Source organism: Saimiri boliviensis, chromosome 20 (assembly GCF_048565385.1).
Source record: "Saimiri boliviensis isolate mSaiBol1 chromosome 20, mSaiBol1.pri, whole genome shotgun sequence".
In the NCBI taxonomy this organism is placed as follows: Eukaryota; Metazoa; Chordata; class Mammalia; order Primates; family Cebidae; genus Saimiri; species Saimiri boliviensis.
In genome coordinates, this window is record NC_133468.1 from 3,478,450 (window position 1) to 3,587,500 (window position 109,051).

Genomic DNA, 109,051 nt, shown 5'->3' on the forward strand with positions numbered 1-109,051 from the left:
TAATAAACTCCTATAAAACTGTAACCTTTCAAGAATAAATTAGAAAGTAACCGAAAGCTTGAACAAACTAGTATAATAACAAATAAAGAGACTGAAGACGTAATTAGAAACCATCCAACAAAAACAAAGCTTGGGAACAGATGGCTTTATGGTTGAATTTTACCAAACATTCAAAGAAGAATTACTACCAATACTTCTTAACTCTCCCAGAAAATAGAGCTGGGGAAATACTTACAAACATATTTTATAAGGCCAGCATCACGTTGATATCCAAGCAAGAAAAAGACACCACAAGAAAAAAAAAAAAAAAAAAAAAAAAAAAAAACTACAGGCCTATAACTCTTACATAATGCAAAACTGCTCAATTGAATATTAGTAAACCAAATTCAATAACACATCCAAAAGAGTATGTGCTATGACCAAATGGTATTTACCCCTGGCATGAAAGGCTGGTTTAACATACTCAATCAATGTAATACATCACATTAACAGCAGGAAAAATAGAAAACCACATGATTATCTCAATCGACAGAGAAAAGTATTTGACCAAGTTCCGTGTCCATTCTTGATTTTAAAAAACTCTTAACATCTGGGTGCAATGCCTCACACCTATAATCCCAGCATTTTGGGAGGCCAAGGTAGGCAGATCACTTGAAGTCAAGAGTTCAAGACTAGTCTGGCCAATGTGGTGAAATCTCGTCTTTACTAAAAATACAAAAATTAGCTAGGGGTGATGGCGTGTGCCTGTAGTCCCAGCTACTCGGGAGGCTGAGGCAAGAGAGTTGCTTGAACACGGGAGGCAGAGGCTGCAGTGAGCTGAGATTGCACCACTGCATTGCAGCCTGGGTAGCAGAGCAAGAGTCCCTCTCAAACAAAAACAAAAACAAACAGAAAACTCTTAACAATTAATGTATAAAAGTAAAATTCCTCAACATAATAAATGTCATTTATAAAAAAGCCCACAGCTAACACTATAATCAATGGGGTAAAACTAAAAGCTTTTCCTCTATGATCCAGAATGACACATAAATGTCCACTCTCACCACTTTTATTCAGAATAGCACTAGAAATATTAACAAGAACAATCAAATGAGAAAAAAGAAATAAAAGGCATCCAAATAAAAAAGACATAAAACTATCTCTATTTGCAGATGACATAATCTTATGCATAGAAAATCACAAAAATTACACTAACACACACAAATTTGAGCTAATAAATGAATTCAGTAAAGTTTCAGGATACAAAATCAACATATAAAAGTCAGTAGCAATTACATAGACTAACTATTTGAAAAAGAAATTCAGAAAAAATCCTAGCTGGGGGCGGTGGCTCATGCCTGTAATCCCCTCACTTTGGGAGGCAAAGGCAGGCAGATCACTTGAAGTCAGGAGTTTGAGACCAGCCTGGCCAACATGGTGAAACCTCATCGCTACTAAAAATACAAAGTTAGCTGGATGTGGTGGCATGTGCCTGTAATCCCAGCTACTTGGGAGGCTGAGGCACGAGAATCACTTAAACCAGGGAGGCAGAGGTTGCAAGTGAGCCATTGCACTGCAGCCTAGGTGACAGAGTGAGATTCCATCTAAATAAATAAAGCTTCCTAGAAAATTAAAAATTGAAATGCCACATAATATAGTTTGGCTGCGTCCCCACCCAAATCTCATCTTGAATTGTAGTTCCCATAATCCCCACATGTTACTGGAGGTTCCCACTGGGGGCGGTAATTGAATCACAGGGGTGGTTACCCCCATGCTGCTGTTTTTCTAATAGTAAGTAAATTCTCACAAGATCTGATGGTTTTATAAGGGGCTTTTGCCCCTTTTCCTTGGCACTTCTCCTTGCTGCTGCCATGTAAAGAAGGATGTGTTTGCTTCCCCTTCTGCCATAATCGTAAGTTTCCTGAGGTCTTCCCAGCCCTGTGGAACTGTAAGTCAATAAAACCTCTTTCTTCGTAAATTATTCAGTCTTGGGTATGTCTTTGTTAGCAGCCTGATAGTGAATTAATACACCACATGACCCAGCAGTCCCTCTTCTAGGAATATACTCAAAGAAGATGAAATCACCACCTTATAAAGATATCTGCACTCTTATGTTTATTGCAGCATTATTCACAATAGCCAAAATATGGAAACAATGTAAATGGCATATAAAAACAAATATGTAAATACGATATATGTATAGAATGGAATATTTTTCAGTCTTAAAAAAAGAAGATCCTGCCACGTGTTACAACATGTATGGACCTGGAGGACATTATGCTAAGTGAAATAATTGAAACACAGAAAGAAAAATGTGACTGGGTACAGTGGCTCAGGCCTGTAGTCTCAGGACTTTGGGAGGTTGATGCAAGAAAATTGCTTGAGGCCAGGAGTTCAAGACCAGCCTGGGCAACATAGCAAAACCCAGTCTCTAGAAAAAAAAAATTTTTTTTAATTAGCCAGGTGTGGTGACACATGCCTGTAGTCCCATAATGTCATGTAGTCATAGCTACTCAGGAAGCTGAGGCAGGAGGATTGTTTGAATCCAGTTTGTCACAATGAACTCTATCATGCTACCACACTCCAGCCTGGGCAACAGAGTGTGACTGTATTCAAAAAAGGAGCCCATTTCCAGCATTCATCATACTAATTAACAAGTCACTAGAGTCACCAATAAAATCCATTAAAAATTTTAAAAAGAAAAACATTACATGATCACATTTGTATGTAGAATATTAAAAAAAACTCAAAAACACAGAAAAAGAGAATCAAACAGTGGTTATCATAGCTGAGGGAGGGGGAGGAAATGGGGAGATGTAGATCAAAGGACAAAAAAAATAAGCGATATGTAGAATGAATTTCTAGAGATCTAGTGCATAATATAGGAACTAAAATATATACATATATAAGAACTAAAGTAGTAAAATTGTATTGTATTAGGGATTCTTGTTAAACAAGTGTATTTTAGCTGCTCTTATTACAAAAATACAAGCTATGTGAAATGATACATATATTAATCTATTTCACTAGTGTAACCACTTTGCTATCTATATATATCCCATAATATCATGTTGTAAACCTCAAATACACATAATGTAAGTTATCTTTGAAGAAATATTGAATAGGATGAAGGACAGAGCAAGATGGCAGAATAGAGCTCTTTAGCTGTTTCACTGCAGAAACATCAGTCAGAATGACTATCATCATACATAAATATCTTCATGAGACCTAGGGAAACAAGGTGAGAGATTAGAGTATATGGTTGTAACATATGAGGAAAAGATGAATTAAAGAGGGTAGAAAGGTCAGTTTTACATTACCTGACTCACTTCTCCCCAACTCCAGGTAGCACAGCACAGGGAGAGATACCATCCACTTGAAGGAAAGTTGGAAGTGAACATAGGATTCTGCCTCATTCCCTAAAATTTGGCCCCCACCAATAAAACAAAGCATTAGGAAGACCCCCACAGCCTCTTAATCCAGTTCAGTACCCATAGTTTGAACCTTCTGACCTGCTCCAGTGGCAGGCAGGATCCCATAGCCCCTTCAAAATTTATTGAATGTTTGGCCTTCATCACTGCCAGCTGACTACAGTGGTGTTTGTTCCAGAAAAACCTCAGAGGCAGAGAGGCAGAGAGGCAGGCATCAGCAAATACTTTCGGTACACCTAACACTGTATCAGCCAGTAGCCACAGGATTCCAGCCCAGTACTGCATCAACCTTGGCAGTCCAAGGCTTAGGGAACCCGTTTATGCAAAATGACTGCAGTGGTCATGAATTTAGAGACCACACCAGATGACCTGACCTGAGTCTCTGGACAGGCTTGCTGTTGAAAGGTATTCTCAGATAAATTCAGACTGCAAAGATTGGAATAGGTACCTACTACTTCAATGTGCAGACACTGTTGCACAACCACAAATATCAAGAACAATCAGGAAAATACATTATGACCAAGCAGAAAAAAATGAAATGTCAGGAACTGACCCTAAAGAGATCAAGATGTATGAACTGCCTGACAAATAATTCAAAACAGGCTGAGTGCAATGGCTCATTCCTGTAATCTCAGCACCCAAAAAGGCCAAGGTGGGAGAATTGCTTAAGACCAGGAGTTTGAGACCAGCCTGGGCAAGATAACAAGAACTTGTCTCTACGAAAAAAGTTTTAAAGGTTACCTGGGCATGATGGTACCTGCCCAGAGCCCCAGCTATTGGGAGGCTGAGGCAGGACGACTGCTTGTGCCTACAAGGTTGAGGCTGTAGTGAGCCATGATCACACCACTGCACTCCCAACTGGGTGATAAAGCAAGGCCTTGGGATTAAAAATAATCATAATTCAAATTAATTGTTTTAAGGAAGCTTAGTAAAATTTTTTTAAATACAGAAAAGCAATTCAACAAAATAGAGAGAACAATGAGTAACCAGAATCAGGAATTTTAGAGATACTGAAATAATTTAAAATCCTGGAGTGGAACTATACAATAAAAGAAATGAAAAATACAATAGAGAATATCAACAGCAGAACTGATTAAGCAGAAGAAATAATCTGAAAACTGGAAGAAAGATTATTCTAAAATATACTGGCAGAGGTGCAAAATGAAAAATTAAGCATACTTATGAAATAGTATTTAAAGAGTAAATATTGGAGTCATTGGAGTTCAAGAGAGAGTAGATAAGTATGAAGGGAAAGAAAGTTTTAAAAAATACAAAACTTTCCAAACCTGGGAAAAGATATAAGTATTCAGGAACAGGAAGATCAAAAATACTAATCAATTCAATCCAAATAAGACTACCCAAAACATATTGTATTCAAACTGTCAAAGATCCAAGAAAAAGGAGAGAATTCTGAATGCAGCAAGAGAGAAGCAAATAACACATAAGAAAGTTCTAATATGTTAGCAGAAAACTTACAGGCTAGGAGGAAGTGGGATAATATATTCAAAATGCTGAAAAAAAAAAACTCTGTGAATTGATAATGCTGTACCCAGTGCAATTATCCCTCAGAAATAAAAGAGAGAGAAAACTTTTCCAGAAAAACAAATGCTGAGGAACTTTATCACCAGCAGAACTTCCTTACAAGAAATGCTAAAGAGAGTTATTCAAGCTTAAGGAAAAGGATACTAATGAGCAACACAAAAACATCTGAAGTACAGTAATAACCTTTGTCCACAAGGGATACATTCTAGGACCTTCAGTGGACACTTAAAATCACAGCGAGTACCGAACCCAGTTGCCATCAACTGGAACACATTCATGTTTATGTTTTCTGCCCCGAAATTTTATACTATACCTTTTCTATCTTATCTAAGCACTTATCATGCACTATGGCTATAACGTTTGCAATTGGAGGTACAACAGCAAAATCAGCATACATTTCTTTTTCCTTCACAATTTAACTGGCAGAGATTCATTCTTATTGCAGGTTGTAGCAACCTCAGCATACAATCTTTTTTGTTTTCTTATTAAGTTGAAAATTTTCACCTTTTCACTTAACAAAAACATACTACCCAAAGCAATCTGCAGATTCAATCAATCTCTATCAAAATGCCAATGACTTTCTTCACAGAAATAGAAAAAAACAATACTAAAATTTATATGGAACCACAAAAGACCCAGAATAGCCAAAGCTATCCTAAGCAAAGAACAAAACCAGAGGAATCACATTTCCTGACTTCAAATTATACTATGAAGCTATCATAATAAAACAGCATGGTACTGGCATAAAAACGGACAACAGTACAGTGGAACAGAGCCACATGTGCACATTTACAGTAAATCATTTTCTGTAGAGAATCCAGAAACACAGGTACACATTTATAGTAAATCATTTTCAACCAAAGTGCCAAGAGCATGTGCTGAGGAACAGTCTCTTCAGTAAATAGTGCTGGGTAAACAGGATATTCATATACAAAAAAGTGAAAATAGACCCCTATGTCTCACCATACACAAAAATCAAATTAAAATGGATAAGTGACTTAAATCTAAGACATCAAACTATGAAACTACTACAAAAAATCACTAGGGAAAATCTCCAGGGCACTGATCTGGGCAAAAAATTTTTGAGCAATACCATATAAGCACAGACAACCAAAGCAAAAATGGACAAATAGGATCACATCAAGTTAAAAAGCTTTTGCACAGCAAAGGAAACAATCAACAAAGTAAAGAGACAAACCACAGAATGGGAGAAAATATTTACAAACTACCCACCTGACAAGGGATTAATAACCAGCACATATAAGATGTTCAAACAACTCTGCAGCAAAAAAATCCAATAATCTGATTAGAAATGGGCAAAAAATTTGAATAGACATTTCTCAAAAGAAGATATATGAATTGCAAATAGGCAAATGAAAAGGTACTCAACATCACTGATCATCAGAGAAATGCAAAACAAAACTACGATGAGATATCATCTCACCTCAGTTAAAATGGCTTATATCCCAAAGACAGGCAACATCAAATGCTGGTGAGCATGTGGAGAAAAGGAAATCCCTCCACATTGCTGGGGGGAATGTAAATTGGTACAACTGCTATGGAGAACAGTTTGGAGGTTTCTGAAAAAACTAAAAACAGAGCTACCATATGATCCAGTCATCCCACTGCTGCGTATATGCCCAAAGAAAGGATAACAGTATGTCAAAGATATGTCTGTACTCTCAAGTTTATTGCAGCACTGTTCACAATAGCCAACATTTGGAAGCAACTTAAGTGTCCATAAACAAATGAATGGATAAAGAAAATGTGTTACACATACACAAAGAAGTACTATTCGGACATAACGAAGAGTGAGATCCTGTCATTTTCAACAATATAAATGGAACTAAAGGTCATTATGCTAAAGTGAAATAAGCCAGGCATAGAAAGACAAGCTTTACATGTTCTTACTTATTCGTGGGATCTAAAAATCGAAACCATTGAACTCATGGAGATACAGAGCAGAAGGATGGTTACCGGAGGCTAGGAAGGGCAGTGGTGGTGGGGGAAGTTAGGGGAACATGAGGATGGTTAGTGAGTGAAAAAAATAATAATTTGAAAGAATGAATAAGATCTCATATTGGATAACAACAGGGTGACTGTAGTCAACAATAATTTAATTGTGCATTTTAAAATAACTAAAAGAATATAATTAGAACGTTTGTAATACAAAGGATAAATGTTTGACGGTATGGATACTCCAGTTTTCCATGATATGATTATCACACTTTGCATGCTTGTATCAAAACATCTCATGTACCTCATAAATGTATATATCTACTATGTACTCCAAAAATTAAAAATTAAAAAAGGGAAAAGACTCAAATGAATGAAATCAGAAATGAAAAGGAAGACATTACAACTGAGGTCACAGAAATACAAAGGCTCACAAAAGACTTCTGTGAATAATTGTATGCCAGCAAATTAAGTAATCAAGAAAAGTAGAGAAATATTTGGATATATACAACCAATCAAGGTTGTATCAAGAAAAAATAGAAATGTTGAACATACCAATAATGAGTTAGGAAACTGAATCAATAATAAAATGGCTTCATCAAAGAAAATCCAAAAGAAAACTTCATTGTTGTCTTATTTTAAGAAATTGCTACACTAATGCCATCCTTCAGCAACCACCACCCTGATCAGTGGGCAGCTATCAACACCAAAGCTAGATCCTCCACCAGCGAAATGATGATGACTCACTGAAGACTCAGGTAAGTGCTACCATCTTTAAATAATATTTTTAATTTAAATATGTGTATTGTTGTCGTAGACATAATGCTATTTCACACTCAATAGACTATAGTGTAATATAAACATAACTTTTACATGCAGTAGAAAACCAAATATTTGCGTGACTCACTTTATGGCAATATTCACCTTATCACAGTGATCTGGAACCAAGTGCACACTATCTCCAAGGGATGCTTGTATAATGGAACTGAAAAATGCCTATTGCCTTGTGATGTCAAAGCTGTCCTTGCGTCATAGTGCAAGGCATTTCCATGTGTTTGTGGTAAACAAACCCACAGTGCTGCCAGTCACATAATAGTACAGTGCATACAATTATGAACAATGTATAATACATGATAATGACAATAAACAGCTCTGTTACTGGCTTATGTATTTACTGTATTATGCTTTTTCTCATTGTTTTAGAGTGCACTCCTTCTACTTATTAGTGGAACAGGTTAACTATAAAACAGCCTCAGAGGGCCGGGCGCGGTGACTCAAGCCTATAATCCCAGCACTTTGGGAGGCCGAGGCGGGTGGATCACGAGGTCGAGAGATCGAGACCATCCTGGTCAACATGGTGAAACCCCGTCTCTACTAAAAATACAAAAAAGTAGCTGGGCATGGTGGCGCGTGCCTGTAATCCCAGCTACTCAGGAGGCTGAGGCAGGAGAATTGCTTGAACCTGGGAGGCGGAGGTTGCGGTGAGCCGAGATCGCGCCATTGCACTCCAGCCTGGGTAACAAGAGCGAAACTCCGTCTCAAAAAACAAAAAAAGAAAAGAAAACAGCCTCAGACAGGTCCTTCAGGAGGTATCCAGAAGGCACTGATCACAAGAGAGGACAGCTCCATGTGGGTTCTGACCCCTGAAGACTTTGCAGTGAGACAAGATGCGCAGGAGGAAGATGGTGAGATTGATGATACAGTCTAGGCCCTGTGTAGACCCAGACTAATTTGTGCGTTTGTGTCTTTGTTTTTCAGAAAGAAATGTTGAAAAAGTTAAAAATGTAAGATTTTTAAAAATAGAAAAAGCATATAGAATAAGAATATAAACAAAAAATCTTTCATACACTGTACAAAATGCTGTGGTTTAAGCTGAGTGTTATTACAAAAGAGTCAAGAGTTATAAAAAATTAAGTTTATATTGTAAAAATGTTACAAGTAAGCAGTTTGTTAAAGAAAAAATGTCCTTTTATAAATTTAGTATGACTTTATAAACCTATAAACAGTGTTTATAAAGTCTAGAGTAGTGTACAGGAATGTTCCAGGCCTTCACATTCACTCACATTCACCCACTGACTCACTCCGAGCAACTTTCAGTACTGCAAGCTCCATTGACGGTAAATGCCCTATATCGGTGTACCTTTTTTTAATCTTTTATATCATATTTTTACTGTATCTTTTCTATGTTTGCGTGTGTTTAGATACGTAAATACTTACCATCATACTATAACTGCCCATTCAGTGCAGTCACAGGCTATGCCATACAGCCTGGGTGTGTAGCAGGCTATGCCATCTAGATTTGTGTAAGTGCGCTCTACGATGTCGCCTGGTGATGAAATCATCTAACACCACATTTCTCGAACGTATTCCAGTCAATTACATGATGCATTAACTGTATTTAAAATTGTAAGCCTTTTTGAGTAAATTATCTAAGAAAGGGAGTCCAAGTGCCTCTCACCAGTTGTATGTTAGCTAAAACAAATAGTCATTTCCTGGCACACTGAACTTTCTCAGGCGGGCACTTTCAGGGGCGCTGGTTTTATCGGAGGGACCTGACCTTAGGCTATTAGAAGCCACGCTAGAGTTTGGTCCAGTCTCTCAGAGCTTGACCAAAGTTGTCACGTAGCAAGAGTTCTGTCGTTTTCACCTGCAAAGTCTTCTCCAGATATTTCTGTCCATTGACCCAGCACTTTTTATTTCCGCAGTGTTACCATTCCTGTGAACTCTACCAGTTCGTCTTAGTTTCTCACCCCAGTCTGCACCTCTGCTGTTGCGGAGGGGCTCCTGGTCATCACAGTCACATGTGGACTCCCCTGCACCGTACCTTCCAGCCTTCCTTCCAACAGCATTGGCCTCACGGGGTTGTCCCGGGGATTAAGTGAGATGGCTACAAGGTGCGGAGCCCCATACGTGACACGGCAGGTGCTTAGCAGAGGCTGGATGCAGTGAGTTAGTGGGGACGTGTTGGTTGTGCGTTCCCGTTTCTGAGTCATGCCAGCCTGCCAAGGGCCTCTGCCACAAGAGGGCAGAAATTCCGTCTGTCGGCCTCACCAGACTCACAGCTGACTGCTAAACACAAACGCTGGCTCACTCACTCACAGCCGGCAATCCTGTGTGTCGTGACTGAAATCTCCACGTAGACTGGCATCTGTCTTCTGCTTCCCTTGGTTACTGAGAAGCTGAATTCGTGGTCAGATGACAAGGAGGACAGGAAAGGAGGCATGAGAAGAGGGTGTTCTTTTAAAGTCCACATAGGAGCGAGTCACACAGGAGTGAGGAGGGCTTTGTTTATAAAAGAGATGGCGTGGGGAGAAATGCCAGATGGAGGTGACGGGGAGGAAGGCAGCAAACCACACCGCCACGTGTGTACCTATGCAACAATCTTGCATGTTCTTCACATGTACCCCAAAGCCTAAAATGCAATTAAAAAAATAATTCAAAAAAAATTTTTTAAAGCTATCAATAGGTAGCTTTAATCACAAAATAAAAATAAAAATAAAAAGCAAACAGACTAAAATATTTAAATCCTACCAACTAGAAGCCACTGCCCAACACTTTCATAAGTTTCCTTGTTGGTTTTTCATCCAAAGGTTCAGAATGGTTTCTGTGTGTCTTTTTAAATAGGTACATTGTTTACAGCATATTCAGCTTTTCATCCTGTTCTTTCTTTCCATGCCGAGATTTTTTTCCACATTACCCTCATGCCTACTGCCTCCCTGTTTTCAGCAATCCTTTGTTTCTCAGAGGCTGACATAATTCCTTGAGAAGTCTGTGGCAGATCTACTCTTAGGTACCGTCAAAAGACAAAATTACACAAATTTGGTAATTTTGGGTAATTTTGTCTTTTGACGGTACCTAAGAGTACTGTCAAATTTAGGATCGAATTGGCTTTTAAGAATCAGGGAAACCTCTATTCTCCAAAATAGGAGAAGAGCCCCCACTGGGCAATGGTAGAACAGTGAGCTTTGTAAGGTGGTAAGGAGGAAATAGAACAACAGAAAAAAATCAGATTGGTTAAAATCAGGTGACTTCAGATTATTTTCTTGTAGGTTAAGCGGAGGGGGCTTCTTCGTTATGCTGACTCAGGTAGACTGAGTTCTTTCTGATTGGTTGGTGTGAATTTCCTGTTTTCAGGAAAAAATAATTTGTTTGGGGATCTACCTGCTTCCTTAAACTTTCAGTCTGTAGTCCCAGCTACCTGGAGGCTGAGGTTGGTGGATCACTTGAGGCCGGGAGTTCTGGCTGGTCAGGGCTAGTGAACCCGACCAGTGGGGTCAGTGGAGACCTAGGCTGACATCACATATTTAGTAGTCAGGATTCTCTGGTGAACGAGAACCAGGTAGATACAGACATAGAGACTGATTTATTTAAGGAATTGGCTCACACAACTATAGAAGCAGCAAGCCTCAAGATCGACAGCGTGAGTCAGCAAGCTGGAGACCCAGGAGACCCTGCACTTAACTCACCGTAGTATGATCCTTCATGTCTAAAGGCTATGCTACCAGGGAATTTGTCATTTGGCTAAACGTTTTATGACCTCTGCAAAAATTAAATGTACTTGGACAAGACAATAGCCAGACAGGTCAATGTAACTAAACAAGTGGCCCATGACAAGCCCTTCTCTAGATAATGATTTAATACAATAAAGCAGTCCAAATCAATGGCGAAGTTAAATAATTAGTAAATGGTAATGGGGCAATCAGTTCTTCACAGGGGAGGGAAACTCATGTTCTAAGATAGATTCTAGGGAGATTGTTGTAGTTTTAAAGTATGTCCACAGAGGCCGGGCGCGGTGGCTCAAGCCTGTAATCCCAGCATTTCGGGAGGCCGAGGCGGGTGGATCACGAGGTCAAGAGGTCGAGACCATCCTGGTCAACATGGTGAAACCCCGTCTCTACTAAAAATACAAAAAATTAGCTGGGCATGGTGGTGCGTGCCTGTAATCCCAGCTACTCAGGAGGCTGAGGCAGGAGAATTGCCTGAACCCAGGAGGCGGAGGTTGCGGTGAGCCGAGATTGCGCCATTGCACTCCAGCCTGGGTAACAAGAGCGAAACTCCGTCTCAAATAAATAAATAAATAAATAAATAAATAAAGAAAGAAAGAAAGAAAGAAAACAGAACTAGGCCTTGGAGGAAAAAGGACCTTTAAACTTTATTGAAAGATTCCTGTATAACCTGAATATGGGTTTCGCCACCCCATGCAACACATGAGGCCACTTTGGCCATGTCATTGGATGATGCCAGCTTGTGGGTCAGAGTAGAGTGTGGCCATAGGATCTCTTTTACCCTCTTTGAAGTTTCCTGACTATGGCAAGACTGCCAGTATTCACTGAATAGCCACGAGATCCTCTAAGTCCTGGCCTCCTCTGCAGTTAGTACGGAGATGTGTGACCCGTTTCTAGCCAAAGAGAAGTGGTGGTAAATGACATCATGCACTTCTGGGCCTAGCCCTTAAAACATCCCATGGGATCGTCCCTTCTCTTCTCTACAGTGGCAATTCTGAAGGCCACACATTCCCGATATTATGACTGCAAGGTGGAAGAGGGCAGACTGACGGACATTGAAGTTTATGTGAGGAACAACTAACCCTTTTTAGGCCACTGGGAGGGAGGGCGTATTTGTTACTGCAACCTAGTTTAACTACCCTGACTAAACCATTGCTGTTTTCTAGCATCTCTGGGTCTTTGAGGTATTCCATGTATTCTCCAGGGCCAGTCCAGATGGTGTGTGTGTCTATGCTGCTGTCCCTTCCAGTTTAGTAACAGTGCTTTGTACAGACAGATTATTGCCAAAGTTCTAGGGACCTAGAACCATACCACATTCTGATATGAACAGGAGGCTTTCTTGTAATTTTTGCTTAGCCCAGCCACAACCAGACCATCATGCTTCAGAAGAGTTACTGTTCAGAGAATCAGCTGGCACAGGCTACCTTCAACACCTACAGACCCTGAGCATCTCGTGGGACCCCTACAGGGCACTCTTTGCCACTCCTGACCTGTTACCTGAGTGCTTCTCTGGACTCCAAGAGAGCCAGACCCAGAGAGAGGGAAGAGTCAACAACTGAGCCAGTTCAGGCTGCATTTTCAAGTCCTCAAGTCCCGTCCCAAGATCTTCCTCTTCCCAAGGAGATAGAGAATGGTGATCCACTCCCCTCAGGAAGACACACTACCTACCAAGTGTGATCACAGCAACACCATTCATGAATACTTAGTACTTATTATATGGCACGCTAAGATCTGAGCCTCATGACGGTCCAGCTGTGTGTCCTTAGATAATTTTCCTACCCTCTCTGTTCCCCGATCTGTAAAACAGGGATATATACAATGCTGTCATCAATGGGTTACTGACAAGATTCAATATGTCAATATATATAAATTCAAAGTGCCTTACATATGCTAATTTAATCTTCACAACAACTCTGTAAAGTAGGTATTATTATTACCTGTATTCCAGATGAGGAAGCAGAGACCAAAGATTATACAGCTGCCCAGTCCCCCAACACAGATTCAAGAAAACACCTTGGAGCAGGTACCATTTTTCAAGAACTCTCCCTCCAAATTAGGGAAAGACAGCTCCTTTGATTTTCTCATTTCCCAAGGTCTTCTGAAACTGCGAGTTCGTCCACGTGTACAAGAGGACATCCAATTCTCTCTCTTAAAAAGAAAAATTCCCTCCTCCTGCCAAGTTGGCAGAGACCTGCATGGGTGGTATCCTGGCAGCTTCCTGCTTGGTCTTGGGACTCTGTGGCTTGTGAACAACAACCAGTGATGAATATATCTTCACAAGGAGAACAGGCAGCTGGGCTTGAACCAGCAGGTGCCCAGGGCAGAGCCTTTCAAAGATGTCAAAGAGCCCAGCCTCAAAACTACCCAGCTGTGTGTCCTGGGGCAATTTGCTTTCCCTCTCTGTTTCCTCTTCTGTAGAATATGGGTATGTATGTGTGTGTGTATATGTATGCGCCTTCATCAAAGAGCTGTTGAGAAGATTCTAAATATCTAATCTATCTATCTATCTATCTGGAGAGACAGAGAGAGAGAGAGAGAGAGAGAGAGAGCGCACAAGCATTTAGAAGAATGCTTGGCACAAAATAAGCCCCATACAATTTCTTGCTATTGTTGTCATTTTAGATACAAGTGTCAATCAGGATTTCTGACACAGACATCTCCCTTTGCACAGGACCCAGAAATGAAAACAGGAGGCTACTTGTTCCTTCTAGACCTTTTCCCAGAGACTGTGAGTTACCTCTTACGGGTAAGAGCCACTGGTAACAGCCTTCTCCAGGTTCATCCCACTGTCCCTTCCAGCTCAACAGCCCCACCTGTTACACAGATTTTTTTTTTTTTTTTTAATATAGAGACAGGGTTTCACCATATTGGCCAGGCTGGTCTCGAACTCCTAACCTTGTGATCCACCCATCTTGGCTTCCCAAAGTGCTGGGATTACAGGTGTGAGCCACCGCACCCGGCCCATTATGCAGATTTTATACATCCATGTAAAGTTTCCAGGCTTGAAAAGAAATTGTTGGTGTTAAAGGGCAAGCAGGAAAGAGAGGAGCAACATTGATGGCCAATTCAAAAGGTGAATTTCTTTAATAAAGAATGTGTTCCCACCGTGGACACAAACTCTACTAAAAGACTTGATCTTAGGGCAGGACAGGCAATCCCTGGGAGAGAGAACTCAGTTGAGTAACACACATGATAGAAGGGTAAGCAAATTAAACGACCAGACACTATTTGCTGCCTGCAAATTTAAAGAAAAAAAACAAACCTGCTAAAACCAGTCCTGCGGAGGTGAGAGTGTGAAGAGTTTTACATATAGTTGGAAGCTTTATAAATTGAAATAATCCTTCTTGAAGTAGTCAAGCAATCTGATGCAATTTAGGATTCTGTTTACATTTAATTTTTGAATAAATAATATATTCTTGTGGTTCAAAATGCAAGGAGCATAAAAAGGTTATGCACTGAAAATTCTCCTTCCCACCCTTCTCTTCCAGCAACCCAGGAACCTCCCCACAGACAGCTCTGGTTAGTGGTTTCTGGTGCAAACTTTCAGGAACATTTTTATGAACACACACAAATATGTACACATTCATTTCACCCTTTGTTATGCAAATTATAACATTATAGTTCGGCACATTGACTTCTTAATATACATCTTGGAGATTTTCCCATACCATTTTATAAAGAGGCCCCTCTTCCTTTTCTATGGCTAAAAGTAATACGTTGCATGCTGTTATGGGCTAAACTGTGTTCCCCCAAAATTCACATGTTGAAGTCCTAACCTCAGATATCTCCTAACGTGACATTTTGGAAACAAAATCATGGCAGACATATTTAGTTAAGTGGAGGTCATGCTGGAGTGAGTAGTTTGGGACCCTAATCCAGTATGACTGGTCTCCTTTAAAAAGGGGGAAATTTCACATGCACACAGTGAGAATGCTGCGTGAAGATGAAGGCAGAGATCAGGTGATGAGTCTACAAGCCAAGGAATGCCAAGGATTTCCAGCAAACCACCAGCAGGTAGTCACTAAACACGGAACAGATTCTCCTTCACAGCCTTAGAAGGAACCAGTCATGCTGACACTTTGATCTCAGACATCTAGCCTCCAAAACTGTGAGACAGTAACTTTCTCCTAACCCACATTCTGTGGCTATTTTGTTACAGTAGCCCTGGCAAACTAATACATGTGAATGTATAATAATTTATGTGAATCATGTTTTGAGTTTGGACCATCTTTTACCTTAGAAACGCTGTTGTGAGTAACCTTTTCACACGCCATTTTATGAATGTGTGACTATACCAACAGGGTAGATTTCTAGAGGATAATTGTCATGGCAAAGCGTACGTGGATGTCCATCCGTATTGCCTGGTGCCTTCCCAAGAGGTGGCGTCAGTCAACACTCCACCAGCAGGGCAGAAGAGTGCTTTCCCCGCCATGCCACCACCACCACAGTGTGGCTCAAGCTGAGGATCTTTGCCATTCTAATAAAAGAAAAATGGTGTTTGCATGTAGTTTGGGCTTGCATTTTTTTTTAAATGTGAGTCCATTTTTCTGTTGGGTCGTTCATCTTTTCAGTTTTGGAGAAGCTCTGTGCATCAGGGAAATTTGCCCTTTGTGATATAAGATGCAAATATTTTTTCCCAGTTAGTCATTTGATTTTTTATTTTTCTTGTAGTGGTTTGCCACATGAAAGTATTTTATTTTTATGTATTTGAATTTATCCTTCTTTGCTTTTTTTTTTTTTTTTTTTTTTTTTTTTGAGACGGAGTTTCGCTCTTGTTACCCAGGCTGGAGTGCAATGGCGCGATCTCGGCTCACCGCAACCTCCGCCTCCTGGGTTCAGGCAATTCTCCTGCCTCAGCCTCCTGAGTAGCTGGGACTACAGGCACGTGCCACCATGCCCAGCTAATTTTTTGTATTTTTAGTAGAGACGGGGTTTCACCACGTTGACCAGGATGGTCTCGATCTCTTGACCTCGTGATCCACCCGCCTCGGCCTCCCGAAATGCTGGGATTACAGGCTTGAGCCACCGCGCCCGGCCTCTGTGGACATACTTTAAAACCGCGCCTGGCCATCCTTCTTTACTTTTACAGTTTCATATTTTGCATTATAGTAAAAAGGAAAGAAAGAAAGAAAAAAAAACCTCCCCAGTGCAATATGAGCGAAGAAATCTCCTGCAGTTTTTTTTTTTCTTTTGTAAAATTTTGTGGAAGTGGAGGCAGTTGCCATGATGGTTAGTGTGTGTACATTTCACATTTATGTCATAGACACGCTGGCATCGATCCTGGTGTAAGGCGTGAGGTTTGAATCCAACTTCATTTTCTTCCCCAATGCTTCCCAGCTGTCCCTGCTCTATCTTTGCCACTAGTTTGAAATGCTAGCTTTACCAGATGTCCGATATCCATGACTGTGTAGGTCCATTTCTAAACTTGACCTGTGTGTCTCAAAATTATACCAGCTTAATTATTAATATGCTTTAACAGTGCCTTGCATCATTCATATTTTTATAGGCATTTTCTGGCTATAAACAAGCGAGACCCTGTTAATTTTTCCACTTGAACCTTGGAATCAATTGTGGGGTGCCGAAGAAGATTCTATTGCTAGCTTTCATTGGGATCATTACAGTTATAGATTAATGTACAAGAAATGACTATTATGATGTCCAATGTTTCCATTCGCGTGAATGGGACATCCAAGTCTTTCCGTAAGTTTAGTTCATCCTGTGTCCCCAGGAGCACTGTAAATCTTCATACAGGTCTTGCACATGCATTGTGAATTCCTGGGCATCTGGTCTTTCATTTATGTCTATTGTAAATGTCGTTTTTTCTTCCATTATCCCAACTGTAGTTTCAATATAAGGAAACTTGATTTCTGTATGTCAACTTTGAAACCACACACCTTACAGAATTCTCTTGTTTATTCTAGTTTTTTTGAGTTAATTCACGAGAGTTTCCAAAAATGAAATCTTATCTGCAGATAAGACAATTACACCCCTGCTTTCCAATGTTTATATTCTGATTTCTTTTTTCTTTTTTTAATCCAGCTGCAATGGGAAATAATAGTAGTGATGGGTAACAACGCTGTCTAGTTCTTCACTTTGATTGCTTCCAGTGTCTACCTATCAAGCTTATTAGTGCTTCTAATCCCCTACAGTTCTTAAGACTCTTAAAAATGTTCTGTCTGTTGAACCAGTGATTCCAAGAAAAATACGATGAAAGCATTATGCACACTACTATCCATAACAGCACTGATTTATTTTTTTAAAAAGATACACTTAGAAAAAAATTTCAGTGAATCACACAGAATAGACTGTAGTTCAATGGAATATCACAAAGAGTAAAAACATGAAAAATGCTAATGTATAATATGATTTGTAAAAATGCTATATAAAAATACAAATATACTATGATCATGACATTATCTGAAAAACACTTATAAATTGGTGATGAAAAAAGTTTACCAAGATAAAGTTTACTAAGTAATTTTACTAAGTAGAAAATTGACTAAATTATGGGCTGGTGTGGTGGCACATGCCTATAATCCCAGCACTTTGGGATGCTGAGGCAGGGGGATCATATTAGCTAAGGAGTTCGAGACCAGCCTGGGCAACATGGTAAGATCTTGTCTCTATTTTTTTAAAAAAATAAAGTTTACTAAATTAAGAGTAATTTTTCTGTTTTCCAGATTTAACATAATGAACTGATATTATGGTACATTGAGAGATTTTATTTTAAAATAAATGTGTGGTTGGGCATGGTGGTTCATTCCTGTAATCTCAGCACTTTTGGAGGCCAAGGTGGGAGAATCGACTGGAGGCCAGGAATTTGAGACCAGCCTGGTCAACAAAGCGAGACCATATCACTCAAAAAAAAAAAAAAATTAAAAAATTAATCTGGGGCTGGGCAGGGTGGCTAAAGCCTGTCATCCCAGCACTTTGGGAGGCCGAGGCGGGCAGATTACCTGAGGTCAGGAGTTCAAGACCAGCCTGGCCAACATGGTGAAAACCCGTCTCTAATAAAATACAAAAATTAGCTGGGCGTGATGGCATGAGCCCGTAACCCCAGCTACTTGGGAGGCGGAGGCGGGAGAATTGCTTGAATCTGGGAGGTGGAGGTTGCAGTAAGCCGAGTTCATGCCACTACACTCCAACCTGGGCAACAAAGTGAGACTCCTTATCCAAAAAAAAAAAATTTATATTAATCTGAGTGTGGACACCTATAGTCCTAGCTACTCAGGAGGCTAAAGAAGGAGAACTGCTTGAGCCCAGGAGATTGAGGCTGCAGTAAGCTATGCGATCAAACCACTACACTCCATCCTGGGTGACAGAGTGAGACCCTGTCTCTAAAAAAAAAGAAAAAGAGGGCCGGGCGTGGTGGCTCAAGCCTGTAATCCCAGCACTTTGGGAGGCCGAGGCGGGTGGATCACGAGGTCGAGAGATCGAGACCATCCTGGTCAACATGGTGAAACCCCGTCTCTACTAAAAATACCAAAAACTAGCTGGGCGTGGTGGCGCGTGCCTGTAATCCCAGCTACTCAGGAGGCTGAGGCAGGAGAATTGCCTGAGCCCAGGAGGTGGAGGTTGCGTTGAGCCGAGATCGCGCCATTGCACTCCAGCCTGGGTAACAAGAGCGAAACTCCGTCTCAAAAAAAAAAAAAAAAAAAGAAAGAAAGAAAAAGAAAGAAAAGAAACAAAGAATTTGTGAACAAATTCAATGACTAAACACAGAGGTGGAATTAATCCCTATGGGCATAGCTCAACATTAATCTGTAAACTACTCCAAAGGGAGGTAGATGAGCCCCAAAGCAAGCGCAAACCCAGACAAAGTCTTCACTGCACCTAGTGGTCTCCTAGAGCAGTGCTGACCAATGGAAATGAATGTGAGTCATGTGTGTGACTTCTGATCTTCTAGTAGCTGCATTTAAAGTAAAAAGAAACAGGTAAAATTCATTGTAACCATGTATTTAATCTACTCAGACATAGTCAGAATACTATTTCAGCACATAATGAACATTAAAAAATATTAATAAGATAATTTATATTCTCTTTTCCTCCTCTTAGAAATGTCGTGTGGATTTCACATTTACAGCACATCTCGGTTCAGACTACTATAAGCTATATATGAACACTGCCCCACTGAACTCAGCTCTGATCTGCAGATATCCCTAACAGACAGGTGTTAGAAAGGTGTGTGTCTTTGTCTGTGTGTCTGTGTATGTTATACAGACACAGGCCAAATGAAAGGTGTCTGCAATATAACAAGTCTCAAGGAGGAAAATCATCATCTAAAATAAAAAGTATCTGCCAGGCACAGTGGCTCACACCTGTAATTCTAACACTTTCAGAGGCCAAGACAGATGGATCACTTGAGCCCAGCGGTTCGAGGCCAGCCTGGGCAAGATGGTGAGATCCCACCTGTACAAAAAATACAAAAATTAGTGGGACTGTGATAGCATACACCTGTAGTACCAGCTAGTTGGGAGGCTGAGGAGGGAGGATCCGTTGAGCCTGGGAGGTTGAGGCTGCAGTGAGCCATGATCGTGTCACACCACTCCAGCCTGGGCAACAAAATGAGAACTTGTCTCAAAACAAGGAAATAAATAATAAGATAAAATAAAAAGCATCTGACTTTAGACAATTTATGTGGGCTTCCCATAATCCTTTCTACACACATCACCTTTCATTGAGCAAAGTGTTCCAACCTGGACATGAATGTTTTATTTCTATCTTGCCGCCTAGAGGTAAAAACCCAGCCTTCCCCTACCATGAACCTTTAAGGGCAGCTTTAATTCTGGAGGCCCGCGAGGACCACCCAAAGCTCCCTCTAGAACGCTGCTATCCAGTAAGGTGGTCATTAGCCATATGTGGCTATTTAGATTAATGTAATTAACAATTCAGATCCTCAGCAGCTCTAGCCACATTTCAAGTGCTCAGCAGCTACATGTCTCACTATTCTTTAGGGGCAGCTCTAGGGGAATCCACTCCCCATTCTCTACTTGGCCTGGTGCTCTCACCTAAAGCTGCAGACCTGGGCCTGGGGCTCTGCTCCTTGTTAGGGGTAGCTACTGCCTGTTAACTCACCCAGACTTTCTTCGAGGTGATGGCGGGAAGCCCAAATGCAGTCAAGGGTTTAATGGTCCAATGAAATGCCCATTCTACTACTCAAGTGAACACGGTGCCTCAGCACCCACATGTATAAAAATGAAAAACAGGCGTCAAGCTGATGCCAAACACTAGCTCACCCCAGCAATATGTAAAATTCATTCAAATAATATAAATAATCTGAGCTGTAAAACAAAATCCATCTCATTACAAGTTGTGCTTCCAAAGCATTTCACTTTTTGTCTAAGAATTAACAGTAAAGGTGGTGTGCGGTGGCTCAGGCCTGTAATCCCAGCACTTTGGGAGGCCAAAGTGGACGGATCATGAGGTCAGGAGTTCCAGACCAGTCTGGCCAACATAATGAAACCCTGTCTGTACTAAAAAATACGAAAAATTAGCCGGGCATGGTGGCGCGCCTGTAATCCCAGATATTCAAGAGGCTGAGAGGAAGGGAATCACTTGAAACCGGGAGGCGGAGGTTGCAGTGAACCGAGATCACGCCACTGCACTCCAGCCTGGTGACAGAGCAAGACTCCGTCTCAAAAAAAAAAAAAAAAAAAAAAAAAAAAAAAAAAAAAAAGAATTAACAGTACAAACTTTGAAATGTTTATATAATTTTGCTAATAATCCAGAAACTAATTAACACTGAGGGAAAAAAAGTAAGCTAATTTAATTACAGAGGTATATGCTAGGGTAAACAATAAACAAAACTATTTTACACTAAGATAAAATTCAATGAGGCACATAGAATGAAAATGTTTTTACATTAGAATAAAAATCCGGTGAGAGACACGAAGTAAACTTTCAAGGAAAAAACCCTAAAAGATGTAAAATTTATGACTGTTAAAAGTGGATAATACCAAATCTTCAGGGATTTAGATTCCATTGGATACATCTGAAATAAAGCAATTTTGTTCTTTTTAAAAAGTCAGTATTAGCAGCATGCCAAAAATATACCCTTTACAATTATTTAAACTTAACATAAAAAATATTTAGATGTTGCTCCTTTTAAAAAAGACTGACTATAGCCAATAATAACTTAGTTGTGTATCTTTAAACAACTAAGAATATAATTTGATTGCTTGTAACACAAAGGATAAATGCTCGAGGCGACAGGTACTCCACCGACCCGGATATGATTATTGCGCATTGCATGCCTCTGTATCAAAATATCTCATCTACCCCATAAATAGGGACACCACTATGTACCCACAAAAATAAATTTTTTAAAAAAAGGTTTTCAAAGTCTTTTTAGGCCTTGGGTTTGGGAGCCGACCACGGGGGTTGGATGGGCAAGGGATGAGGTCCCCGCCAAGCCGGCGCAGCAGCGGGGTGGGAACGCGGCCCGGTCCCCGGGAGCCCTCCCGGGGCGCGCTCCCTCCTGGCACACCCCAATGCCTGGCCGGGGGCGCTTCCGGTGCTCCGACCAGCCACGAACCGACGGAGAAGACAATGGGTCCCAGCCCGGCGCCGTCCCGGCCCCTCCCGGATTCCCCCATTTCCCGCCAGGCCTCCACTTCCGGGAACGTCCCCGCGCCCTCCTGGCAACTAATCACGTGTTCAGGAACGCAAGCAGGTGGGTCCGCAGGTATTTACTTTATTACCTGCGCCCCTCCCCGACCCCACCCCAGAAGGTGAAGTGCACGGAAACGGGAAACCCCGCCCGCCGTCTCCTAGCCGCGCCCCGAGCGCGCGCCCTGCAGGGGGCACTCAATAAACAGCCGAGGAAGGCGTTCCCTTTCCTCCAGCCGGCGCCGCCGGCCCGGACCATCGAGTCAGTCCTCCGGCGTCCCAGAGAGGGCGCGGAAGTGCCCCGGGGGTGGCGCGGGTTCTTCCGGCCGTGCGGTCCGCGCTTTTGTCCCGCCGGCGGCCGGGCTCCCGCGGCGCCGCCACAGCCAGTACGTGAGTCCGCGGCCGCCCGCTCTCCCGCCCCCGGCCCCTTCCCGCCACGCCCTTCCCTTTCGGACGCGGTCCTGGCTGCCCCGCGGGTCTCGGGCGGGATGCGGGAGTGAGCGCGCCGCTGCCCGCACGCATCTCAGTGGGCGCGTTCCTGGGGCGCGGAGGGGCGGGAAGCCCGCGGGCAGCGGAGGGCTGGAGGACGCGCCTTCGAGCGGGCTGGGCTCCCCGGGGCCCCGGCGGCGGCCGTCCGAGCCGACCGGCGTCCTGTGAGCGCTGCCCGGTGTCCTCGGAGGGTCGAGGCCGCACTTCGGGGCTCCTCAGCGGCTCAGCCCAGTCTTGGGTGGAGGGGGTCCCTGAAAGTCAGCGCTTCGGAACGCCCCCCGTTCCGTGCTCCCGCCGCAGCTGAGTTTGGCCCTGGGACGTGAGGGAGAGGGCGGAGCGCTCCCGCGGGCAGGGCTGGAGCCGAGAGGTAGGGAGCGCAGGACGAGCTTCCCACGCCCGGCGGGCAGCCTGCGGGCACCGGGGCCGGGCGGGGAGGGCCGCGGCGGGCAGCCTGCGGGCACCGGGGCCGGGCCGGTAGGGCCGGGGCGGGCAGCCTGCGGGCACCGGGGCCGGGCGGGGAGGCCGGGCGGGGAGGGCCGGGGCGGGCAGCCTGCGGGCACCGGGGCCGGGCGGGGAGGGCCGGGGCGGGCAGCCTGCGGGCACCGGGGCCGGGCGGGGGGAGGGCCGCGGCGGGCAGCCTGCGGGCACCGGGGCCGGACGGGGAGGCCGGGCGGGGAGGGCCGGGGCGGGCAGCCTGCGGGAGGCGGCTGGCAGCGGCGTGGCTCTGTGAAAGCTCCCGGCTCAGATTCCGTGTAATACGTTCATATCGCTGGGATTTTAAAAATACAGAAAGTTAGCAGGGAAAGATTTCCTCCCACCCCACTTAGCTGTCTTCCTGGGCCCTACCCTCTTACGCAGCCACTTTTGCTCCTGTGTATCTTTTTCAAATTTCTTTCTGCAAATATTGGCAAATACTACTAGTTAGTTGCCCCCTTTTTTTTGCACACAGGTGGTAAAAATCGTTTTAACCCCTTGCTGCTTTCACTTTATCTTACCGGCCCCTGCACATACCAGAACACAGACAGTTTGGTTTGGTTTGCTTCGGTTTGGTTTGACAGAGCTGTGGTAGGTATTGGATGGGCCGTCGTTTGGATGTTTTCGGTGTTCCGTCCTTTTTTTAAAGCTCTATTAGGGGACATTTGGGTTGTCTCCAGTTTTTTCTTACTTCAAACTATGGTATACTCAATACAGTGTATTAGGGTAAGGATTTTTAAAGAAGCTAACACAGCCGTTTAAAAAATTCTTGTTTTACATTAACCACTAGTTACTGGCAGACTGTTACATATGACAAGTTATTATGAAAATCACTCATGTAGAGTGTTTAAAAAGCAAATAAGACTAAGTAGTCCTTCCCTCCTGAGACTTATCCCTGTATGTAGTCTTACACTAGTCTAATCACTAATTCTGTCAATGACTCCAAGCCAGTCCCGGCCAGGGTCGATTCAGAAAATCTCTCGGCTTCCCTGTTAGTATCTCCTTTGTTCACCTTCTCCCCTAGGATAACTAAGAATCTCTTCTCCACTGCTTGGTATGAGAATATTCTATTTCAATTTTTTACTTTAAGGAAAAATCACCTTTCATTCTTATTTCTATATTTAATCAATAGAACCAACTCACGTTAACTACCTACATTCCTAATATTCATAAGACAAATGCAACAATATCTAGAACACAAACCATATTGTCTTCTCATCTGCGTATCACTTCTCTATTCCTTAGTCCCATCTTTCATTTGCACATTTTCTCCCTCCTAAGTACTCTTTCTTCTGGGTTGGTAAGCATTTTGTGACCACATTGTCTTTCACATTTCCTTTGGTCATCTCCAAATCAAATACAGTGTCCAAGAACTTAAGATATGGTATCCACACGTGACACTTGAGGTAGTAGATTGTCTTGTGGAATATGACTGGACTCTGCAAATTCAAAGTAGTTGCTGGCTAGTTGCAGTCTATTAATAGGAAGGAATTTTTAGCCAAAGTAGGCCACATTTCCTCTTTTATGAGTTGTCTAGACTCTTGAAAAGTGGCTCCTGAGTCTCAGGGGCAGAGACAGCAAGAATTTAGGGCAGGTTCTTAGTGTTTACATTCATTTTCCTGGGCTTTGGTGATAGAGCATGAACAAGAAGCACAGAAGTGCCCAGAGGTCATTGGTCATATGTAGTTTGGAAGGAGTGGATGGCATTCTGTGTCTGACACTCGACTGATGTAACTAGACTATTAGAGTCATGCTACATGTTGAAAACTGGTTAGAAAGGACTTGCCCATTCAGCCTTTAGAACTTTTAAGCAATTCAGAACTTTCTGGGTCTTTCCATGGAAGAGTTGTGTTTTGGGAGATAATTCATTACTTGTGTCATAGGGGACACATGACTTAGCCACCACATCAGTCTTCTTGATTGGTTTATAGTGACTTTCTCCTAGAACTCCAGGACTCAGTCCTGTCTCGCCTCAATCCATTCTCCCACTGTAACTAGTATGAGTGATCTTTCTTTTTTTTGGACAGAGTTTTGCTCTGTCACCGAGGCTGGAGTACAATGACACTATTTTGGCTCACTGCAACTTCCACCTCCCAGGTTCAAGCGATTCTTGTGCCTCAGCCTCCCAAGTTGAGTAACTGGGACTACAAGTGTACACCACCACACCCGGCTAATTTTTGTATTTTTAGTAGAGACAGGGATTCGCCTTGTTGGTCAGGCTGGACTTGAGCTCCTAGCCTCAGGTGATCTGCCTGCCTCAGCCTCCCAAAGTGCTGGGATTACAGGAATGAGGCACTGCACCTTGTCTGATCTTTTTAAAAATTTTTTCTTATGAACTTACACCCATCATTCAGATACAGCAATGATCAAGATTCTGCTATTTAACTTTTCCCTTTTTATTTTTTCTTTATTTAAATATTTTAAAGCAAATTCCAGGTACCATGCCATTTCACTGTAGACTTCAGTCTGAATTATTAAAAAAAAAAAAAAAAAGTTGGGGGCAGGCACAGTGGCTCACACCTGTAATCCCAGCACTTTGGGAGACCAAGGTGGCCAGATCACCTGAGATCAGAAGTTAAGAGACCCAGCCTGACCGACATGGGGAAACCCCACCTGTAATAAAAATACAAAAATTAGATGGGTGTGGTGGCAGGCACCTGTAATCCCAGCTACTCGAGAGGCCAAGACAGGGAGAATTGCTTGATCCCAGGAGGCGGAGGTTGCAGTGAGCTGATACGTACCATTCCACCCCAACCTGGCAACAGAGCAAGACTCTTATCTCAAAAAAAAAAAAAAAAGACAGTTCTGACATAGCCACAATGCCGTTATTATACCAGCCTAAATTCACTCTGACTCGTTGATATTATCTCATAGAGGTGGGCACACTGCTGGGCTTGTGGACTGTTTATGTATGGCCTGCAAACTAAGAATGATTTTTATATTTTTAAAGAAATGCTTAAAAAAACAATAGTCAGCAGTTCTATATGGCCCACAAAGCTAAAATATACACTGCCTGATACTTTACAGAAAATATTTGCCAACCCCAATTTAATAAAGTAATTTTTTCCAAAACACAAATCCAAGTTTGCTACTTCTTTGCCCACCTGTCTGACTTCCCCTTCGTCTGCCCCAGATGTCTTGAGGGGGCTGAACACCAATTTCTCTACAGCTACTCTCCCTTGGCATTCTTCCTGAAGCTCTTCCTGTAGTCCATCCTCCACTCCCACTATCTATACCCTGTGTTTGCCTCTGTCATTTTTATTATATGGTTATTTTCCTATCGGACTCTCTTACTAATCTGCTGATCAGTAGGTGCCTCGTATCCATCTCCTTGGTTAGGAAGAGCCCAGGGCCTGGAAAACAAACAGGATACAGATAATAGTCTGAGTTCCTTGTGTAACACTCAGCCTCAGAAATAACTGATGCTAGAGTGCATCTTCAGTATTGTTTATAAGGATAACTTAATGTTGCATTGCATTCTTTTTATTGTCTTTACATGTTGGCAGCATTTACTGTAGTGCTTTTCTGCCTGTGTTTTTGACAGATCTTAGTATTGATTAGTATAGATTATATTTCAAACCATCTATGTTCAATGAAGATGCATATTTATATTAATCCATTTTGATTTCACTTATAAAGAGGATTGGATGAACTATATCAGGTGATAGGACATTGTGCCCCCAACCCAAACAGTGGGGTTTAAGCAGAGCTAGAACAGGGAGGCCCCTGGTCTTCTCCTAGGTTAGAGAGGTAAGTAGCAAAGTATCTGTGATTTTAGGCAGACCAGACCAGTCAGTAGCCAGTCTAACATGGAATCCCAGAGAACAGGAAGAAAACTAATAATGCACTTGTCAAAGAAACAAAGGAGGATGGATCAGGCTAAGAATCAGTGGAGTGGCAATGAGGGATGACATTTGCACAGGTGGCTGGTGCAGAAGGCTTTATTTGCCACAGTAAGTAGCCTAGGAGAACTTGGCACTACCCAGTGACCAGGTGTGCATTTTACAAAAACTCTTGACAGTGGTTGGAGAAAGAATTGGGCAGGGATAAGAGTGAAGGTCAAGAAATGATAGCAGTAGTGCAGAAGAGAATTTAGGAGGCTTAAACTAAGGCGTTAGCAGTAAGGAGGAGGAGGGGAATGGGGGAAGAGCTTCAGAACTGTTAGACAATAGAATCAGTGGTCCTAGGGACTGTTTTGGAAGTGGCCAAGGGAAATAGAAGAGCCCACTTCTGACTTAGGCAAAGGGAAGGGCAAGGTGGATATGAAGGTCTGTAATTGAGAGGGATCTTGGCCAGAGATGAGGACCTGAGAGACAGCTTGTGGGAGTGCTTAGAGCCATGCAGGGCTCCTAGGGGAGTATGTGGAACCAGAAGAGGAAAGGCTCAAGGTGGAAGGAGGGGCCAGGAACATCCAGGGGCAGCAGCCTAGAGGGCAAGCACCAGCCTGAAGAAGCTAATGCTATGTGGTCTGAGTAGAAGAAATGAGGCATGAGGGGAGTGGGATGTAAAGACCACTTTTTCCAAGTACAACAGGCAGTAGGATAGCAAAGCAGTACCTGGAGGGGAAGGTGTAGAAGAGGAAACAAATTTGCTTTTTGACATTTTTACAACTGTTTGGTAATAATTTTAAGTGCACAGAAACATTTCAAAAATATGAACAGTAAAAAAGTACCCATTTCTCAGATTTACCTGCAGTTAACATTTGACTTCATTTTGTCCTCTTGCTCTCTTTCATACATACAAGTATTTTTCTAAACCATTTGTAGTTGTAGGTAGGTTATGTGTATCATGGCCCTTTATCCCTAAATACTTCATTGTATAGTTCCTGAGAATTGGGATAGTCTCTTATATACCTACAGTACAGTTTTCAAATTGAGTAAATTTGAAGTTGATACCTCTTTTATCTAGTCTGCCATCCATAGTCCAACTTTGTTAGCTGATACAATTTTTTACTATAACAATTTTTCCCTGTAGTACAGATCCAGTCAAGGTCAGGAATTTAATATAGTGGTCAAGTCTCTTTAGCCTTCTTTAATCTGGAACATTTCTACAGCTTTTCTTTGACTTTTATGAAAATAATATATTTGAAAAATATATTCCCCCCTCTTCCCTCCACCTTCTTTTTTAGTAGAAAACATTTTTCATTTTGGGTTTATCGGATGTTTCCTGATGCTTCAGTTCATATAATGCATTCTCATAGGTGACGTGTCCTTCTTCGTACTAAAAGCATAGTATGTCCATCTGTTCCACCGGAGATGTTAAATTAGAACACCTGGCCAAGGCATTTTCTCTTTACTGTTGAATTTTTCCCCCTTGTAAATAATTTAAGCATTATAAATATTTAAGACCATGCAGATATCCTGCCCCTTATCAGAATTTCCCCCTAGACTTAGAAATCACTGATGATTCTCTCCTGATCTGGTCTTTATTCTGATAGCTGCAGAATGCTGATTTTTCCAATTCTGGTATTCCTTCTGAATTTACCAGCCAGTGCTCACTTTCTGATATAAGCAAGAGGCCTCCCTTTCTCCCCCCGTTTGTACCTGTGTAGACTTATGAAATCCTATCTTCAATGGTTTATAATATACCACCATACTTAGTTATACATTAGTTATACATATATGTATACTTAGTTATACATATGACTTAAGTTATTATGGTGCTTAAAGTTATGGTACTTGAACACTGAGTGTTCAGGCTGGGTCTTTTTTTTTTTTTGAGCCTGTTTTTACTTGCTGGTGTAACACGATGTTCATCTTGTATGTTTTCTGCTGTCAGCCTGGCATCTGCCATTTCTTTGAGAAGTTCCGGTTCCTTTTAGTAAATAATGGTAATAGAGACCCAGAATGAGGGTACTAGATGTGTTCATTGCCACTGGGGTGTTATCATTTTTTGGTCTTTCGGCAAACAGAGCTAGGAAATATATGCATACAGATATGCAGACTTGAATATACACACATGTACACATAAATAATTTAGAAATCATAAGTTCATACCAGTACTTTGAATTCATCCCAAGGTTTATTCTTGCCTTCCTCTATTCCTTATTTTTATGTCCCTTTCTCCAGGAGATCCCTAACTCCCAATAAAATCAACACATTTACTCAGGTTCTTATTACATCTAAAATTGTTTTGGAATTGCTTTGTTCATACCTCTACATAAAACCTGCTAACAGTTTGTTTGTATCTCTTCCAACTGCCCTGCCTTCAGCTTTTCCCAGACTGAATATACCTATGTAGTCAAATATGTTCCTAAGTTGTCTGCATTCGTTCTGTGTTTCTTTCTAGTTTGTTCTCTTCCTATGGTTGTGGTATTCATGTGAAATGCAAACAGATTGATTTGTTTCCGTTTGTTTTCTGTTTTAGCAGTTTTTCCTCTTTCTCATCCTCATTGATGTTTAATTTTATTCTTTGAATATGTAGAATATTATCATGTATTTTTATAGTAAAAACTATTAAATTGGCTAAGTCTCTCTCTCTCTCTCTCTCTCTCTCTCTCTCTCTCTTTCTCTCTCTTTCCCCCGTCCGTTCTTTTCCATTCTCCACACTCCTCCCTTGTAGGCAATGAACCTCATTGTTTTCTGGTTTATCATTGCTATAAAGAGAATCACATCTGTGCTTGTTTTCCTGTTTTCTTTACTACACAAAACGTACCATGGATGTTAGTTACTCTGTCACCTTGCCGTTTTGACTTTAGGATATACAGATTGCTCCCTATCAATTCAGAGAGGCTCCTCATTCTTTTTTAGCACTCCATTGTGCATATGTGCCAGTTTATTTAACCAGTCTTCTGTGCTTGGACATTTACATAGGTTTCCAGATTTTGCAGTTACATATAATGCTATAATGAATCACTCTGCATGTACGTTTTTTGTATTGTTGGCAATACATCCTCAATATAAATTCCTAAAGCAGGATTTCTTGGTAAGTGCATATATGGTTTTGTTAGATATTGGCAAATTCCCCTCAAACAGGGCTGTGCCAGTTTGCATTCCCAGCAGGGTCTGAGAGTGCCTCTTTCTTCCACAGCCTCATCAACATTGTATTGTCAAGCTTTGAACATTTGCTAATATGACAGGTGAGAAGTGGTATTTTATAGTGGTTCTTATTTGCCTTTTTCTTATTGTGAATCAAGTTGAATGTTTAAGGTCCATTTTAAATAATTGTCCATTTGTCTTTTGCCTGTTTTCCTGTATGAGCCTTAGTTTATTTTTCTTCAATTTTTGAAAATGTTTCAGTCTTTTCTTGCATATGAGTCATAGAAAGCTTTCTCTGTACTCAGGTCATAGAGGCATTCGCTCATGTTTTCTGGCATTTGTACAGCTTTTTCATATTTAGAGCTCTGTTCCATTTGGAGTTTATTCATGTGTGTAGTGTGAAGAATGGGATCTAACTTTATCTTTTTCCGTATGGCTTCATAGTTGTTTCAACACTATTAAAAGACCATCTTTTCCCCAGTAATTTGAGATATCATCTTTATCATTAATTTCTATGTGTACCTGGGACAATGTCTGGACTTCCTGTTCTATTCCATTTTCCTGTCTATGTACCAAGACCACACTCTTCATTAGAGAAGTTTTGTAATATATTTTAATATGTAATATGCAGATGGCCTTCTTTCTCGTCTCTGTAGTAACTGTCCTCATGATTTCATAGCCTTCTCCCTGATACCTCTCCCCAAGTACTCATTTCTCCTCTTTAGTTTTGTCTGTGCTCTGCTTTGTCTAACTTTTTATAAAAAAAAAAAAAAAAAAGTTATGCCTCACTTTTGATAATAAAAACAAGTTATGCCTAACTTTTGTCCTCCTTATGAATTTTTCTGTCTTCTGTTCTTCAGAGATTTCTTCTGCCCTCTGTTTTTCCATGACCCGATGACATTGTTAAAAAACTAAGTGGTGTTGCCCACGATTCTGTGCATCATTTCACCTTTCCCTATGCTAAGCTGCTATGCAAGAATAGAAAAGCTCATTGTTCCATTGAAAATCCAGAGCTCTAACATTTTAACGTTAGTTTCACAGGGGCAGAAATTTTGTCATATTTAATGTTGTATCCCTAGTACTTAAAAAATGGTACATGGTACCTATCACACAGTATGTTGTCAGTAAATGTTTGTTGAGTGAATGAGCAAATTTTGTTGTTGTTTTTCCAGTTTTTGTTGTGGTTATTTTAAGAGAGTGAACATATCCTTTTCATTTTCTTGGTTTAGTGTCACATTTGAAGACGGGCACTGAGGATGAGGAGCCAACTGAAGAATATGAAAATGTTGGACATGCAGACTGTGCGTGGCCAAAAGTGAAAGGTCTTTACAAGGATCGTATGCCCGAATCTAAGGTTGGTGATGCATGTGATTGGGATAGCAAGGTAGAGAAACAACAGGAAAAGCCTGTGGGAAACAGGATAAAGGAAGACAGAAGCAGCATCAGGGAAGCGATCAGCAAAGTTAAGACTACAGCAAATATAAAAACAGAACAGGAAGGTGAGGCATCTGAGAAGAGCTCACATCTAAGCCCACAGCATATCACACACCAGACTATGCCTGTAGGACCGAGAGGCAGTGAGCAAGACAAATGTGTGGAGAACATTAATGGAACCTCCCACCCCAGTCTGCAGCAGAAAACCAGTGCTGTTAAGAAATTACATAAATGTGATGAGTGTGGTAAATCCTTCAAATATAATTCCCGCCTCGTTCAACATAAAATTATGCACACTGGGGAAAAGCGCTATGAATGTGATGACTGTGGAGGGACTTTCCGGAGCAGCTCGAGCCTTCGGGTCCACAAACGGATCCACACTGGGGAGAAGCCGTACAAATGTGAGGAATGTGGAAAAGCCTATATGTCCTACTCCAGCCTTATAAACCACAAAAGCACCCATTCTGGGGAGAAGAACTGTAAGTGTGATGAATGTGGAAAATCGTTCAATTATAGCTCTGTTCTGGACCAGCATAAAAGGATCCACACTGGGGAGAAGCCCTATGAATGCGGTGAGTGTGGGAAGGCCTTCAGGAACAGCTCTGGGCTCAGAGTCCACAAAAGGATCCACACAGGAGAGAAGCCCTACGAATGTGACATCTGTGGGAAAACCTTCAGTAACAGCTCTGGCCTTAGGGTCCACAAAAGGATCCACACGGGTGAGAAACCTTATGAATGTGATGAGTGTGGGAAGGCCTTCATTACTTGTAGAACACTTCTCAACCATAAAAGCATCCACTTTGGAGATAAACCCTATAAATGTGATGAGTGTGAGAAATCTTTTAATTATAGCTCTCTACTCATTCAGCATAAAGTCATCCACACTGGAGAGAAACCTTATGAATGTGATGAATGTGGGAAGGCTTTCAGGAACAGCTCAGGCCTCATAGTACATAAAAGGATCCACACTGGAGAGAAACCTTACAAATGTGATGTCTGCGGCAAAGCATTCAGCTATAGCTCAGGCCTTGCAGTCCATAAAAGCATTCACCCTGGGAAGAAAGCCCATGAATGTAAGGAGTGTGGGAAGTCCTTTAGTTATAACTCACTTCTTCTTCAACATAGAACTATTCACACTGGAGAGAGACCTTATGTGTGTGATGTGTGTGGGAAAACGTTCAGAAACAATGCAGGCCTCAAAGTCCACAGGAGGCTTCATACTGGGGAAAAACCATATAAGTGTGATGTGTGTGGGAAGGCCTATATCTCACGCTCTAGCCTTAAAAATCACAAAGGAATCCATCTTGGGGAGAAGCCCTATAAATGTAGCTATTGTGAGAAATCCTTCAACTACAGCTCTGCCCTTGAGCAGCATAAAAGGATTCATACCAGGGAAAAACCCTTTGGGTGTGATGAGTGTGGAAAAGCTTTCAGAAATAATTCTGGCCTTAAAGTACATAAACGGATCCACACTGGGGAACGACCTTATAAATGTGAAGAATGTGGGAAGGCCTACATCTCTCTCTCAAGCCTTATAAATCATAAAAGTGTACACCCTGGGGAGAAGCCCTTTAAGTGTGATGAGTGTGAGAAAGCCTTCATCACATACCGAACCCTTATAAACCACAAAAAAGTTCATCTTGGGGAGAAGCCCTACAAATGTGATGTGTGTGAGAAATCTTTTAATTACACATCACTCCTTTCTCAGCACAGAAGGGTCCACACTAGAGAGAAACCCTATGAATGTGACAGGTGTGAGAAGGTCTTCAGAAACAACTCAAGCCTTAAAGTTCATAAAAGAATCCATACTGGGGAGAAGCCCTATAAATGTGATGTGTGTGGAAAAGCCTACATCTCACACTCAAGCCTTATTAACCATAAAAGTACCCACCCTGGCAAGACACCTCATACATGTGATGAATGTGGAAAAGCTTTTTTCTCAAGCAGAACTCTTATAAGCCATAAAAGAGTCCATCTTGGGGAGAAACCCTTCAAGTGTGTTGAGTGTGGGAAATCTTTCAGTTACAGCTCTCTCCTTTCTCAGCACAAGAGGATCCACACAGGGGAGAAACCCTATGTGTGTGATAGGTGTGGGAAGGCCTTCAGGAACAGCTCAGGCCTCACAGTGCATAGAAGGATCCACACAGGTGAGAAACCCTATGAATGTGATGAATGTGGGAAGGCGTACATCTCACACTCAAGTCTTATCAACCATAAAAGTGTCCATCGGGGGAAGCAGCCCTATAATTGTGAGTGTGGGAAATCCTTCAATTATAGATCAGTCCTTGACCAGCACAAAAGGATCCACACTGGAAAGAAGCCATACCGATGTAATGAGTGTGGTAAGGCTTTTAATATCAGATCAAATCTCACCAAGCATAAAAGAACCCATACTGGAGAGGAATCTTTAAATGTGATATATGTGGGAAGTCACAGTGGCATATCCCAGAAGAGAACCTATGAGGGAGGGAATGCCCTGGATGGGAGCAGGATGAGGATGCCTTTGTAGCAGGCAGAGCTTACCAAGTGTCAGAACTCACATGGAAGAAATACCTTATGAATGTAAGGATGCATGGGGTCATGGCTTGTAATTTACCCAGTGTAAATGAACCCATCCTAGAGGATTGTGAGGAATCCTTTCTATGTGATTTTCAGTCAGCGAGCAAGAATGGTTCCAGTGTCAAGGTCATTCAGCTCTTACAGGATATAAAATAGTCCATCCTTGAGATAAAAACTTAACCAGGTGATGGGATGTGAAACGAATCTTCAAAATTAGTAGACATTTCTGGACCTAGAACACACATATGAGGAAAGGACTTCAATTAAAAGTCACATAATCACCATCAGAAAGTTCATGTTTGGTAAATTCTATTACTAGAAATACAGGAAATTCAGGTATATCTTTGAATCCCAGTTACACATTGGTCAGTGGGAAAACTAAGAAGGGCCTCTAGCAGGCAATTTCAGGGAGAGATAGGCTTCAGGGAATATAAATTTATTTAATATTAGTGTTCTTGAAGTATAAACTTGATATAATTGTTTTGGGAGGGGGACAATGATGATGACTTCTGAAACAAAATCTGGATTTCCTTTTAGGAAAAGTAGAAAGCATAGACTTACAATTCTAACAAGAGATAGAGTCACTCTTTAAAAATGCAAGTTGATGAACATAATATTGTGATACATTAGTTGAGTGAATGAAACTTCTTTAAAGTTTCAGATGAACTCCTATAATGAATGATGAATTTGTGATGAGGGAGAACCTGGAAGTGGTATTCACACATTATGCAAAAATAAAAGGTTCTACCAGGGAGAGGATTTTGACACATTGAGTAACTAATGGAACACACCGTCAACATAAATTTGCACCTTACATGACATAATTGATTCAGGGATTCCTATGAGTAGGAATGCTGGGAAGGAACGCGTTTTGTGGCAGAAGCTAAAAAGCTAAGTACCAGTCCCTCCAGAGAGAAGGAAATTAATGTTTCTTAATAATCCTGTTAAGTGTTTGTTTTGGAATGTGTTATTGTAAAGATGTCATGCAGTACATGTGTATATTGTCTGTTGTAAAATGTTAACAAATACTTTGTTTAGGGCTCACTCACTCTTTGTCATGGAATCCAGCTCCTTGTGGTAGGTAAAGTGGAATTCCAATAAAGAAATTCCTCAAATCAAAACTGGCTGTGAGTTTAGATGGAGGATACCCAGAGCCATTTGTGTGTCAGGTCCTTGTGGGGTAAGTTATACCAGCTCCAAACCAGAGAGGGCAATGGACTCATCCCACAGAGCTAGCAACTTAGCTAGTTTCCAGAAGTTAGAAGGTGCCTCCCTAGGAGGAGCACAGGTTGGGTTTTGAGGGTACCGCAGTGGAGCAGTGTGATCCTCATACTGGGCCGGATCCTAACTCATGGGAGCAGGTAGGTGGTGTGCGTGGTAAGTCACCACACACAGCTCTGTCAGGAACATGTAGAATTAAACATAAAATACTGCTGTGTATGAAGCTGTTAACTAGGTAACTCAAAGGTTAAAAATAGACTTGAGAATTTAGTAACCTGCTGAGAATACTGTTAGTGGGATGATCAGTAAAGGCTGAATTCTGAGTCTGATCTCTGGTTTCAGAATCCACTGTCTTTACAAGAGAACAATCTCTAGCCATGTCGTTTCCCATCTCCGTCTAGGACTCCTGTCTCTCTAGCCAGTTAGCATCCATGCTCTTTCTAGGAGTGTAATTTTTTGACTTTGTATCCAAATCCCTACCAGTAAGTTTTGATGGCTGGGGTGGGGAAGGGTGGAGTTGAGGGAGGAGTATACTAGCTCTCTATCCTTTGCACGTGACACTGGCAAGCCTGAGCCTATACACAGACTTTGACTGATTTATTAAGCAAATACTTGAGGATCTGCTAGGCACTGTCCCTTGTCCTAGGTACTGGGTGGGAGAGGATGGCAGCAGTAGATCCTAGTAGATGAGGATGAATAAAGGGAGAAAGGCTGTTAGCACAACCACCCTAATGGATGTCTGACTTAGACTCTGCAGGTGCTCAGAGGACAGCGACCAGGACCAGCCGAGTGGGAGGAAGCAGTGACATCTGGGCAGGACGTTGAATTGGGCTTTCTGAGAGAGGAGTGGGAACTAGGACGACCTGAGTAAAGACAGTGACGGAAGTGCCCAGGCGTCCTCCAGAGAGTCTGGTCTATGGCAGGGCTGGTGTCTGGGCAGGAAGGAGGGTGCCATGGAGTACTCGTTCCCAGTAGTCATGGGGACGTGGATTGGGCTTCCTTCTGCTGAAGATGAGACCAGCTCTGGCTGTTTTTAACCTGAGGTTTCCATGTGCTCCTCACACAGGAGAGCTCCCGTACTTGAGCTCCAGCTAAATCTAATGCACTGCCTACTTTTGGGGAAGATGCAGGCTAAATAACAAAGGACAGGATGGCCACAGCTCAGGTGGGGATTCTGAGTGCCTCAGTTCCCCAAGCGCCAGACATGGCTCCTACTACGGCCCCCATCTATTTGCATGCTCCAGAAATGGGCCCAAGTCCTTGAATGTACCTACAGCCAGATAAAAGCCATACAGGCTGATCTGAGACATGGTGGGGTCTCCATTGTAGCACAGACCCAATGAACTGGTGTGGCTGAGCCTGCTCAGACCAGGGTTGGAAGGTCAATTAGGGACTACCCCCAACCCCTTCGAGAGAATGATATGCAATTGGGAAAAATAAAGACGGGAAGGGAAAAGCAGGGAAGAGAAAGAAAGAAAAGGCCTGAATAAACAATGAGTAGATAGTAGCCTTCCACAGGAGTGCACATCTGTCTCTCAGTAAATTTGTCTGAAGGTGAAAGCCTGGAAAATAATGTTTCACGTATGGAGACACTGGGTGTGGAACAGTACTGAACACCAATCCTGCAATGCAGGGGAATTTTCCTTCACGGGATTCAAAAACGAGAGGATCACCACCAGGACAACACCTGAAGACCTGTTAGCTGAAGATAGACGTTGGGGACCTGAAGTCTGTCTGCATCAGGACCTTGAGGAATTGGCTCAGCTGTACCCAGGGGAGTCCCTGGACTGGGAAGACCCTTCATTCCTCTTCTCCAGCTTCAGCTAAGGGCCTTGGCCTAGAGACGTGGAGAAGGAAGTAGAATACACTACTTCAATTGTATTCCTGCCGAGGAGCCATTCTCTTTTAGACCTGACAGTTCTTCTCAGGCCATAGATGGTGCCATTGTGCTAAGGAAGCCGTTTGCATGAAAGCTGTGTAGGGGCAGTGAAATATAGTGGCTAAGGGTGTGGTGTCTCTGCCAGGAAGCCTGGATTCAAATAAGGACTCTCACTTAACCAGCTGACTTTAGTCAAGTAACTAAACCTTGTCTTATTCTTGTGTGTCCTCATGTCTTTTTTTTTTGAAACAGGGTCTCACTTTGTCACCCTGGCTGGAGTGCAGTGGTGTGATCTCAGCTCACTGCAACCTCTGCCTCCTGGGCTCAAGCGTTTCTTGTGCCTCAGCCTCCAGAGTAGCTGGGATTACAGACATGCGCCACCATGCCAGGCTAATTTTGGTCTTTTCAGTAGAGACAGGATTTCACCATTGCTGACTAGGCAGGTCTTGAACTCTTGGCCTCAAGTAATCTGCCCAACCTCAGACTCCCAAAGTGCTGAGATTGCAGGCCTGAGCCATCACAGGCCCCCACGCTGGGCCCTTAACCTATCTTTTGGAAAGATAATAGTGGCAACTTCATAGGTTGTAATGAGGGTTGGAAACATTAATAGCATTAAGGCCCTTAGAACACTGCCTAGAATGAGAAGTATTTGCGTAAGACTGTATGGAGTAAGTCTGGTGAGTAAATGTGGTCCTGTCCAAGGACTTAGCATCTAGATTCTTGGGCAGTGGAGGACAACTCTGACCTTAAAGACAGGAAACTCCCTCAGGACCACCCCCTACTCACACAAAACTTGAGACGTGAGAAAAGTGATTTTTTGGATGTTCCTGAGTGGCATCTTGCTTCTAAGTAAGCAGTCCATTGCCTCTAAGCAAACGTGTTTTGTCTTCGTTAGGCTACAAAAGGGCTCAGCAGGGGGAGCCTCCAGCCGAGGCCAGTTGCCACACGTGTTAGGGGACAAGGGCTGCCTCATGCTTGCTTGCCTGTCTGGCCTGGGCAGCCCGCTCACTCACGTGGTACACATTTTGTTTCCCCTGTGTTTTCCCAGCAATACTCAGATGTGTTGGAGATTACTGTAGGAAGGGTTGGTGGGAGCCAGACGTCCACTGTGTTAACCGTGGCTATTTCTGGTGAGTGTCCCTTAAGATCGCAAAGGATAAGCAGTGTATTGCTTCTGGATCTTTTGGCTAAGATCAAGTGTAGGATAAGCAGTGATCCTGGGGTGGGCAGGGCAAAGCCCCAGGGAGGAGCAGGCGAAGTTCCTCTGGTCTTGGGTGCAAACTGTAGGGCCATGTTGCGTTCAATGCAATAATATGAATTTATTTCCTCTTCTATCATTTTCCCATCTATAAAATGAGGGAAAAGACCTATTTACAAGATTATTTTAAGGCTTAATAAAAATGCTCTATATTTTATAAAAATTTTGTACAAACTTTATTAAATTGAATATCTTTTTAAAAGTTAAAGGAGGGACATAGAAAAGAGCAAAAATTGTTGAAACAGGAAACAATAAAGACGACCAGTAAAGTGAAGGTTGGTACTTTGAAAAAACTGAAAATTGATTAACCTCTGATGTGATTGAAAAATTAGAAAAAGAAAACTACAAATAAAATTAGGAAAGGAAAATAAGGGACTCACAACAGATCCATGGGTTATTTAGAAGTGTATGTTTTGTCTTCCAAACATACGGAAACTTCCTAGTTATGTTTTTGTTATTGTGGTCATAAAACACACTCTGTATTACTGCTCTCCTTTGAAATGTATTGAGATTTGCTTCATGGCCCAGCATATGTTTGATATTAGTGAAGGTTCGTGGGCCCTTGAAAAGAATGCATGTTCTGCAGATGCTGCATGCACTCATCTACATAAAGCCATTAGTTTATTTGTAATACATTGTTCATATTGTCTCTGCTCTTAATGAATTTTTATTTGCTTATCTAATGAGACAGTTGTTGAGTTGTTTATCTCTACTTAGATATAGTTCTATGAATTTTGCCTTACACATTTGAGGCCACACAAATATAAAATTGTTACATGAATTGAAATTTTATAAAGTAAACCTCTATCTCTGTTAATGCCTTTTGCTAAATGACTCCTGTTTTCTGGTATTAATAACATCAGCTATTTTTTTGGTTACTGTTATATGGCACTTCTTTTCTTTTCCTTTTACTTTCAACCTTTTTGTATTTTTATGTTTTAGATGTACCTCTTGGAAATAGCATATAGTTGTTGCTTTAATCCAGTCTGATAACGTGTTTTAACAGGGTTATTTAGCTCCTTGATGTGTAGTTACTGACAGGTTTGTGTTTAAGTCTTATTCAGTGCTTTCCATTTACTCTACCCTGTCTGCGTTATCTCTTCTCTTGCCTTCATTTGGATTGGATTAGAATGATTCTATTCATACTCTATTATTCTATTTTTCCATCTCTTTGGCTGGAAATTATATACTTTTTCTCTTCTTTTAGAGGCCTAGGAATTAAAAGATAGATTATTGGCTTAAACCTAATGTTAATTGATAGTTTTATCTTCATCCTAGGCAATGCAAGGTTCTTAGAATACTTCACTTTCATTTACCTTCCATCCTATATGCTTTTGTTTTGGTTAATTTTAATTATGTACATATAAATGTACCTAGATATATATTAAAATATATTCGTTGTTTTCTATACCAAATGTTTATTTTAGATTTATCTACGTATTTACTATTTTAATTACTTTTCATTTCCTTTTTTTCGTTTTTTTGTTGTTGTTGTTTTTAGAGACAGATTCTTGCTCTGTCACTCAGGCTGGAGTGCAGTGGCAAAATCTTGGCTTACTGTAGTGTCCACCTCCCAGGTTCAAGCAGTTCTACCTCAGCCTCCCAAGTATCTGGGACTATAGGCGTGCACCACCATGTGCAGCTAATTGTTTTATTTTTAGTAGAGATGGGGTTTCACTGTGCTGGCCAGGCTGGTCTCGAACTCCTGACCTCATATAATCCACCTGCCTTGGCCTCCCAAAGTGCTGGGATTACAAGCATGAGCCACCCTGCCCAGCTTTTTCATTTCCTTTCATTCTTATCCACCTCTGCAATTTTTTATTTGGGGACATCTTCCCTCTCTCTAAAAAATATTCTTTAGAACACTCTGTCCTGTTAGAGGCAATTTTTATTTGCTTAAAAATAGCTTCATTCTTTTTTTTTTTTTTTTTTTTTGAGACGGCGTTTCACTCTTGTTACCCAGTGCAATGGCGCGATCTCGGCTCACCGCAACCTCCGCCTCCTGAGTTCAGGCAATTCTCCTGCCTCAGCCTCCTGAGTAGCTGGGATTACAGGCACGTGCCACCACGCCCAGCTAATGTTTTGTATTTTTAGGAGAGACGGGGTTTCACCATTTTGACCAGGATGGCCTCGATCTCTTGACCTCATGATCCACCCGCCTCGGCCTCCCAAAGTGCTGGGGTTACAGGCTTGAGCCACCGTGCCCAGCCTAAAAATAGCTTCATTCTTGAAAGAGATTTTTGGTGGGAATAGAATTCTAGGTTAGAAGCCGCATTCTTTTGTCACATTGGATGCATTAAGCCACTAATCTGTGACTCCCACTCTGGCTGTTCATCTACCAGTTTAATGTATTCTTTTTAAAATAGTTTCTTTTAAGATTTTTAAAAACTCTTTGGTTTATTTCAGTTTCACTGTGTTTCATTTTGTTGTGGATTTTTTTTTAAGTAGTCCTGTTTTCTATTCACTGGGCTTTTAAATTTGTGTGTCTGTCTTTCCTCAGTTCTGGTAAGTCCTCAGCCATTGTGTGCTCAGACGTGAGCTCTGTGCCATTCTTTTTCTCACGGTGCCTCCTGTGCCTCTTCTTGCTCGTGTCCATCCTTTTGTCCCCTTCTCCTTGCCCAGGCTTCACTCTGGATCTGTTTACCTTCCAGTTCACTAAGTTTTTCTTTAGCTATGGCTTGTATGTACCCATTGAGTGCTCAGTTTAAGCTTTTCTATTTTTTAGTAATAGACTTTCCATTTGCTTCCTTTTTTCTAGAGACAGAGTATCACTGCTGCCCAGGCTAGAGTACAGTGGCAAAATCTTAGCTCACAGCAACCTCTGCCTCCCAGGTTCAAGCGATTATCATGCCTCAGCCTCCCAAGTAGCTGGGATTACAGGCATGCACGACCACACCCGACTAATTTTTGTGTTTTCAGTTGGCAGGAATTTTGCCATGTTGGCCAGGCTGGTCTCAAACTCCTGACCTCAAGTGATCTGCCCGCCTCAGCCTCCCAAAGCTCTGGATTACAGCATGAGCCACCACACCAGGCCTTCTTTCTTTTTCATAGTATGCCAGATTCTCAAATGTAGCTTTATTTTCCTTGAACATAGTAACATTATTTTAATAGAACATTGTTATATTAAAAGCTGTTTCTGTTAAGATCTATGGCAGTGGCTTTCTCTGATGTTGACTCTGAATGTGTCATGTATCCTCTGCATTAAATTCCTTCCATCGGAATACTTAGAGTGGTTTCTGATTTTCACGTTAGAATCTGACTGATAAACTGCTGTCTGCCTGCTTTTAACCTGGGCCTTAAAATTTTCTACAGAATCCTTTTACAGCCCACAGCCGCACTTCGTATTTTAATAACTTTCAGTGAAGGGGAACTTGGTTCAAGAATGATAGAAGTTGTTTAAAGCCAAGATTCTAAAGTGAATCCAAACTGGGAAAGAAAAAAATCTCCGCTCAAGTTCCTGGCCTTAGTAAAGGGTTTTTATTTAAATATATATTATATTTATTTGTATATATATGGCACACTGCCATCCTCCCCATTTTGGTCTCTTATCTATCGAGCTCATTTCCTTTCCACAAAACAGTATCTGGGATACAAGAGGTTAGCTATTTGCTAATAGTTAAGGCATCTTGGGATCATTTCAATTCAGTATTTTTAATTTTTCATTCCCAAGTCATTTAAATAAGAAGTTATTTCTTAGACCCTGTCCTCTGAATATACCTTTAAAACAAACAACCGAAAACCTCAGTGAGCACAAATCATGGAATTCCTAGGTTCCAGCTTCTTCCTTGTTTTTCAGGAGACTTGTTTCCTCTAAAAACAAAGATTGACTCAAGCATGTAACAGCAGAAATACTGTGATAGCTGTACTAACATTTTTCTTGTAATCTTAACACCTTCCTTCCCCCCACCTCCCTACACACACACGCACACACACATTGTTTTAGCTACTTATGTGGGAAAAGTTACATTTCCCAGTTCCATTCTCATGGACAGTTTTCTAGTTGTTCTTGTCTGGAAACTGGCTGATTGACATCCAGTGGGGCTTTGAGGGGCGTCTTCAAGGCCTTCCCTATCCCCAGCTCCTCAGCTCCCTCTGAATCTGACTGCCCCTTGTTATGGCTAGTGCATTTAGGAGAAGCCAGGGATCTACCCCTGAACACACTAACCCTTTGGTAAGACCACTGTCCACTGTGCCTAAGCAGTCAGGCAAACAGGACAGTGGACAAAACACCACGGCGAGTGTCAGGCGCGGTGGCTCACGCCTGTAATCCCAGCACTTTGGGAGGCCGAGGCGGGTGGATCACGAGGTCAAGAGATCGAGACCGTCCTGGTCAACATGGTGAAACCCCGTCTCTACTAAAAAAATACAAAAAATTAGCTGGGCATGGTGGCGCGTGCCTGTAATCCCAGCTACTCAGGAGGCTGAGGCAGGAGAATTGCCTGAACCCAGGAGGCGGAGGGTGCGGTGAGCCGAGATCGCGCCATTGCACTCCAGCCTGGGTAACAAGAGCGAAACTCCGTCTCAGAAAAACAACAACAACAACAAGAAAACACCACGGCGAGAACATCTTCACAAAACATGGCCTTAATGACCCAATGGCCTCATGCCACTTAATGTGGAGGCCTCTACCTGGGGATCCTCAGCTCACCCATCTTGCCTTTCCAACATTCCTCAGCCAGTCCCACAACTGAATTATTTCAAGCATATGCCCATTGGTAAGGTTGGTTCTTCATTAATTAACCAGGTATTCAAAATTTTATCAGAAGCAAAATGGTAGAGGGGGCAGAGAAGAAGCAAATTCAGCACATCATAGTGAAGCTGTCCTTGGCGCTGGGAGTTCTTAGCGGGGTAGGATCCAACCAGATCTGGAACATTTATTTCTTGTCTGTACACAACCATTTTATTAGAAGTTTTATTTTAGTCTCAGGGGTACATATGTAGGTTTGTTATATTGGCAAACTGTGCGTCATGGGGGTTGATGTTCAGATTATTTCATCACCCAGGTAGTAAGTATAATACCCAACAGGTATTTTTTCTGATACTCTTCCTCCTCCTGCTCTCCACTCTCAAGTAGGCCCATGTCTGTTCCCCTCTTGTGTCCATATATTCTCATTGTTCAGTTCCTACTTGTGAGAACATGCAGTATTTGGTTTTCTGTTGCTGTATTAGTTCTCTTAGGATAATGGCCTCCAGCTCCACTCATGTTGCTGCAAAGGACATGATCTTTTTATGGCTGCATAGTATTCCATGAACACAACCTTTTTTTTGTTGGTTTTGTTTTGTTTTGTTTTGTTTTGTTTTTTGTTTTTTTGTTTTTTGTTTTTTTGTTTTTTTTTTTTTTTTTGAGATGGAGTTTCGCTCTTGTTACCCAGGCTGGAGTGCAATGGCGCGATCTCGGCTCACCGCAACCTCCACCTCTTGGGTTCAGGCAATTCTCCTGCCTCAGCCTCCTGAGTAGCTGGGATTACAGGCACACGCCACCATGCCCAGCTAATTTTTTGTATTTTTAGTAGAGACGGGGTTTCACCATGTTGACCAGGATGGTCTCGATCTCTCGACCTCGTGATCCACCCGCCTCGGCCTCCCAAAGTGCTGGGATTATAGGCTTGAGCCACTGCGCCCGGCCGAACACAACCATTTTAAACTGAGGGATTAAGTGACTTTTATGAAAAACTAAATAGTCTGTGCATTTACACTTCAAGGAATTCATACAAACAGGCTGTCATGAATGCTTTCCCTTCTAAACATACGCTTTTGATTTTTTAACCAAAGCAGTCTTACTATAGGTGACATTGGCACATTTGCATTTAGACAGTGGCCCATCTTTCTGTAAAAGTCCACACACATCTTTCTGCATTCTTTCTAAGGGTTTCCTAGTAAATACATCGTATAGATATACCATACTTTACCTAACCCCCTAAGAATAAATGTTTTGGTGGTTTTCAGTTTTTGTTAGTATCAACAATGCTGCAATAAAATACATTTTTCTACCTACAGATAGATTTCTAAGGCAGAATTGCTGAGTCAAGATTTGTATAAATTTTTGCTAGATACTAGAAAATTGCCCTCCAAAAATATTGTAACAGTTTATACTTTTGTTTTGTTTTGTTTTGTTTTGTTTTGTTTTTTTCTGAGACGGAGTTTCGCTCTTGTTACCCAGGCTGGAGTGCAATGGCGCGATCTCGGCTCACCGCAACCTCCGCCTCCTGGGTTCAGGCAATTCTCCTGCCTCAGCCTCCTGAGTAGCTGGGATTACAGGCACGCGCCACCATGCCCAGCTAATTTTTTGTATGTTTAGTAGAGACGGGGTTTCACCATGTTGACCAGGTTGGTCTCGATCTCTCGACCTTGTGATCCACCCGCCTCAGCCTCCCAAAGTGCTGGGATTACAGGCTTGAGCCACCGCGCCCGGCCTTTTTTTTTTTTTTTTTTTTTGAGACAGAGTCACTGTCGACTAGGCTGGAGTACAAATGGCTCCATCTTGGCTCACTGCAACCTCCACCTTCCAGGTTCAAGTGATTCTCCTGCCTCAGCCTCCTGAGGAGCTGGGATTACAGGTGCCTGCCATCATGCCTGGCTAATTCTTTTGTGTATTTTTAGTAGAGATGGGATTTCACCATGTTGGTTAGACTGGTCTCGAACTTGTGACCTTGTGATCTGCCTGCCTTAGCCTCCCAAAGTGCTGGCATTACAGGCGTGAGCCACCGTGCCCAGCCAGTTTATACTTTTGACAATAGTGTATGATGTTTCTCCACATCTTCATTAACACTAGGTATTATCAACATTTTTCACCTTTTACCAAGCTGATAGTTGACAAATGCTGGGGTTTTTGTGTGTGTGTTTTTTTTTTAATTTTTATTTTGAAACAATCTAAACTTACCAAAAAAGTATAGTATAAAACATTTTTTTCTGAACCATTTGAGATTAAGCCACTGACATTATGCCCTATCACCTCAGAATACTTTTGAGTGTGTATTTCCTACAAGAACCCCCTGCATCATCAGCATACAACCGTGAAAATTAGGGAATCAACATCGATTCATTACTACTACCTAATGCTCAGACCCCATCCAAGTTTCTTTCATTGTCCTAATGTCCTTTAGAGCAAAGATTTTAGTTTAGAATTGTGCATTGTTAATTAGTGTTTGCATCTTTTTTAGTCATCTTCAATCTAGAATAGTGTCTCAGCCCTTCCTCAACTTTCATGACTTTTCAAAATTACAAGCCCTACTCACCTCGCTTGGGCACTGACACCCTAACTCCCTGCATGGTCCCCTCTTCACCTTGCTTGGGTGCTGAGACCCATGCCAGGCCATGCCCCACCACCACATGGGCCTCCTTGACCCCCTCCTCACCCTGCTTGGGCTCCAACACCTAGCTTTGGGACACTGAAGCTCTGTCCCCTCACAGCAGAATCCTATCTTGGTTGGTTTTGTATAACGGAAGCTGAATTGTTTAGGAAGGGAAGGAATTCTTTATTTTCATCTCTTAGTAGAATTTTAAGATTTTCTATACATAGGTCCAGTTAAGGTTATTTCTAGCTTCAATAAATGTTTAAAGGAGAGTAAATATCCTCAACAGCTTTACATTAAGTTCATTGGCAAATGTAAGGTTTTTTCTTGAGGGAAGCTTTAACAAAGTCCAAGAATGTGACCTTGTGCTTGGTGAAGGAGCATCAGCTGATACAGGAGGCTCAGAGGAGAGTGGCTGTCCCTTCTCATGACCACTATCCCAAGAATTCCTTTGAGAGAAGTGGGACATTTGACAGAAATTGAAAAGCTGACTGTTGGAGATTACATTTCTTCTTGAGGGCCTGGATTATGATTTTCTGTATGTAGTCTTTTCCCCAAAGCAAATTCATCCCAGAAGAGTCTCCGGGGAAAATTCCAGTAAATTGAACACTTAATTATCATAAATTTCAATAGGGAAAATTGTTATGCATTCCAGAGCCTCTGAATTAACATACCTTTTTGTTAAAATCCTTTACGTCCCAATAGATAATCTCTGCTAAAAGTTAACTCAGTGATTAGGAGTTTCTCTTCAATGGCTAGCCTAAAAAACAGCTGTTTCCTACCTGCCTGCTTTCCTCACCTTCACTGCCACCTGTCATTCAGCTCCTTCCTACTGAGTGTGAGGTGCCACATAATTCAGTTGCTCACAGTCAAAGCTTGCAGCTCAGAGTTCAGGTAAGTGGACCTTTAATGCAAAACAAACCCACAAAACAGAAGAAATTTGATCAATAAACATGGTGCCAATGATGATATCGCACACAGTGAATAAGCCATTGTATAGAAAAGCAGAAAATAGAAGATGAGGAGGAGGACACATGGAGAGTCACTGCTGTTGGATTCATCTTCAAAGATGGGCCACACAGTGGTCTCGCTTCCTGGCCCTCAGCCACTCACCAATGCTTTGCAAGCTGTTTCATGCTTATTAAATTAATTCTTCATCCAACTGATGACCTGAAATAGAAAGTAAAGACTGGGATAAGCCTGAGTTAGCAGGAGCTTTTATCTCCTTTAGGAAGCACACAGTAGGTGGCAGGACACTGCAGGACCTGGCTCTCAGGTGGCCATACGTGTATCTGCAGAAAAATGTGTTTATAGCTATTCAAACTCATTTCTTGGAGACTCATTTGATAGCTCAGGAATGTTATGCAATCTTAATAAGTATAGCTTTTTTAATCAACTTGAATAAAATGTATTGTTATAGGAAATTAATGGCTGTGGCAGTCCCTACTTATTGCCTCTGCAAAGAGTAGCCATATATCTGCAACCCACCTCTGTTATCACTATCCAGCCCCAGTGGCTCTGGAATGACAACACAGAACTCTTTTTTTTTTTTTTTTTTTTTTTTTGAGACGGAGTTTCGCTCTCGTTGCCCAGGCTGGAGTGCAATGGCGTGATCTCGGCTCACCGCAACCTCCGCCTCCTGGGTTCAGGCAATTCTCCTGCCTCAGCCTCCCGAGTAGCTGGGATTACAGGCATGCGCCACCATGCCCAGCTAATTTTTGGTATTTTTAGTAGAGACGGGGTTTCACCATGTTGACCAGGATGGTCTCGATCTCTTGACCTTGCGATCCACCCGCCTCGGCCTCCCAAAGTGCTGGGATTACAGGCTTGAGCCACCACGCCCGGCAACACAGAACTCTCTTTAAGGCAGCATGGCCCTTACCTCAGTTTACATTTTCATGAAAACACTGGTTTAGCCATATAGGCTGCTTTGTGGCTTGACCTCTGATGTGGGTTCACTTGTGCCCCCTAAAAGTATATGTTCAAGTCCTAACGCCCAGTAAATGCAAATGTGACCTTATTTGGAAATTGTATCTTTACAAATGTAATCAAGTTAAGATGAGCTCACACCGGATTTGAGGGGCCCTGACTCTAGAGACTTGTCCTTATGAGGAGTGAGAGATTTAGAGACACACCATGTGAGGTAGGGATTGGAAAAGAATGCCAGAGATTGCTGGGAGCCACCAGAAGCTGAAAGAGGCAAGAAAGGATTTGCCTCTAGAGCCTTCAGAGGGAGATGGCCCTGCTAACAACTTGATTTCCAGCTTCTATATTCCAAGTCTGTGAGAAAATAAATTTCTGTTACTTAAGCTTCTCAGTTTGTAGAATAGTCATGGGTCACTTAACAACGGGAATACGTTCTGGGAAATGCATCATTAGGCCATTGTATGAATATCATAGAGTGTACAGTCACAAACCTAGCTAGGAGAGCCTACTACGCAGCTGGGCTGCAAACCAGTACAGCATGTGACTGTACTCTGAATACTGTAGGCAACTGTAACACAATAAGTACTGTGTATCTAAACATAGAAAAGGTACAGTAAAAATAATGGTGTTAGGCCAGGTGTGGTGGCTCACACTGTAATCCCAGCACTTTGGGAGGCCCAGACAGGTAGATCACAAGGTCAGGGGTTTGAGACCAGCCTGGCCAACATGGTGAAACCCCATCTCTACTAAAAATACAAAAATTAGCCAGGCATGGTGGCGGGCACCTATAGTTCCAGCTACTTGGGAAGCTGAGGCAGGAGAATCACTTGAATCTAGGAGACATAGGTTGCAGTGCGCCAAGATCATACCTCTGCACTCCAGCCTCAACAACAGAGTGAGACTCTGTCTCAATAATAATAATAGTGGTGTTATAATTTTCTGGACTACTGTCAAATATGTAGTCCACCGCTAACTGAAATGTTATGTAGCATGTGACTACTTTGTTACAGCCACCCCAGGAAATTAATACAGGCTGCAAGAGCCAAACAACCTTGATTTTTCTTTTTTTAGAATTTCAAATAAAGTTGCATACCGCACTTGACATTGGGGTGAGAACATCAATTTGGTAATGGAACTGTCACATAAATTATCAGCTCAGTTGAAACTGGCTGAGGAAAACTGTACATGAAGTTTATTGTTGAAAACATTTATTTCTTCAAATTCTAATAAGTATTAACCATTTCAGATGGTTTGTATGTGCTAGGTTTTACTTACTCATTTTTACCTCACAACGATTATCTTGGTGAGAAACTTTCATCCACATTTTACAGAGGAAGAAAATCGATTAAGAGCAAAGTCATAGTTATTGAATGTCAGGGTCCAACCTAGACCCAGGGCAGTCTGTCTGCAGTGCAGAAGTTCTTGTGGCCACACTCTGCCACCAAAAGAGCAGGGCAAGTCCCATTCTCTATGAAGAAACGCTATTTGGAGATGCCAGAGATATCATGTATGCTTTAGGTCTCACCTGTGTCTGATGGGGTTGAGGACAAATGTCCACGAAACCGCTGTAAATATTAACAAGTGTATTAGTAAAGTTTCTCCAGAGAGGCAGAACTAATAGGAGAGAAAGGTGGATGAGAGGAGATTTATTATTGGAATTGGCTCATACAAAGACAGAGGCTGAGAAGCCTCACGATATGCCTTATGCAAGCTGGAGAATCAGAGAAGCTGGTGGCACGACCCAACCCAAGTTGGAAGGCCTGAGAAACCCGGAAGCACATGGGGTAACTAAGTTCAAGGCTAAAGGCTTGAGAGCCCCAGAGGGCCACTGGTGCAAGTGTTAAGAGTCCAAAGGCCAAAGAACGTTGAGTTCTGTGGCCCAAGGGCATGAGAGAAGGGTGTCGCAGCTCTGAAAGACAGAGTTTACCCTTCTTCCACCTTTCTGTTCCATCTGAGCCCTCTGTGTAGTGCCTGCCTACAATGAGGGTTGATCTTCCCTACTCAGTCTACTGAGTAGGTCTCAAGCCTTTATCCTGGAGCTTAGTTACACCATACGCTTCCTTATTTCTCCAGCCTTCCAACTTAGACCAAGCCGTGCTACATTTCTTTCTTACAGTTCTGAAGGCTGGCCAGTCCGAGATCAAGGAGCAGGCAGATGTGGTGTCTGAGAAGGGCCCACATGCTTCTGGTTTGGAGATGGCAGTCTTTGTGTGGTAGTCTCACATGACAGAGAGTAGATACAAAGCTTTTGTGTCTCTTTTTATAATGCCGCTGCCATGATCTGAATGTGTCCCCGGAAATTCAGCCACACAAGTCTCTCCAGAAACACAGTCCTTCCCAGAAACAGTGTTTCCCCAGCCATCTGGGCATCTCTCAATCCTGTCAAGTTGACACCTAAAACTATCACAAGGACACTCTACAAGTAACTGGTAAACCCACCAGAAGATCAGGGTCCAGATGCAGAAAGCCAGTGCTGATGAGTTTTTAAATAGCTTGGGGTCTCTTGATTGGGCTGTTATAACAAATCACCATAGACTGGGTGGCTTAAACAACACACATTTCTTTCTGACAGTTCTGAAGGCTGGCAAGTTCAAGATCAATGTGCAGGCACATCTGGTGTCTGATGAGGGCCCACCTGCTTTCTGATTTGCATTTGGCAGTGTTCTTGTGGTATACTCACGTGGCAGAGAGCAAGCTCTTGTGTCTCTTTTTATAAGGCCACTGCAATGGTCTGAATGTGTCTCCCAAGATTCATGTGTTAGAAACTTGATCCCCACCAGCTGTTTGGAGGCTGAGGTAGTAGGATTGCTGGAGCTCAGGAGTTTGAGGCTGCAATGAGCTATGATCATGCCATTATACTCCAGCCTAGGCAACAGAACAAGGCCCCATCAGTCAGTCAGTCAGTCAATGCATAAATAAGTTTATCTATCTAATCCCAATGCAATAGCTGTGAAAGAACAAATATTTGTTCTTTATAAATTACCCCGTCTCAGGTATTCTATTATAGCAGCACAAAATGGACTAACTAATCCCACTCATGAGGGCCCTACCCTCATGACCTAATTACCTCCCAAAGTTCCCCCTCCTAATACCATCACAATGGGGTTAAGATCTCAACATAGAAACTTTGTGGGGAGACAAACATTCAGTCCATAACATAGAGTGTCAGCTTGGGCTGCTATAACAAATACCAAGCCATAGAGTGGTGGAGAAATTGATTTCTCAGCTCTGGGAGTTGGAAGTCTGAGGTCATGGTGCCAGCATGGTCAGGTTGTGGTGACGGTCCTCTCACAAGCTGCAGATGGCTGCCTTCTTACTGTATCCTCACATGGCAGAAAATCAGCAAGCTAGCTCTCTGATCTCTTAGGCAGTAATTCCATTCACGAGGGCTCCACTCTCACGACCTAATTACCTCCCAAAGGCCCCACCTCCAAATACTATCACATTGGGAAATAGATTTCAACATACTAATTTTGGGTGACAGTCCATTCACAACATGGAATGAACCGTGAGACTGCGGACCAGAACGTGGAAAGTGCAGCCTTGGAGACAGTCCCTATGCTGGAGCCTGGCTCATTGCCAGACACAACCACCAAATCCTCACCCTGACCGCCAACCCCCGCCACACTGGAACCTGAACTGAGAGGCCACCCTTTCCTTGCAGGACCAGCTCCTAGGATAGCAGTTCTCAAACTTGAGCAAATGTCAGAATCATCTGAAGGGCTTGTTAAAACACGGACTTGTGGGCGCTAGAGTTCCTTCTTTCTGGGTGGCTGAAAAGTTGTTTGGTTACAAGTTCCGGGGCGATGCAGATTCTGTGTGTCTGGAGATAACATTTTGAGCACTGCTGTTTCAGAAGTTGTCCACATTAAAGTCTACTCGTCCCGAGTGGTACCAAAAGGGTCATGAGGTGGTCGGTGCACAAGATAAAAAGTGAAAACACTCTCTTAGAATTTAAAAGAATACTTCCTAACACCAATAGGTAGTTTCTAGTTAATGGAATTATCAACCATGGCTGTATTCATTTCTTATTGCTGCTGTAACAGATCACCACAATGTGGTGACTTAAAACAATGTAAATTTATTAACGTAGAGTTTGGGATATCAGAAATCAGAAATGCAAGCCCAGGTGCAATGGCTCATGCCTGTAATCTCAGAACTTTGTGAGAACAAAGCAGGAGGATGCTTGAGCACAGGAGTTTGAGACCAGCCCCATCTCTACAAAACGTGCAAAAATTAGCAGGGCATGGTGGTGCACGCCTGTCGTCTCAGCGACCTGGGAGGCTGAGGGGGAAGGTTCACTTGAGTCCAGGAAGGTTGAGGCTGCAGTGGGCCATGATTACGTCACTGTACTACAAGCTGGGTGACAGAACAAGACTGTCTCAAAGAAAAAAAAGAAATTAGAAATGAATCTCACTGGGCTAAAATCAAGGAGTCAGCAAGAGTTGTGGTTTTTTGTTTTGTTTTGTTTTTGAGATGCGGTCTCGCTCTGTCGCCCAGGCTGGAGTGCAATGGTGTGATCTCAGCTCACTGCAACTTCTGCCTCCTAGGTTCAAGCGATTGTCCTGCCTCAGCCTCCTGAGTAGCTGGAATCACAGGCATGTGCCACCATGCCCAGCTAATTTTTGTATTTTTAATGGAGACAGGGTTTCACCATGTTGGCCAGGCTGGTCAACTCCTGACCGCAGGTCATCTGCCCACCTCGGCCTCCCAAACTGCTGGGATTACAGGCATGAGCCACCACACCTGGCCAAGGAGTTGTGTTTTTATGGAGGTTCTAGAAGGAAATACATTCCTATTCTTTTCCAGAGACTGTCTACATCCCCCCATTCCCATCTTCAAAGCCAGCAGTGGCTGGTCAAGCCTTTTTCATACTGCATCACCTTGAAACTGACTGTCTTACCTTCTTCATTCACCTACAAGGACCCTTGTGATTACATTGGGCCCTCTGGGATAATCCAGAATAACATTCCAAGATTCTAAACATCTTTAAAGTTCCTTCTGCAATGCAATACATGTTCACAGGTTCCAGAGAGTAGGAGGTGGACATCTTTGGGAGGCCATTATTCTGGCTACCACAGTGGTGAAAACCACTAGCTACTTGCTAGACTCTGTACTTCCCTATCTGTGGGCACATAACTACACTACACTTTCAGCCTTCTTTGCATTTGGGTGAGGCTGTGTGGCTAAGGTCTCTCCAAAGGCAGGTGAGCATAACTATGTGTTACTGCCAGGTTAAGTCCATGAGAACGTCCTCTGCATGCTTCTCCATTTTCTTTTCCCATTCTTAGGACCTTAGCGGGTGGCAGAGCCTAGGTGCCTATCTTACTTTGTTTTCTGTTGCTTGTAACAGAATACCTGAAACCGGACAGTTTATAAAGAAAAGGAATTTAGTTCTTACAGCTCCAGAGGCTGACAAGTCCAAGGTCAATGGGTCGCATCTGGTGAGCACCTTCTTGCTGGTGGGGACTCTCTACAGTCTCGGGGTGTACAGGGCATCATATGGTGAGGGGGCTTAGTGTGCTAGCTCAGGTCTCTCTTTCTCTTCTTATGAAGCCACCAGTCCGAATCTTGTGATAACACATTAATCCATTAATGCCTGAATGGATTAATCTATTCGTGAGGATAGAGCCCTCATGACCCAGTGATCATCTCTTACAAGCCCATTTCTCAATACTGCCAGATTGACAAGTTTCAGGATGAGTTTTGGAGTTGACAGACATTAAACCAAACAGTGCCGGAATGACCAAAAAGAAAGGAACCACCTGCCGACCTGAACACTCATCCTGGACTGTCAAGTGAGCAAGAATTAGATTTTGGTGAGATAGAGGTTACACTGTGGAACCTTTGCATTTGGGTTCTGCTTGTTATGGAATTTAGCCGATCCTAACTAATATATAAACAAGCATATTTCTTCAGAGGCTACGTTGACTCCCAATATCCATTTCTCAGAAGACCTCACCTTGTACTGCCCTAGCAAGACTGAGATAAGGAACCACAATTTTTTCCTCTCTCCTTCAATAACGTATTGGCAACAGGTTCAGGGGAGGTACAACATGAGACCTGCGGACGCCCGCTTCCTTTGTCGCTTTGGGCATACTTTCTTTCTCACGGCCTTTTGCAAGGTCCCGTCCTTCAACTCTACTGCCCTCACTGGCTTCGCCATAGGGCCCCTTAGCTTCCACTTTCAAACGTGCTGGGCTTGGCCCCCGTGTTGTCAGGCTTCCCTGCACTCTGTTGTACCATCCACTAATCCTCGATTCCTCTGTGTCCTTCACTGTCAAACTTCTTGAAAGGGTAGCTGACCTCTGGCCCGACTTTGGCTGCCTCCCGTCCTCTTGCCACTATGGACTCAAGTTTCTACTTTTGCTTATTCAACCGATATTTACTGAGCCCTTTCCTTGGTACTGCGGATAAGGCAAGAGTGAAAGGCTCCGTTTTGCTGCTTCTATCCAGCATAGACCATTAGACAGGCCCTTGCGAGGTCAGGGAATCCACACCGACGGGGAAGCTCCGGGGAGGGGAGAGGGAGGAGGAGGGTGGGACGCTGGAAGAGGAAGGAAGCAAGGAGAGAGGAACCCGAGGGAGCAGAGCCTGACTGGTCGCGGGGATCTGGGAAAGACTACGAAGCCTTGTCAGAGCCGGCAGCTGAGGGCGGGTTAGCCCATCAAAGGACGAGGAGGGAGAAAGTTACAGGCGGAGACCCCGGTGGAGAATGGCCGGCCTGGAAGCCCCAGCATGTGCACTTGGCAACTGAGGTCAAGGACGTGCCTGAGAGAGAGGAAAGGAGGAAAGTGCCCTGGGGGCCGGAGAGGGGTTTGGAGGCTGGGAATGGCGAGGAGCTGCTGGGTTGGGAGGTGCTCCGGGCACCGCGCACCGCGCACCGCAGCCAGAGCGCCAAGAGCGGTCGCAGTTGGGCCAGGCCCCTCCTGCCGTCCCTGCCAGCGCGCCCGCCCCCTGCTGCGCCTCTCTCTGCAGCTGGGAGACCCGGTTGTGCCTGACTAACAGGCCGGTTCTAAGTTATAAAAACATGACGGACTGAGGCAGCAGAATCGCTTGAACCCGGGAGGCGGAGGTTGCAGTAAGTGGAGACCGCGCCGTTGCACTCCAGCCTGGGCAGTAAGTGTAAGGCCGGTTGCCTCGCTGGGAGGCCGGACACACCCACCTCTGCACCCGGCACCTGACTCTGCACCCGGCACCTGACTCTGCACCGGGCACCAGGCTCTGCACCCGGCACCAGGCTCTGCACCCGGCACCTGACTCTGCACCGGGCACCTGACTCTGCACCGGGCACCAGGCTCTGCACCCGGCACCTGGAGCAGTCTCCTGGATCTGCAGGTGGGTACCATGTGCTGATGTTGGCAAAGCAACCTCAGTGCCTAGAGCACCTCAAAGAGCAGGGCAACTATTGCTCTACCTCTGAACTGCCACCCGAAAAAGAAACAGAGGCCTGCCTTGTTGAAGCCACTGTGCTTGGTGTCTTTTTGTACAGTGGATTAGCCAGTTGCCTAACTAGAAGACCAAGGCTCAAAGGAACACACTTTGAGCTTCTCCACAGTGTGAGAACCTCTGCATTACCTATACCAAGCCTTCCCTGGCACCCAATTTATGGAAGACCATTTCTCTTCTCATAACACCTGTCCTCATGTGGCTTTGGCCTGTTTAACAGCTTTCTCAACTCCATCCCGATAGAGAAATCTGAAGCTTTCATGGATGAGGGGATCTAAAAAGTTAGTTCTTCCAATTGGTCATAAATGTAGATATTAATTTATAAACTGATACAGGAACACACAGCAAATGAGTGGAAAATCCAGTTCCTGTTTACTTTTCTCCGGGCCTTGTTTCCTGCCAATGCACGCCTTCTCTTCATTCTTTCCACTCTTCCTCACTTCTCCTTCCCTTTAATTTTTCTCTGTTATGTCTAAATAAGCTGTCCATGCATGGCACTCCATGGGCTCTGGTGACAGACTCAACAAGGCAGTGGCCTAAAGATGGAGTGACCAGCCGATCAGTCACACAAGTTGTTCCAGTGTAATTACTTTCACAGGTGTTTCAGTCTGGATGATAAATTGTACGGACACTCTACTCAAAGAACGAAGAACTTTATGTCTGTCTTGCCTCAAAGTCCAAGGTGAGCATGCCTGCCTGGCCGCTCTCCCTAATTCCTTTTAAATCATTGCTTTGCCATACTTCAGCACATTGCTGTCATCTGTGTGGTTGAAGATGGACTGCTGCCACGTTGAGTCACCAGTGACTTTTTGATTCTTTAATTCCAGTTTAACTGGCATTCCTCTTTGTGTGTGTATTTAGTTCTATGCAGTTTTATCACATGTGTAGGTTTGTGTAACCACCACCACAGCCAAGATACGGAACAGCCAAGTTTGTTTTTGTTCACTGTCACTTCTCCAAAATCTAGGGCAATGCCTGGCACAAAGACACTCAGTACATATTTTTTTTTTTTTTTTTTTTTTTGAGACGGAGTTTTGCTTTTGTTACCCAGGCTGGAGTGCAATGGCGCGATCTCGGCTCACCGCAACCTCCGCCTCCTGGGTTCAGGCAATTCTCCTGCCTCAGCCTCCTGAGTAGCTGGGATTACAGGCACACGCCACCATGCCCAGCTAATTTTTTTTGTATTTTTAGTAGAGACGGGGTTTCACCATGTTGACCAGGATGGTCTCGATCTCTTGACCTCGTGATCCACCCGCCTCAGCCTCCCAAAGTGCTGGGATTCCAGGCTTGAGCCACCGCGCCCAGTTGAATGAATGAATAAATGAATGAATGAATGGTGTGCTAGTCTGGGTTTCAAGATGCCATAGCTGAGATGCAAAACCCAAGTAGTGCAAGTGAGGTACATGTGGCAGTCTAGAGGTAGGACCAGCAGGATAGCTGTGCCATCTATCTCTGGGCCAGGCAACCGCTGCCGTCCTACTATGTCCCTAGCAGATGTGCAGGGGATGAGCAGGGCCCAGTCTTTACAAGGGCAGGGCCTGGAGTTGTATGCCTCACTCCCCCTCATATCGTACTGGCCAGGACTTAGGTGTTTAAGTACACACCACACTGCATAGGAGGCCCAGGTAGATGGTATGACTTGCCTGCAATTCTTCCTTCTCTCTTTTCTCTTGGTAGTGATTCACCAAAGTGGAGAGTACTTTTCTACAACTCATGCAGGGCTTTGGCCAATGGAATATGGGCAGAAGCGAGCACGTTAGTTCTGAGCTGATGCCTTAAGAGTCCCCTTGTGTCTCTGCTCATCCACGGGCCCTGTTGCCACCCCAGGTGGTCACTGGTCCAGAGGACGAGAGACAACCGAAGCAGCCCTGACTCAGTTCTTAGCTGGAAGCACAGCTGTCTCAACTGGCCTGCAAGAAAAATTAATGGCTTCTTTGATAAGCCGCTGAGATTTTGAGGTTGCCTACCATGAGCTCAGCCTTAACTGGGTTAGCTCTACTGGAAATGAACATTTGCGGACTTTGAGCATTCTGCAGTATGAGAGGGGCCCCTCTCTGGATGGAGCAGGGAAGACCTGACCTGTAGGGACTCCTTAGGATTCCAGAGCAGAGCCCAGGCCACTTAGTTAGCATGGATAAGAGGGAGACGGCATGCTTTCCTGGGATTCTCATGGGTAGAAGGACTGGAGATCAGCTGAACTGGGGCCAGATGGAAGCACCTCTGTCTTGCGGCCTCTTCGGGATAAAGGGAAGTTTGGGGTGAGAAGAATGATAATGGAAAGCTGCCATGTCCAAACAAATAAAACTGTCCCGTTAACAAGTTGAAGAAGAGTTTTCCCAGTGAGTTGAGAACTGGTGCTAATAATAGAAGCCTCAGATAACTGTGCCTTTTGCCATAGTAAATAGTTCATTTGCGTCTATCTGTTGCCCATACAGCTGTAGAGAATGATACTGCTCCAATTTGGATCCAATACAGTATTTGGAATGCATGGAAAAGATAACTGAGGCCTTTCCCAGATCAGGTGCCTTACCTCTGAAGGGTTATTTCTCCACGTCATCAGCTCTCAGTTTAGTGCTGAATGCAGCTGTTGAGGGAAGCAGCTGTCTTCCTTGCTGATTATCCTGCCAACAGGAACTTGGGTGTGCAGAAATGACATCAGATTCTTTCCACCTGGAAACTGCTAGAGATGTACAAGAGGTTAAAAAGCTTTTAAGAGCACCGCAATTTGGGCGTGAATATTCATTTTGAGGTGGATGAATTAGTTCCTGATAAAGTATTGGCTGCTTATTTGAAACTGGTTGAGGGAAAGAAAACATGACTCTAAAAAGTTCTTCAAATACATATATATCCTAAATTTTAACTGGTTTTTATTGATATTTATCTGTCTACTTTCTATTATGAAAATTTTCAATATTTAAAGTGTCAAAAGAATAAAACCACAAATGCTTCGCATCTAGATTCAATGGTTGTTAATGCTTTACCATATTTATTTTTTCTCTTCTCTCTGTCTCCCCACAAACACATCATGCGCATAATTTTTGAAAATAAGTTGTCAGTATGACATCATGATCCCTAAGTACTTCAATATGAATCTCCTAAGAATATAGAAAATCTCCTGTATAACCACACCACCACTATCACACCTAGGAAACTTAGCAATGATTCTGCAATCACAACTAATATACAAGTCATCTTTAAATTTTCACAATTGTCCCTTAAATAATTTTATGCAATTTCCCCCCAGACTGAATCAAGATTTGTGGATTCCACCTGGAGGTTAATCTGGAAAATCTCCCCCACTTTAACCCTCTGTTTGGTTTTCATTTACAACGTCGACTGGAATCTGCACCAGCTGTCCTAAAGAAAGTCACACACCCCTGTTTGCCCGATTGCTTCCTGATGGTGTCCTTTAGCTTACTTTTAAGCCCTTAAAATGGAAGCTAGGGTTTTTGTTTTGTTTTTTGTTTTTCTGAGTCTCGCTCTATTGCCAGGCTGGAGTGTAGTTGTGTGATCTTGGCTCACTGCAACCTCCGCCTTCCAGCTTCAAGCGATTCTTCTGCCTCAGCCCCCCAAGTAGCTGGGACTGTAGACATGTGCCACCACGCCCAGCTAATTTTTGTATTTTTTAGTAGAGACGGGGTTTCACCATCTTGGCCAGGATGGTTTTGATCTCTTGACTGTGTGATCTGCCCGCCTCAGCCTCCCAAAGTGCTGGGATGACAGGCATGAGCCACCGCGCCCAGCCAGAATTTAGGTTTTCGGTTTAAATAAACTTTTTTTTTGTTTTTGTTTTTTTTTGTTATAAACAATATCTTATAGGTGTTCCATTAGGAGGTCCACGCGTTGGGTTTTTGCACTACCAGTGATGCTCTGGGGGATGACCTGCTTAAGAAAGTAGTTAGTCCCTGAAAAGTTACCTTTGCCTGAGAACATCAACTAAGGCAAAGTTTACATGCTATTGCTTTGCGGGGTGGAGGTGCAATGCTATGAAAGAAGGAGGGGAAAAATGAATTGGGGGGAAAAATACAAAGTAGTCCATTGCTGAATTGGCCACCGCTTGATAAACAGCACAGTTGACTGCTTGGCCGTGTGAGACATCTTTGGAGGCGCTGTGTAGTCCCACTGCATCTCAGAGGAGTCCTACAAGACAAAGCTCATGGGGTGTCAAAGAACCTGTACTTCATGGCCGGGCGCGGTGGCTCAAGCCTGTAATCCCAGCACTTTGGGAGGCCGAGGCGGGTGGATCACGAGGTCAAGAGATCGAGACCATCCCGGTCAACATGGTGAAACCCCGTCTCTACTAAAAACACAAAAAATTAGCTGGGCATGGTGGTACGTGCCTGTAATCCCAGCTACTCAGGAGGCTGAGGCAGGAGAATTGCCTGAACCCAGGAGGCGGAGGTTGCGGTGAGCCGAGATCGCGCCATTGCACTCCAGCCTGGGTAACAAGAGCGAAACTCCGTCTCAAAAAAAAAAAAAAAAAAAAAAAAGAACCTGTACTTCAGGACTGTGTCACTAGGTGCCTCTGCACAGCCACTGGGAAAGCCAGGTCACCTATAGCCTGTTGGACCTGGGCACAGGAGTTGCTGCAGCTCCTGCCCTGGCAGCTGTAATCACATGGCCTTGCCAAAGACGGTGCTGCCTGTCATTATAGGAGGTAAGGTGACAAGGAAGCTGGAGTTTTCCGCCCAACACTGGGGCTGCTTTACCCAGGATCAGGGCAAGTGGGTCCCCAGGGCAGGCAGGGTCAAATGGATGTACTGGGTGGATATCAATTAGATCCAACATTTATTTCCCTTTGAAATTACTAAATGATTCGTGCGGTACACTTCTTCCCCGTAGGAATATTCTATTGCCCCGCCACTTTTAGGTAATGGTTTTAACAACCATTGATTATTCTTTTTTTTTTTTTTTTTTTTTTTTTGAGACAGAGTTTTGCTCTTGTTACCCAGGCTGGAGTACAATGGCGTGATCTCGGCTCACCGCAACCTCCGCCTCCTGGGTTCAGGCAATTCTCCTGCCTCAGCCTCCCGAGTAGCTGGGATTACAGGCACGCGCCACCATGCCCAGCTAGTTTTTTGTATTTTTAGTAGAGACAGGGTTTCACCATGTTGACCAGGATGGTCTCGATCTCTTGACCTGGTGATTCACCCGCCTTGGCCTCCCAAAGTGCTGGGATTACAGGCTTGAGCCACCGCGCCTGGCCCCATTGATTATTCTTGCCTGTACCATTTATTACAGCAAGAGATGCACGATGTGAAGGCTGGTTATGTTCATCACCACGACGACATCATTGTTTGTAGGCTTTTTCAGGAACACAACTATGGTGCTTTATTTGCATATGTCATGAATATTTATACTTAAAAATACGTATATGATGAAGTAGTATGAGTTTATATTGCTATTAAAATTGAACATAACAGTGTTTAAATTCTTTTTTATATTTTATCTTTTTCTTCTTATACTGAAAAATTCCTAGTTCCTAAAAATGTTGATATATATAGTCAGAGTAGCATGTCCAAGTTGCCCAAATTAACATTTTTGTTTATTGTTGGTTTAGATCAATTTTAGATAGAATTGGTCATTTATTTCATTTAAGGTCTGATTTTAAGGCATTTTCCTTTATAAATTACTTTTATTTCTGAATACGTGGAATAAATGGTTCAAAAGTCAATATTGTGTAAAAACATTTGATCAGAGGAGTCTCACCCCAGTTCACATCCCCACCAGACTCCCTACAAGGATAGGTCATCATGTTGATTAGTTTCTGGTTTTTCCTGTTCTGTGTTTCTTTTTGCAAACATGAGCAAGTACATAAATATGTGTTTGTTTGTTTGTTTTTGTTTTGTTTTAGACAAGGTTTTGCTCTGTCGTCAAGCTGGAGTGCAGTGGCGCGATCTCGACTCACTGTAACCTCCGCCTTTCGGGTTCAAGGGATTCTCCTGCCTCAGCCTCCTGAGTACCTGAGACTACAGACATGAACCACCATGCCCAGCTAATTTTTGTATTTTTAGTAGAGATGGGGTTTCACCATGTTGGTCAGGATGGTCTCGATCTCTTGACCTTGTGATCTACCCAACTTGGCCTCCCAAAGTTCTGGGATTACAGGTGTAAGCCACCGTGCCTGGTATACATACATTTTAATTTATCCTTTTTTCTTACAAAAATGTGGTGCACTATACACTCCATTCTGTCTTGCTTCTCTCTCTTAATAATGTACGCTGAAAGCATCATTCCGCATTGGTTCACAGACACCTTAAATACAAACATTTATCAATTGTTTATCATATGTCAAATGTATTAGGGTAGGCTAGACAATGCTCCAGTAGCAAAAAATCTAAAACAAAAACAAAAATACCCAAACCACATTGGCTTTGTAAATAAAGCCTGACCTCTCACTCACATAAAGTCCTTTGTGGATTGGACAACCCTCCTTACAAGTTATCTTATCACTGTATCACCTAGAACATACATCTATATGGTGGCTTACTGGCTAGAGCCATCACATGGACTCAAACTGGTGGAAAATGTGGTCTCTATGTTTATGAAGAGGAAACTGAGATGGGATTTGGTGAATACTAGCATTACCTCAGCCACACTAGGCTTTATATAAGCCTCACAACAGCTCTGTAAATTAGGTAATCTTATTATTCCCATTTTACAGCTAAGGACATTGAGGCTCCAGGTGTTTATATGCCTTTCAAAGTCAGAGTGTTCCTGTGTATCAGGGTTCATTTCAAATCTAGGTTTGTCTGCCTTTAAAGCCTGCACTCGGCCGGGCGCGGTGGCTCAAGCCTGTAATCCCAGCACTTTGGGAGGCCGAGGCGGGTGGATCACCAGGTCAAGAGATCGAGAGCATCCTGGTCAACATGGTGAAACCCCGTCTCTACTAAAAATACAAAAAATTAGCTGGGCATGGTGGCGCGTGCCTGTAATCCCAGCTACTCAGGAGGCTGAGGCAGGAGAATTGCCTGAACCCAGGAGGCGGAGGTTGCGGTGAGCCGAGATCGCGCCATTGCACTCCAGCCTGGGTAACAAGAGCGAAACTCCGTCTCAAAAAAAAAAAAAAAAAAAAAAAAAAAAAAAGCCTGCACTCACACCAAATTCTATGGTCAATCATTACTGTCCATTAATAAAGCCTGGGAAATCCATTTCATCCACGCTTGAATGCAAATCTCCAACATTAGCAATCTGTACAAGGGGTACAGAATAATAAATATTTAGAGTTAAGATTCATAAGCTGTTTTCTACAAAAAAGTGCAAGATTAAAATGAAATCCCTGGACCAATAAAGACTAAAACATCACAGGACACGATGTTTCAGTAAATGGGACAATAAAGCAGTTTTATTTATAATTTCTGAATCAAGAGCTAATTGTTACAGGAATTTTTTAAACCTCAAAGTGAAACTGTAAACATTTTTTCTTACTCTTCCTAAGTAAAGGCATCATATATTCAGCACATGAGAGAAGTTGCAGATCTTTCAAAACCATTTGGGGTGGCTCAGATGGACTTATGTCAAGTAATCTCCAAGGATTTCAAAGTCGAAAAACATTCCCTTTAAAGGAAGAAATAAAACAAAACAAATCAAAAATCACATGGCCACTCGGACAGTGCCTTTGCCCCACATTGTCACTTACTGCCTAAGACTCCACGCAACAATGTGCCCAGCATATGCTTTCAGAAAGTGTTACCACCAACTAAAACTGGGAACTCCAAATTAGATGAAGCATTGCCCTCTGTATGCTGGGGTTGTAGACTCAGTGAAAAGGTAGGTGGTTCCAGAAGGGTGATTTCCCCTCACCTGCAAGTGTGAAACTAACACCTGGCTGTTAACCCAACACAGTTTTCACAAAGACTACCCCGCAAGTTTCATTAACCTATCAGTGGCTTTCAGGCACTCTGGGCTGTGACTACAGTTTAGTCAGCCAGTGTACACACACACACACACACACACACACACACACACACACTCTCTCACAGAAGTTTTATGAGACTAAATTCAGGCAATACACTCTGATCCCCCACCCTACCCCACCTGCCTACAGTCAAATCCCACTGTCTGTCCCACATAGGCCAAGACTGTTCATCCCCTGAGATTCAGGACCTTTGGGCTTGGTTTGTCCTTTTATTCTTCTTTTCCCCTCCCTGTCCTCCATCCCTCAGCAGAAAATCAATCATTGTATGAAATTGCTCACACATCGATGTTACCACGAAGCACTGCACTCTTCCCTGCCTCCCTGCTGTTGAGGCTGTTTCTTTAACCTTTGGCTAAAGGCAAGGATGAACGTCACCTCCCAGACAAGGCTTCTCCAAGTCTTCGGCAGCTAGGCCTTGCTGGGCCTCCTTGCAAATAACTGAGCCTTTCTTCACTGGTTCTCCTTTCTCTCTGTCTCTCTCTCTCTCTGCCTCTCTCTGTTTCTGTTTCTGTTTCTCTCTCTCTCTCTCTCTCTCTCTCTCTGCCTCTCTGCCTGGCCACAATTCCTTCTGAGGCCTTATCGCCCTTTGTTAACACTTACTTATCCAGACTCTTCTGCCAGGGTCATCTAAAAAAAGTCCAATCAAACTGGCATTAAAACAAAACCAGGCTGGTCGCGGTGGCTCAAGCCTGTCATCCCAGCACTTTGGGAGGCCGAGGCGGGTGGATCACGAGGTCAAGAGATCGAGACCATCCTGGTCAACATGGTGAAACCCCGTCTCTACTAAAAATACAAAAAATTAGCTGGGCATGGTGGCGCGTGCCTGTAATCCCAGCTACTCAGGAGGCTGAGGCAGGAGAATTGCCTGAACCCAGGAGGCGGAGGTTGCGGTGAGCCGAGATCGCGCCATTGCACTCCAGCCTGGGTAACAACAGTGAAACTCCGTCTCAAAAAAAAAAAAAAAAAAAAAGAAACAAAAAACCCTAATCATCGTTAATGTGTAAATAATTACCACTGGGTAAATATTTGAAATTTTGTATTTAAAAAAATCTAACCAGTATTTATTAAGTTCTGCTGCCTGTGTCTAATACTGTTAGGAGCACACAAAGGTAACCCACAAGTTCTTGCATTCAAGAATCACACTGGAAAACGAGATTTAGTTAAATGAAAGCCATTTAAGGATGACCCAAAGAATAAAATGAGTCTGGAATGATTAATAAAATCAGATAATGACACTGTGTTTCCTCGTCTGTGGAATCACAGCGGATTTGAACAGGTTATCCATAAAATTCTCTTTTATTCCAAATAAATGAGCACTAGATATTTCAAATTTTATTATATTTTATATATAATTTTATATTATACATAAAATAATATAATAATATAAATTATATAGTATATAATAAAATAGTATACTAACAGTACTATGTGCCCGACACCATTCCTGAACTCTTCCAATTCATAATACAATGATGTGGCCATTATAAATCTTCCATGCTGCAGGTGGGGAAACAGGCAGAGAGAGGTTAAGAATTTGCTCATGGGCACACAGCATTGTGGTACAGCTGGCATTTGAACCCAAGGCAGATAACCAATGTGTCATGGCATCTCTGTGTAGGCCTAAACTCATTCTTACCCATACTTATTTTCAAATTATACTTCCTTACTTCTTTAATGGGGAAACAATGTATCCTTGTTGGGATGCCTATTCTTCTATTTGCCATTAACCCACAAACTTTGCCCTCTCAGTTCAAACTCGTACAATTTGCAACCAAGTCTCTAACATTTTCTTGGCTGCATCTTTTCTCCGGGGATTTGGTTTACTGGAGTGTACAAATTTTATTCATATTTTAGCCGAAATCCTGCCTTATTCACTGTATCACTTATCTTTTAAATTTTCTCAAAACATGTTAGGTTAAATCTTCACCTTATAGCTCTCTTTTTTTCTACCCCTTTTCAAATTTTGATTCCACAGCCCCCCCCGGGAGGATTTCCTCTTAGTGCTTCACTAAAATCTGAGTTTCTTCCATGGCTGCTCTTGTCTACTTCATCCTGGCAGCTGCTGCACGTCCACCCAAGTCCTATCAAGACACTTCGGTGACACTGAGAAAATCGGAAAAGGAGGAAGACCAGAAACAGCTGTGCCACAGTGAATTCCAATATAGAGCAATGAAAACTCATGCTGACGGTGGTTTCAAGGAGAGTGGCATTTGAGCTGGTAATAAAGTCCAAGGACATCAGGGAGTGAAGGGAGACCTGCTGCCCTGGGCTGAGGGAGGGAGATGAGTCTGAGGTCTCTGTGTCCCTCAGGCGAGCCATCCCTGACCTCTACTCTGGAACAAACTGCCTGTGGTGTTCTATATAGTGCCAAAGCCCAGAAAACGACAAATCATGATTTTTTTTTCTTAGAATATTCTCTTCACCTGGGTTGCAGCCAAATAGATCTGAGCCATTTCATATATTGCATCCAGTTCCTGAAATTCCAATTGTTTTTCACCCACTCGAGAAGGCATGGCAGAATGCAAGCAAGTCAGCTTGCTGTGCCCATAGACATAACCTCAAACGGGTTTGATTTATTTAGGCAGGTCAGTCATCTGAAAAGGTCAGCCCTTAGCAGTTCCTAGGAATTATTCAGTGGTGTGACACAATGCAGCTGTGATTGGCACAAGCCAGAGACAACTGGGTGGTGGGAGGCACAATGCTAAATTACTAACCCCCAGAAGCCTGTGGCCCCCTTTTTTTTTTAAAAAAAAAAAAACAAAAAAAAAACCTTGCCTCGAATGCCACCTAATGAGTGCTTGCTGAGGTGTTGGATGGTCTCAAACCTACATTCTTACATTGTTTTGGAAGGCGTCCTATGTTGATACTGAGTGGGGGGCCACATACAGACCACACTTTGTCACAAAATAAGGTAAAAAAAAAAATGAGTTCTATACCTGGCAAAAGATCAGAGAACTGTGCTTTGAAAGATGAACAGATGTGTTTCCCTTTTTATGATTAATGAAGATTATTACTGACAATTATTTAAAATGTTTCTAATAATTAACAATGGTTGTTCTTGGTTTAAAACTCATTTCACAAAAGATAAAGAATTATACAGTTCTAATTAAAGTTGGGGAATAATATTTAAAATTGGTTTTCCCAAAGTACTTTTCAAGTGTTCCTGCACAAGGAGATGAGTAAAGAATTTGCTCAGGGTCTGTGACGAGCTGGACCTTCGAATAAGGACCAGAATCCAAGCTCCTGACCCCAGACCCAGCTTAGATGATAAGGAGCATAAATACTCACACTGCAGCCGGGCGCGGTGGCTCAAGCCTGTAATCCCAGCACTTTGGGAGGCTGAGGCGGGTGGATCACGAGGTCAAGAGATCAAGACCATCCTGGTCAACACGGTAAAACCCCGTCTCTACTAAAAATACCAAAAATTAGCTGGGCATGGTGGCGTGTGCCTGTAATCCCAACTACTCAGGAGGCTGAGGCAGGAGAATTGCCTGAACCCAGGAGGCGGAGGTTGCCGTGAGCCAAGATCGCGCCATTGCACTCCAGCCTGGGTAACAGGAGCGAAACTCCGTCTCAAAAAAAAAAAAAAAAAAAAAAACTCACACTGGAGTTTGGTTGTTCTTGAAGAAGGATTTACGATCCCCAAACAAGGAGTTCCTTTCTCCCCAGGTTGCTTTCAAGACTTTGTGGTGACCCACCTACTCCCAGAAGGCAATCCTGATTAATTTCACTGCCCTCCAAACAGGTCTTGATGTCAGCACTTCTGAACTGACTTCAGTCTTTTGTTTCTTTATTTGTTTTTCTTTTTTCCTTTTTGCTGCCTGGATATAAACTCAATTGTTATTTCTTAAGAATGAATTTCCTTTCTCCAGTGACCTGAAATATCTTGAGGGTAAAAGACACTTCTATTTGTGACTGTGCTTCCCCGACCTTCCTCTCCCACCCGTCTGCCTTTGTACCCCTCTTCCTGCCTCCCTTCTGCCCCTCCCATTCCACACAAGTGGCCCAGTGCAGGAAAACTTCAGCCTCCTGGCGTCAGGGAGGTTTCAAGCGCTCACTGGTAATGGACACACCCCCTCTGGAGGAGCTGGGCTGAAGAAATACTGACTGACCGGGACAAATGCTCCTAATTTAAATGTAAATTCAGACTTTAAAAATAGACCTGGTGATATGCAGAACTTACAATATGGTTTAAACAGACTGGCTTTCTCTGTGATGATCACTCTTTAGGAGCCCTGAAAAGGAGAGGCCAGGTGGGAAATGGGAACTCCTGGCTGCCTCAGGGAGGAGAATGAGGGCTCTCCACCAAGTGCCCCCTGGAAGCTCAATGCCTAGCAGCGCCGGGCGCCTTCTGATTGCATCTGGGAACCTAAAGCCCTCAGATGTTTGTACAGCTCATTGCAGTTTTAAAAGGGTTCCCACACATATGGCTTCACCTGATCCTCATGAGTGCCTTGCCAGGGGTGAAGGACGGGTTTCATTATCCTCGCTTTATGAAGAGGAAACTGGATCCCTGGAGTCCAGGGAAATGAGAGGAGCCAGGATCTGAGCCCACAGATGAATATTCATTGAATTGGACAAATACAGAAATTTTAGAGGAGACGGAGTGTTTGTCCTTAAGAAGCTCATAATCTAGTTGTGGAGAAATGTTGAAAACATTTTTTATTCTTTATTTATTTGAGACAGTCTTGCTGTCTCCCCCAGACTGGAGTCCAGTGGCACAGCCTCAGCTCACTGCAACCTCCGTCTCCCAGGTTCAAGCAATTCTCCTGCCTCAGTGTTTTGTGGGATTGCAGGCCTGCACCACCACGTTCAGCTATTTTTTGTATTTTTTTAGAGAGACAGCGTTTCGCCATGTTGGTCAGGCTGATCTCAAACTCCTGACCTCAGGTGATTCGCCTGCCTTGGCCTCCCTAAGTGCTGGGACTACAGGAATGAGCCACCTCACCTGGCCCCCAAATAAAAATAATTAAAATAACCATGCAACGAATAATAAGGCAAAACCAGACATCCTTCATTGTGAAATGAGGCAAGAAAGTGCTGCGATTTTTTAGGGGACTTAAGTAACTTTCATCCCATGATTGAACTGAACTGAGATTTCTGTGTCCTCCACCCCCACCCCATTCCAAGTTCCTGCTGAATATTCTGGGTTTTGCTAGAATTCCTTATGACACATAAAACATCTTCAGCTCTACACCTTAGCTATGGCGATGTCTGGGCTTATCACGTTATCTTCAGTCCTGTATTGCAGTGCAAGCAGGGCCAAAACAACAAAAAAATTTTTTTATTTAAAAAGTCACAGGGAACACGAAAACGTTGAAAAGGGAAATTTGTATTCAGTGTTCCGGGAAAGTCCACCCTCTCCTTCTAGGAGTGGATCTTAGTGGATCTAATGAATCACACATGAAGAAAGACGTAAAAGAGGAAGGAGTTTCAGGAGAGTACTGAGCAGGTCAAAGGAAGAGGGTCGGGGAGAAAAGCCATGAAACAATCAGGAGACAAACTTTTGGGGACTTTTGGTTGACTAAACGTGGCAATGCTGTGCAAGACTTCTGGCCTGCCGTTTCCTGATGATGGGACTGCTGAGAGAGGAGCTGGGAGGAGCACTGCAAATTTCGCTTTGGACACCTGAGTCAGTGGTATCTGTAAGGGGACGTGGCTGGGAGACCAAGCAGGCAATTGGACATGTGGGCCAGGAGCACAGAGAAGGGGCTTGAGGATGCATATTTGGGTATTGCCATGGTTCCAATGAAACTTAATCCTCAAAGTGGCATCGTGGAAAGGTGGGGCCCTTAAGAGGTGATTGGATCCTGAAGGCTGTATTCCCATTGTTGAGTGGATTACTCATGGGAGAACTGGCGGCTTTATAAGAAGAGAGAGTCCCGTGCTAGCACCTTAGCCCCCTTACCATGTCATGCCCTGAACCCCTCAGGACTCTGCAGAGAGTCCCCAGCACCAAGAGGGCTCTCACCAAATGCAGTCCCTCAACTTTGGACTTCTCAGCCTTCAGAGCTGTAAGAAATACATTCCCTTTCTTTATAAATTACCCTGTTTCAGATATTCTTTTTTTAAACTTTATTATTATTATTTTTGAGATGGAGTCTCACTCTGTTGCCCAGGCTGGAGTGCAGTGGTGCAGTCTCAGCATACTGCAACCTCCACTCCCTGGGTTCAAACAATTCTCCTGCCTCCGTTTCCTGAGTAGCTCTTACAGGTGCCTGCCACTGCGCCCAGCTAATTTTTGCATTTTTAGTAGAGACGGGGTTTCACCATCTTGGCCAGGCTGATCTTGAACCCCTGACCTCGTGATCCACCCTCCTTGGTCTCCCAAAGTGCTGGGATTACAGGCGTGAGCTACTGCACCTGATTCCAGTTTCGGATAATCCGTTATAAGCAATAGAAACAGACTATCTTTGACATGGAGTGGATACTGGAAGTCACGTGACCTCTGTGGAATCATCTTGAAAGAAAGTGTAAAATGAGAAGACACAAGGGCCCAGGAAAGAGCCCTAGGGAGCTCAGCATTTGCCCAGCAAAAGGGACAAGAGGGAGGAGCCTGTTAGGAATCTGAGGAGGAGCAGCCAGAGGAGGGGGAACTCAGGAGAGCATGCTGGTGTGAGAGTCAGGAGAAGTGTGTCAGAAGGGAGCAGTTGACAATGTCAGAAGCTACCAAGAGGCACAGTAAGATTCAGGGAGGAAGTGAGTGTGGCTGTTTCTTTATGGGCCAGAATTTTATAACTCCAGGATGAAAGGGCACCTAACAAATAGCAAGTACACAAACTAACTTTTGTACCTACCAGACTTCAGACTAAAACTAGTACAAGGGATACTTGCCAGGGTAAGGAGAAGCCCAGGAAATTGCAAGAGAATGTCCAGTTTCTAAAATGACTTACAATTATCATCCAAACGAATAGTATAAAAAAAATACACCTAAAAAAATGTGTGAAAATGGCCAAGAAAACACTGAAAATCAAGCTTAATGGAGGAAGATTTGACTGCCAGTTATTAAAATTTACTATCAGCTGTGCTGACTGGAACTGCCAGAATAGATTACAAGCCCAGATGGGAAGCCCTGATACATGACTTTGGTGGGGACTAGTAGGTAGCTCCTCTGGCTACTTTCTTTCCAGTTGAATAGTTCGGATTTTTAACTCCCTCGCAACTAGGTTCAGTTACTCAGGTGTCCTTGAGTTAGACTTGAAAGGCAGAGAGCAGAGGCCATTTTCCTGCTGCTTCTGATGGAGATTCAAGGGTTCCATAGGAAAGAGGGGTCCACCAGTATAAAGAGCCCGACAGCCATATTCTCCAGGTGTTCAGTCCCTCTTCGCCACCCCAAACCAAGTGACAGTCCAAGAGACTCTGCCCATGGAGACTCCACCTGCTGGTCCTTCAGGTGGAGTCACTGATAACAAAAATCTCTAGCTTACTCCTTAGTGTTTATTCTGAAGGCAGAGTACGTGTAGCAAGACCAGATTTTTGTCCCAGCTAGCAAGGACTACTGCAATGTCAAAAGAGCACATAAACAGACTTAAAAAGCAAATGACAAACTGGGAAAAATGGCTGTAACATAGGCAGCAAAAGGCTGATATTCTATGAAGAGTTCTTGCAAATCTAAGACAACGATGAATCCAAGCGGGCAAAATATTATGTGTAGGCAATCGGCAAAAGTGATGCGTAAAAACAGGTTCAACATTACTAGTAATTAATGGCATAAAGCTTAAAACAATAATACAAAACCACTGTTCCATTATATTGTCAAAGATGACAAAAAATGGTGTGACAGTGAAGGACGTGGAGAAAAGCTGCTGTCAAAGCTGTGCCATCTTTCTGTATATCTTTCATATTAATCAAACACCTTCAACAATGAGCACAGGTTTTAACACCAGTTCCCAGACTTTACTCTGAATAAAATAATGACGTGCACACAGATTTAGCTACAAGTACTTTTGCAAAAGTTAAAAGTTGAAAACAACCCAAATGTACAAAAATAAGAGAGATAATTATGGTACATTTGTATAATGGTATGCCACTTGGTCATTAAAAATGCCATAGAAGGCTGGGCATGGTGGCTCACGCCTGTAATCCCAGCACTTTGGGAGGCCAAGGCAGGCGGATCACCTGAGGTCAAGAGTTTAAGACCAGCCTGACCAACATGGAGAAACCCCGTCTCTACTAAATATACAAAATTAGCCAGGCATTGTGGCGCATGCCTGTAATCCCAGCTACTCAGGAGGCTGAGGCAGGAGACTCGCTTGAACCATAGAGGCAGAGGTTGCAGTGAGCCATGATCGTGTCATTGCACTCCAGTCTGGGCAACAAGAATGAAAACTCCACCTCAAAAAAAAAAAAAAATGCCATATAAGTATATTTTTGATAGGTTTATTTCTGGCTGTTGGTTTTACAGGTGGTTTTTGTTTTTTTATTTTATCATTTACTATTTTCCTGTAATTATTGCATATTTTTGAATAATGATTTTTTTTAAACTAGCAATTATATGGTGAAAAGGAGAGAAAGGCATTAGTAAATTCTGAAGCAACTGAAATTGAATTGCATGTAACTCATCATTGATAAATAAGCATCAAGGCCAACACGGTGAAATTCCTTCTCTACTAAAGATACAAAAAATTAGCCGGGCGTAGTGGCTCACGCCTGTAATCCCAGCACTTTGGGAGGCCGAGGCGGGTGGATCACAAGGTCAAGAGATCGAGACCATTCTGGTCAACATGGTGAAACTAAAATCTAAAAATACAAAAATACAAAAATTAGCTGGGCATGGTGGCGCGTGCCTGTAATCCCAGCTACTCAAGAGGCTGAGGCAGGAGTATTGCCTGAACCCAGGAGGCGGAGATTGTGGTGAGCCAAGATCATGCCATTGCACTCCAGCCTGGGTAACAAGAGTGAAACTCCGCCTAAAAAAAAAAAGATACAAAAAATTAGCCGGGTGTGGTAGTGTGTGCCTGTAATCCCAGCTACTTGGGAGGCTGAGGCAGGAGAATGGCTTGAACCCAGGAGGCAGAGGTTGCAGTGAGCCAAGATCACGCCTTTGCACTCCAGCCTAGGAGTCTCCAGGGAGAGACTCCGTCTCAAAAAAAAAAAGGATATATATAAACAAACAAACAAACATCGTTACATACTAACATTTACCTGAAATAAACTAGATTTCACTTACCTGAAATAAACTAGATTTCATTTTTCTACTACGGCATATAAGAAAATAAAAATGGACTTGAATTACAGAAAATAAAGTTACAATTCAGGCATATGTCTTTGAACTGAGACTTGTACCTGTTACGTGTGTATAAAAAATACATCCACTAGTTGAAAACCGTGGTTCCTTTCAGCAGGGTGGGATTAGAGGGGGGCAGGAGACAATTTTTGGTTTACACAACTCCATTTGACTTGTTATAACAAGCATGAAAAATCGAAGGTCACTTAAAAAGAAAAAATGGATGGGCCGGGCGCGGTGGCTCAAGCCTGTAATCCCAGCACTTTGGGAGGCCGAGGCGGGTGGATCACAAGGTCGAGAGATCGAGACCAACCTGGTCAACATGGTGAAACCCCGTCTCTACTAAAAATACAAAAAATTAGCTGGGCATGGTGGCGCGCGCCTGTAATCCCAGCTACTCAGGAGGCTGAGGCAGGAGAATTGCCTGAACCCAGGAGGCGGAGGTTGCGGTGAGCCGAGATCGCGCCATTGCACTCCAGCCTGGGTAACAAGAGCGAAACTCCGTCTCAAAAAAAAAAAAAAAAAGAAAAAGAAAAAAGAAAAAATGGTTATAATGATGAAAATACTTAGAAATATGTAAAGTATGGTATGATCATTAGAAATCATATATATCACAATATACTGTGCTTATAACTATGTTCATATATTTCCATGTGAAAGAAGCCTGAACAGAATACTCTACAATGAAAATAGTTGTTCAAGTTAATTCAGTCCTTCATTTATTCCATAAATGTGTGCTGAGCTGCTACTACAGGCCCGGCAACTGTTGCAGGCACCTGGGATATAGCAGGCAATCAAAAGTCCAATGTGCCTCCACTCAGGGAACTCACATTCTAGCAGCAGGAGACGGACAATACATGGTAAACACAGCGAGTGTTTTAGGAGGTGTGAGAAGTGGAGCAGGCCAAGGGAGACGAGCAGTGCTCTGGGTCAGGGGCAGGTTTGAATAGGGTGGTCAGGAAAGGCCTCACTGAGGTGACATGGGAGGAAAGATTTGAAAAGAGCTGAATGGGTCCGTTCTGGAAATGCCTGGAAGAGGAGTTTTGCAAGCAGCCAACAGCCAGTGCAGAGGCCAGTGCCGCTAACGGAGATAGCTAAGCAGGCCGGCGGGTTGTCCGGCTCTGCGGCCGTTGTAAAGACCTTAGCGTTTTATTTCAAGCAAACTAAGAAGCCCCTGTGCGGTTTGGAGCCAAGAAACCAGGATTCCCGAGGCTGCTGTGCGGAGATGACAGCTACTGGGAGGGCGGCGGAGGACAGGCACGTTCAGGCGTCCGGATGAGGGATGCAGCGCGCTGTGCACACGCTGCGGGTTGCAGCCTAGACACAGACTGAAGGCAGAGCCGACAGGGTTTCTGATCAGACCGTGGCGACGCCGCGAGACAGTGAGGCTGGCTCTTCGGCTTCTGGCTTGAGTGAATGGCGTCGCCATTAACGCCGACGGGAAAGACAGGTGGGCGGAGCAGGTTTGGAGACGGGAAGAAAAGGGTCTGTTTCTTCCTCCTCGGAATAATACATTCCAAGTAATATATAATAAAGCGATATGTATTTTTTCCTTTAAGAAAGTTCCAAATATTATGCTGCTGTTCCAAGTTAAAGAATCATTTCACGCCTCCTGACGCAGCGACCATTACATTCCGTGCCGCCCGTCCGCGCTCCGGGGAAACCCCGGACGGACACAGGCCCGGAGACCGGGGGGCAAACGCGGAGGCCGCAGACCCGCCCCCGGTCCCGGCCAGATCCTCGCGAACGTCGGCACAGGGCCGCGCGGGAACTTCGGCAACGCCCGGCGGCTCCCGCGGGTTCAGGGCGGGGGGAACCGCGGGGCGGGCCCGGAGCGTCAGAGTCCGCGGTCGGACGGGGCCGCAGGCCGCCCGCGAGGCCCCCGGGCACGGCGGGAAGGGCCGCGCCGGCCAGGCCGCCCTCCTCCCGGCAGCCCCGCCGCAGGTCCCCGGCCGGCCCGCGCCCGAGCGCGCCCCGCAGGGGTCCCGCCCCGTCCAGGGGGCAGCGAGGACCAGCAGCAATGCACGGCCCCGAGCCTCCCTCCGCTGCTCCACGCACAGCCCGCAGCCGCCGGGCAGGCGCGCACAGGCCCCCGCGCCATCTGAAAACCTCCCCGCCAGGACGCGCGGCAGGCGGGGGAGCTCGGCTCTTTCCGGAAAGCCAGGTCGGGCGGGCCGCGGCCCGGCGACCTCCGGGCGGAGGGCGAGGGCGGGGCTGCCCCGCACCGGCTCCGCCCCCATCTCAGCGTCCTCGCCCCGCCCCCCCCCGCGCAAGCCCCACCTGAAACCCAGAGGGCTGACGCATGCGTGCTTCTTCCCGCGCGGCTCCAGCAGCCGCGCGCTCCCGCAGCCGGCCAGTCTCTTCTGCCCCGCCCCTTCCTGTACGGCCGCTACTCTGCGCCCCGACTTCGTTCTCACAACCTGGTTCTGCCCACACCTGTTCTTCAGCCCTGTCAACAGTGGCTGTAGAACAATCTCAGGCCTGGCCGAGCCACCTCCCTCGCTCCCATGGTGGCGGTGGTGACGGGCTGGGGACGGAGTGGGGGGGGCGGGTAGGAAAATGGGCGGGATGTGGGAGGTGGCGTTGCTGGCCCACTTCCGGATGCGGGCGGAAGTGGCTGCGGTGGATGGTGGGAGGGGGGAAGGAGTGCGAGGGGAGGGCCGGGCCGCCGGGGGTCGAGGGGGTGGGGCCTGGGCTGGCGCAGGGGATCGGGCCTGGGTCCCGGCTTGCTACCCCGGGCGGGCCGCGGCTCTTAGCCGAGACGGGGCGGGCGGGCAGCAGGTAACGGCCCGGCGCGGTTAGGGCGAGGGTCGTCCGCAGGGCGGACGGGTAGGGGGTCGGATTCCAGGGAGGGTCGCGGTGTCACCCCCTTCCCCTGTGGACCCGGAGCTCGAGGTTCCGGGGAGACGGGTGGGAGGAGTTAAATTCTTGGAGGGGGTGGAGGTCATGTGGACGCCACGCCCCTACAGGAAGGCAGCGGGGGAGGGGGGAGGGAGTGAGAGAGTGAGTGTGAGTGTGTGTGTCAGTGTGTGTGTCTGTGTGTGTCAGAGTGTGTGTGAGTGTGAGTGTGTGTGTCTGTGTGTCTGAGTGTGTGTGTCTGAGTGTGTGTCAGTGTGTGTGTCAGAGTGTGTCAGTGTGTGTGTCTGTGTGTGTCTGAGTGTGTGAGTGTGTGTCTGAGTGTGTGTGTCTGTCAGAGTGTGTGTGTGTGTGTCTGAGTGTATGTGTCTGTGTGTGTCTGTGTCAGAGTGTGTGTGTGTCTGTGTGTGTGTGTCTGTCAGAGTGTGTGTGTCTGTGTGTGTGTGTCTGTCAGAGTGTGTGTGTGTGTGTCTGTGTCAGAGTGTGTGTGAGTGTGTGTGTCTGTGAGTGTGTGTGTGTGTGTGTCTGTTTTGGAATAAACTTGGAGGGGAGGGGGCGGCAGGGTGAGCCTCCGGGCTGAGAAATGGGGACACTGTGGGGGTACTGCAAGCAGGACTTGGGCCTTAAACATTCCAGGAGAGTGTTCTCTACCCCCGGGAAGGACTTCGACAGTGGTTGGGAATTGTGTCTCTGGCACAGTTTTGCAAGCAGAGGGGGCGTGAGGGTGGAAGGAAAAGGAGCAAAGAATGCATGTGGAGGGTGCCAACGTCCCGGTCTGGGAAGGATTTATTAACTGGTCGAAGACGGCGGGTGAATTAAAACAGCACCCTAAGAAGCTTGGGGGTTTCGATGATTATGTTGCGCTTTAGACGGGAGGGCAGGAGAAAGGGCGTTATTTTGTCTATTTCTTAGACAGTCCTCAGTAATTTTTCTGTGGTGAGAATGGGTACGACCCATATTTTATCCTGAATCATGTATATGTTTGTACATATATATAATATGTTTATATATAAACACTTGATGAGGTGACTATTCTGGCGTGTGATACCTGAGTTAAATAGATGTTTTATATAATCTTGTGGAGCGTTTAACGAGGGTTTTTTGATGGTAGAGCCTAGTATCAACTTTTAATGTAGGTAGGGAGTGGAAACTAGAAGGTTTTAAGACTCTATTTGGGTATATACTAGATTAGAGAATGTTATACTATTTAAATGTTCTGCAGGTTAACACAAATCTGCCTCCTGGGCCATGCCGCTTCTAAGACCTGTTTCTTCTCATGAGCCCCAGCAGAAGACATATGGGCCAGTTCTCACAGTGGATAACTTCCCCTGCCTGAGCAAGAGATGGAATAGTATCTGGGATCTGCCTATCACCAGACTCTGAGCTTAACCAGGCAGCTGGATGAAGGGATGTAACGGACCCCTGAGAGTGGTACTGAAGTCTGCAGTGGGGGGGGAGGGGCCTGGACACACCCCTTCCCCCCCAGACTCCTCCCCCTCAGGGTCAGCTCAGCCATGGACTTTGGACCTGGATAAGAAGAGAGAAGCTGCACTTTGTTTGGGGGATCTGATTTGGGATTCTCAGTTTTGGAAATGGAGTGCTGGATGGGGGCTTGATCTCCAGGGGAGCAGCGGAGACGAGAGAAGCAAGGTAAGGCTCCTGTCTCGTTTCCCACTTAGTGAGTTGCTGCACCTGTGCGGGTGTTGAGCCAGTGGGTGTGCTGAGACTGCTATTCAGGGAGTCTTATCCAGACGGGTGCACTGGAAGCTACGCCGCTCCTTCACTCTGTCCGGATGTGTACTTGTTCCCAACCTCTCCTGGCCCAGGCTGGATGAATGCCTTGGATTGTGAGCAGTGATAATGGTGAGGTTAGGCCAAGGAGAACATGAAAATAATTCAGGCTTCTGAAGGGAGGTTGGATTAGATGACGTTTAAGGGCCCTTCCAACTGGGAGATAATAGGATTCCAAGTCAGTCTGGGTTAAGACTGGAATGGATTACCTAGCCAGAGGCAGCTGCTCTGTTTTGGGGAGCTAACCGAATAGGACTGTTGGTGGGGGGGAGGGGGTGGGAATGGTCTAGATAACCTAAGTTTCTCTTCCTCCTAAAACCGGAGCTTAGGCCATGAAAGCTCAGCAAAAGAGCAGAGTAACAGAACATAGGTTTGGGAGTCAGGAGTACTTGTGTTCTAGCTTTGACTTTTTTAGTCAGTGTTCAACCCTACACAGGCCCATTAATCTCTGCCATGTTCTCTTCACCTACAAAATGGGGGTAAAACTTAACTTTCCGTGTTCACACGTTGTTACAAGGAGCAAATGAAACAATGAAGGATTTTGAAAAGTATCCAGGGCCATGCACATAGGAAACACTAACACTGATACTGCTCCATATGCCTTAAAAGCCGGAAACAACTCCAAATCAGGAGTTCTGTTTTCTTACTGAAATCATGTGCTGGCAAGAACCCAAGAAGATGTCCTTAATTAAAAGTCTGCCCCTGAATTTGTTTCATCCTCTTGTTGTTAAACAATACTTGAGATTGTCAAGTTGTAGAACCGGTGAATGGATCCGAGGAGAAGTTGGATTAAAGAATTCTTGCAGATACTACATTGGCCCTTATGGCTCTCCAGTCCAATTTCAGTGTGCCCCTTGGAGGTAAGCTGATTAAAAAGGTGGTGGAGGGAAGTTTAAGCCTTAAGGGCCAAGTGTCTGGCTAGGAGTTGGTAGTGCATTTCTTTTTTTATTTTTTCTTTTTGAGACAGAGTCTTGCTCTGTCGCCCAGGCTGGGGTACAGTAGTGCCATCTTGGATCCCTGCAACCTCCGCCTCCCAGGATCAAGCAGTTCTCTGCCTCAGCTTCACTGGTAGCCGGGATTACAGGCGCCTGCCACCATGTCCAGCTAATTTTTTTGTATTTTTAGTAGAGATGGGGTTTCACCACTTGGCCAGGCTGGTCTTGAACTCCTGACTTTGTGATCCACCTGCCTCGGCCTCCCAAAATGCCGGGATTACAAGCGTTAGCCACTGCACCCAGCTTCTTTTTTTTGTGTGGAGACAGAGTCTTGCTCTTGTCGCCCAGGCTGGAGTACGATGGCGTGATCTTGGCTCACTGCAACCTCTGCCTCCCGGGTTCCAGTGATTCTCCTGTCTCAGCTTCCCAGGCAGCCTCAGTGGTAGAGCATTTCCTCCTCGGAGTGAGCAAGAATTCCTCTCCCTGACCCTCCCACTGTCCTGCCCTCCATCTGACCCTTCATGAGACAGTCCTCTCAAGACAACCACTGGCTTTCTCACAGGGGCACCAGGATGTCAGCACTCAGCAGGTATCAGGCTGGTGAGCCAGGACCAATGATGGACTTAACCAGACTGTGTGTGTGTGTGTATTATTATTATTGTTTTTTGACATGAAGTCTCGCTTTGTTGCCCAGGCTGGAGTGCAGTGGCATGATCTTGGCTCACTGCAGCCTCCCCCTCCTGGGTTCAAGCGATTCTTCTGCCTCAGCCTCCAGAGTAGTTGGGATTACAGGCACACGCCACCACGCCCAGCTAATTTTTGTATTTTTAGTAGAGACAGGGTTTCACCAGACTGGTCAGGCTGGTCTCGAACTCCTGACCTTGTGATCCGCCTGGCCAATGTGTGTATTTTAACTCCATTTATATATTTCCTTCTTTATTCCAAATGAATTTTAGCTGGCTAACCAAAAATTACATTTCACAGACATTGTTTAGTGATTACTGTGTTAATCTTTCTTCTTTGACCTGGATGAGATGCGTTTCTGGGTCTCTACCGTGGGGTAAGGGAGAGGGGCAAGCAGAGATGCTGGGAGGCAGGGAGAAGAGAAGCAAAACCCTGGTTAAAAACTTTGCTTTTACTGTTTTCAAGCCAACGTACGTTTTAACTTCAGGGCATGAATTCTTTCCGAATTGTAAAAAATGTCATGGATCTTGGGCATGGTTTATGAAGGGCAATTTCCTTTTCTTCTTTTCAATTATCTTGGTGGTGGTGGAGTGGGCAGGAAAGGGTATTGTTCCTTCTAATTCTGTTTTATCCTGTGACTGGATCCTCCTGTTTGTCTCTTTTGCACATAATCCAATCCCAGGCCCACCCCCAGAATCCCGGCTGGCCCGTTGTTTCTGTCCCTCTTACCGCAGTCACTGCTGCCCAGGCAGCCTCTGTCAAGAGCTCAGGGCCCTCTTTTCCGCAGGCCAGTCTGGCACTTAGTTACCCTGGTTTCTTGCTTCTCAGACCAAGTGTTTTCGTTTGCCTCCATCAAGCCCATCCTGATTCTCTAACCAGGGCCTTTCTTTTTGGGATAGTCTCTTGTAGTCCAGGAATTTCTCCTTTTGGATTTTCCTGTGAGCTTTGGGATTCAAACAGAGGGTGGCAGAGATGGGGTGTGAGTTATGGTGCACAAACGGCCCCCCATCCTGTGTCCCCTTCTGGAGAGGTATCGGGGGTTAGAGGGGGGAATCTGACATCTCATGGGCTGGGTGATCTTCCCCCAGCTTTCAGTACCCTCTTATGTCCGTCTTTTCTCCTGGAAGGTGATTTCAGCTCGTCATGTCTTGGATCTACAAACCACTGTTTCCCAACTTTTTCACTTTTAGGAAATATCATTGTTGTCCTTTATGAGTATGCAGAGCCCCCAGGCCCTGACTCCTTCATTAGGCAAACCTAGGGTGGAGGTGACAGACACTGGCCTCTGACTGGCACATCCTCGTGAGCTTGAGGCGCCTGCCGCAGTGCACGCAATCAGCTAAAGTGGAGGCCACAGGCCTCCCGCACACCGCACACCGCACACTGCACACAGCGGGCCTCAGTGGGCCGGCCTTCTCTCCCACTCCTCCTCCAGATCGGGGCTCTGGCCACTTTTGCGGAGGCTTCATGGCAGTGCCTGAGAGGACACAGAGCCCTCTCAGGGCACTGGCACTGGAGGATGTGTGTGAGGGGGGTGGACGGGGAGGGGTGCACAGGAGGCCTGGTCTAAAACCTGGCCATGCTCCCCACCAGGTCTTGTGGCTTCTAGCACGTTGACACTTAACCCTGAGTCTCAAACTAGTTAACTGTAAAATGGGGATGATACCGCCCACTCTGCAGAGCTCTGGGGCTTGAAGAAGCTGAGGGAGGGTTTGGCAGGTGGAGGATTCTCACCATACCTGGTGACCCCTTAACAGTTTCGGTTTAGGTCTTTGCCTCCATGCAAGGGCCTGTGGGGTGCGCCTGGCCGTTTGTTTCTGTAGAACCCTGCACAATTCGTGGTTTCATGTAGAAACAAGTTAGTGAGCAAAGTCAGTCGGTAACCACAGGCCGCAGAGTTCCGGGCTGCTCCGTGCTCTGAAACACGGGGGAGGGGTTGATGTCAGGGGCGTGGGTCCTGATCACATGGCAGCTGCTGTTCTAGGGGAAGTCAGCTACCCAGCAGCCCTTAGGCCTCAGCTACCCACCCTCACCACCTGGGGTCCCACGGTGAGAGAGGTGAGTGGGTAACTGAGCTTTCTGCAGAGGGCCGGGCTGTAGGAATCGGGGGTAGGAAGTGGGGCTGGCTCCTGGTGGAATCCAGGCCTCAGACCTGATTGCTGCCGAAAGTGGCCCTGTGCACTGGAGCCCCTGGTCTTCTGCGTCTCTTCTCCTCCTGGCCAGACTTTGCTTCTGGCTCAGCCACAGGTATTTGCTACTGAAGAGCTGTTCCTCCCTCCCCTCGGTGGGTCTGGGTCCACCTTCACCTCCTCTTCAGGTCGCGCGCCTTCCTCCCCTCTAAAACAACCAGGCGCAGACCGATTTTAGGCTTTTCCATGGTGCTACCGCCCAAGCTTGCGACTGAGTCCTTCCCGCCTAGGGCTGGTGGGCCTACCCCGTCCCTGCTGGCAGGTCTCTCTTTGCTTTCTTTACTCAGAACTAACGCTCTCCTTCCCCACTCACAAAGGAAAAACAAGGGGAGAAGCCACAGCTGGCCCTGGCCTGCTTTGGCACAGGTGTTTCCCCCGGCCCCGCGTCGGGCACCCTGGTTCCTGTTCTGTCCCTGCCCGACGCGCCCCCACCCAGTTTCCTCCGCCTCCCATAGGTTGGGGTTGGGGGACCGGCTCCAGCCCTCGGCCTGGGGTTTGGTGAACGCCTTTCCTGGGCTGCGGACCCACTTAAAGCGCGGCTCCGGGCTGGGGCAGCGGCGCTGGGGGGCCGAGGGCGGGGTCGGACGTCCACCCTCAGGGTCGCGCCGGGGAGCAGGGAAGCCGCCTCCCGAAGTTGGGGGCTCGGGGAAACTTGGGCCCTCGGAACGACGGCGTTGACTGAGAAGAGGCGGCCCAGGAGGAAGGGGGGCGGGCGGCGAATGCCGGCCGGGAGAGCTGGGCGCGGAGGGCCGCCGGTCCCGCCCCCCAGTCCGCCCCGCCCCGCTTGCCGGGGAAGGGCCACGTTGCCCGCCCGGCCGTCCGGCCCCGGCGCGCCGCTGGAAGGGCCGGCGAAGCTAAAGGCGAGGCAGCCGCGGCAGCGCCTGGGACGCGCCCGGGCACCCGCTCGCTCCCTGCGCCCCGGGGCGGGCCAAGTTCGGGGCAGGGACGTTGGGCGGACGTCGTGAGTAGGGGTCCGCAGGCGGAGGTCCGACCCGGGGAGGGCTCGCGGGGGTGGAGAGGGAGCCCCAGGGACGTCGGGTCGCCCGAAAGCCCCGGTGCCCGGGAGTGCTAGCGAGAGGGGACTTGGCTCGGGAGCGGCCCGGCCCGGGCCGAGCCGGGAGGTTGGAACTCCGCGTTCTGCTTTCGGAATCCCGGGCGGCCCCAGCTGTTCGAGGGAGGGCGGGCTCCGCGGAGTGGGGAGGATGTTGTGAAACTCGGCCCAGGGCGTTTCCGTGGGTGTGGGGCAGGGAGGGGGTGGGGTGGGGGAGTGGCCTTTTCCCCTAACCTCACCCCAGCATCCTTTCCCCAAGTTAAGAGAGGTTGATTCTCCTCAGCCGAAAGAAAATTGACTCAATGTTGAAATACATATGTAATACATTGGCAAGAAAACTTTTCTTCCTACCTGTTTGCTAATGTGTGGAGAAGAGAGCCCTGGGACCCGCAGCGCCCGCATCTGATCAACTCGAGTAGAGAGACTGGCTGGCCGGCTCTTCCTCCCCCAAGGCTGAAGCTTCACTTTGGTTAACTCTTGCTGCTGTAGTAGGTCTGTTTGTTTTAGAACATCACTGGCTGAGATGTTATCCAGCTTTATTTTCAGTCATTTATAATATTTTCCAGGCCATGTAGACTTTGCTCTTACATGCTCACATCATCCAGGGCTGCCTTTCTTCAGAAATCACTGCGTCCTGATCCTTCCCAATTCTGGGGACCATTGAGCTCACGCGTACCCCTGCTTCTGTGTCTTATTCTCACAGTTAGAAGCACTGCAGTATGTCTGACCTCAGTGTCCTGTGTAACAAGGTAAACTCGGTACTTGTTCGAGGCATTAGAGAAATTGTCACTAACCCATCCAGGCACTGGGACCTTGTGATGAACCACATCAACCCTGTCACATTATAGATGAAGGAACTAAGGCACAGGTGAGTCAAGTGACTTGTCCAAAGTTGCCTGGCTGGTTGACTGGATTGTCTGAATCCCAGGCCTCATACCTTTTGTGGCACTTGTATTTCCCTTTGACCCTTTTTTTCTGGGATAAATAACCTGCATCCCTTGCCTCCTAGGTCTTATTCTCTAAACCCTTGAATTATTTAGTGTATCTTCTCTGACTACCTTTCTGTTCTTCCATCCTGAAATTACGGGCCTGATACATGATACAGGAGTCCAGCCGAGGGCTAAGAATGAACAAGAAAGTAGTTCAGTTAGATTTCCATTATCTGTGACATATCTGTATTTTCTGGATTTTTTAGGTTGTGCTTTTTAACGTTAAGCAAAGCAGAGATAGAAGGGAAAATCTGTTACCATTTCTTCCACTTCTATACTTAATTTTAAAGCTAAATATAACTTTTTTCTTATTGCTCATGATTGGAAGTTGACTATTTGGTGTTCACTTGCTGTTTAAGAAACATTTTTGCCAGAGAAAGGAACTAGGCTGGAGAATACCATGGAATCAGAGTATTAGAAAGGATCTCATAGGTCCTAGGCAGTCCTTCAAATGATTCAGAAACTGAGTGAGCCCAGCACGGGTAGGTAAGACCTGCTCAGAGCCACCTGGGTTTTGGCTGAAAGTTTTTGTACTGAAAAGACTCACTCCTCATGCCCCACCATGGTCCAGATGTCTTTGTATTTGGTGGTGTGGATTGGCTGTGTCACTTCCCTAAAGGAGTTGTGAAAATTCCAAAAAGTCAAACCCAATTTTGAGTCTGCGCCTTGCATGCCAGTCTCATAAATGACATCATTAGGAACTCAGGTCAGGATTAAGGACAGTTCTATTTAAAAAGGAAGGTGTAACAGATGATTGTATTTTCCCCGAAGGTTCTCACCCGTAAGTATCCCCTTCCACATGTAGTTACAGTTTGACATTGTCCACTTCCCACCCAGTGGTGGGGTTTGTGATATCCTCCCCTTGAATGTGAGCAGGGACTTGTTTCCTTGACCAGTGAGTAAGACAAACCTTATCCAAGGCTGAATCAGGGAAAGGATACACCTTCGCCTGGCTTGGTTGCTTTCTTGGGACACTCACCTTTGGAATGTAGCCACCACTTCCAGGACATTTCCAGGCCACATAGAGGGGTTCTAGCGAGCACTCCTGCCAGTAATGCCAACATCACCCTACAGACCTGTGAGAGAATGTGATACCCTCTAGGGGAGTGTAGCCCTCAGCTTTTGAGCCTTTCAGCAAGGCCTCAGGTATGGTAGAGCAGAGACAGGCCATCCCCTTGTGCTACACTGTCCAAATTTCTGACCGATAGAAACCGTGACAGGGAGTATATGATAACTATTGTTTTAAGCCACTAATTATTGGGGTAATTCATTATGCAGGAATATATACTTAACAAGAAAGGGGATGTGAGTGGAGACAGGGCCTCAGTATTTGGACTTGGGGCTGAGCACAGAGGGCAGGGAGGACACTTGTCCTGATTGTCAAGACTATCTAGATTCTGTTTTTCTCATTGTTTCAGGTGCTGGTGGCTCCATAATGAATCACCCCAGAACTTAGTGGCTTACAACAACAGACTCATTAACATCTCAGCTATGTGGTTCTGGCTTGTGGTCTTTCACGTGGTTGCAGTCAGGTATGGCTGGGGCTGGGATAATCTGGAAGGCCGTCTCCTATGTCTAGTGGTTGATGCTGGCCGTCAGCTGGGACCTTAGCTGGTGTTGTCAGCTGGAATACCTATGGGTGTCCTGTCCGTGTAGCAGGGTTCTAGGAGTAAGCATCTTAAGAGGCCCAGGTGGAAACTACAGCTTTTTATGAGTTAATCTTAAAAGTCACATAGTGTCACTTCTTCCCAGAACCAAAGGGAGGGAATATAAGCCCTCACCTCGGGAGGCAAGAGTGTCTTTGTCACTTGTAAGAAGAGCATATGGAATGGGATGTGTGCAGTCGTCTTTGGAAAATAGAACCCTTCACTCTCTTACTGCTGCTTTGGCCATCTTTCTTCCTGATTTACGTAGTAGTGCAAGCAGTCTTCCGTCTAGCCGTCTGAACCTCATACATGTGCCAAGCACTGTGATGGGCACAGAGGTCATAGTCTTTTTTCCTAAGGAGGAAGGTAGGAGTCAGGTAAGTACGGCCACAGATCCTGTTGCAGCGTGGAGAGAGTGCTTTGGGAGTGTAGCCCAGCTCTGTCATGTGACAAAAGGAGTCACCTGAAGTGGCTTGAAAGGATGTGTGGGTGGCTGGCTGGCAGGTGGTGCGATGGGTCTTGTTTCAGGATGAGGGACCAGCTGGAGCAAAGACACAGCAGTGTCCAAGGGTACTCATTGGGGAAGAAGCAGCCTACTGAGGCCAGAGTGCAGGGTTCATGGGGTTAGTGGAAAAGCAGCCTACTGAGGCCAGAGTGCGGGGTTCATGGGGTTAGTGGAAAAGCAGCTTACTGAGGCCAGAGTGCGGGGTTCATGGGGTTAGTGGAAAAGCAGCCTACTGAGGCCAGAGTGCGGGGTTCATGGGGTTAGTGGAAAAGCAGCCTACTGAGGCCAGAGTGCAGGGTTCATGGGGTTAGTGGAAAAGCAGCCTACTGAGGCCAGAGTGCAGGGTTCATGGGGTTAGTGGAAAAGCAGCCTACTGAGGCCAGAGTGCGGGGTTCATGGGGTTAGTGGTTGGAGGTAAGGTTGAAAAGGATATTTGAGCCAGTCTGTATGAAGGGCTTTGTATGTCATAATAATGAGCTTGAGTTTTGTTTTACGGGGATTGCAGCCTCTGATGGTTTTTAAGGCAAGTTAGTGTCATGACCAGGCGCGCTCGTCAGGAGGGATGTGCTGTTGCTGTTGGGTAGGTTTGTGAGAGGGAAGCAAGATTAGCGACAGACCTGCTGGGAAACTACATCAGGAGTCAAACTTAAAACAGTATTTCATACGAAGAAATGAGTTCAGGTTGAAGTTCTTGGGCCTAGATGTGTTTCAGAATTCAGAATTTTTTGGATTTTGAAAAGATGATCTGGTGAATTTACTCTGTGGTGGAAGATCAGAAGCGGAACAGCATAAGCCACCATGTTTATTTCTGTAGCAAAATGTATGAATAGCCACAGCAGGAGAGATAAAAGACTATAAATAGCCTCACATTAGATCAGATCAGATTTTACCAAATGAGGCTGGGTGAGGTTTTACTGCCAACTGAGTTTAGAAACTTCTGTTTTTTAGTGCTACTTGGATTTGGCAGTTGCAGTTGAGGAACTGCGGATGTTTTCAGATCCCAGGCACATCTGAATATTGAGGGCACTAGCACAGCAGCTTGGCAGTGCTGGTGGAGCCAATCCCTGACTTCATGTAGCTTGTAGCTGAGGGGGTCTGATAGAAGTTGAGTAAGTGGTTGCACTTGCTACTGTTGGTGAAAGGTAGGTGGACCTCGCATGGTCCCAGATATCAAGGAAGATACCTTGGCAGAGACAAAAATCAGAGTGTGCCAGGTGAGAAGATAGGGAAGAGCAGACCTGGCACACGGGCACATGCAGAGACCCCAACGGCAGGGTTGGCTGTTTTGGGACCAGACGGCAATGTGGTCGAGTGGAACAAAGAGAATGGGGAGAAAGGAGTGAAGTGACTGGCTAATATTTACATAGTCAAGCTGGGCACTGTTCTAAACACCTAACATGGCTTATCTCATCCAGTCTTCACAGCAACCCAGTTTGAGTCTCAGAAGTGTGACCAAATGTAGGGTAATGCCTCTGAGCTATCTGGCTTGCCTTTGTTGCTGCTGCACCCTCCTGATGGTGGCCTTAGCAGGCCTGAGCAGGGCTTCCTGGAGGAGCAGGTCACTGCTGCTGGCCAGGGACTGGGCTTGATCATCCTTTGGGCACAGCCAGCTGGGAGAGGGTGTATGGCTTGTGGTGCATGTGTGTGCACACAGCACTAACTTCCAGGCAGAGCTGAGGATCCTGTCCTAAGAATTACATGAACAAACAGTAGGAAAATAGCTGGGGCCCAGGACGAGCCTATGTGAAGAAGCAGGTGAGCTGGGAATAGGGATGTCATGTAATCTTATGGCAAGAGGAGCAAGTTTGAAGCGCAGGGCTGTGGGGTGGAGAACAAGGGTCTGAGGACTAAGGCGGAGGCCGTGGCTGGACGGGGGCAGCTTTTCCTGTGGCCTCTCCACCCACTCTTGATGTGTGCAGACTTACTAAGTAAAGACCCAGTCAGAAGATTGTTTTTATTAGGATGGCGCAGGAGGTCTTAAGCCTCAGGTAGTGGGTGCGGGCCACCAAATTCTAATGTGTAGAGAAGAGTAAAAAGCCATCTAAAGGGTGCAGAAGTCATCTGAAGAGTCCCTGCCTTCTTTTTTTTTTCTTTCGAGATAGAGTCTTGCCCTGTAATCCAGGCTGGAGGACAGTGGCGCCATCTCAGCTTACTGCAGCCTCCGCCTCCTGGGTTCAAGGCATTCTCCTGTTGCAGCCTCCCGAGTAGCTGGGATTACAGGCGCACACCACCACACCTGGCCAATTTTTGTATTTTTTAGTAGAGGGGGTTTTGCCATGTTGGCCGGCTCCTGACCTCATGTGATCCGCCTACTTCAGCCTCCCAAAGTGCTGGGATTACAAGCTTGAGCCACCTTGCTCAGCCTGGCCCTGCCCTTCTAGCACTTCAGTGAATAGAGTTCAGTCCCTCTTCCCTTTCCCCATCCGATTATATAAGTCTTTTTCTTGCACAGTCATTTAGGAGGCCGGAAGTTGGGAGGCAGGGAATTCTGGCCATGAGACTGGGGGTAAGTTCCAGCATGGACAACATCCTGAGGGGACAGTGAAGAAAGAAACTGACAGTGCTGGGTGCAATGGCTCACACCTGTAATCCCAACACTTTGGGAGCCTGAGGAGGGTAGATCACTTGAGGTCAGGAGTTCGAGACCAGCCTGGCCAACATGGTGAAACTCCGTCTCTATTAAAAATACAGAAATTAGCTGGGCGTGGTGACAGGTGCCTGTAATCCCAGCTACTCAGAAGGCTGAGGCAGGAGAGTCGCTTGAACCTGGGAGGCAGAGGTTGCAGTGACTTGAGATCATGCCACTGTACTCCAGCCTGGGTGACAGAGCAAGACTGTCTCAAAAAAAGAAAAGAAAGAAAACTTAAACTCTTCTGTGCATCACTCTTTTCTTCCACATAAAATTTCTTAAAAATAAAATATGGGAATATGGCCCACCACTCTGAGTAGCTTCCTCCATCAATATGTCCCCAGCTGGGCACAGCAGTAAGGCTAACTGAAATGATGTTTACCCTGAATTCCTTAGTCACTTGATGACATGTATCTATTGATATATAGCATATGAGCCCTGATAAAATACGAATTTAATTGCACAGTTACGTGGAAATGGACTTGAGGTTTCTGAAAAGACTGATGTCCTGGAGTGGTGGGGGTGGTTGGTTTCTAGGAAGAAGACGAGTTGTGGTGGATGCTGGCAGGGGCTGTGGGAGTTTCCCCAGAAGGGAGACAGAATCCAGGCCCCTTGAGAAGCCCTTCAGGATCAGCCCTTTTGTAGGGCACGTTGGGAGCCAGATGTAGGGCTGAGGGCCCCACAGGGTCATGAGGTGAGCCTTATGCTGTGCTGAGGCGCAGGATCCGAGAAATAGAGAGACAGGACACAGAAGTACAAAGAAAACGCAGCTGGGCTCGGGGGGCCACGTCACCTATGAGCGGAGTCAGGCGAGGCCCCGAATGTCCAGAAGCCTGAGTATTTATTGTGTATAGGTTAGGGGGCAGGGCAGCGAGTGAAATCATCTTTAAGGATAGTGATAGCGTCGTGAGCAATAAAACATGAGGTCCACCTCCATTAGGTCACCAAGGCCAGGAGGTGGACAGTGCGTAGCAAGGGGCCCGTTCCCATGAAGGCAAGGGCCGTGTGCAGTAAGGGGTCCACCCCCATTAGGTCACCGAGGCTTGAAGGTGGGCCATGCGCAGTGAAGAGGGTGCAGTGTGCAATACTTCTGTCTATGGGAAAACGACTTCTAAGAAGATTTATAGGAGAATGCTTTAAGTCACATAGCAGTGACAGAGCTGTCAAGGTTACCGCCACCTTCTGGCAGCTTCCAGTGGATTCTATGGGAAGATGCTTTTCGAGCAGCACAGTAGCAAGAGCTGATAAAGTTCACAGTCACCAAGGTGGATTGCCGTTCTGAGGGCAGCCTTCCACAGGAACTGGAGCAAAGTCCTACAACTCCTTTATCAGGAGGAGTGGCTCTCGCCCCAAGCCTGCCATACAGCGGGTGTCTTTACGATACTGAACGCTGCCGCCTGGGCCATGGATTCCTCTTGTCCAGGTATAACTGTTTGTCCCTTAAATCATGCTCTGCACTGTGTCTGCTCTAGGCATTCCTCTGATTATAAGCTGCTTATCCCTTAATTCATACTCTGTACTGTGTCCATTCTAGGCATTCCTCTGATTTATGAACTAAGATGTAATTATAGGTATATATGTAGGGAAGTATTCTTTAGGCACTCATGCTGTCAACTATTAATCATTATATATAGAGGATTATATAAAGGGATTCTTCAAGCCCTAGTTCAATAAACTAATATATGACTATGTAAAGGATTATATAAAAGGAAATAGCTGAGTAGTAACACTATAAAGTGAGATATTCCTCAAGCCCTAACTGTGCCAGGGTTCTGCTTAGCTCTCATTCCTCGGTGCCTATATGGGGGGTTACCCACACCTTTTATGCCAGATCCACTGGCTTGAGAGCCCAGGGCCTCAGATTAGATCTGAGGCCCAAGGTTTTGGCTAGGATTAGAGAGAGGGCTGTGAGGTAGAGGGCAACTGGCAGAGCTGTTGGTGTAAGAGGGGACATGCCTGAAGCTTTGGGGTTTGAAGGGTAGACCAGAGGCAGGACAGTCAAGTAGTTATGGTCTGGAATGGCAGCTGGCTGGGAACTGGGGAGTGTTTCAGATCCTTTTAAGTAATGTGGTGGGGCCATGCCTTTTTCTCATTGGTTCGTGTCCTGGTTCCTTTCCAGAGCCTGGCAGAGAGCAGGTATATGATACATGTCCTCAAGTGACTAACTGAAAAATTCAGAGCAAACAGATCATTTGAATTTGCCTTGCTGATGTGGCCCAGACACTGATGGATGAAGCTATTTAGAGCTGTGGGCAATGTCTGCATATGTGATTGTCAAGAAACTTGACCATCATGTGGAAATAGCTTCAAACTTATACAGGTTGCAAGAATAAAAAATAAAATAAGGGTGGGTGCTTGTACATTTCTACTCAGATTCACCTGTTGTTAATATTTTGCCCCATTTGCTTTCTCTCTATGTATGCAGTATATTTTTTGTTTTGAACCATTTGAAAAGTTGCATCTATCCTGGCTGTCTACCTCTAAATTCTGCAGTGTGTATTACCTAAGAATTGGAGTCAGTCAGTTATCACTGATACTTTAAACTACTGTCTGTATTCTAACTTTGCCATTTTACCCAATAATGTCTTTTAAAAAGTCTTTTGAGGTTTCCTTGGCATACAATTGACATAAATATATTCAGTAAACTGCACATAAAGTGTACAATTTGATAAGTTTTGACATATACATACTTGTACAAGTATCACCACAATCAAGATAATAAACAGATCCACCCTTCCAGAAGTTTGCTAATGCCCCTTTGCAGTAACTACCCCACTGCCTCTTTCCCCAGGCAAAAACTGATCTGCTTTCTGTAATATAGATTGGTTTCTATTTTCTGCAGTTTTATGTCAATAGAATCATAGTGTATGTGCTCCTTTTGGTTTTTCTCAAAAAGACCCATGTTGTGTAATTGTTTGGAAATTCAGTCATGTGTTATGTATGTCAGTGGTTTATTCAGTTTTATCGCTGAATATTATTCCATTCTATGAGTAAACCACAATTTGTTTACCTATATTTCCCTATCGATGGGCCTTTGGGTTATTTCCAGTTTTGAGTAGTTACGAATAAAGTTACTATAAACTTAATTCCTGTGTAGGTTTTTGTATGGACATGGCTGAAAGTAGAAAGGAAATGGAGCATGCATAAAGGGGCATGCAGGAGAGACTGGGCTTGGTTATAACAGCCTGTTATCCCTGGGGAACTAGCCCACCCACCAGAGGGCATTTTGAGGGATCTGCCCCCCACAACCCATCCAAACACCTACCACTAGGCCCCACCTCCAACACCACCACACTGGGGTTCAAATTTCAACATGCGTTTCAGAAGACAAACCATATTCAAGCTATAGCAGAGCTGCGTGATTATTATAACACTATTAGTAAAACCATCTTTGCCTTGGGAATTTTCAGTAGCACCTTTATTACATATTAGATTTCTTTGTGTAATGAGTCTGTTTCTGGAGTTAAAATTCTATTTCATTGGATGGTCTGTTTATTTATGTACTGGTACCACACAGTTGTAACTATGGTAGTTTTGTAGCATGCAGTGTGTGTGTGAGTGTATATATATGTATGTGTGTGTGTGTGTGTATATATATATATGTATGTGTGTGTATATATATATATATATATATATATATGTATAATTATTTATTTATTTGTTTTGTTTGAGACAGAATCTCATTCTCTTGCCCAGGCTGGAGTGCAGTGGCACAGTCCAATCACAGCTCACTACAGTCTCAGCCTCCCAGACTTGGGTGATCCCACCTCAGCCTCCCAAGCAGCTGGCACCACAGGTGCTTGCCACCTGCCCAGCTAATTGGTGGTGGTGGTTGTTGTTGATTATTACTTGTAGAGACAGGGTCTCCCTATGCTGCCTAGGCTAGTCTTGAACTCCCGGGCTCAAGTGATCCTCCTGTGTTGACCTCCCAAAGCGCTGGGATTGCAGGTGTGAGCTACTGTACCCTGCCAGTATGCAGTATGTTAATATCTGGTTGGGCTAAGTCCCTCCTCACAGCTTATTTTTATATTTTCCTAGTTTTATTGTCAGTTTGTCTGGCTCCAAAAATAGGTATTTTTATTGGGATTTTTGATGATACCGAGATGTCTTGACCAATTTACAAGGGATGTTCAGATGTTCTTTTGTGTCTTTCAGTAATGATAGCTTTGTTCATATAGGTTTTGAACGTTCGTTTAAGTTTATTTCTAAGTGTTTTCCCATTTCTGTGGCTTTTGTAAGAAGGGTTTTCTCATGAGCTGTTTGTGGATACGAAGGTTATCCATTCGTGTGTGTTGATTTTTATATTCCACTACCTTGCTCAGTTCATTGAGAGTTTGGTTTAGTTTTTTATTGATTCTGGAGTTTTCAGGTGAATTCTCACAAGTACAGATAATAGAAATAGTTTGCTTCTTGTCCACGTCTCCTGTTAGTTTTTTTTTTTTTTTTTTTTTTTGGTTCATTTGCATCGCCCGCTCCCTCCAGCAGAATGTTGAATAAACCTGGAGATCGTGAGCAGCTTCGTTTTGTGCGTGACATTCATGGGGGCCTTGGATGCTTCCCTGTTAGGTAAGGGACTTAATTGTAGCACTGAGGTGTGATACTTGGTTTTAAAAATCAGTCATCTTAGGGCAGTTAGGTTAGAGGAATTGTAGGCAGATGCTCGTACTGCTCCCCTCCTCCTTCCCACCTAGAGGGAAATGAAATCTGACAGGTAGAAAAGGAGGAGGGAGCTGGAGTTCTTTTCTGTCCCCTTCCACCGGCATCACCTTGTACCTCCCCATCATACATATGTTGCTGAGTCAGCGTGTATGTTGACTACCTCTGGAGTCAACCTCCTGGCCTGCCTTCAGCCTCACTCTCGGCCTTTCCCTGCCCCCACCTTCCTCTCCCTGTGGGGTGCAGAGCGGCATGCCTTTGTGTGATGGTTTGTTCTCTCTTTCCTGTCTTCAGGTGCATGGCTGCTTCCTAATCCCATAGTCCAGAGGAAGCGTCCTTAGGACTGCGGGCAAGGGAGCCGGGCAAGCCCAGGGCAGCCTTGAGCCCTCCCCTTGCCTGCCCTCCCCCGTGGGGGCCAGGATGCTGAAGAAGCAGTCTGCAGGGCTTGTGCTGTGGGGCGCTATCCTCTTTGTGGCGTGGAATGCCCTGCTGCTCCTTTTCTTCTGGACACGCCCGGCACCTGGCAGGCCACCTTCAGTCAGTGCTCTCGATGACGACCCTGCCGGCCTCACCCGTGAAGTGATTCGCCTGGCCCAAGACGCCGAGGTGGAGCTGGAGCGGCAGCGTGGGCTGCTGCAGCAGATCGGGGACGCCCTGTGGAGCCAGCGGTGGAGGGTGCCCACAGCGGCCCCTCCCGCCCAGCCGCGTGCGCCTGTGACCCCCGCGCCAGCTGTGATTCCCATCCTGGTCATTGCCTGTGACCGCAGCACTGTCCGGCGCTGCCTGGACAAGCTGCTGCATTACCGGCCCTCAGCTGAGCTCTTCCCCATCATCGTTAGCCAGGACTGTGGGCACGAGGAGACGGCCCAGGCCATCGCCTCCTATGGCAGTGCGGTCACGCACATCCGGCAGCCCGACCTGAGCAACATCGCCGTGCCGCCCGACCACCGCAAGTTCCAGGGCTACTACAAGATCGCGCGGCACTACCGCTGGGCGCTGGGCCAGGTCTTCCACCAGTTCCACTTCCCCGCAGCCGTGGTGGTGGAGGATGACCTGGAGGTGGCACCGGACTTCTTTGAGTACTTCCAGGCCACCTATCCGCTGCTGAAGGCCGACCCCTCGCTCTGGTGCGTTTCGGCCTGGAACGACAACGGCAAGGAGCAGATGGTGGACTCCAGCAAGCCGGAGCTGCTCTACCGCACCGACTTCTTTCCTGGCCTGGGCTGGCTGCTGTTGGCCGAGCTCTGGGCTGAGCTGGAGCCCAAGTGGCCCAAGGCCTTCTGGGATGACTGGATGCGCCGGCCGGAGCAGCGGAAGGGGCGGGCCTGCATACGCCCTGAAATCTCAAGAACGATGACCTTTGGCCGCAAGGGCGTGAGCCACGGGCAGTTCTTTGACCAGCACCTCAAGTTCATCAAGCTGAACCAGCAGTTTGTGCACTTTACCCAGCTGGACCTGTCGTACCTGCAGCGGGAGGCCTATGACCGGGATTTCCTTGCCCGAGTCTATGGGGCTCCCCAGCTGCAGGTGGAAAAAGTGAGGACCAATGATCGGAAGGAACTTGGGGAGGTGCGGGTGCAGTATACGGGCAGGGACAGCTTCAAGGCCTTTGCCAAGGCTCTGGGTGTCATGGATGACCTCAAGTCAGGGGTTCCCAGGGCTGGCTACCGGGGTATCGTCACGTTCCAGTTCCGGGGCCGCCGTGTCCACCTGGCGCCCCCGCAGACATGGGAGGGCTATGATCCTAGCTGGAATTAGCACCTGCCTGTCCGTCCTGGGCCCCTCCCTGTCACATCATGAGCTGAGGTGGAGCCACAGTCCCCAGGCTGCATCGGCCTGCCTGTGTTTCCCTCTTAGGTGCATTTACGTTTTTGAGTTTTCCGAGTGGCATTTGAGTGCACAGATGATAAGGTGAGGATTATTCTCCCGTTCTCAAGGGAGTCAGATCAGGGGACCCATTCTGGGGTGTGTTGGGGGGTATTAAGCAGGAAACCACTGTATGGTAGGGGGACGCTGGGCTTGTTTGAGCCAGAAATGTCCATGACCTGAGCTTTCTCCTGGAGCATGTGCAGAGTTTGACCAGAGTTTGACGGTGTTCGCTCTCTTGACCAGACACCTTCTCCCTGACCTGGCTCTTCTAGCCAAGGCACGAGTCCTCCTTCCATACCTGCTCCCCTTCCCCCGTTGGGGGGCTGGGTTATGGGAGAAGGGGACATATTTGTGGCCAAAATGATACTGACCAAAGGGACTTCCTTGTCAGGGCCTGGTGGAGTTGGTGGGTCATCAGGGCTCACTGCCTCCTGCCCTCCTCCCCTGGCTCTGACCCCCACTTAGCCCTTCTCTCTCTGCAGCCTGGCAGTTGATGGTTCTGAGAGGGATAGTTGAAGGAGGCAAGCAAGACCGCGCCTCAGCCCCCGCCCAGCCGTCAGGGGAGAGGTGCAGGGAGGAAGGTCTTGGTGCTGGGACAGCCCCTCTCGTGCATTGCCTCAGAGAGGGACTGTGTCCTGACGTCTCCTTTCTGAAAATCAGTCCACTCCCTGCTGCTCTAGGAGGCTCCTGCTGGCTTGGTAGGAGAGAGAATTCAATCTGTGTATCCTTTTTTTCCTTGGGGTTTGGCACACAGGCCCCTCCCTGCAGGCTGTGGCTCCTGTGGCTCCCTCAGCATGAGGTGGAGCAGTGACCGGGTGGAGCAGTGACCGGGCTGCTTCTGGCCCAGTGCTGCCCAGCCTCCCTACCCGTTCCCAGGCGCCTCATGTCCTCACAGACCAGGACACCGTGGCAGGGTGGAGAGGACTTGGTGTGTGTTCGTTTCTTGCTTGACCTCAGTTTCATGAAAGAAAAGTGGAAGCTACAGAATTATTTTCTAAAATAAAGTAAAGGCTGAATTGTCTGAAAAATCTTTCTGTGTGTGTGTCCTGGAAAAGGAGGTGATAGACGGGGAAAGAAATGAAAGGGGAGAATGAGGAGTGAAGGAGAGGGCCAGACGGAGGAAGTGAGGTTCAGGAAGGAAAGCGATGACTGGGAGAGAAGAGCCAGGGGCGCCGAGGGGACGGGGGCCAGGCGGGAAAGGAAGTCCAGGCCAGAAGGTGGAGAGGCACCCAGGCTGTGCTCCTGCTGACCATGCTGCAGAGCCAGAGGGCGCAGCAGGAAGGCTGGCAAGTGTCTCCTGCTTCTGTGTCCTGCTGGCTGGGCAGGTCTGGTGTGGGGAAGACCCAGGGCCTCTCTTCAGGGTGGTCCCTGAGTGATGCTTTGTGCCTGGTACTCTGCTGGCCCAGGCAGTGCTTACTGAGCGCCCTTTATGACCTGCCGGGGAGCCTCAGGGTGTGCAGCTGATAACCAGGGCTGGTCCCACAGTGGCACTTGGACTCCGAAATGCAGCCCCAGTGAGAGTGCCTGTTGTGCTAATACCCAGAACACATACATACACAGACGCAACTGTTAACTCTGCATTTCACTTGCAACATTCTGAGTCTCTGTTCTCCACTAATTCATTTAAAAGAACAAAACGCAGCTGGGTGCGGTGGTTCACACCTGTAATTCTAGCACTTGTGGAGGCCAAGGCAGGCAGATCATGAGGTCAGGAGTTCGAGACTAGCCTGGCCAACACGGTGAAACCCTGTCTCTACTAAGAATAGAAAAGTTAGTTGGGTCTGGTGGCGTGCACCTGTAGTCCCAGCTACTCCAGAGGCTGAGGCAGGAGAATCACTTGAACCTGGGAGGCGGAGGTTGCAGTGAGTCAAGATCACACCTCTGCAGTCCAGCCTGGGGTGGACAAGACTCCGTCTCTGAAAAACAAAATGCTTCTTGTGACCCACCAACTTGATTTCATGAGTGGGTTTGAAAACCCTGGGCTAGGCTGGGAGGCGGAGGTTGCAGTGAGTCAAGATCACAACTCTGCAGTCCAGCCTGGGGTGGACCAGACTCCGTCTTGGAAAAACTACAAAATGCTTCTTGTGACCCATCAATTAGATTTCATGAGTGGCTTTGAAAACCCTGGGCTAGGCCGGGTGCGGTGGTTTACGCCTGTAATCCCGGCACTTTGGGAGGCTGATCACCTAAGGTCAGAAGTTTGAGACCTGCTTGGCTAAGGTGGTGAAACCCCATTTCTAAAAATACAAAAAGGTATGGTGGCACATGCTTGTAATCCCAGCTACTCAGGAGGCTGAGGCAGAATCACTTGAACATGGAAGGGGGAGGTTGCGGTGAGCTGAGATCATGCCACTGCACTCTAGCCAGGGTGACCAGCAAAACTCCATCTCAGAAAAAGGAAAAAAAAAAAAACACACACACACACACACACAAAAACCTGTGCTAGGCAACTTTCTTGGCAGAAACTACTTTGGAGCTCCACACCAGATGGTGGCAGAGGTGTCTGGGGAGCTGTGTTGAGGGCCATGGCTCTGGGAGCAGCTCCAGCCTCCCTCCTGGGCTCAGAAACCGGTGTCAGACATTCACTTTATTTTAACCTTTGAGATTTGAGTGGGTTTTGCTTTCCCCTGTTGCTTAGATGGATTATTTAGCCTTACCTTTGTGTTAAATAAGGGGAGATGGTCATTATCTGTGATGTGCAGATGAGGAATAGGCCGGGAGATGGCTGCATTCTGCCCCTCCCAGTGAAGCCAGGAGGAGTCTGGCTGTCCTTAGCACTTAATGCAGCTAACCAAGTGTGCCGTTCTGAGTGCCCATGATGAATACGAACTTCTTACTCCTCAGAGCAAGCCCAGGTGGTGAGTACTGCTCTGCTCCTGTTTTACCAGTGAGGAAGCAGGCACAGAGAAGTTAACCTGTGGTGATACCCAGATTATTAGCATACAGATGGTTGGGGCGGAGCCAGATTGGAATGGACTCCATGCTGTTAGCCACCGTGCGATGCTGGATTGGTCCATTCCAGCCCTTTCAGGCCTCTTCCCAGCTGCACATGGATTCTCAGGCCAGGCTTCAGTGGTCTCCTGTGAGGGTGGTGAGGGGGCTGGGTGACTGGGGGAGGTCCAGGAGAGATGTGGGAGGAGTACAGCTTGGGGTCCTCGGGGCCAGAGGACACCCTTACAGGACAGACTGAGTTCTTGGGCTCCTCAGGGGTCTCCTAGTATTCACCTGTCAAGCTTGCTCGGGTGGTGTGCGTGTGTGCATAGCTACTCCCTCTGGAATGCGAAGCTCCTGTGGCTACCAGAGCAAATGGAAATTCCAGGTGGAAAAGCCCCATGTTATTCAATGCTATAGAGTTCAGCCAGCCTGGAGTTTGGAGGGTTACAGAGCTGCCTTGCGCCTGGCTGCTACTGCTGCATTCCTGCTTCTGCCTCCAGCTGTGACCACCTCCTGCCACTCCTGCCCTCAATGTGAGATCCTGCCTGCTCTGTCTCCAGGAAGGACTGCCTTCCCGGCAACCTCCCCTCCTGAAGCCTCTTGGCCTTTGAAATCCTCTTATCTGGGTCACTGGGGGGGATCTTATTTGTGGATTGAGTCACCCCCAGTGGAGACAAATGTCTGGTGGAGTCTCTGGCCAGGCCCTCCTGAGCCTTCACTGGGCCCTGCATCGGAACCCTGCCAAGGCTGAGGGGCAAGGGAAACAGGCCAAGCCCTCGGGGCAGGCTGGGAGGGTCGAGGTAGAGGGCATTTAGAGGGTTAGATACAGAGCACCCCTTTAAAAAGACCAGCTACGGTTTTTTTGTATTACATGTTCATTTTAGACAATCAAAACATACTGCTCACGCTCCCTCATGTGAGTTTATGCATGGGTGGCGGATCCTACCAGATGTCTTCCTCACCTCTATACATAATATGCATAAATAGATAAAACATTTATCACCGAACCCATTGAGTTATGTAAATATTTGTCTAGCTTATATAACTTTTTTTTTTTTTTTTTTTTTGAGAGGGAGTTTTGCTCTTGTTACCCAGGCTGGAGTGCAATGGCGCGATCTCGGCTCACCGCAACCTCCGCCTCCTGGGTTCAGGCAATTCTCCCGCCTCAGCCTCCTGAGTAGCTGGGATTACAGGCACGTGCCACCATGCCCAGCTAATTTTTTGTATTTTTAGTAGAGACGGGGTTTCACCATGTTGACCGGGATGGCCTCGATCTCTTGACCTCGTGATCCACCCGCCTCGGCCTCCCAAAGTGCTGGGATTACAGGCTCGAGCCACCGCGCCCGGCTTATATAACTTTTAACATATGAATTTATATAACCTAAGCTTGCCCTCTTTCAGAAATACTTTTAACAAAGATGGGATTTCAGGCTCCCTGATGGGACCTTTGTAGAGGTCAGTGTTTGGCCACCAGCGGTCTTTCACCCTCCATCTGTTCTCCCACCCAGCCACATTCTGGCCCCTGGCAAGTCACAGGGAGTTTACACCAGGAAGTAAATGCCAGGGCCATATCTGCTGGACACCAGCAGGGTGGCCAATGTCACAGAGCGGGGTGGGCCTGGGCCGACCTTGGTCTGGGCTCATGACCTGCATGTCTGACTTGGGTCCAGCTGTTCCTCCTGACAGAGCCTCTTCCTGTGAGGTGGGGGTAACACAACCTTCCGGGGTGGCTGTGGGGTTAGTCAGTGTGGCTGCGCTGTGAGCAAAGTCTGGTGGAGATCTCTGTCTCCGCTGCTTTCCCTTTCCTGCTGGTCACCTTGGCTCTCCCAACACTTTGATCCCCCGCTGCGTGTGTCTGGAGCCAGCAGGAGGCTGGGCGGTGCCGAGGCTGGTGCTTTCCCCCTGCTGCCTCCCTTGGCTGACTTGAAGTCTGGGTCTTTATGCCAGAACTTTAAGACAGTGTGTCAGAATGGATTCAGCCGCAGAGAGCAGGAAGCCTGGATCCCAGCGCCTGATGGAAACGAGGGGTCAATGGTGCGGGGCTGGCATGGTGGTTCCCCCACCAGGGCCCAGATTCCTTCTGAGATCTCAGTCTCACTCTTCTAAGCACGAGGCTTGCATGCTAGGTGTCGTTTCGTGGCTGTGGGAGCTGCAGCCAGCACACATTTTAGGTAGGAAGGAGGAGGAGGGTAAAAGCAAAGGGTGGATGGCAGCTGCCTCCTCCTCTCCTGGAAGCCCACGGGCAGCGTGGGTCACAGCTCCCTGGGCAGAACTGGATCACACAGGCACACCTGTCCGCAAAAGGGTCTGGAAAAGGTCTTTTTAAAGCTGAATCTACTAAGATTCCTGTTACTAAGGAAGAAGGGAGGGATTGTATGGGCAACTACAGGGACCGCTGCTATACACGCACCTGGAAGACTAAATTTGTGACAGTGACAAGGGATTTGAGAGGGCAGGGTGATGAGGGGCTTTGGGGGGGTGCACTAGGAACCCTGACCTGGAGAGGGGCAGAATCAAACCTGCAGGTCCCTAATCCTAGTGGGTTGTTTGAGAAGTCTGTCCCTCTGTGCCAGGGGGCTGAGCCTTCTCAGGGTCACACATGAAAACTGAAATTCCTAAAGGCCACACACAGCCCCGGAAGCGCTGACTGACAAGGGCAGATGGCCAGTGATCCAGTCTTCTCTTTTGTCTTCACTTCTGTTGTTCGGCTGTCTTCAACACGTGGCCCCTACCTCACAGCAAATGCCGCCCCGGTTCTGGCCACCAGGAAGGAAGGGGGGCAGGGAGGGCAAGCCTCATTCTTTTTTTCTTTTTTTTTTTTGAGATGGAGTTTCGCTCTTGTTACCCAGGCTGGAGTGCAACGGCGCGATCTCGGCTCACCGCAACCTCCGCCTCCTGGGTTCAGGCAATTCTCCTGCCTCAGCCTCCCGAGTAGCTGGGATTACAGGCACGTGCCACCATGCCCAGCTGATTTTCTGTATTTTTAGTGGAGACGGGGTTTCACCATGTTGACCAGGATGGTCTCGATCTCTCGACCTCGTGATCCACCCGCCTCGGCCTCCCAAAGTGCTGGGATTACAGGCTTGAGCCACCGCGCCCGGCCTGCCTCATTCTTGATAGTATAAAAGCAGTGTGCACTCGGAGCGTTCCACCCCCCGGCGTGCGGTCTAGTTGTCCTCCCTGCAGAAGGCGGGAGGGACCCTCAGTGCCGCAGCCCTGGACCCAGCCAGATGGCTCAGCGTAGCTGTAAGAAGACGAAGACGACTGGAGAAGGCAGCCTTCCCCGCATGGGCCATGTGGCAACTCCGTCAAAAGCCTCCTTTGGAAATACTGTTTGCTTCCTTTTCGAAGTTTCTATTTAGGTAAAGGGCAAAACCTTTCAGGATCAAGAGCAGGTGAGTGGCGATCAGGCCTCCCGCCTCACCGAGGGCCTTCCCTGAGGAGCCGCCTGCAGGACTCTGGCAGCGGAATGGGGCTGCGTGGCTGCTAGCTTAGGTCATGACAGGGAAACAGCCTCTTCCTGGTTTGCTAGAACAAGCACACTTGGGGCCTTGAGCTCCAGGGAGCTCATGGAAGATGTCTGACGACCCTGAGCCCCTTGCTGGAGAGTCCTGGCGAGTAGCTCACAGCCAGCGTCACCCACAGGGGCTGTGAAGACGTCCCTGGCCAGCATCTAACACAACCACATAGGATGCCCCAAACAACTACTGCCCAGCTGAGGACTGCCTGAATTTCTGACTCACAAACGGTGCGCAATGTGAAATGGGTATTTTAAGCTGCTGAGTTTGGTGGGAGTTTGCTGAGCAACAGTAGAAACCAGAATGCTCGGACACTGTGTTCTGTCCTTGAAATGGTAGAAGAATTTATGTAACCAGAATGGAATGTTTGAACAAATATTTTGAGAATAGAATTTTAAAACATTTACTCATCAACACCCAAGGGTCAGTAGCAGCCTCCTCTGGGAAACTGATTCTATTATTTAGGTAGATGTTGTTCTTGAATTAAAGGATGGGAATATTTTTTCCTTCCAAAACTTTTTTTCAATTTTATATTCTAAGTGTTTTTCAAGTTTTTATTATGAAAATTTTCAAACCCAGAGGGAAGTTGAAAGACTAATACAACGAAGGCCCACATTCCCTCCACTGAGATGATCCAAGTAGTATTTTGCCACATGGCAAATATATATGGCATAATTTTCTGTACCACTTGATAGAAAGTTGCAGAATGAATGTTGTTTTTTATACAATTTTTTTCTTAAATAAGTAATATGTGCTCATTTTGTAACTACCTAAAAACATTGAAAAATAAAAGGAAAATAAAATTCATCCTTAACGACACTGCCCTGGTTAACCACTATCTTCGGTTTTTGGCTTGCTGAGCAAGCTTCTGAACTGAACTTGGTCTTCATCGGGCAGGGGTGCCCTCTACTGACGGCTGGGTGAATCGTCAGGTGCTGGACTGACTGACACCTCTCAAAAGAGTTTTGGGTGAGTAGAGTCCTCAGCCCCTTTACTTCTGAATGAATTAAGAAAGCTGTTTGGTTTTGTTGTTTGTTTTGTTGTTTTGTTTTGTTTTGTTTTGTTGAGATGAAGTTCTCACTCTGTCACCCAGGCTGGAGTGCAGTGGCATGATCTCAGCTCACTGCAACCTCCACCTCCCGGGTTCCAAGCGATTCTTCTGCGTTAGCCTCCCCAGTAGCTGGGACTACAGGCATGCGCCACCATGCCCGGCTAATTTGTGTGTGTGTGTGTTTTTAGTAGTCAGGGTTTCACCATGTTGGCCAGGGCTGGTCTTGAACTCCTGACCTCGTGATCCACCCTCCTTGGCCTCCCAAAGTGCTGGGATTACAGGTGTGAGCTACTGCGCCTGGCCAGAAAGCTGTTTCTGAAGCTGCAGGACAGAGCCTGATGGCCTCAGAACTGGGTTTTTAAAAATCAAAATCTTGGGCGAGGCCTCACCTGAGACAGCAAGTGTGACTTCCCTGCCCTTGGTCATATAGTTCTCTTGAATTGGAGCCTGTCCTGATGCCCGCCTGGCTCCAGTCCAAGCCCTAACAGTTCTGCACCCTTGTTAGACAGCATGCACCTGTGGTTCCAACTCCTCCTTCCGCAGCTGAACCGAAGCCCCCCGATTCTCCCTAGATTCTCCTTCATTCTTCAGTTCATCCTTGTCCTGTGCTGCAATCACATAGCGTGAAGGAAAACTCCCCTCAAACCACGTTTTCCTTCTACTCTCATACCGCAACAATAGTCCACACAGAAGAAAACTTCTGTGACCAAATGTGTGGGGATCTCTCCTCACCACCAAGCGGTGGACACCAGCCAGGTGTCCTCCAATTCAGTTCCAACACTGTCTCCTACATGGAGATAGTGCCAGACCCCACAGGTTGAGGGCTCCATTTCCAAGACTCATCCCTGTCCCCCTACCCCACCCATCGAAAGTCGGCGGTTCTTCTGACCAATTGGGTTCAAGCTGAGGTTCCAACAACCCCCTCTTTGAGTTTGATTGATTTGGGGGAGTTGCTCACAGAACTTAGAGAACTTACGTTTACCAGTTTACTAAGAAGGATATTTTAAAGAATACAGATAAATAGCCAGATGAAGAGGTACGTAGGGTGAGGTCTGGAAGTACAAGAGCTTGTTACCGTGGAGCTGGGGTGCACGTGGATGAGTACTTCACCCTCCTGTCAGCCTCCTTGTGTTCAGCTATCTGGAGACTCTCCAAACCCAGTCCCCTTGGGTTTTCATGGAAGCTTCATGACATTACATTCCTTCGCCCAGGGTATAGGATGGGACCTCTCATGGGAGGGCATCAAGTCCTGCCCCTGACGACTCACACACCCAACATTGTAACAAAAGACTAACAAGGGCTGTGGGAACTATAGCCAGGAACCCTGGATGAAAATCAATATATAAATCAATATACATACACATATTGTGAAAAGAATACATCTTGGGACCTCAAAGTCACTAAGCCAAAGGGAAAAGTCAAGCTGGGAACTGGGTCACACAAACCTGCCTCCCATTCACAAATAAAAAACCTATGTACCCCCCTCATGATTTCTCCTTACCATTAGAGGGCTCATAATCATATAAATTGTGCAATCATTTGTTTGTTTTGCTGAACTCTTTTTTAAAAATTTGTTAGTTTCGGCCGGGCGCGGTGGCTCAAGCCTGTAATCCCAGCACTTTGGGAGTCCGAGGCAGGTGGATCACAGGGTCAAGAGATCGAGACCATCCTGGTCAACATGGTGAAACCCCGTCTCTACTAAAAATACAAAAAATTAGCTGGGCATGGTGGCGCGTGCCTGTAATCCCAGCTATTCAGAAGGCTGAGGCAGGAGAATTGCCTGAGCCCAGGAGGCGGAGGTTGCGGTGAGCCGAGATCACGCCATTGCACTCCAGCCTGGGTAACAAGAGCGAAACTCCGTCTCAAAAAAAAAAAAAAAAAAATTGTTAGTTTCTGTTTTTGTTGTTTTGGTCTTTTTCCCATTAGGTTTGACCAACTCTACCCAACTTGGTCAAATCTAAAGAAAAGTTCCAAATTATGGGGAACAAGGCCACTGGATTGTCTAAATTCCCTCAGCTGAAAAAAAGAAAAAAGAAAAAATGGCCAGCAACAAGGAATATGGGAGTTTTGAACCAGCAACAGTGGACGAAAACCAGTACATGCATCTATATATCATAACACCACACACACCTTGTCCTGCTGCTCTTCCCCCTGCTGGGTCTCTGGTGTGTTTCATTTTACTCTTGCTCTTTTTTCAACCTAACAACTTATGCCTCATTGCAAATAGCATATTCAAGCATCCACATTTGTATAAGGAAGGCTCTATCGTTTTATTTTCTTTTTTTTTCTGAGATGGAGTCTTGTTCTGTTACCCAGGCTGGAGTGCAGGTGGGTAACCTCCGCCTCCTGGGTTCAAACAATTCTCCTGCCTCAGCTTCCCAAACAGCTGGGATTACAGGAGTGTACCACCACAACTGGCTAATTTTTATATTTCTAATAGACACAGAGTTTCACCATGTTGGCCTGGCTGGTCTCGAGCTCTTGACCTCAGGTGATCTGCCCACCTTGGCGTCCTAAAGTGCTGGGATTACAGGCATGAGCCACTGCACTGAGCCTCTCATTTTCATGAATAGGATACACTTTGTTTCTCTTTCAGAAAATTTGGGGCAATGAGAAAGATCGCAGTTTCTCTCTCTCTCTCTCTCTCTCTCTCTCTTTCCTGTTTTAAAACAGTGTCCTGCTCTGTCACCCAGGCTTGAGTGCAGTGGCACAATCTCAACTCACTGTAGCCTCAACCTCCTGGGTTCAAATGATTCTTCCACCTCAGCTTCCTGAGTACCAGGTGCACAACCACCATGCCTGGCTTTTTTGTATGTGTATAATGGAGTTTCACTCTTGTTGCCCAGCTGGAGTGCAATGGTGCGATCTCAGCTCACTACAACTTCCACCTCCTGGGTTCAAGTGATTCTCCTACCTCAGCCTCCTGAGTAGCTGGGATTACAGGCATGTGCCACCACACCCGGCTAATTTTTTATTTTTAGTAGAGAAGAGGATTCTCCATGTTGATCAGGCTGGTCTCGAACTCCCGACCTCAGGTCATCTTCCCGCCTTGGCTTCCCAAGGTGCTGGAATTACAGGTGTGAGCCACCGCGACTCGCCCATGCCTGACTAATTAAAAAAGAATTTGTAGAGACAGGGTTTTGCTGTGTTCCTCCGGCTGGTCCCAAACTCCTAGGCTCTGGCAATCTTTCTGTGTCAGCCTCCCACAGTGCTGGTATTACAGGCATGAGCCACCATGTCCAACACCAGTTCTGTCTCTTGAGAACAATGGTTTGGGCGGAATTGGGGTGGGAAGGCAGACTCTCCTTCTAGCGTATTCTGACTGCTTCTTCAGAAGATCCAACAGGTGACCACATGGAGCTCAGATGAACAAGTTTATCTGCCTCCACTCAGTAGTAGGCAGAGACGGAAGTGATTCTGCACTGAAATGATTAAAGTAATGGTTATCTAAACATGTCATGGTTTACTGTCAGACCCTTTCTGTCAGGAGAAAGTTAGAAGTTTAGCTTTGTGACAAGTGTGTGGTGAGTGGGAGAGGAAAGAGTAAGATGTTCAAACACATTTCAAAAAGTGTTTCAAAAAGTGGAAGCATAGGGCCAGGCGCGGTGGCTCACACCTGTAATTCCAGCACTTTGAGAGGCTGAGGCAGGAGGATCAGGAGATCAAGAGATTGAGACCATCCTGGCCGACGTGGTCAAACCCTGTTTCTACTAAAAATATAAATATTAGCTAGGCGTGGTGGTGCGGACCTGTAGTCCCAGCTACTTGGGAGGCTGAGACAGGAGAATCGCTTGAATCCAGGAGGCGGCGGTTGCAGTGAGCCAAGATTGTGCCACGCACTCCAGCCTAGCGACAGAGCAAGAATCCATCTCAAAAAATAAGTAAGTAAAGCGGAAGCATCAATCTAGATGGGGCTGAAGTCCAACGAAGACAGTAATTGGGTCACTCTCAGCTTTTTGGCCAACAGCGTTTTTTCCCCTCATATTTTTCTTACCAGACAGCTCCTTCTCAAGAACCTCATGTTGCAGAATGTGAAACAGCTTCAAACACTCTTCTCCTTTGACACATTCAGAGAACCATGACGTGATCATCCCACTGACCTTCGTGATGGGATCAATTCATGCTGAAACGCAATAGTGATACTCAGCAGAATTCATTAGGGTGACAGTGAGATAGTGTTGAGCTGAATTAAGAACTAAGATGAAAGGAAGTTTGATGGAAGAATATCGGGAATTTCATCAGTGACATTGGGCTAGATTCTTATTTGCCATATATATTTATATAATATGCCCAGTTCTAGATCAAAATAACAAGTAGAATAATGTTTTGGAAATATTCTCTCCTCCAAACCCATAGCAACAATGTAGAAATAAAAGATACATAGACGCAGCTTTAGTATAAAACAAATATATCTGGAACAGAAATGGAAGAGAAACAGTGAGACCGTGTCTGAGAGTGTCCTGCACTTGATTTGCCGATGTATGGACCAGTCGTTATAAAATTAGTTTCTGAAGGGAAAATGTCTCTAAATGCTGTAAATGAAAAGTATGTGAGATGGGTCTCAATCAATTTAGAATTTTATTTTGTGAAGGTTAAGGACACATGCCTGGGAGGCAGGTCTGTGACCTTCTCCAAAGATGATTTATTTTTTATTTTTATTATTATTATTTTTATTATATTTTTGAGATGGAGTTTCACTCTTGTTGCCCAGGCTGGAGTGCAGCGATACAGTCTCGGCTCACTGCAATCTCTTCCTTCTGGTTTCAAGCAATTTTCCTGCCTCAGGCACCTGAATAGCTGGGATTACAGGCACCTGCCACCACTACAGGCGCCTGCCACCACACCTGACTAATTTTTTGTATTTTCAGTAGAGATGGGGTTTCACCATGTTGGCCAGGCTGGTCTTGAACTCCTGACCTTGTGATCTGTCTGTCTCAGACTCCCAAAGTGGTGGGATTACAGATGTGAGCCACCATGCCCCATCCAAAGATGATTTTGAGGGCCTCAATATTTAAAGGAAAAGGGCAGATATTGGAGAAAGAACAAGAAATTTTAAAAGGTGTGGGTATGTAAGAGGCAGGCAGCTGCATTCTTTTGAGCCTTTGATCAGCTGTTCACACATGAGGGGAGTAAGGGAACAGTCACTTATGCATTCAGCTAGCTTCACGAATCTGCGTTTTTACATAAGATAAAGTAAATATAGTGCAGAGGAAGCAATCAGATATGCCTTTGTCTCAGTGGAGCAGAGGGATGACTGAGTTCTGCCTGTTGTCCCGTAGCTGTGAAGATAAGCTATCAATTTACATTGTCAGGGTGAGATTCAACAGAATTGTTTTAGGGGTAAAGATCTGGGACCTGCAAGAAATTCTCAGTGGGCAAATTGTGAGGGAGGTACGTAGCTTTTAAAAAAAATCTTTGTAGCTGTCTTATTTAGGAAGAAAATGGAAAGCAGGTTTGCCTGACACAGTCCCCAGCTTGACTTTTCCTTTGGCTTAGTGATTTTGGAGTCCTGAGATTTATTTTCCTTTCACAATGTTGTGATTGGATGCCCCAAATGTCCTATATTACTTCTAAGAATTAATTTCTTTTCTTTTCTTTCTTTCTTTTTTTTTTTTTTTTTTTTTGAGACAGAGTCTTGCTCTGTCACCCAGGCTGGAATGCAGTGGCACAATCTTGGCTCACTACAACCTCCGCCTCCTGGGTTTAAGTGATTCTCCCGCCTCAGCCTCCCACGTAGCTGTCACTACAGTCATGTCCCACCATGCTCAGCTAATTTTTGTATTTTTAGTAGAGATGGGTTTCACCTTGTTGGCCAGGCTGGTCTCAAACTCCTGGCCTCACGTGATCTACTTACCTTAGTCTTCCAAAGTGCTAGAATTACAGGTATGAGCCACTGAGCCCGGCCCCAGATCCATCATACATGCTGATCCTGAACTGCCAACCTAGATGGCCGGGTAGAGATGACCAATGATCTGATAGGCAGGAGATATGAGGCTGAAAGTAAATGAGGGGAGGCAGGGAGAAAGAGAAAAAGAGTCGAGGGAAAAAGAAAATGGAAAAACTAGGTGGGGCGCAGTGGCTCACACCTATGATCCCAGCACTTTGCAAGGCTGAGATGGGTGGTTCACTTGAAGTCAGAAGTTTGAGGCCAGCCTGACAAATATGGTGAAACCCTACCTCTACCGAAAACGCAGAAATTAGCTGGGTGTGAGGACGTACACCTGTAGTCCCAGCTACTTGGGAGGCTTAGGCAGGAGAATCTCTTGGATCTGGGAGGTGGAGATTGCAGTGAGCTGAGATCACAGTGCTGCACTCCAGCCTGGGCAACAGAGTGAGACTCTGTGAAAAAGAAAGAAAGAAAGAAAGAAAGAAAGAAAGAAAGAAAGAAACAAACAAACAAACAAACAAACAAAGAAAATGGAAAAACTAAAATTCCTACTGAAAATGAGTGTGCCAAACAATATTCTAAAGCACAAAATGTCTAATGCTGAGATAGGCACCAAAGAATTAAACAATAAGAACACAAGCTCGCTCTATAACCAGAGGAAAAGATTTGAAAAAGCATAGTAACGATATTTTTAAAAAGAAAGTGTATGTGTGGACATACAGAATGGAATAACAGACACTATAGACGTGGAAAGGCGGGAGAAAGGGGGCTGAGGCATGAAAGGGATGAAAAATTACCTAATCCCCGTGGAGGATTAGGTAATGTGAGGATGGAGAGTGTCCTCACTGGTTCAGAAACCACAAGGGGTTGACCAGGTATGTCTTGGTCACTGTTGTGTTTCCATATATGTCCTGGAACAATGCCTGGCACAGAGTAGGTGGTGGATATCTATTTACTGAATAGGTGAATGGATGGCTAGGTGGGAGGGATGATGGGTGGATGGATGGGTGGGTGGATGGGTGGTAGGTGGATGGTGGATGAATGAATGAATGTTTGGGTGGTGGTTGGGTAGGGAAAAAAATTACCTTATGTGCACAATGCACATTATTTGGGTGACAGCTGTATGAAAAGCCCAGACTGCACCACCATGTAATATATCCATGTAACAAAACTGCATTTGTACCCTTTAAATACATAAAAAATTAAAACTAAAAACAGAATGTTTAATAGTAAGCCCAGGAGTCCTGGCATCAAAGTTATTTGTTTATAAATAGGGCCCAGGCCCCTGGGCTGTCAAAGAAAAGAGATGCTATAGGGTGTGTAAAACAAACAAACAAAAAACAGAATTGTACTTCAATGGAAAACTTGGTGTTCTGTAAAGGATAGCCCTGCAGTGCGTTCAGATGCTAATCTTTCATTGTCTTTTACAACTATTTATGTTTTCAGTTACTGATAGCATTGCAAAATATTCCCATAGACAATAGATGTGCAAATTCTGTCCTGTTTGATAGAGATCCAGCTGATTTCCAACCCCTATGGAAAACCCAGTTTGTCTCAATTTAGACATTCATTTCATTTGCAATCTCTAAATATATCTGTTCTTCAGGTTATAGTGTCTGCCTGATTCCCTCATTAATGAGTAAAATAAAATCTCTAACGTGTTTATTTAAAAAAAGATTGAAAAAGACAAAGGAACCCAGCAGTGTGAATGTACTTAACACTGCTGAACCATACACTT

General features: G+C 45.5%; 2 protein-coding genes and 1 long non-coding RNA gene across 21 annotated transcripts; 2 read left to right on the forward strand and 1 right to left on the reverse strand.

The window, feature by feature from the left end:
- The first annotated feature begins 22,338 nt into the window (after positions 1-22,338).
- ZFP62 (ZFP62 zinc finger protein) lies at positions 22,339-41,533 on the forward strand. Of its 5 annotated transcripts, XM_010332744.3 has the most exons (3): positions 29,412-30,062; positions 31,191-33,542; positions 35,924-41,533. In XM_010332744.3, exons 1-3 carry the CDS (start codon positions 30,056-30,058, stop codon positions 35,998-36,000), a joined length of 2,436 nt encoding a protein of 811 aa, XP_010331046.1. In that variant the 5' UTR covers positions 29,412-30,055; the 3' UTR covers positions 36,001-41,533. The 5 variants fall into 5 exon arrangements, with proteins under 5 accessions (XP_010331045.1, XP_039316621.1, XP_039316620.1 ...); XM_010332743.3 differs by lacking the exon at positions 29,412-30,062 and adding an exon at positions 22,339-22,407 and having other exon boundaries at positions 31,191-41,533; XM_039460687.2 differs by lacking the exon at positions 29,412-30,062 and adding an exon at positions 22,342-22,411 and having other exon boundaries at positions 31,191-41,533.
- Positions 41,534-46,487: 4,954 nt separating this feature from the next.
- LOC120360353 (uncharacterized) lies at positions 46,488-74,683 on the reverse strand. Of its 2 annotated transcripts, XR_012515290.1 has the most exons (4): positions 74,404-74,683; positions 57,510-57,659; positions 50,211-50,395; positions 46,488-46,774 (listed from the first exon to the last, which is right to left on the reverse strand). It is a non-coding gene; the product is annotated as an uncharacterized LOC120360353 (long non-coding RNA). The 2 variants fall into 2 exon arrangements; XR_012515289.1 differs by lacking the exons at positions 46,488-46,774; positions 50,211-50,395; positions 57,510-57,659 and adding exons at positions 62,071-62,536; positions 64,318-73,623.
- Positions 74,684-74,938: 255 nt separating this feature from the next.
- Positions 74,939-94,003, forward strand: MGAT1 (alpha-1,3-mannosyl-glycoprotein 2-beta-N-acetylglucosaminyltransferase). Of its 14 annotated transcripts, none has more exons than XM_039460319.2 (3): positions 74,939-76,629; positions 84,037-84,150; positions 92,349-94,003. In XM_039460319.2, exon 3 carries the CDS (start codon positions 92,475-92,477, stop codon positions 93,810-93,812), a length of 1,338 nt encoding a protein of 445 aa, XP_039316253.1. In that variant the 5' UTR covers positions 74,939-76,629; positions 84,037-84,150; positions 92,349-92,474; the 3' UTR covers positions 93,813-94,003. The 14 variants fall into 14 exon arrangements, with proteins under 14 accessions (XP_039316253.1, XP_010331048.1, XP_010331052.1 ...); XM_074390386.1 differs by lacking the exon at positions 74,939-76,629 and adding an exon at positions 80,454-80,636 and having other exon boundaries at positions 82,333-84,150; XM_074390387.1 differs by lacking the exon at positions 74,939-76,629 and adding an exon at positions 80,454-80,636.
- The last annotated feature ends 15,048 nt before the right edge of the window (positions 94,004-109,051 follow it).

What these genes read in the sequence shown, in the direction of transcription:
- MGAT1 (XM_039460319.2), top strand. Translation starts at nt 92,475, where the DNA reads ATGCTGAAGAAGCAGTCTGCAGGGCTTGTGCTGTGGGGCGCTATCCTC.